The following is a 144,179-nucleotide window of genomic DNA, read 5'->3' as shown; positions in this document are numbered from 1 at the left end:
TTATATTATTAGTCCACATTTATATTAAGGTATCCTATAAAAAAATATCAACACATAGTATGAAATAATATTTGATGTATAATACGAGATTATTTCATTGCTTAATTTTTTATTAATATTTTGTTAGCATAAATCTGACTGAAAAAACATGTTTTTTATGCAACACACACATTAGAAAATTTCCGAAAACACTTCATTGCAATTTAACTTTAGTTTGAGGTTAGGGCAACAGAACTCTGATTTGAATTCTATTTGATATCAAAGAAGCTAATATACCTTATCGCTATTCCCGATTGACATGCGAATCTGTCCCGCTTGAACTTTAGACGTCATATAACAATCAATTTACCATTGTGGCGTCAGATATTTTCTATTATGACGTCAAAATTTTACGGAACTTTTGTATTGTCCAGTAATGGCGGATAAATAGTGATAAAGTGTATATACTCAAAGATTAAATTTAAGATTTATTTTTTCGGTGTTTCACGTATAAAAGTTTTTATATTACAGGGTATTAAGGCAAATTTTATATAGTCTCAAAGTAATAATCTTACTATCAGTTTAGAAAGAGGGAAGTTAAATCAAAATTGTAGCTGTTTAGATGATTAACATCTACGGTTAGACTTGTTAAGTAATCTAATAGGACAAAATAGTGTATTTTAAACGGATAGGCGGTAGAAGTTCGTTTTTGTTCGGTAAAGAATGATTTCACATGCATTTTGAATATCTATATTTGTAGACTGTTCATCTACCTCTTTAGTGGCAACTCCAAAGCAAGGACTCATAACCACAAGCGAGGTATTTACAGTTATGACTACCAGACCATCAACCATAAGCGATAAATCCACAATGATGTCAACTAATTTACCAACAACAAGCCATATATCAACATTGAGTACAGAATTAACATCTGAAACAACTAAACCAGCTAGTTTAGAATCTTCTACCGACAAACCACAATTTGACATACAAGCAGGAGTTGCAAGTAACTATTCAGTGTGCTCCTGTGCAGATTGTTTGCCTTCAAATACCACTATCTTGACGGAAGAAGAAATAGCAAACAAAGTCACATTGTTAAAGAATGCAATTTCGATAAACAAGAAAGAAACGAACTTTTTCAAAAACACTAAAAGGTCTGCTAATGATTCTAGAAAGTCTGCGAGAAATCTTGGTATAGTTGGCATCATTGTAATGATGTTTCCTGTTATATTTGTTGTCGTTATTGATATCCTAAGCATCTTTATAGTAACTCAACCAGAGGCTGTTTTACAAAATGAAGAATTGTAGAAATTATATCATGTTGATAACTTACAGAAATAGTAGTCACAAGATTTAACACTTATTTAAATAAAATTGAGAAAGGAATCGGGAATGTGTCAAAGCGACGACAACCCGACCATAGAGCAGACAACAGCCGAAGGCCACCAATGGATCCTCAATGTAGCGAGAATTCCCGCACCAGTAGGTGTCCTTCAGCTGGCCCCTAAAAATATGTATACTAGTACAGTGATAATGGACGTCATACTAAACTCCGAATTATACACAAGAAACTAAAATTAAAAATCATACAAGACGAACAAAGGCCAGAGGCTCCTGACTTGGGACAGGCGCAAATTGCGGCGGGGTTAAATATGTTTATGAGATCTCAACCCTCCCCCTATACATCTATCCAATGTAGAAAAGTAAACGCATAACAATACGCACATTAAAATTCAGTTCAAGAGAAGTCCAAGTCCGATGTTAAAAGATGTAACAAAAGAAAATAAATGAAATGACAATAATACATAAAAAACAACAGACTACTAGCAGTTAACTGACATGCCAGCTCCAGACCTCAATTAAACAGATTGAAAGATTATGTCTTCATCATATGAATATCAGGCACAACCCCTCCCGTTAGGGGTTTAGTATCAAACTATTATAAGATATATGAGAAGAACATAACCCGTGTCATGCCAATAACTGTTATTTTTAAAAATAAATGTGTTTAGTTCCGATGCAAAGACCCTATAAGTGAATTAATATATTTATGTTTCTTTTAATGTATTGTCTGTGTAACAATTATTAAAAACTGGTTATAAACATTCTTTATAAAATAATTAATTATTTGTGATTTCATTTAACATCAACACATACCAATTATAAAGCTTCTAGCCGAGATACACACCTATATATACATAAAATATGGTTTACAAAAAAAGCCAGATATACATACATAAAATATCATCGAAGTTTGGCACTCAGATAAAGTGAGTTGAAGGGCAGTGATACAATAAGTTGTACAAAATACAGTTTTAAAAAGATGTGGTATGAGTGCGAACGAGACAATTCTCCATCCAAGTCCCAATTTGTTAAAGTAAACCATTGCAAGTCAAAGTACGACCTTCATCGTAACACGGAGCCTTAGCTCACACTAAATAGCAAGCTATAAAGGGTCTCAAATATAACAAGTGTAAAACCAATGAAACAGGAAAACAAACGGTATAATCTATATAGGTTACATTTCTGTAAATATTGACAATGCAATTTCTCATTGGAACTTCTTTTACGGCTAAAACTGTGCCACTTTTACTATGAAGTTTTGAAAAAAATCTTATCCTAGAATTGAAAGTTCATATGCACTACAATGTGTTTCAAAGGTCAAAATATAGGGCTGTGCGGCATATTTTCAAAGTGTATATGCCCTGAACTTCTCAGAGTTTAAACTAACACTAATTTTCTTAACTACCCCTACCTCGAATGAAGGGTTACCACAGATTTCAATATTATCAATATGCACATGTATATTTACTGGTAACATACCGAAGTTATGTCTCTGTGAAATGGAATACAAAGAACTAACAAATGTTAACAAAATTAATTTTCTATAAATATTCTAGATCTCCCCAAAAGATGCGTGGTTTGAGAAACAGCTGTATTTACAAAGTGCAACCTATAAAAACAGGAAACGAGAAACACTAATGAACCAAAAACGTGTGAGGACTTCAATGAATTCCTATAAAACATAAAACACATAACAGACAAAAGTATCCTAAAATATTTTATAGATTCTTGTAAAACACAGCTTGACCTCCAAAACCGTGTCACAGATTTCCAAACATCAATAAAACAAATTTTATACCCAATTGAAATTAGTAATCTCTTTTAAATTGATGTTTTAAACTTAAATGGAGATTTATGAGAAAATGAAATAAAATAGGAAAAATCTGAGACACTGTTTTGGAGGTCAAACTGTGTTGTGCAAGAAACTATAAAATATTTTGGGCTGCTATGAATAGCAAAGAAGCTAAATTTATTCATGTATGGACATCAAAATATGACAACTAATAACATGACACTTATTTATGTAATAATTATGTCATAATAAAATTATCACAATTTGCAAGATTGATCCTTTTTCTTTCTTTCGGTACCTCATTTATAAAATTTAAAGAAAAATGAGTGGAATTACATCAGTTTAAAGATGTCTGATTGGTGAGGAAAAATCTTTGTATTGTGCTACCTTAAGATTGGTTATCTGTCAGACTAGTCTCCTATTAATGTCCCCTTAGAATTGTTCAGCCCCTTTTTAATTACAAAACAAAACAATCAGCAGCGTCATGAAGCAAAAACAAATATTATCATAGAAGTCACAGTCATAGTAGATACAAGAAATAAGAAAGGTCAAATAAATGCTCGCGATGATCTAGACAAAAATATTTGAAAATCCACATCAATCAACAAATACAAACGTCAAAGAGCTGTTACTATTGAAAATTTTAGGATGAATTGTGCAAATAAATAATAAAAATGCTCAAAATCCAATTTCTAAATTATTTATATCGGTTAGTTAATTACTTTAAATTGGAACTAGTACTGTGGATTTGAATATTGTAATCCCTTTCTATAAAGTCTTAGATAACAAAACATATTTAACTATCGTATTCTTTTACCACAACATTTACAACCTCAGTTAGAATTCCCCCAAAAAACATTGTAAGTAGACGTTTTACTTTTATACATCATTGCTCTTTATTGAATTGTATTACCCTTTAATACTATTGTCGAATTTACTTTGTGAAACACGTTTGTCTAGAATAATATTGACAGACTCAGCTAAATATTTAGGCTACAAATATAATTGCTTTAAGTGATTTATTTTATGTGTGTTATAAATAATCCTCGATTATAATTACAAGGTTACATCTTGACACCTCTGAAAAATAAAACAAAATGCTGGGGCGATCTTTTTTCACAAATTAAATAAGCGAAAGTAATCCCCCGATTAAACTTTCTATTCCAAAGTATATGTTATCCTATTCAAAAAAAATATGCTGAATGTGTTCCTTTAAGTAGAATAAATATCCTTATTTGCTATATTTCGTAAACCCTTTAACTTTGCACCTTATTTGTGCTGTGAGATTTGTTGATTTGAAAATCGCAAAAGAGTCTTTTATAGACGAAACACTCGTCTGGCGAACAAAATTATAAACACTATTTCATTCCTGCAAAGAACCTGAAATGATCACACCAAACTGGCAATATATGTATATTACTGTATACTACCTCGTTATACATTGCATATTGTACGTATGAAGACACTGCGTAGGTACACATCATCAATTCATACACGTATCTTTTAAATAAATTTGACTATTGTGTAACTTGATAACTTCCTCGTCTTAATTATAATAAAGGCTACAAAATATTTTTTAAAACGAAATGAAAGATTTAGATCAAAAGGCAATTATGTTATGAAAATCCCATATTGCATCCGCTAAAAACTTTAAAAGCAATACTAACAAAAAAAATGTTTCCTTACCACAACTGTACTATTTACGTATCATAGCGGAAACTGGTAGTATGAAACAAAATTTTAAAAATTACTTTTACCACCCATATATGAGGAAGAAACTATGAGTGTAATTGTTAATATGTTGAAACCAAAAGGTCTGATATTTCATGGAAACCCATATAGTGAAACATATAAATACATGATTGTATAAAAACAAATCTTAATATCGTAAAACATGAATACCATCGTAAACTATTATCATGAATGTCGCTTTATTGAATCATAAATGTAAGGTTTTTGTCCTAGTCATTTTATCTTTGTAAAAAAATAAGTCAAGCATCAAATTAAATGTACAAATCTTCTAACCATTTTTGTTTTATTTTACTATAACATGTATAATTAACTGTTTAAATATTATAATATATAGGCGACGAATGGGTATCTGTGTCATCCTTGTAATTTTTCTGTTAGAGCCAAAGGACAGGGATCCGGTCTATAATAATATATATCTGCAAAGTATCAATCATCAATGTCAGGACCGATATTTCAAAACCGATATTTGACAGAAAGAAAAACACTGATATGCTTTATCCTATAACATTTTCCAATCTATAATAATCAACTGCAGGGAAACAAAATTTAACCTGCATTTCATGGTATCGAGTTAGCTAGCGGGCACTTTAAGGGTTTTGTTTGATTTGGATCGAGTTAATTGATTGACAAAGTGGTGATTATATGCTAAACTATGAAAAGAAAATAATAGTTATCTTGTATGTGAAAATCCTGATTAAACGTTAAACATATACTTACATATATATATATATAGGTGTAAAAAATAATTTTCACATGTGCAGATATATATATATTCATTAAATAAAATAATAAAATAACTTTTTACTTATTTTATTATTTTATTTAATGAAAATATATATATCTTTTTTATTTTGTTATATATTTGATCTCATCTACACATTATTATAGCTGGGACCAACATATGCCTTCAGGAAACAAACTGAAAGGAAATTTCATTTTAAGTTCTAATTAACAAGGTAAAAATGCACAGAAACGCATCCTACCTGTTAACATAGTTTTTACTCCGAAATTCCCAATCCAGTTCTTGCAATTGCTGTAGGTACCGCGGTTTTTGGTGAAGAAACTTGCAAATATCTAATGTTTTATCTGATATGTGACCAAGTTAAAAAAACCTACACTCCCGGAATCACGAAACCATAGAGACCATTGAGGCAAATATGTTATCAGTCATATATTTAAAGATATTCTGAACGTTTTGAAATAGGAAAATTCCGTAGCTTTATGATCCGCGAATTTAAAACCAAATCATAATGACCTTAGAGTGAACTAAACTCTAATGAACAACAAGGTGTCATTATTTTGATAGGACCTACTAATTATAGATTTCATGTTGTACAATACTTTTAAAGTTGATTTTGTTTTACCTTTAATGAATTAAAAGTCATAGCAAAGTAAACTAACTGTGCTACAACAAAAACCCACAACAAAGACTTTATTGTTGTATAGAACATTTAAAATTTACTTTTATGATAAGTTTTATAAGACGTTGAATTATAAATACCTCTTTTTTCTTAAAACATGTCCGCTGGTTACACAGAATCCCTGTTGCATGTGTAATATACACAACTGGTCAGTATACATCAAATTATAACGTGTACCTATATTTACTCATTGATATTATCTATCAATTTTAATAGAGAAAAAAATGAATACTAATATTTTGATTTGATCAATACAGAAAGAAGACTAAAAATGTCTGAAAAGAAATCATTGCATTTTTATGATTATCTGTGTCAGAAGATAGGGTCTGAAAAGGAAGTGAAAGTAAGGAGATTAACATTGCTAGCAACTGATACATCATATTATCAAGGTAATGACACAATGGTGCAAATAAGCAGTGGAAGTAAAAGTGAAAGTCTCAATTTAAAAGGAAGTGATATGTATATCATGTTTATTGATCCTTGTTATAAAATGTATGAATCTGAAACAGACATACATGGTACAAAAGCAGCGTTATTAATGGATACTGCAGATACTCAACCATGCTTTACACGTTTACGTTTACATACTAATTTCAATACGGCCGCATTGATCTTTCACAAGTGTGGAATGAAGTTTCTGTTGTCGAATGAACTTTTCAAACACAAAATATCTACAAGCTGCGCCTCCGTTTAACGCTGTTTGGAAAAAAAATTCATGGTCCATGTGTATCAGATGATAATGGGGTTTATGATTTTGCATTATGCCTCAAATGCGACAACTGGATATCTCAAGCAGTGCCGTGGATCCATCGACCCCGTTTATCATTGCTTTCACATGAGATTTTATATAAAATTACAATGAATGGTAATTTATTTGTTCCAATTGGTTTCAAGGGTTCAATAAATGAAAATTTGCAATGGCGTATATCATTTTCTGCGGTAGAAAAAAAATCCTTATCTTTACTTTCAATCATACCTAGTTACTTTGTTATTCTTTATTAAAAATAGCTCTGAAAGAAATAATAGAGAAAGAAGAAGACGTTAAAGAGTTACTGTGTTCATATTTTTAAAGACATTGCTATTTTGGATTCTTGATGACTCAAATCCAACCAATTGGAGACCAGACAATATTATTCATACTTCAAGGCATGTTTGCAGAGACTTTTATATAGTGTTAAATATTCAACATTGTTACATTATTTCATTTCTGACTGTAACTTGTTTTACTTGCGTTTCAGTACAGAGTATGAAAAACGAAAAAAAGTTGACCAGTTTGCTTACGAATTTATACAAACAAGGTATTCAGTGTTTCTCATTCTCTGAAACACTCCATGATTACACTGGATTTCAAACAATAACCAACAAACAATCGAATATTAATTATAGATGTTTACATGATATACTAGAAATATCCAATGTTAACTTTATTACATTCAATGAAATAAGTATCCCTACAATTCTCAATCGCTTACTTTGTTATTGTAAAACAGATTTGTCGCATATTTTTCTACATTTTCTGTCAAAAGCATACTCCCATGTACCACAAATTCCATATACTCAGCTCAAGCAACGCAACAAACAACAATATTTTAAGTACAAATATGACCTCTCTCATTTGTTAATAGGTGTCCATTCAGATGCAGTCGCAGGGTGGGTCATGTTAGCATCATTCTTTTGTGTTCGTGGAAGTAACTTAATATCAATGGACCTTATAAATTATGTTTCGTCACGAATCACAAATGAATTGTTAACGGATCAATTAGTAACAGAGGTTTTCATGAATCATAGGATAAAATTGACACCCAAACAGGAATCTACTATTGATATGATGAAAAATGTAAAGCTAATGACACTCTTTAAATCATTTGTTAACAATAACCTTTTTTATTTAAATGTAAGTCAGAAATTATTCCAGGGAAAATACAAAAGAATGGTATAACGCATTATGTTTCTTTCCATCCAATTACATTTGTTTTTTTTCCTCAGATTTTTGTGCTGCTACAGTGGAGATCACTTCTAACCTCTCATTAAATCTGTCAGAATCTGTCAGGAGAACTGTTCTGGGACAGTACGTAGAACTGTCAGCCTGACACCTTTTAGTCAGTTCTAGGTTAGAACTGTTCTAGCTAGAACTGATTTGGTCAGTTCTACCTAGAACTGATTTGGACAGTTCTACCTAGAACTGATCCTGACAGTTCTACCCTAGAACAGTTTTATACAGTTCTACCTAGAACTGACCAAATCTTTGGTCAGTTCTACTTCTAGAACAGTTCTGCGGTTAGAATTGATTACAAATTCTATGGCCAGAATTGATTTATAAATTCTGCGGCTAGAATTGATTTATAAATCCTACAGCTATAACATTGATTTATAAATTCTATGGCTAGAATTGATTTGGTTTAAATTTAAGAACTCACTTTTTGTCTAAATATAAAGGCTTCGGCAAAATAGCGATTAATATTATAAAGAGTTTGGCTATTTTGCCGGTTTTAACCCCGCCATATTCTGCATGTATGTGACTGTTCCAAGTCAGGAGCCTGTTATTCAGTGATTTTCTTTTGTGGATGTGTTACATAAATTATTTTTTTTTTTTTAATTTTTTGAACATAAATTAAGCCGTTAATATTGGGGGGGGGGGGGCATTATTATTTCATTTATTTTACATTTATCATTCGGGGACTCAGGATGACTCGTTTTACATAACAAACCACCAGGGATGTATCCAGCAGTTTAAAAAAAGGGGGGGTCCAACTAAAATGTATTGTCCGCATTCAAATGCATTGGTCGTCCATAAAAAGGGTGCTGTACAGTAATTTAGTTATAATTTTAGGTCAAGAGGGACTGTAATATATACAAGTTATAGCAATATTGGAAAACAATGACCTAAAAATTTTGTTCGCATGAATTTATAGTGCCAGCATATCATCTTTTTATTCAAAGTATTGAATCGTAAACAAATATCAGTAGTTTTCATACTTCAGACTGAGTCGTGTAATAAAATCTTTTGACCGCATCAATCTTAACTGACCGAATTTGCTCTTTCTTTCTGCAAATCTATATAGCTGTACGGCAATTCAGTTATAATTTTAGGTCAAGAGGGACTGTAATATACAAGTTACAGCAATATTTGAAAACAATGACCTAAAAATTTTGTTCGCATGAATTTATAGTGCCAGCATGTCCTTTTTTTTTATTCAAAGTATTGAATCGTAAACAAATATCAGTAGTTTTCATACTTCAGACTGAGTCGTGTAATAAAATCTTTTGACCGCATCAATCTAAACTGACCTTATTTGCTCTTTCTTTCTGCAAATCTATATAGCTGTACAGTAATTCAGTTATAATTTTAGGTCAAGAGGGACTGTAATATACAAGTTACAGCAACATTGGAAAACAATGACCTAAAAATTTTGTTCGCATGAATTTAAAGTGCCAGCATGTCTTCTTTTTATTCAAAGTATTGAATCGTAAACAAATATCAGTAGTTTGCATACTTCAGACTGAGTTGTATAATATAATTTTGACTGCATTAACCAAAACTGACCATATTTGCTTTTTTTTATGTGAGTCTATATAGTTGCACAGTACTTCAGTTATATTTTTTTTTACTGTAGTATATATAAATAACTGCAATATTGGAAATTGAACAAAAATCAGTAGTTTTCATACCTCAGACTGACTCATGTAACAATAATATGTGTCTGCATCAATCAAAACTGACCATATTTGACAGCATCAACCAAATCTGACCATATATGACTGCATTAGCCAAAACTGATCGTTTTGCTTTTTTTAATGTAAAAATGCTCGAAGCGGGTTTGTTAATAGTGTGCACCACATTTTTTATGTTATTTCGAATAGACAGAAAAAAAAATGATAAGTCATTTTTTATAATTTAATTCTAAATTCCATTTTAAACCTTGCCAAACCATGAAAAAACGTTGATGACATTACGGTCACATGACTAACTTATGTCTATGGGCGCTGATAACACAATAACGACAGAAGACCCGTTACATCCAAACTTAAATTATTAAATAATTAACCGTCACAAAAAGTGACTTTTTAAGTCAGTAGTTCATGATGTTTTTTTTTAAACAAAACTATTTAACGGCATCATCCAACACTCACATCACTGATTCATATACTTTATTTTAAAATGAAAAGTACATGTATGAGAAGTTCTCTTCTTGGAAAGGTATACTGACTATACTGTTAATATAATTTGAAGAAGGAAAATGATTGGTTTTGTTTGTAGCCTTACGTCTAGTGGCAAATATTTCATTCATGTTCAGATCGAGTATATTTTTCTGACGTGCCAGACTCCCAGATATTATTCATTATCGTTATGGATAAGTTTGGCAACGAGATAATGCAAATCTGAGACCTCAGTGCAAATGTACATAGTTTTATAGTGTTTAACAACACTGTGTTCATTTCTATGATATTCCATAATTCATCCACTGTACAATTTTCGTTTGAACATTTGTCAAAACAGAATCTTAAATCCTGAATGTAAATCCAAGGCAAACAAGGTAAATTAAGATTAAATTTACTTGAATTAAATGCAGAGTTATATTTACGAAGAGACTGTTAAAAACTGGGAACGAAGAAACGCGTAAACAATGATGTTTCATTTGCAATCTCATAAAAATATTTCTCCGATGAGTTGGATAACCTCCTATCCACTTCGATATTTGTACATGTAACTTTTGATCAGTAAAAAATATAGAAACATCTGCTATTATATACAGTAAAGTAATTGGAACTAATTTTTTCTTCTAAATTCTAAATTGCCCTTTCTGCAGTGACGTAATTTAGAACTGTTCTACAGTCCTGACTGATTTAGTCAGTTCTGCTGACAGTTCTACGGTTAGAACTGATTTGGTCAGTTCTACCTAGAACAGTTTTAGACAGTTCTACCCTAGAACTGATCCTGACAGTTCTACCTAGAACTGATTTAGTCAGTTCTACCTAGAACTGATCCTGACAGATCTACCTAGAACAGTTCTAGGGTAGAACTGTTCTAGCTAGAACTGTTCTAGGACAGGTTAGAACAGTTCTATGACAGAATAGTCTGACAGTTCTAATGAGAGGTTAGAAGTGATCTCCACTGTACCATCTAAATGACCATATTTCATGTCAGACTACAGTACATGATATATAAGGCATGAAGATGTTATTGTTACAGATCAGCTAAATTATCTATAGTAAAGGATCCTACAAATTAATGTAATATACAGTCACAGAAAATAATTATATTTATAAGTACGTCTGAGTCAGTGACAACTCTACAACAGATGTATCCATCGGATCACCATCAATGATGGTGATACATGGCTGTGTACATAATGTATATACAACTCGTCTAAACATCAACCCAACAATGTTAGATCAAGCAAATGTTTGGTTCTTCCCTCGTTGGGATTCGAACCCATGCTACTGTGATATCGTGACACCGAATCGCCTGCACTGCAGCCGTCCCGCTAGACCACACGACCACCTGGGCTCTCAATTGAAAGAGCTTTCGCTGGCCGTGTGTTACCTTTCCTCGTCAGTTTTAATCTAGCGGCGTACTACAGTACATGATATATAAGGCATGAAGATGTTATTGTTACAGATCAGCTAAATTATCTATAGTAAAGGATTTTACAAATTAATGTAATATACAGTCACAGAAAATAATTATATTTATAAGTACGTCTGAGTCAGTGACAAATCTACAACAGATGTATCCATCGGATCACCATCAATGATGGATCACCATCAATGATGGTGATACATGGCTGTGTACATAATGTATATAAATAAAGGCAACAGTAGTATACCGCTGTTCAAAACTCATAAATCCATGGACAAAAAACAAAATCGGGATAACAAACTAAAACCGAGGGAAACGCATTAAATATAAGAGAACAACGACATAACACTAAAATGTAACACACATAGACAAAATCCCACGAGAATAACAAATATAACATATATATATAACATCAAAACCAAATACATGAATTTGGGATAGACAAGTACCGTGACACGTCTTATTGCAATGTGAATTTACACTCAAAAATAAGAGAAAACAAACGACACAACGTTATAATGTAATACACACAGAAACGAACTATAATATAACAATGACCATATTCCTGACTTGGTACAGGGCATTTTTAAAGGAAAAAATGGTGGGTTGAACCTGGTTTTGTGGCATGCCAAACCTCGCACTTTTATGGCCATGTGAAATATAACATCAAAATGACAACACAGGACTACAATATAAATAAATTGGAGAACACAATTGACAAAGAATCACACGAACAACAGCCAACAAAAGGCAAAAAGTTCAAAATTTTAATACGCCAGAAGTGTATTTTGTCCACACAAGACCTATGTGTGACGCACAGATACAAAAGTTTGAAAGCCGAAACGAGTACAAAGTTGAACAGCATCGAGGACCAAAAGATCAAAAAGGTTGTTTCAAAAACGGCAAGGGTTTTCTGTTAAGTTACCAGAAAATCCCTATAATTTAGAGTAATTTATACTTTTGCAAACAGTAAATTTAATAAAATGAATATTCAAAAGATGTACATGATAAAGCTGAAGTATTAACAACTCGTCTAAACATCAACCCAACAATGTTAGATCTGTAAATGTTAGATCTGTATATATATATATATATATATATATATATATATATATATATATATATATATATATATATATATATATATATATATATATATATATATATATATATATATATATATATATATATATATATATATATATATGTCTGTACAATGATAATAAAAAACAACAGATGCAGTAAGTGTGCATAGCCCAGTTGTGGTCTATTGTGATTTGTAGAATAATTTCGTTTGAAGATGCATACTTTGTTTACTTGTTAAAATGATCAAGATGGACAAGTTTCGATACAATCTAAATTTAAGAATGGAAAACGAGAAATTGTCTTAACAACATTTCGACAATAAAGTTTATTGACAGGTTGTATGTATTCAAATAATGAAGAAGTGTCACATTAATAACACACTTTTAACTTTACTTGTTGGAATTAAAGTGTATGGAAAACTCAGTAAAGGACAGTTTAAATTCCATTATAGAGTTTGTAATAACAGGAGCAAAACGACGGGTGCCACATGTTGAGCAGGATCTGCTTACCCTTCCGGAGTACCTGATTCAAATGGCGGGGTTCGTGTTGCTTAGTCTTTAGTTTTCTATGTTGTGTCTTGTGTTCTATCATTTGCCTGTTTTTTTTTCGATCTATGAGTTTGACTATCCCTCTGGTATCGTTAGCCCGTCTTCCATTTTATTGATAAGTTCAACAACACGTTCCGTTCACGTTATATAATCACGAATTGTCTTAATACACTGCTAAAATTAACCAAAAGGAACTTACCTTAAATATAAACAGCAATATTTATAGTTTCCATGATTAAGATATTTCACTATTACACTAGAAACTGTACACAAAAAAATACGACAAAATGGGGGATTTTTCGTGCCTTATTTTGGACATGATGTTCCTTCGTACCGTCTTCTGGTATTTATATATATATATATAAGTCGTCCGATATACCTGTACCTGAGTTTACCGCACATTTTTAAAACCTTTGCTTAACTTTTACATAGATACAAAGGAGAAGAATGCACGTTTGGCTTAAGAATGTTTGCTTGTCATGTTTTGGATTTTTTGTCAAATTTTCGAAATCCTCTGGTTTTATCCATTTGAATGCCTTAAAGAATTTTGCCAATGGACCCCAATTTTTCTTCTTATAAATCTTTTACATGTTTAATTATAAAACATTTTTAAAAGTCTTATAAACTCTTATTTATTTTTCAATAGATTTTGAGAACTTTAACTGGTCAATAATGAAGCTATGAAAAGTCAAGAGAGAACATTTTCCCGTCAAAGTTTCAATGGCTAATATCTCTCAAAGAAGCACATTTGACCCTTATAATTTTTTTTTTTTGCTTTTTTGATTCCTCAATTAATCCCCTATCAATATATACTATTTTTAGGAAAAGTTATTTATTTTGAAACTGAGCAGCAAACTTCCTTAATCTATCGAAGACTTTTTTCAAACTGAAAAGCATATCCCTTATTTTACAAGATGTTTTTAACATAGCCCGGAAATTTAGATACGGTTCAGGTTGACTTATCAATCTTTTAAAGATTCGTTTCAAAACGGTTATATATTCAACACTGTAGTTCACTATCTTAATTTTATTTTTATTCCTATTAACAAAGATTCTGATATCAGTAAATAAAAACCATACTTAATATAATTGGCATACACATGTGTTCTTTCACATGTTATGTAATGTAATTACACTATGTAATATGTCCATATCTATATATATGCTTTGCACAGGTTTATTTTCATTCTATGGCTGCATTTTTATAACGTGTTTACACTTAGTCTATTGGAAGTTTGATATGAACTGGTTGATATATTATTCTTTATTACCTATTTTGTGTTAGTTGATATTGGTTTTAAACTATATATAGCTAGCTGTCAGTAACAAGTACTCATATCTGTACTTGGTGACTTTTTATTGTCTTTAGAAATGTAGAATAGGAAATTCCCCTGCCACGTCCCGTCTGTAGTTTATAGGCAACCGTACGGCTTTCGGTAATGAGAAAACACATACCGAATAGTCGGATGTAAAAGCCATGACATGAAAAGTATAACAACAAATTAATTAGGAAAACGGTCGGCAAAATTTAAAATAATAAAAATTAACGAAAAATAAAAATGGCTTAAACGATCTAGTGATTAATGCAACCACTGAAGTACAGACTCCGCACTTTTGACTAGAACACAGACAACTTGATGAGGTTTGAGCATGTTTGTGAGTGCTTATCCGTAAAAGCACAAAATAAGAGCAAACGATAAACATCAGTTGAAAAATGCTCATTGAAAACAGAAAACAAGAATATCGAACCAAACCACAGTCGGGACGTGGCAGGGGAATATTCTTATTCAACCGACTCTCTAAGAGAAGTCAGATGGACTAATTTTATTTACATGTGCGTGACATCTTAGATACTATATCAACAAATTCCGTAGATATACCATTTATGGCTAATACATGTATAATCAATTATGTTTTCTCAAACAATTTGTTCAGATCTATATGTAAGACATATTTTATCCTTTTTATGACACGCAAACTAATTAAAAGTAGAATCACAAAAATACTGGACTCGGTGGAAAATTCAAAACGGAAAGTCCCTAGTAATCAAATGGCAATATCAAAAGCGCAAACATATAAAACGAATAACAATTGTCATATTTTCTTATGTTGAAGATGGTGGAAGAATAAATGGGTATTTTAGACACATTTCGTTCCAATAAAACATAGGTATCAATCTTACTGCACTAAATCTGATCCTACAAAATTGGAAATAATTCTTAATTTCTCCATTTGACAAAATATCTCGGGAAAAATGATCGTCATTGTTCTTCATATTGATTTCTTAGATAAAACAGCATGTATTACACGTGTAGTGAAAAAATCTAGATATCACAAGAAACATTTCTAAACAATCATATCTACAACAATCAATGTAGATATTCACACAGGCGTCTGTGCTACGTTCAACAAATCAAAATTGGTAAATGTTATAAAATGTCCAATTCCAAAATTTTGACCCATAATATAGGTAAACACAGAAACAATTCGGATCAAAGATGAATGTGTTGTTTGCGTACACGTTCAATATATAATCGATATGCAATTTTGTCAACTAACATGTAATTCCGAATAAAAGAAATGAAATTGTAACCGTGAAAAAACAAGATTCAAATCAAATAGGAAACTTGAATTTTATATACGAATAATGAATTTATCATCACTCGATAATAATTCACCGATTATAATTATACATGCTTGATTATAATTACAAGTCAATATCTCCGAGATGTTGCTGTTAAATATTTTCCTTTATATATTATAAACAAAAGCTAAGAGTAGTCTACAATTAATTGACCAAGAAGACAAATCAAGGTTTCAAACAAAAGCTGATTGAATCGCTTGAATCGAAACGGAGCGAGATAATGTTCAACAGCAGGATAAGCGTCTCAAACTTGGCAAGTACATGCACTCTCATATAAAATGTCGGGGAAAGAACACAATAAATAAGATAACAAACGACTGTTCTAAAGAAATAAGACTGAGAACACATGTCGCTAATGAGTCGATGAGATATGGATATATTATTTCCAACAACGAATTTGCGATGGTGTTCATAATGCATCATATAAAAATGTAATGCATTATTGTAAATTGGAAGAAACCAAAAGCAACTCAATAGGGTTTCACATTTAAGCTGAAACAACTCATCAGACTTATTATTACAAATTAAAAAAAAATGTCTGCTTTTTTCGGACCTTAATGAAGACACTAAACTTTATTTCATGTCTAGTATAATAATTGCAATAAAATATTGTAGACTGCTTATTTATTTAAAAGACGAAAGGACTTGCCTTGCTTATGAAGCTTTGAAATAATAAATATACATGGGCTACAAACACTCGTGAATTACAAATATTATCAAAAAGCCAAAAAAAACAAAAACAAAGGGATTTTATAAATACATATTCTACGTCAGTTGATCTCTAGTGGCAATTATACCACATGTTACAATTATTTTTGTAGTGATTTAACATATAGCGGTGAAATCTTAAATTAACCAAAAATGATATCGAGTTAACGTTTGTCCTTGTCGTTTATCCCTGGAAGATGGATCATTGTAAAAAGGGGACACAGGTGTATACTTCCCTGGGTTATACAATGTAAATTATATTCATGTGATTTTCAATAGATGTGTTTCAAGTCTTAAACAAAAACACATTCATAAAAATAGGAGTGAAGCTTTGTATGATATTTAACCATGAATTCTGCTCAAACCGATGCGACGGGTCAACTTGAACTTATTACCAGTTATGAGAAATATTGATCATCGTTGAATGCCTCATGGTGACTTGAACATGAAGAACAACAATAAAAACGTTCCATATTTCGATATTTATCACGTATTGATATACAAAATAGTGTCTCAAGTACAGTTACTCCATATCCCTTCATATTTTCATTGGGTATACGACAGACTTAAAAACTGTTACATACAACAACTAAAAATCAGAAATCTTGAGACAGTATAGCAAATAATTCTCTTCGTAACAACTGACAAATCCTTGACAAATGTAAAATTGCAAAGTAGTAACAAACACCAAGTGGATAATTGCGAGGTTTAAAAATCACTTTCAGTTACTGAAACATGTTAGTTAGTAAGTAAGTTAGTAAATTTTATTTAGAGTCTGGCATGATTTGTACAATTCAACAAGGTAAACATGAGCTCTGTAAAGCTCTTTACCAACTTGATATTTAAAACAAATAAATAACAAATTATAAGCACATTTGACACACTACACATGCAATTAGAAATAATACACATGCATGATATAATATCTAAGCAAACATGCATAAATCAAAGCATTCAAGCTAAAATGAAAGGAAAATCGTATCTTGCTTTAACTGACACAAAGACAAAGGCTTAGCAAATAAATAAGATAAAACTATTCTTACTAATACTAATATGTTACCTATAAAAACTCCCGAGATCGTTCACGTGGAAAGTAAAGATATCTTTTTGGTGAGTACGTTCTAAATGATGAAAACTGCATAATATAATAATCAAAATAGAATATAAAAGAACTATTTTAAGAAAACAAGAACCATAAATTCCGACAACGATTCGTTGTAAGAACTTGGTACCTTGTTTACACTAGTTTAAACATATTTATTTATAGTGGATTGGGAAACAAGTTTTGCAACTTATATTAATCCCTTTCCACTTTGCGGGTGCGAGTGCTGCCTTGTAGCGGCATTAGCCTGCTCTTTTTCGAAATCTACAAGGGTGTCTTTAACGTGCAAGAGATATGGCTCTCTCTTAACACGGGTCAGCCATTTATCGTCCCCTTCCGACGGACTATCATCGTTTCCTCGAGACCATACTCGCAAATGGTGTCAAGGGAGAGCCGAAAATTCAGTTCCTGAAATTTTCATCCCAATTGGGAATCGAACCAGGAACCTTTGTGTTAGTAGTCCGATGCACTAACCACTACACCACGGCTCTCTCTTATTACAAAAAAAAAAAACGAGAAACGAGAAACACGTATAATATCCACATATACGGTCAGGTATTCTGTGCATAATAAAACAATGAACATTATTTTATTGTTTTAAATATTTGGCATCTTTTTCTTACATAAAAATTAATAAAAAAAATGTATTTATTTAAATGACCTAAAATCTTTCATTTTCATATACCGCAGAAAATAAAAATATAGATCCGTAGGAACTCGTGTAAAAATCTCAAACACAAGTCATATAATAAACCGGCTTAGTGCCTGTCCATAATGAGGCTTCAAGCAAGTTATACTATTCCAACAACCTATATACTAGCTAAATAACTGTAAATCAATATATTTTTCGGTTGTTTTATTTTTTGTCATCATCAAATAATTATGTTTTCTATGATGTAAATGCTTATTTCATGTAAATCATACCATTTTGGTCTCAAGCATATTTTATACTACTCTTCTTTTTTCAACATCATTTTTACTCATAAGCGAAAGGCACTCGTCTCAGAATTGTTGTTTAGGTTAAATATACGACTTGTTGACATTATTCATATAGCTGTGCATTCTATTCAAAATTAATTTCAGAATACATTGTCGTAAAAAAGTTGGCTGTCCTAATAATGGCTGTTGTAAATACTAAACAAGAATGTGTCCCCAGTACACGAATGACCCACTCGCACTATCATTTTCTATGTTCAGTGGACCGTGAAATTGGAGTATTAAAATTAAAAAGATCATATCATAGGGAACATGTGTACTAAGTTTGAAGTCGATTGGACTTCAACTTCATCAAAAACTACAACGACCAAAACTTTAACCTGAAGCGGGACAGACAGACGAACGAACGGACGAACGAACGGTACGACGGACGGACGAACGGACGCACAGACCGGAAAACATAATGCCCCTCTACTATCGTAGGTGGGGCATAAAAATACACTTAAACTGAATATATATGAATTGTATAAGATTAAATGATAATAATATACCTAAAAGTATCACCAATGACATCACATTTCAAATTTTACCTTTATCAAGTACTGAACACAAAGCCAAGATTACCGAGCAAAAGAAAAAGATGAAAAAATAATTCTTAGGCTAAAAAATCTCAAATTATATAACATAACATCCATTACTAAAAATGTCAATAGTGTTACTAAATAGTGTCAATGGTGTTACCAGCATACAGCTGTTTGTGAAAACTGTGTATATTTAATACATGATATTGTTAAAACATTGTTAAATAAGTAATTGTTTTTCATAAATAATATGATGTTTAGCTTGTTAAACACGAAATAAACACAAAACAGTGCTGATTGTCATGATATATTCAGTGGTGTTACTAAACTGGTCAATGGTGTTATTTTATCAAAATGGTCTCACCATTGACAGTAACACCAATGAGTTAAGGTGTATTTTAAGATTCAGTTACGAAATAAGTGCTCCATTCCCCTATTTTATATGTTTTTACTCGTTTATGTTTCTATAATAGATATGTTTCATTATTCAAAGTTAAGAAAATGTTTTCAAAAAATGATTTTTATAAAGGGTACACCATGGACACTATTTCCAATTACGATATAACCTTTACTTACTTTTACGAATGTCGATTTTTTCACTAAATCTTTAACATAATTGTTTGTTTTCTTTTGCATAACATACGTACAGGTAACATTGCTGAGGGTGAAACTGTTGTAAATGTCCAAATCTTGCGAAAGATAATTCTTAAAGTACTAATTTGTCCTTTGGTAACACCATTGACTTAAAAAATATTACATTTTCTTTTGGTGAAAATTTTTATTATAAAACCAACATACACCTCCCAAAATCGTTAAAAAGTGTTTGTATGTATCAAAATGCAATAAAAAGTGATAAATCATAATAACAAATGATATGAATAATAGTCCTATTTCAAGTCTGAAAGGATTTATAGTAAAAAATAACAGTTAATTCTGGCTATCTTCAAGGGTTTAAGAAAACATAAAGGATGTTTTTATAACATTTCATACTGTAAACAGTATAATGTGTATCACAAAACATTCATATCTAACATAAGCAAGTGTTATTTTGATATATTTTCATGTCTGTGACTTAAAAAGACCCAATAACATAGTTTTGCATGTTTTTTTTATAATGACCCGTAAATAGAAGCCAAATGCCTCTTTTATATAATTGTTCCTGATCGTATGAGTATTTGGACAATACGCGTATTGTCATGATCATTTGCGTATACTCATATTATCCAACCATACGCGTATGGTCCGACCGTTCGCGTATGGTCGGACCATATGAGTATATACTCGTTTGTTTATTAACGGGCCGGGCCATTTGAGTATAAGGACCATATAGGTATTTTTTCAAATATATATAAGAATGATAATACAATAAACTTTATATAAAAGATAAGTATGATGATAACATAAAAAATGTATTATTTTAATAATTCAAAGGCCACATAATAAAACAAATATTGACGCCAGTTAGTGTTTATCGGTAATTATATTCTTGCATTTATACTTATAGTGACATTTACTTCCACGCAGTGCCATATCTTTTCTGCATTTGTACGTCTTGGATATTTTACAGTTACAGATTTGTTTTCGAGTGAAAGGCTAGCCTTCTTAGCAACTGCACGCAGTGATACCGGGGTACTTGGGACATTCCAAAATAGTTCATTAAGAAATTTTGGAAAATATCTTCCAAATGCGACATATTAGTGCCATCACTCGTAATAAGAAATCGGTAATTCAAATTCAAATTCAAATTTCTTTATTTCGAATCAAAGGGCCCATAAAGAGCATATAAATCAACACACAATACAAAGTTCATACAATTAGAAACAACACACAATACAAAGTTCATACAATTAGAAACAACACACAATACAAAGTTCATACAATTAGAAACAACACACAATACAAAGTTCATACAATATTCACAGAAACAACACACAATACAAAGTTCATACAATATTCACAGAAACAACACACAATACAAAGTTCATACAATATTCACAGAAACAACACACAATACAAAGTTCATACAATATTCACAGAAACAACACATGCAATCAAACAAACATACTAATTGTTAACAATTAAATATGATTTTAAACAAATACGGAAACAAATATGGTAATGACCATAGGTATAAAATGTGTTGCTACTAGTGAGTAAAATTAAATGCGCAAAACTGCTTATTTCTATTTAGTTAATCTTTTTATCATTATAACTACATGTAGAACACTCCCGCGAAATCGCGGGCATATACAGCTTGGGAACTGTTGTAGGATTATTTTTTTGTAAAAGATATTATGTAATTATATATATAATTTCATAAAAGGTATCAAAAGCCCTCTCCCTTTTTCCAAAAAATTCAGAGAAAACAGTAGACAGATTACAGAGAGTCTCTATATATCAAATATGTACAATCGTAGTTTACATGTAGATACACGCGACAAAATAATTGTCCTCTCTAAGCCCTAAGGAGGTATAATAGTTGTGGTTCTTGCGATCTAAACACCATGATATGGAGAACGCTCTGATTAGCTTATTCATTTTTCATTTTTGTTATCTATCATACGATTGGCTGTATTTTTGCATGTTTTAAACCGGAAGTCTTATCTATGACTAAAAGTCAGTCTGATGACGCAATCAATATCCGGACTCCTTTTTTGTAGAACACACCCGCGAAATCGCGGGAATTTAGAGCTTGGTTGAAAGTATGTATACTGTTGTCGGTAGAAATTATGTAAAAGATTTTGTGTCTGGAAAATTTCAGTATAAGAGTTCATATCTGGAGAATTTCAGAAAAGGTTTCAAAATTCATAGGTACATGGAAACAGTTTCAGCCCTTTCCCTTGTTTCCAAAGTCCATTATTTTCTTCTCTGTTAAATTCCATTATACTCGCGTTTCTGTATACTATGAACATACGTATCCTATAAATAAAGTGTATTTGCTATTAACTATCAATTTCAAGTTTCGTCTTATAGTCGATCACTGCTATAGATATATTATAGAGAGAGTCTCTATCAACCCCATAATTATTGTACTACCCCGAGTACTCTTATGAAATTTATGTGCAAGATTAAAACCGGAAGTCCTGTTTGACTTAAAACCGAAATTGCTGGCATTTAAGCTTGGTTGAAAGTATGTTATCTCTTTTAGGAAGAATTTTTGTAAATTATTTAATTTTCGTTCATTTTCTTTACATAAATAAGGCCGTTAGTTTTCTCGTTTGAATTGTTTTACATTGTCTTATCGGGGCCTTTTATAGCTGACTATGCGTTATGGGCTTTGTTCATTGTTGAAAGCCGTACGGTGACCTATAGTTGTTAATGTCTGTGTCATTTTGGTCTTTTGTGGATAGTTGTCTCATTGGCAATCATACCACATCTTCTTTTGTATATGTCTATAATTTAAGAAATGATATCAAAAGTCATATAGGTACATGGAAACAGGACGATATTTTAAAGCCAAGACATGATAATACATTCTATGTCTCTGCTATGAACATACGTATCCATATTATAAATATTAAAGTGTATTTAATTTTCTATTAACTATTAATTCTAAGTTTCTTCTCCATGGCGATCACTGCTATATTATATAGAGTGTCTATATATAGAGGGGGGACCTTTTTGTGTTAACCTGTTATGGCCCTTTTCATGAAAAATATGTATAAGTTAAAACCGAGGTATACGATCTAAAAACCACGATATTGCCAACATTCTGATTGGCTTATTTATTTTTCATTTTTGTTATCTATCATACGATTGGTTCTCAATGTTAAAACCGGTAGTCATGTCTGACATAAATGTCGGTCTGATGACGGAATGAATATCCGGATACCTTTATTTTCGTTTTTCTCCCAAAATAACCCAAACTGAATAGTCATAAGAATGGATGACAAATGCGACTATGCATGGTACCTATAGGACACAGAGGCATGATGATCAATGTATTGTCGGAGGAAGAGAAGCGACACACAAAATGAGGTCTTCTCGTTTAATAGTATAGATATAGTAAAATGACCTTTGATGTCGTTTTTTTTAATGACGTGACAAATAGAAGGGACATACCTTACGAAGAGTTAAGTATTACCTGGTTAATTACCCCGACCATACGCGTACGGTCGGACCATACGCGTATGGTCGGACCATACGCGTATGGTCGGACCATATGAGTATATACTCATACTGTCATGCGCGCATGGTCCAAATACTCATATGGTCCGGAACATAATTATAAAAGTTAAGTGAAACAGAATCGATAGCTGAAATGAAACATTGCACAATGAGGACATTTGTTATAAACAAAATATCTTAAAACATGAATCGATCGTTTAGTTTTACATCATATCGTCTCTTTGTCTTTTTTTTAAGCAGATCCATTCACTGTGTACACATTAAAACAAGTTTTTACACAAATCTTTAACAGAGAGTAAGTAAAAATGCTGATGATATATTGAAATTACCCAATATCTTATTCTTCAATTTAGTGTATATAACAAATACAAATAAAATACATATTGAACAGCGGAAATTTGCAATTAGATATGGAGTGTTAAAGTGCAAAAGGAAACTACGAAGAAGCCTAGTAATGGATCCTATAGATTAAAACATATTGCATTTATCAAAGTAGAAGTGATCAGTAAACATTGTCTATAAGAGAAGCTTAATTATTGCTATTTTTAGTGTTTTATTTCAGATTATATGTTTCCTAACAGTGTTTTATTTTGTGAAGATTGTCGATAACAAATATATGTTCTGACACAAAGATTTTAAAAATTAAAGTTATTTTGATTTCTTCGGCGGTTTTACGAATATAATCATGGCAAGATTGGGAATTTCGGAATATCTGTGTCAATATCGGTAACCACGGAAACGTTTGTCGTCACTAGATTCCTGCTCTCCCTCTTTCCTAATCAAAACTTATCGCTGGATTTAAAAAAATTCATTGACATCACGACTTATGTCAGTATTGAAGGTTTAACTATTTAAAGATCCCAGCCTGAATATGATGAAACCGTGTTGCCTATAACCTTTTTCCGTAATGCTTTGAAAACTTCCGATTGTATTTCTGTCATTTTTCTAGTAGCCATGATGGTATTGGTCTATAAACTAGTGATTTTTCATTGAATCGTGGTTTATTCTTATTTTTCAAGGACATATAAAAGCCGCAGTAGTACTGTTCGAAAGACATAAATCGATTTAGAGAAAAGAAATCCGGGTTACAAACTAAATCTGAGGTAAACACATCATAAATGTTACTTCTGTTACTTTCACAACCTTTGCAGATGTTATAACATATATGGGATAGCCGATAAAACCAAAGATATTCTACCTATTTGTCTCTATAAAGTCATACCGTCAAAAGAACACGTTCCCAACTTTTCATGCTCTTACACTATATAAAAATAAGAAGGCATGATTGCCTATGATACATCTTTATTCTAACGAAAAAAATGCCGTAGATGAAATCACCTATATATCATCGTTCAGCTTTAAACAACGAGCAAAACCCATACTGTCGCGCGTGTCGCAAAATTTATAATATCGGGACATTACAAAAACGTCACGATAGCCCGATTTCCTATTGCCGAATTTGACTCCGGAGTTTATACTTTTTTTACCTGTTACCTTTTCTGTTGTTGGACATCCTGGTACTCGTTAATGTAAAAGCAACTTACAGAATTAAAATCAAGTTAACACTCGGTACAATTTGAGGGGGGAGGGGTTGAAACTTAATTGTTTTATATTTTCTATACACAAAAATATCATCAGAAAACAGTAAGCTTTCCCACAAAATTGCACCGATTATGTTTTACATATTTTACTTCATACATGTATGTTTGATCTTACTTGACCGGGTACAAGGATATCCTACCATATAGTAGGTAAACTGTATAATCCGGAGTCAAAAGTCGTTGATATGAAAAGGGTATATTCAAACGAAACGTTGAACGTTTATATTCTTACATTCTTGAGTCTTAATTGTAATGGTCAAAAGTAATATTAGAATTTTTTATATAGTACAATTTTTAATGTAACACAGAAAAACAATTAAGATGATAGGTGAAGAAAATTTTCAGATTTACATATGGATTTTACGTTATATTGTTCAACGTTGTCCCAAAATACGGTTCGGAATATGAGATTAAGTTAAATTGATCTTTATACAAACATAATACTCATGGAATATAATGACGCAAAAGGCAAACGAGTACTATTTAACTCATGTCCCCTACATGCCAATTCTAAACAAACAACACCATACAGACCCGTCAGACGCATATTTCTCTTATAGTTTTAAATAAAGTTCAACATTCATTTATTATTGTAAATAAAAACACTACATTCCGATTAAGGACTCTAGTTTTAAGTTGCTTATTAATTTTTAACAAGTGATAAAATTTGTTTTTTTTTTTTTGTTTTTTTTCATGAATTATACATTCACTATTGAAAAAGATCATGGTTTAAAAAAAATATCTCGAAATTAGAAAAAAAAGCACATTGAAATGACAGCCATGTTAAAGAGACGACATATACTCATTGTATAAATTCGACACGATTGGTAAAAAAGAAAACGCTTGAAGTATGCCAGCTCTTCAACTGAAAGGTTTTAATAGATAAATAAACAATGATAAATGGGTTTTTAATATAAGACAATAAAAACCATTTCAGCAAAATTGATTAAAATTTCATATAAAATTAAAACAAATAAAAACGAGTCATTGAAATGATATGATATGAATGTATCAAAATAGCAGCAAAATTAAACTTCATTGTATCATGTGTATTGCCACGTTTTATAGCAAAATATACTCAATGGATGCGTTTTATGTTCTCATAAGATGTCTTTCAGCATCTATTCTATTTCATCCAAGAGCAAACATTGAAGTACATGGTATTGGTAAGTGATTTCAAAGATCAAAGACGTTTACATTCCTTTTTGTATGTAATTAAATAGGGTTAAGGGATAGACATAACTGTAATTTTTTTTATTTATTAATTTCGAGCTTCTTAGACGCTTTTTTGGCTGCTTTAATACGGAACTTACATCAAACTATTTGAATACCAACTTAACGAATTAATAAATACATACATTATACATAAAAACATGTTATAAGCTTTTTGACCAAAAGGCATATACAAAGACTTACCAAGGGATTTGAACATTAGTTTCAACGGCGCGTAACGTCTATTGTCCTACGTTTGAGCGAATTTGTCCCTCGTATTTTCACGTTTGTTCAATAAAACGCATAATATTGACGCAAAATTTTGATAAACTACTTCTTTTGATTAGATGATTTCAGTTTCTATTCCTTCTAGGATATTTTTTTCAACCCAATTTATTTGCAGAATAGAAAAAATATTGAGTACTTAGTTGTCAAGAAGAATGTTATCTGTGGTGGCATTTCGGTGTAATAAGACATTTTTCTTTCCATTTACAATAGCTCCCTTTTGTGTTATTCTTCATTCTTTTTGGCTTATATTATTTTCAATCGTTTGCACACTTACTAACTTGACAGAGTTTGATTCAGATATACACTCACATATGCAATTGTATATTAAAATGAAAAAACTTCTAACAATATGACTTCACACTTACATCTATGAGACATGGGATGAGTTTAACTTCCAAATTGACAATTTATCATTTGTTAGACGTAATATACATTCTGCTCCGTCGTGCGGTGTTTACATATATCAATTTATACGTTTTGCTCGTGCATTTTCTCACTATACGACCTTCATATATACATGAGTGTGTGTAACAGAGTTATGAGGAGGAAAGATGAAAAAAGAAAATAGACTCCGTAAATGTTGTTGACTTTTTATTTTGTCGGTCTGCTCAGTATCCGTACCCAATGTGAAATATTCACGAATATGACTGTTTAAGCGAGTACTAATTTGCATTGCCATACGACGTCTATCGGTATTTAAAAAACATATAGCACTTGTGCATTTATTTATTTCTCTTAAGTGTGGTTCGATTGGATATTGTATTATTTCTTGTCGTTTGTGGATAGAATTCTGAATTTTCGACAAATTTCACATACATATGTGTGTCTTATTTGTCAGTATAGTCAAGATAATTTTCATTTTCATTGGAATACAGTATTGTGTTAGCTCACATAGTTATGACTTTGTCATAGCATACATTTAAAATAGCCTTTAGAGACCGTCATAATCATAATAATTATTTTGACTAGTAGTGGGAAAATAATTGTAAATATTTTAATCTTGTTTCATATAATTCGATTTAAAGGGCTCGACCATTAAATCGCGTTATCAGAGGAAGACCAGCAATAGTTCATTAGCAGGTCAAAGCAGACGCGCATGTCTAAATTTATTACACTACATATAAATTAACTGCTCTTGCATTCTCATCACAAATATTGCAAACGCTATCTTCAAGGATTTATATTGATCTAAGGTCAGACTATTGATTTAATTTATTATACACATGATTACTTGATATTAATTTTAATACATTCAATCGATTTTATTTGTTTATGTTTATTATATGTCTATATAACGAATTATGATGTTTAATTTAATTTAATTTTAGTTTCATTCACATTATTGCTTTGTCTTTTATTGAGGCATCTACTGTTGATGCTATCCACGCTAATTGCATTTTGTTATGCAGATTATTTTGGCAACTTCCTATGAGGTATGTAATTTATATTTAATATTCGATGCTCGCCGGGAGTCATCTAATATGGCTAGACAATACAATTATACATGGTACACCTAATTGCTATTTGATGTTGCAAATTATTTAAGAGAATTATACTTAACTATGCGTCCGTTAAGAAATATTTGGTAAATGCTTTAAATTGACATTTGATTAATTGATTTATCATCAATTCTTTTCCGTCACAGATATCGCGTTGTTTATTTCATGTTTACTTTTATATTTAGTTAAACATATATTTTAGGATTGGTAACTATTTTTTATTTTACACTGTGTTTATTTATTGGAAGGTTAGTGATGCCTAGGGGAAAAACTGTCGCGAGGGGAAAAGGAGTTAAAAGAAGGAGAACAGCCCGTGTTACTGATAATGACAGGACAGCTGCACTGTCTCAAACAGAACATGATGTAGTGCCGCCACGGACGCAAATTACAACATCTAATGCATCAGGACCATCTACCACATTTAACAGTTCAGTGGATTTACCGAATAATGAAGAGTCGTATTCACAAACCATCAATGAACAAGGTACATTTCAAAATTTTGAATCTAATGTTAATTCTGTACATGAAATTGCTAGCATCAGCAATGATTTGGGTAATAATGTGTCTTGCAATATCAGACAAAAAATCTTAAATGGTGAATATATTGATCTGGGTTGTTTATTGTCGAACCCAGTACCTATTGATGATAATTCTAATACTTTAATAATTAAAGATGGTGTTCTACAATCTAAACCAAAAGCATCAACAGTCAAGATTAATAGTATTAGTCAGTGGACTGATGCATTCCTGATTTTCATTGATATTTACCTGTCAAGTCATTTGGGAGAGGCAAGAGGGCTTCTGAAATACATGAGTAACATACGACTGGGAGCTAGTAGGGTTCCCGGTTTAGGCTGGAAGAGGTATGACGAGCAATTCCGTTTAAAAAAAATAAGAATGCCGTCTTGTAACTGGGGAACAGTTGATTTAGAGCTTTGGTTACTCTTCATGTATGATGATAGCACACAACTTAATCCAAACCCTGTAACTAATGCGTATAAATGTTATGATTATAACAATGGATCCTGTACTAGGCCTAACTGTCATTATTCACATAGTTGTTTACGTTGTTCAGGTATTCACCCATCGGTAAACTGTACACGATATGGTGCTCAGACAAATTTTAATTTTAGGCGTGGTCCTAGATTCGCTGCTGGACAACCAAATAACAGTTCGCAACGAGGCTCGAGTGCTAATCCAAGGGCAGCTGTCAGATTCCAGCGACCACCTTTCCACGGTTCATTCAATCGCTAATACGCCAATTAAATTTGATGTTCTTTGCAAGTTTCTGGAAAATTATAGTAATAAAACAGTTGCTTCAGAATTATATTTGGGATTTTTGGAAGGTTTTCGTCTAAATTATACTGGACCTAGGATGACTACTGATTGTAGAAATCTAGTTTCTGTTTTTGGCAATGAAGTTGAAGTTGCAAAAAAATTATTGAAAGAAATTAATTTGGGAAGAATAGCTGGTCCATTTAACAATATACCACTTTTTAATCTAAGATTGTCTCCGATTGGCTTATGTCCTAAAAAGGATGGTTCTTGGAGGCTTATACAGCATTTATCATACCCACACGGTTTAAGCGTAAATGATTATATTGATAAGGGCTTGTGTTCTGTGACTTATACGCCATTTGACCATGCACTAGATATGGTGGGTAGCCAAGGAAAGTTCGCCCTAATTGGAAAAAAAGATATCAGCTCGGCATTTAGGCTTTTACCAGTAAACCCGGATGATTTCGAGTTATTGGGTTTCAAATTTTTGGACTTTTACTTCGTGGACCGCTGTTTGCCTCAAGGTTGTAGTCTGTCTTGCGCAACGTTTGAGAAATTCTCAACATTTCTAGAATGTATCTTTAAGGACAAAACGGGATCGGAAAGTGTTATACACTACTTAGATGATTTTTTGTTTGCAGGCCCGGGGACTGATTCAACTTGCCTTAACCTGATGAGTGAATTTGATTGTTTATGTGATCGTTTAGGAGTTCCTTTGGCACATGACAAGACCGTCGGTCCAACTCATGTTCTTACTTTTTTGGGGCTTGAAATTAATACAATTGAAATGTCTGTAAAAATTCCCAAAGAGAAATTGCTGAAATTGAAAACAATAATTTCAAATTTGTTAGGCAAAAAAAGAACAACATTACGTGTTCTCCAGTCTTTTACAGGCATTTTGAATTTTTGTTCGAGAGTGATCCCTACGGGTAGGGCATTCAACAGACGTTTTTATGATGCAATGTCAGGAATATCAAATCCTCGGCACCATATAAGGCTCACTGCGTCAATTAAGGAAGACATAAGGTTGTGGTCGTTATTTTTAGATTGTTTTAATGGCAAATTTTATTTTCCCGATTCCGATTGGATATCAAATGTTGATATGGAGTTATTTACTGATAGTGCTGGGAGTGCGTTTGGTGGATGTGCTTCGTATTTACATCCTAATTGGGCTTTCTTTCCTTGGCCGTCATATTGGTTAGGTTGCGATATATTAAAGGACATTACATTTTTAGAGTTATTGCCTATTGTTTTAGCCTTTCATTTGTGGTATGCGATCTTTGCGAATAAGAAAATTATCTTACACGTTGACAATAAAGCACTTGTTCATATCCTGAATTCTAAAACGTCTAGATCAAGAAGGGTAATGCATATTCTTCGTCCTTTAGTCTTACAAGCTATGGTTTATAATATTCAGTTCAAAGCAATGCATATTACATCAAACAAAAACTGTATTGCGGATGCAATTTCTCGTCAACAGTGGCCACGGTTTCGTCGCATGTCACCAGAGGCGCTACAAGAACCAGAAAAGGTCCCACAGTCTTTTCTTCAAGTGATCTCAAATTTGAATCCAACAAGTTGTTAACGGCGTCAATCTCACCAAACACAAGTGACACTTATGAAACTGCTGTCAGGTCATTTGATCAATTTAGATCTTCACACGGACATGCCATTGTTTGGCCACCCTCACTTAATGTTATCTGTAACTTTATAGCATATTTATCTGTGCAAGGTTATGCTCCGTCTACTGCCAAGTCTTATATTTTTGGTATAGCCTTTAAATGTAAAATGTTAAATATTACTGATAACACTCACAATTTTATAATTAAGAAAATGTTAATTGGAATGGAAAGGCTTGACAAACGAGTGGATTCAAGATTGCCAATTACACCACAGATTTTAGATAAATTGATTTCACTATTACCATCTGTATGTCTCTCACAATATGAGACCTTATTGTTTTCGGGGTTGTTTAGTTTGGCGTATTTTGGTTTTTTCAGGATAGGGGAATTAGTAGTCAATAAATCACTGGCACATTCTCACACTTTGTCGTTAGATGATTTTAGTTTTTCAGACAATAACGTTTCTATCAACCTTAAATTTTCAAAAACTGATCAGTTAGGCAAAGGTAGTTTAATAATTATACCTTCAATTAATTCTCATGTATGTCCTGTTCATTTATTAAAGAAATATTTTATTGCCAGGCCCAAAACCATTGGTCCTGCATTCATACACTTCGGTGGAAACTATGTTACACGTTATCAGTTTAACGCTGTTCTAAAGAAAGCTCTGAATGTGGCGAATATTACATCGGATAATTTTCAAAGTCATAGTTTTAGGATCGGAGCTGCATCTCAGTCTTCGAAAATGGGGTTTTCTGATGATGAAATTCAGGATTTTGGTCGTTGGGAATCAAAAGCTTATAAAACATATATCAGAATACCAACGCTAAAGTTAGCAAGTCAAATTTAATATGTGTCATCATTTATTTGTTTGTATATATTGTACATAATTGATTTGAAATTTGAATACTCGCCTGATCGTCACTTTAAGACTTTCAGGTCAACAAAAGAGTGTTTGGTTGGTGGGTTCTTCAATCATCAAACATGCATTTGTACATGCTAGAAAGTCTGTCGATGGTGTAAATTTAGGTTTGGAACGAATAAAATCTACAATATGGTGGCAAGGAAAAAGTGGAATGAGGATTTGTGAGATAATACCCAAAGTCAAACATTTGCTTACACTTGAAGAACCCCCGCAAGTATTAGTATTTCACTGTGGTGGAAATGATATCGGACAAAAAGTGTCATGTGTATTAGGACACGATATTTTAAAAGTAATTGATTGCCTTCGGGTCTTACTACCAAAGTCAAAATTTGTTTGGTCTCAAATTTTACCCAGATTGAAATACAGGAATGAGATTGTACATAGATCTTTGAACAGAACTAGAGTTAGATTAAATAGTTTAGTAGCTACATATATCATCAAACATGGCGGTGCTTATATTAGATATCCAGAAATATCTGAAGACAACCCAGATTTATTTTTAGACGGTGTTCATTTATCAGATATCGGAAATAATTTGTTTTTGTATAGGTTACAGCATGGTTTATTTGACATTATAAAATTTTCACATACAATTTGTCCACAAAACGGCGAAGTAGGTCCATGGCTTCGGGAATCTGTTAGCTTGTAGTCACGGCGGTCAGATTCTTTAACATACAGGTTTTTTATTTTCAAATAAATCACCTTCATAGTACTGGTTGGCGGTAACAATTTTCGAAACATTCTGTTATGACAGAAAATTTCGAATTTGTTTAGTGGCGGACTTTATAGGCTGCACCAGTACCGATAAACTTGATTTATTATTATTTAATTTAGAACATTAATCCATTTCTTCATTTACACTTCAAACGTAGTTTTTCATGTTGATTTTGGACATCTGTTGCCAGGGTTCAATTCAGCACACTATTAATTCATAATTTCATTACATTCTAGTTTTATTTCAATTTTAATTATCTATTATATTTTGAAGATTTGATTTATAATTTTGATTTACGGTTACCCAAAGACCCTTTGTTCATGGGTTGGTAACCGACAGAAGCCGTGATCTTACTTCGCCAATAAATATATATTATTTTTAACATGTGTTATCTCTTATAATTCGATTTAAAGGGCTCGACCATTAAATCGCGTTATCAGAGGAAGACCAGCAATAGTTCATTAGCAGGTCAAAGCAGACGCGCATGTCTAAATTTATTACACTACATATAAATTAACTGCTCTTGCATTCTCATCACAAATATTGCAAACGCTATCTTCAAGGATTTATATTGATCTAAGGTCAGACTATTGATTTAATTTATTATACACATGATTACTTGATACCCACCCAGCCTCTCCCTTTTATTTTCGATACTGCTGTTTTTGTTCTTATTTTACAGATTTATGTGTGTTGTCTGTACATATACTTCAACTTTAAAGAAAACCTGTCACGGCTTCTGGATTTGTTTGTGTTTATGTAAACACAATTAACCGAACTACGACCTCCATATGGTGAAGTGATAATGTTTGACAATAATAATGCACTGACCAAAGATGATTTTATGACCGTCTGTTGCCAGAGGTCATGAACGGCGGACTTTATAGGCTGCACCAGTACCGATAAACTTGATTTATTATTATTTAATTTAGAACATTAATCCATTTCTTCATTTACACTTCAAACGTAGTTTTTCATGTTGATTTTGGACATCTGTTGCCAGGGTTCAATTCAGCACACTATTAATTCATAATTTCATTACATTCTAGTTTTATTTCAATTTTAATTATCTATTATATTTTGAAGATTTGATTTATAATTTTAATTTACGGTTACCCAAAGACCCTTTGTTCATGGGTTGGTAACCGACAGAAGCCGTGATCTTACTTCGCCAATAAATATATATTATTTTTAACATGTGTTATCTCTTATAATTGTATCAATTTCAAGATTAGATATCCGTCACAATTATACGTCATAGGAAGTCTCTGTGGCTAGGTTATATATGTAGTTCTACTACTGTTATCACAAGCCAGTCAACACTGAGATTATGAGTTCTCAGAGTCTCGCTCGTGCGAGTGCATTCTACTTTTAATCTTAATTGATTATGATTTTTTTTATTGAAAGTCGGTGGTTTCTTCGGGTACTCCGGCTTCTTCCATTATTTAAATCAGCAAAGAAGCCCAAAAGTGGCACTTAAAAGTGGCGTTAAAACACTACCAATCAATCAAATATGTAAAGAATACGTCACTGTGTGTGGTGTGGTGTTGTTTAAGGAAGATGCCCGTTGTGGTTCTGCAGTTTGCATGTTGAATTTAACTATTTTATTTTTTGATTTGTGCATTTCTCTGTACTGTATGTTCTAGCGTTTGTTTGACCTGTATTCCTGTCACGTGGTGTTGTAATGTTTGCAACCTATTTTAACATTGTTATATAAACGGAATGTTTTGCTAGCAATAAAACCAGGTTCAACCAACCATTTTTTATTGAAATGTCCTGTACCAAGTATATGATATGGTAGTTGTAATCAATTAGTGCGTTTCTATGTATGTTGTTGTTTGTTTTTGTAGCACTTCAGTGTTTCTTTAAAGTTGATGTGTTTTCCTTGTTTCACTTTGTAAACCGGATTTGTATTATTGTAATAGATTTCTGATTTTTGAACAGCGGTAAACTACCGTTTCTTTTATTTGATTCATTTTCGGTTTTATTTCATAATTGCTTTAATAGTTCCAATACATTTCCAGGAAGACAATATATTGGTTGTTTTGTTGACCGACGACAGAGAGTGATGCCATACGGGAACTTGGTCCTTCCAGGAAACATGACCAATGATTTATGTCTTTCACATTGCTGTTCATATCCATATCTTAAAAATGTTACATTTATGGGAACTGAGGTAAAATACATCGTTCGTAGACTAGTATAACCTGACTAAGATCATAATCAAAGGAAAGACTATTATATTTTATGTTTATGAAAATAACATTTAACATGTGGTGCACACTGCATAAAAGAAAAGCGGAAGAAACCAGAGGAAAAGTCAAACTCATAAATCGAAAATCAACTGACAACGCCAGGGCTAAAAACCGACAAATAAAAGTGAACAAGAAACAATCTTGAAAAATAAAGAATGAGCAACAAGAACCCCAACAAAACTGGGGGTGATCTCAGATGCTCCGGAAGTGTGAATACCCGCGTAGCAGGCTATTATAGAAAATCTTCTTTATTATTTCGTTCTAAATTTAAATTTCAAATTTGATTGTTTAAAAAAAAAATCAATTTATATTTAACTGAACTTTGTATTGAAGTTTTTTTATTTTGTAAAACAATCATATTTTATATTACTGCAATATATAATAAAAAACCACATGCAATAAATACACCATAAACTTTTTTTACAGGCATGGCGCGAATGTTATTGTACAAATATATCAAATAGCGACCCCTTAATACGGAGAGACGAAACATATTGTAATAGGCCATGTGAAGGCAATCAGAACGAAATATGTGGAGGTCACTGGAGCTTGAGTGTATACAGGATTGGTAAGCTGTTTTACTGCCATTGGCAGGAGCTTAAATATTGTCTCTTTGACACATTCCACATTTCCATTTTCAATTTTATATAAACGAATTTTGTATAAATAATCAAATTAATAAATGGGTGAACCTTATTGTTTAAAACCGTACAGTGACCTAAAATTGTTTAATAATAATATTTGTTAAGTTCCAGGTCGACGGGTTCAATTAGAATGATTTTGAAAGCAGAGAAAACTGTGCATTTCATAATCAGCATCACTTTATCAGATGATAATATTAATACTAGAAATCAAGGCTTACACAAAATTAGATACTTTAATTCAGTCACAGACTTGCGATATCGGTGATGGTATGTAAACCAAATACCAAGATAAGACAAACTGAAAGATAAGACTTATCAAAATAAAACCCAAATCCGTTAAAATAAATCATTGCAAACTTTGACAAAAACCGAGAAAGCAAGATTCAATAACATACATCTAGAAAAGTGTAAACTTTTTATAGACGAGAACATATATAGATCACATATTCATCGAGATCAAATTGATTGAATTGGTAAATATCTTTATTTTTACATGTATGTCAGTGTTTTCATATTCAGACTGTTCGATGGAAATAACGTCAACGTCAATAGTGACAGATGATGGCAGAAGTAATAATTCCTCTTGCAATTGTGGATATTGTTCGCAAAAATATAACACTTATTGGACAGGGACAACACTATCTGAAAGACTTGTACTTTTGAAGAATGCGCTTTATGTCAACAAAAAAGAAACGACATTATACATGGGCACTAAAAGGTGTGCTGATGATTCAAGGAAGTCTGCACAATATCTTGGACTTGGAGGCTTAATTGTAATTTTATTTCCTATCATTTTTGTAATTTCTGTTGATGTACTTAATTTACTTAAATGGCTCAATGATGGCAGTGTCTAACAATCGGTTCGTTTAAACAATGTTAAAATTGGACACTACTTGAAAAATCAATATGTAGAAAAAAAATATTTTACGAGTGAACGAACAACTGCATCACCTAAATGGCTCAATAATGGCAGTGACTAAAAACCGTTTGTTGAAACGATATAAACGTTGAAAACTACTCGAAGAAATCAAATATAGTAAAATTTTAACGAATGAATAAATAACTGCAACACATTAATTAACGAATGCGCGTAGCGGATGAGTTAATTATCACTGATGTTCGGTCATGAGTTGAACATTTTTCGATATATTTCGATTCTTTGGTTTGTTTTTTCATGTTATTGTTTTTCTTAAATTGACAATTGGCTTGTTATGAAAATAAAAAATAAAATGTCAGGAACTGTATCTTTCCTATGCATGAATTTTTATACAGAAAGGTCATGTTTTTCTCTGACTGTTTATGACGTCTTTACACAAAATCCTGTGGATATTGGATATGTATTGATTGATAATTTAGTCTTAGACTCATGATATTTTTTGTTAGTTGTTGTTGGCTTTGAACTAGCTGTCAGTAACTGCGAGTACTCACAGAGTTCAGTACTTAATGTATTTTTGTTGTTCGTCCATTCTGTGTTTTGTTAGATGTATTTCTATTTGTATCCATCGGATGAGTTAAGCCTTTTTCGACTGATTTTTATAGTTGGTTTTCATGTTGTACAGCACCACCACTTTCCCTGGTTATAAGAAGAGGGATGGGATAATGTCACGTTTGTTTGTTACCTGTAGTAAAACATTGATCTTAGTGATTATTTTGCCAATATCAGAACAGAAAGGAGAAGTCCTATAGATCAACATACAAAAAGTCATGTAATTTGTAGTAGCTGTTTTTACGATCAATTTTGTTTACGTAAGAGTATATGTAACCGTTAGAAGTTCCAAGAAATTCGGTTTTTTTAAACTTTTATAGGATATATGAATATTAGGAGATGTGTGGGTCAACGTCGATGAGACAGCAACCAACGATGAAAAAAAAAGACAATCAAAGGTCAAAATACAGTCAGAATGGTTGATAGTAGTGTTGCATGTCTTAAGAACATGAATTAAAATTGAGAATGGAAATGGGGAATGTGCCAAAGAGACAACAACCCGACCATTGAAAAAAACAACAGCAGAAGGTTACCAACAGGTCTTCGATGTAGCGAGAAATTCCCGCACCGGAGGCGTCTTCAGCTGGCCCCTAAACAAATAAATACTAGTTCAGTGATAATGAACGCCATACTAATTTCCAAATTGTACACAAGAAACTAAAATTAAAATAATACAAGACTAACAAAGGCCAGAGGCTCCTGACTTGGGACAGGCGCAAAAAATGCATATTACATAACAAATCCTACAGTGGAGATCACTTCTAAACTCTAATTAGAACTGTCAGAATAATCTGTCATAGAACTGTTCTAACCTGTCCTAGAACAGTTCTACCTAGAACAGTTCTACCCTAGAACTGTTCTAAGTAGAACTGTCAGAATCAGTTCTAGGTAGAACTTACTAAATCAGTTCTAGGTAGAACTGTCAGGATCAGTTCTAGGGTAGAACTGTCTAAAACTGTTCTAGGTAGAACTGTCCAAATCAGTTCTAACCGTAGAACTGTCAGTAGAACTGACTTAATCAGTCAGGACTGTAGAACAGTTCTAAATGACGTCACTGCAGTAAGGGCACTTTAGAATTTGGAAGAAAAAAATCACTTCCAATTACTTTGCTATATAATAGCAGATTTTCTATATTATATTTTTTACTGATCAAACGTTACATGAACAAATATCGAAGTGGATAGAAGGTTGTCCAACTCATCGGAGAAATATTTTTATAAGATTGCATATGAAACATCATTGTTTACGTTTCTTCGTTCCCCATTTTTAACAGTCTCTTCCTAAATATAACTGCATTTAATTCATGGAATTTTAATCACAATTTACCTTGTTTGCCTTGGATTTACATTCGTGATTTAAGATTCTGTTTTGACAAATGTTCAAACGAAAATTGTACAGTGGATGAATTACGGGATATAAACGAAAAAAGTGTTGTATAACGTAAAAAAACTATACACATTTGCACCATCTCGTCAATTTATCCAGACTTATCCATAACGATTATAAATGATATCTGGTAGTCTGGAACGTCTGAAAATATACTCATCTGAACATGAATGAAACATTTGCCCCTGGACGTTTGGCTACAAAGAAAATCATGCATTTTTCTTTGCCTTCTTCAAATTTAATTAACAGTATACTATTCCAAGAAGAGAACTTCCCATACATGAACTTTTTATTTTCAAATAATTTAAAAGTATATGAATCTGTCATATGAGTGTTGGATGATGCTGTTAAATAGTTTTGTTTAAAAAAACTCAATCACAAACTACTGACTTAAAAAGTCACTTTAGTGACTGTTCATTTAAGATATGGATACAGAGAGGAAAAAATAACGGCGTGTAAATTTTTAGATATGGTATAAATACACCTTATCGCTATTTGTCCGCCATTACTTGATATCACACAGGTTCCCATAAAATTTTGACGTCGTAAAACAAAATATCTGACGCCACAATGGAAAAGTGATTGTTGTATGCTTCAAAAGTTTAACCGGCCGGGTCAGCCTGGTGAGGATAAGCGATATGGTGTTTTGTGTTCCAAAGTTGGTGTCATTTTTATCATACGATTGGTCCTGACATAGAAATATTATTCAGTTAGTCAGTTTTGGTTGATGCGGACAAATAATTTTGTTATACCAGTCAGTCTTAGGTATGAAAACTACTGATATTTGTTTATGATGCAATATTTTGAATAAAATGAGGACATCATGGCACTCTAAATTGATGCAAACGAAACTAGGTAGCACTGTGTTCCAATATTTCTGGACCAGTGGTTGGAACCCCCCTCTTTTTTTACGGTCAATGCATTTGAATGGGAACATATAGTTAGAACCCCCCTTTACTTTGCGTTGTGATCCCCCTTTAAAATCGGTCCTACTAAAAAGCGCCCGGGAAAAAAGAAAAAGCACCCAGAGAAGGAAAATTAGCGCCAGGAGAAGAAAATTATCATATAATAATAATTTATAACAATAATTCTTTAAAAAAAATAATCATTGCTTGTTTTGTCACAGTCCTTAAAATAAATCTGTACGATGCTACATCTAAAGTGTTGTTGCACTTTTACAATTTGATTTCAAAATTGTATATAAGTAAGTAAATATATATAAATAAGAGTATATAGAAAAATCATGAACGATATTGCCCTCGATCAAAACGTATATTTTGTTATTTAAAAATAATCAGTGCCTGAGGTGTAATATTTTCGCAACTGTATGCATGCATGTGATGAGCACCTTTTTATGCAGATACTGATACAGATTTATTATATATTTTTATAAAACTAAAACTGTTTTATGGCTATGCATATGAGGGTTGTAATGCTTAGTTTTAAATTGAAACCAAACTCCTGCTCTTTATCCCCCTGTTTTAACTATACGGTACATGTATAGTATTGCTTTATTTGCTGATTAATTATGTGTAACTCTTTTAATTTTGATTTAATTATTATTTATCTGTGAAATTTAAGTTGTTTTTACATTTTTCATTTTAATAGTATTCATATATTATTGCCTAAAATGAAACATTCATACTTGTTTTTGTGCTTTATTACAAATGTCTATTATCTGAATTTACAAATTAATAGTCTAAAATTAAACTTAAAATTTCATAACTTGTTTCAATGACACAAAGTTGTCTCATGCCAAACAAATATTTTTTATTTTTTCCCCGGGTGCCTTTTCTTTTCTCCGAACGCGTTTTTCAGTAGGACCCTTTAAAATGGCTGGATCCGCCCTTGCATGCATATGCTGGCACTATAAATTGATGCGAATTTCCAATATTGCTGTAACTTGTATATTACAGTCCCTCTTGACATAAAATTATAACTGAAGTACTACTGTGCAGAAAGAAAGAGCAAATAATGTCTGTTTAGATTGATGCGGTGAAAAGATTTTTGTTAAACAGGTCCGTCCGAGGTATGAAAACTACGCGTAAACATATTATATATCATATTTGTGGATTGGGAAACAAGTATTTACATTTGGTTAATGAGGTCAGATAATTTTGTTATGTGATAACGAGCCATCCTGATTCCCGGAATGAAAAATGTAAAACAATTCAAATAATAACCCTCCCCCCCCCCCCCCCACACCGCCATAATACTAACGACCTAATTTATGTAAAATAAAAATGAAAGAAAAACTAATAATTTATGTAACACATTAACAAAAGAAAATTACTGAATTAAAGGCTCCTGACTTGGAACAGGCACATACATGTACAGAATATGGGGGGTTAAACATGTTCTCTGTCCGATTATAATTCTGAAATAAAACCGGCAAAATAGCAAAACTCTATATAATATTAATCGCTATTTTGCCAAAGCCTTTATATTTTGACAAAGAGTTCTTAAAACTTATAAATCAATTCTAGCCGTGGAGTTTATAAATCAATGTTAGCCGTAGAATTTATAAATCAATTCTAGCCGTAAAATTTGAAATCAATTCTAACCGTAGAACTGTTCTAGAAGTACAAATGACCAAACATTTGGTCAGTTTTAGCTAGAACTGTCTAAAACTGTTATAGGTTAGAACTGTCAGGATTAGTTCTAGCTAGAACTGTCTAAAACTGTTCTAGGGTAGAACTGTCAGGATCAGTTCTAGGTAGAACTGTCCAAATCAGTTCTAGGTAGAACTGACCAAATCAGTTCTAGGCTAGAACTGTTCTAGCTAGAACTGACTAAAAGGTGTCAGGCTGACAGTTCTACGTACTGTCCTAAAACAGTTCTCCTGACAGATTCTGACAGATTTAATGAGAGGATAGAAGTGATCTCCACTGTACGTTGTACATGTAGCAGTATACCAATCGTTAAAAACTCGACCTTAAATAAATTTTCCAAAAGTTTATTACTGACCTGCATGATTTTCTTCATAGTAGTTTAAAAATGGAAAAGCTTGCACAAAGATAAATAGACAAAGTACAATAAAATTAGGCCACGCCAATTTAATTCCTTGTTCCACGGATCCCACGGGACATATTTTTTTCTGATCACAAAAATACGTTTTTAAAAATATTCCCGCTTCCCTCAAAGTAATCTTGTCTATTTCCTGCTAATAACTGTTAAGCAAATAACCGCTGCTTTTTTATGCTTCTGTCCTTAGTGAGGTGCCTTTTATTCAGTAGTTGTCGTTTGTTTTTGTGGTTCTCGTTTCGTATATAGATTAGACCGTTGTAATTTAATGTGTTTGAATTGTTTTACACTAGTAATTTCGGGCCCTTTATATTTTGTTGATCGGTTTGAGCTAATGTTCATTGTTTAAGGCCGTACTTTGACATACATTCTTAACTTTAAATTAAAACCAGGTTTAATCCACCATTTTCTACAATTTGAAAATGTCTTTACCAAATCAGGAATATGACAGTTCTTGTCCATTCGTTTTTTATGTGTTTTGTTTTTTGATTTTGCCATGTGATTATGGATTTTCCGATTGGATTTTCCTCTAAGTTCAGTATTTTTCGTAAACAGGAAATGACCATATAATTGATATTCATGTTAACACCGAATACAACACAAGTGCTGACTACTGGATTGGAGATACTCTCGGGGACGAAACGTCCACCAGCAGTGGCATCAACCCAGTGGTGTAAATAGTAATTAAATCAATACTGATTATTTAAAGGATTTCAAACTGACTTTAATAGTTTGCTCTTAAATCTGATGTTACAATACCACTGTCAAAAATTAAAGGAGGGCGCGTACAAACACGTTTAAACCTGTCACAATCTTTGGTTGAAACAATTATTCTCATGTGTTGCTGTCAGATTTGTATATAATTGTTGTGTCGTAAATAAACACAACAGTAGTATACCGCTGTTCAAAACTCATAAATCTATGGACAAAAAACAAAATCGGGATAACAAACTAAAACTGAGGGAAACGCATTAAATATAAGAGAACAACGATAAAACATTAAAATGTAACACACACAGCAACGGACTAAGCATTAGACAAAATCCGATGAGAGTAACCAATATAACATCAAAACCAAATATATGAATTTGGGATAGAAAAGTACCGTGACACGTCTTATAGTAATGTGAATTCACACTCAAAAATAGGAGAAAACAAACGACACAACGGAAACACAACGTAAGAATGTTGCACACACAGAAACAAACTATGATATAACAATGGCCATTTTCTTGACTTGGTACAGGACATTTTTAAAGAAAAAATGGTGGGTTGAACCTGATTTGGTGGCATGCCAACCCTCGCACTTTGATGGCATTGTTAAATATAACATTAAAAAAACAGCATAATAATACAGGACTACAATACAAATAAATAACAGAACGTATTTGGCAAAGAAACGCATGAATAATAGATAACAAAAGGCATCAGGTTTAAAATTCATTACGTCAAAAACGCGCCTCGTCCAAACAAGACTTACCAGTGACGCCAGATATAAAAGTTCGAAAGTCAAAAAAAGGGTACAAAGTAGTACAGCTCTGAGGATCAAAAGTTGAAAAAGGTTGTGCCAAATACGGCTAGAGTTTTTTGCTTGTGATAAGAACATCCTTATTATATAGAACAATTTATGCTATTGCAAACAGTAAATTTTATCAAATGAATATATAAAAGATTTACATGATAAAACTGACGTCTTAACAAATTACAGAAAACAAAACCCGAATACATAATACATTGAAGACCAACACAGAAAATAGACACACCCGACTCAGTGACAAACCAGGCCTGAACGCAAAAAGTCATAACCATGACGTCACATACGAAGTGGTGAAATGGCACAATATTACGTCATGCAAACATGTGAATTTCTGAAACAGGACAAATATGACGCGATATTTGAAAAATTATGTCTAAAAAATAAGATAGAAATAGGATTGATTTAGGATTATAATAGATTAGTCTGAACTAAATACTGATATTACATTTAAACACAATGCACATTGCAACACTAATCAATAGCAATACATATATTTTATATATGTCTGGTTCGTTTTAAATCGAACTTCAAACATAAAAATCGTACAGATTACGTTGAACAAGATCAAAACTAATAAATGAAGGCGGTGATTAATTTTCTTTACCATAACACATGAATTTAATAGAAAAGACGTCAACCAATTTGACAAAATCCGATGAAAATTACAAGTATAACATCAAACTAAATACATGAATTTGGGGTAGAAAAGTACAAATGTACCGTAACACGTCTTATAGTAATGCGAATTCACACTCAGCAAAACAGTCACAATCGGGAATAAGTCACGCTCGATAATTAAAAGATAAGACGACGTAATGATAAACCACAATCTACCATGTGGTAAAAATGTCCTTAGCTAGTTTGGTCAAAGACACATCATATGGATCAACTAATTCGTGATGGTGTCCATAAAATTTACGGAGTGTCAATTTTAATCTGTCCTCCTCATAACTTTGTTGAAGCAGTTTCTGTGTAAGGAGCACACTTCTGTATATGAAGTCCGTATAGTGTGAACATGCACAAGAATAACGTATCAATTGTGATATGTAAACACCATACGAAGGGGCAGAGGGTATGTTACTGCTGAGAAATGGGAAATTGATAATTGGGAAGTTGAAATCGTCCCGTTTATCAGAGATTTTCGTGTGAAGTCGTCCATCTGCGTCAATATTGAGGAAAAGATCAAGGTATGAAGAAGTCCTTCTAGTATCAGTAGTATCCTTAATTTCAAGTTCGCTGGGATATATGAGATGTAAGTATTGGTTGAAATATGGGTTATTCAATGATAGAACATCATCAATATATCGGAATGTAAAATTAAAGAATTTCGCAAGGTCCTTTTTTTTAGAAGGTTCTGAATGAATTCTGCTTCATACGAGTACAAAAACAAATCGGCCAGTAGGGGTGCACAATTAGTACCCATTGGAATACCGACTGTCTGTTGAAATATAAATCCTCCAAATCGTAATTCAGACCGTTGTATATAGCGTTTGAATTGTTTTACATGTTGCCATAGATATAAGAAGATGTGGTGTGAGTATAATAACAATAAGCTATAAATGGCACCAAAATTACTAGTGTAAAACCATTCAAACGGGAAAACCAACGATCTATTCTATATAAATAAACTGCCATGCCTGTATATTTTTTTAGCTAACTATTTAGCTAACTATTAACAATGTTATTGCAACTGATCGGGCGGAGCTTACGTTTTAATTTGAATAAGGGCAGTCGATTTTAAGATGTGTATGATAAGGATGATTGTCGTTATAATTATTACTGATTGCTAATCACCCATCAGTGTCACCAAAGGAATTTACAAAACAATGACTGGACACTTCATTGATGAGTTTATCCTAAAACAACTTTCTATAGATGGACTGGTTTATTGTGAGCGAATCGGTTAAACTCCGCCCAGTCAAGTGAAATAAATCGAGTAATATATGATATTGATTGCATGTATTGTTGAAGACTTTACGTTGACCTTAACTTCCTTGTATTCATGTAATTTAGCCATAATATGGTTAATAGTTGTCTCATCGGCAAACATGCCACATCTCCTTATCCATGTAACACTTTGGTCCAAATCTAAAAACTATACGCATGATTGTTCTTTAATCTTTCGAAGTTTTTTGTTATAATTCTAAGTGAGTAAATATAGAAAAATAATATCGCCAATTTTATTTTATTAGATGATAATTTACTTAATCTAAGCACACCATTATTGAGAGTGCACTCTGTCTATACTAAGCACAATGGCTCTAAATATTTTCAGTCCTCATAGTGATATGTAACCTGCAAAGAAATAAAACTTTCTAATTTAAAAAAAAAGAAAATATATAAAGCGGTTATTTTTTTTTCTGTATTAATTGGATATAGTAATGTATTATACTAGTATTGCAATAAGTTTCATGTATGTATTGCTATGTCAAAAGTAAAATATCAAAAATTACCGAACTCCAAGGGAATTTCAAAACGGAAAGTTTTTTTTTTAACAATTGCAAAATCAAAAGCTTAAACACATTATTGAATGAAAGTGTATTAATAACTTAGTACAGGCTTTTCCTTATTTAGAAAATGGTGGATTAAACCTGGTTTTATAGCTAGCTAAACCTCTTACTGGTATGACAGTTACATTGAATTCAATTGTATTGACCAGAATGTGTGAGCAACACAAAAAGACATGAGAGGTAAATACGTCAAAAAATGCGATACAGCAGACAACATTGTGTACAATCTTTTTCACTATTAAACAATAGATAGTTCGGATGGTTCGTAATTAATTCAATAAATTTTGTTTAAATCCAACTGCAAATGATACATGTCCATGCAAAACGATATCATGTGAAATCCGATAAAATATATTTTTGCCGAACAATATCTACTATATCGTATTTAGTTTGCAATCGCGCAACGTAACGGAAAAGTCTCCAGGAAGATACATTAAAATTTATTGAGGTTTTTCTGTTATATACAGCATACGCATGTATGGACATTTAGCTCATCGAAAGAAGTAATACATTTTTGTAAAACGAAAACTGTTTAAAAATTCTAAAATTCTGAATTCTGTTTTTCTTAAATCAACTGCTGTATTTTCTATATCTACTCAATATATGTCATGCATGATGTAGTTAGTACATTTCACTGTTATTGTTGTCTTTATTGCCGTAGATTTAAGTGCCATTTGTGTCCTTTTTGATAATTTGCTCCCTTTTTTTCCCGAATAAATAGTCTTATTAAAATCTGATACATACTGTGTCTTGCAATCTTATGCGGCGTTCACCAAATTGGCTTTAAAGCATTTGCAGACGTCATCTTCTATTTTTAGAGTTCCATCATTAAAGGTAAAAATAGCACATTCAGCCAGATTTCCTCCATTTGTGAGTACCATTTCCTGTGTTGATGTTTTGATGATTGCCTGTGAATCTGTCAGCTGCACGGTGTAAACACAGCTTGATCCTACTTTGGATTTATAAAAACATGAACCAGAGACTCTCACAGTAGCTTTACATTCTACAATCTCTTCTCTAACAGAACAAGCAGCTGTTAAATAAATATAAATGATTAAAACAACCATTAGCATAAAAAGGTATCACCTTGGTAAAACTATTTGTGTCATATAATATGTTTTAAAACTTGATTGTATACGGACCTGTTTTATTTTGAATACGTTTTTGGTATAGTAGTTTTTAAAAAGAAAAACACGAAAAGTTGCAGATACCTTCAAAGCGAAAAATTAGTAATGTAATAATTTTGTTTTAGACAAATTAAACATTCTGTATTGAACTCTCCACTTGAGATACAAAAGTACAATGTATATGAATAAACTCATTATAGATACCAGGACTAAATTTAGTATATACGCCAGAAGCGCGTTTCGTCTACAAAAGACTCATCAGTGACGCTCGAATACAAAAAAGTATCTACTCAATATATGTCATGCATGAAATATTTTTCCAAATATTTTCAATTTATTCTAATGTTTTGATATAAAATTCGATAATGAAAAGAAAACGCTATGCATGCACATTATTAGTTATGGCTTTATTTGGTACTAAATAAGATTAGCATATACTTAGGCTAAATAACATATGATTTTTACTGTATGATAATAGCATAAATTTAATGTAAATTCCATATTTTTTAGAATTGGTGCTTAGCGGGCTGGTATTAAAAGTTTATCCCATGCTTCGATTATTATCACATGCCATTCCGTAACGTTATCACATGGCATTCCAGTGATACTCGGCAAATTCAGTAAAATACACCTTAATGCTACGTTTTCTATGAAAACATTACAAAGTAGTGTACAAAACAAATATTTGGATACTGGAAAGTATATTGTGTAAAATAATAAAAAAAACAACAAACAAATTATTAAATAAATGCATTTTTAAAAGTTTCAAACATAATTTAGAAAGTTACCTTAAAAAAACAGTGTTCATTGTGTATTGTAACCGGAGAACATTTGCCACATTATATTTTTGTCAATACGTCCATATTAAAATATGTTTCTTCTCTGTTGAGGCATATGATAGAAATATATCATATTGAATGTACTAAAATTGGGGTCGGCGACGTCCGTGAACTTTTCACTCTTTGAACATCTATTTAGGAACCACTTAAAAGGGGCAATAAATGAATGTTATTTTTCTCCATTGTTGAAGGATATGATAAAATATCGGTCAATATCAGTCCTCGAACCATGCGGCTCTTGGGCCGATATTGAACCTAGGGCTGATAATACATGCGATATGAAAAATGCAATGTAATAATCTGTTAATATCGAGGATCATTTTGTCGTTTAATTCCCTAAAAAAAGTAAACAGAACAATATAATGATTCTGATATCACTAGATCTTTACACTTTGGAATGCAAGAATTCAAAATTAAAACCTACCACACATTGGTATCTGGCAATATTCCCAACGTGTCGTTGGATCATTTGTATAACACCATGGTTGTCCACTGTTGTCAGGATTTCTACAATAGTTATGTTCCTTTTTGAAGCTGATGCTAAATCGGTGTTTATGTGGATATTGTCGTTCCCAATACTGACAGGTACGTCCAGTTTTTGTCAAACTTATTCGACCTTTGTATTCTGTACCCTTTGTAGATTTTCGACATTCTGAAATATAAAAAAGAAGATGTGGTATGATTGCCAATGAGACAACTATCCACAAAAGACCAATATGACACAGACATTAACAACTATAGGTCACCGTACGGCCTTCAACAATGAGCAAAGCCCATACCGCATAGTGAGCTATAAAAGGCCCCGATAAGACAATGTAAAACAATTCAAACGAGAAAACTAACGGCCTTATTTATGTAAAAAAATGAACGAAAAACAAATGTATGGAATGGTTAAGGCAGTAGAACAACAACATAGCAAATAAAGTTTAACCAACAACAAAGGTTGTCCTCGTCGTTTTCATTAATATCTTTTTGGGAACCGAAAATGGCATTACTCCTGGAATTATATTTCTAATGATATATGGGTCTTTCTTTGAACAAACATGCTGGTTTTACCAAGCATGTAGCATATGAGCAAACCGGGAGCTGGTGCATATGGACAGGTTAACTACTGTCTATAAATTTCAAATTACTGTGTTTTTTTTCATAATATAGATGAAAGAATATGTGATACAATTGCCAATAAGACAAATCTTTACCAGAGACCAAATGACTTAGACGTCAGCAATTTTAGGTCTTCGATAATGATCAACGCATATAACACACATCAAGCTATTAAAATATGGACTCGTTAATGACGATTGTAAGAAATGTTATAACTGGGTGGTTAACAAACACATCTTTTTGCAGGATAAATAAATTTTTAATTATTTTTTCAAACACTGGATTCCTTTTCTAGAAGATGTTTTAGACGGTCAACGAACTAAAGAAACTCTTGCGTATTTAAATGATCAAATAAAGTTTTTGGTGGGGATTGTGTTGCTTTGTCTGTAGTTTCCTTCGTCCTGTGTACTATTATATGTCTGTTTGTCTTTTTCTTCGTTAACCATGGCGATGTTAGTTTATTTTTTATCTATGAGTTTGACCGTCCCTTTTGTGTCTTTCGTGCCTCTTCTTAATTGTTATTTTTTTTAAATTTTTAAATTTTCTTTTTACTTCCTTTGTATTTTCCCTCTCCTTTCTAAGAAAAAATACTCACCATCCATATCCTCTTGATCTTCGGGTGCTTTGAATAAAAAAATAAAAACTACACTGTATCTTTATTCTAATTTCAATTGATAATCCCAAGTATTTATTTAAACTATACATAAACAATAGACCTTTTGATAACATGTACATATGTTGGTAGTTTGTTGATCCTTTCCCTTGTATAAATAATCATACGTGGTAAAATATTGATATATTCAATAATCAACTCAAGTTTACTCACACATACATTGTAGCTTCAATGGACCTTTCATTTTTTAGGTTGGTTAGTAACCAGAATTTGTATTAGGTTTTGGGTTTACATGTAACACATCAACCTATCATTTCTGATGAGAAATTTATAATCAAAATACGCATCTTGTTCTGTGAAATGCTTAGTGTTTTATGTAATCATTATACAAATTGTGCATGGTTTGTGTTATACCTTAATTGTACAGGGTATGGGAACAAACAAGAAAAAGTTAGCGATTATGTCAACTCACCACATTTATGTATAGCACAATATTCTCTTTCAGTGTATGGATCCTCTGTATAACACCAAGGTCTCGAACTTCTATTTAGGAACCACTTAAGAGGGGCAATAAATGAATGTTATTTTTCTCCATTGTTGAAGGATATGATAAAATATCGGTCAATATCAGTCCTCGAGCCATGCGGCTCTTGGGTCGATATTGAACCTAGGGCTGATAATACATGCGATATGAAAAATGCAATGTAATAATCTGTTAATATCGAGGATCATTTTGTCGTTTAATTCCCTAAAAGAAGTAAACAGAACAATATAATGATTCTGATATCACTAGATCTTTACACTTTGGAATGCAAGAATTCAAAATTAAAACCTACCACACATTGGTATCTGGCAATATTCCCAACGTGTCGTTGGATCATTTGTATAACACCATGGTTGTCCACTGTTGTCAGGATTTCTACAATAGTTATGTTCCTTTTTGAAGCTGATGCTAAATCGGTGTTTATGTGGATATTGTCGTTCCCAATACTGACAGGTACGTCCAGTTTTTGTCAAACTTATTCGACCTTTGTATTCTGTACCCTTTGTAGATTTTCGACATTCTGAAATATAAAAAAGAAGATGTGGTATGATTGCCAATGAGACAACTATCCACAAAAGACCAAAATGACACAGACATTAACAACTATAGGTCACCGTACGGCCTTCAACAATGAGCAAAGCCCATACCGCATAGTGAGCTATAAAAGGCCCCGATAAGACAATGTAAAACAATTCAAACGAGAAAACTAACGGCCTTATTTATGTAAAAAAAATGAACGAAAAACAAATGTATGGAATGGTTAAGGCAGTAGAACAACAACATAGCAAATAAAGTTTAACGAACAACAAAGGTTGTCCTCGTCGTTTTCATTAATATCTTTTTGGGAACCGAAAATGGCATTTTCCATCAAGAAAGAATGCATGTGTATGTGGATATTGTTGGTCCCATCGTTGACAATTCTTTCCAGTTTCGGTTTTACTCCATTTTCCAACATAGTCCTCGCCCTTTTCAGTATTGCGACATTCTAAAAGATCAAAATAGTTTGTAAACTATTTTTAATTTACAGAATCAGACGTCGAACCTGTATACCTTAATAAGTTATTGCAGTGTAGGTTGAACATTCACTATTGTTATTGATTTTACAGCCATACATTTCAAATAAGGATATCATTGTTTAAAATAAATTACATTATAATTATGGGGTCGCCATACATAAAGACGCCACAATAACATTATGAGGTCAAGTTTAAGCTTATATTCACATTTTTTGAACTTATTATGATAAACATAATGCTTAGTTATGAAATCATACTTTTCATAATTTATAATGAAATTGTCTGGCCAAATTGCCCCAAATTTATTCCTTCTATATTGCTGTGTTCCTTTCACAGAAATAAGCACAAAATAAATACATACAGGAACTTAAATTCTGGATGTCATAATTCATCTTGTGTAGACAAAATCATATCCAAAGTTTTTGCCGAACGTACGAGCCTATTAACTTGTCATGCACTGTAAATCATTTAGATATACAAACCTGGGGGAAACTTGCCTCTCATTTACATAACAAAAATAAATGTCAGAAAGCTGAAAAACTTACCTTCAGGAGTGGGAAGAATTGGAACACGATTTTCTGTAAAATTAGAAAAACAACATGTCATACTTTCGTAACAACATGTGTAAAAATGCGTACATATGAGATGTCATACTTTCGTAACAACATGTGTAAAAATTCGTAATCCGGCAATTACTTATGATTAAATTACAAACAAATTAAAGTGTATTTAAATTTTGTTCAGAGTGAAATTATTAAGGTATTGATACACTTTCAAGAGAGAGATGTATTCGAAAGTTAAATGTTTGCAAATTTGCGAATAACCTTGATTGATTTTGTTTTAAATGTACAACGTTTTAAGTAATTTTTAACTAAAGTTTTATGATATTTGCATACACTTGTAGATCTATGAATTATTTACATATGAGATGTACGATTATAAGGGTTTTGGCATTTCTATTTGGGATCTTTACCCCGACGGAAAATCACACTTTTGACTTTTTTCAAGTATCTCACAGCAAATTGGGTACATTTGACATCGATATGAATATAAATATCATTAGCTCTAAGCTTGCATGAGATAACTAACAGTAACGCTGACACTGATTAATATTGGTATGAAAAATTAAAGTACCGGTTTTTTTTTAAAACTTCATTTTCTTTTTAAATGTCTTTATCATATTTGATCTCAAGTTAACTTTAAAACATTATTCAAAACCTCTAGTTGTGACTGCAAAGTTATATTATGATTTTTAAGAGTTGCAACAAAGAGAACTCCATTAAATTGTACTTTCCATGAAGTTGGTTTATAACATGCCATAGATATATGAATCAAGAAGGAAGAATATCCGGTAATTCGATTGTAATTGTAAGTTTCATCTATATCAATATACAAATAGAGGTTGTGTATCAGCTTTAATCATGTTTACCAGCTATAGACGATTGGTACATCATACATGTTACATCAAATCTTATAGTTTACACATGTGTAATTCCGTTTCAATATTTTAAAATCCAGGTTAATATAATAAAATGTTGTCTGCTTTCAATTTCGATTTCAAATAGTCACGTTTCGATGTGAGACTTTAATTCCTATATATGATGTCAAGAATTTTCCGATACGGTGTGTTTGAAACCGATGTCAAATAAAGAACATAAAAAGGGAGAACACATGTCATAATTTTGTAAAATCGAATTAGGTATCAATCGTGACAGATTACCATTAAAAACCGAAGATGTTAGATACATAATGTAGATTAAAACCGAAAAATAAATACACTACAAGCACAAGAGAAAACACATATTAGGATCTGAGCCAGCCTTAGACAAGTGTGTTGAAATATTTTGTTATCCGAAAAAAGAGTAAAACATACGTACATAAAGACCGAAGATATTTATCTAGGACTATCTCAGACTACTTGCCACAAATAGGAATTCTACAAAATTCCCAACGTTTCCTGCTATCTGTTGTATAACACCATGGCCGTGCTTCGTTGTCCATATTCCTGCAGTAGTTTTTGGCATCTCTTACATTCGATTTGCTGTGACGGTGTGGTGTTTGTTTATTCCATGCCTGACATGTTCTTCCTGATTCTGTCGTACTCATTCTACCATTGTAGTCCTTTCCCCTTGCATTTTTCAAACATTCTTTAACTTCTGAAATTGTATTTTAAACTAAACATTCTTTAATACTATAACTATTATTTGACTTAAACAGCTTCTAATGTACGCCACGTTCTAACAACACATCAGCTGAAAGGTAAGCCGATGAGGTTATGTGAATGAATATTTGGCCTATAAAAAAATGCAGGACGATGCGAAAATAGTTTAGTAAAAAAGATAAACCAAATAGACATACTATCAAAAGGTGAAATGGAATATTCAATCCAAATAACAAATCCTCATCCTCATCCTAACAGTGATACTGCCTTCTCAGTTTTATTTAACAACTCAATCGTACTAAAACCAATAAACAATTACCATTTCTATTATACATGTAAAACTCTAAATTAATTATTTCCTAGTGTTATGAATTTATAGTTGTTAGGCTTTTTGAACATTCAGTATCAATATATAAAATTCAAATACCGTATTGTAGCTGTTGTTAAAATGGTTATTTATTTTGTATCCACATATCATAGTGCTGGACTGGTGATTTAGCCCAATGAAGATTACAACATACACATATTAATACGATATGAATATGAACACTGCTTTGTAATACACCGGCTCGATACATCGGATGTTAAAGTGCTAGTTTGCCAGGTAACATAATTGAGAAAGACATGGCAAACATAGTATTCAATGAAACCGTCATCGTATCGAAAGAATGATGGAGGAACGATTAAAAGAGAACATTTCCTATCAATAGAACAACAAATCAAAATCATAACAAGAATGTGTCCCCAGTACAACAATGCCCCACTCGTACTATCATTTTCTATGTTCAGTGGACCATAAAATTAGGATAAATACTCTAATTAGGCATTAAAATTAATAAGATCGTATCATAAGGAACATGTGTACTAAGTTTCAAGTTGATTCGACTTCTACTTCATCAAAAACTACCTTGACCAAAAATTTAACCTGAAGCGGGCCATACGGACGGACGAACGAACGGACGCGCAGACCACAAAACATAACACCCTTCTACTATCGTAGGGGGGGGAATTAAAAAAACTCACATGAATGTCGACATTACCAGCCGCATTTGTATGCACTTGCCCTAAGTCAAGAGCTTGTTCACTTGTTGTCGTTTGTTGATAGGGTACATATGTGTTTCTCGTTTTTTTGTCTTTATATATAGATAAGACCATTGGTTTACCTGTTTGAATTGTTTCACACTAGTAGTATTAAGGCCCTTAATAGTTTGCTATTCGATGCGAGACCATGCTCCGCAATGAATGCCATACTTTAACATATAATTGTTTAGTTTTTACACATTGTGATTTGGATGGAGAGTTGTCACTCATACCATAGTTTTTTTTATTACAATTAGCATGGTCTCCAATATTCAACAATTTTCAATCTTCGAATATATGACAAACTTCATCGATTCAAAATCATCTTTACATACCAAATATTATAAGAATAGGTTAGCTTGTTCTGCAGAGTTTTGTGGCATTCATTGCGATTTTATTTATGCTTTAATATAATTATCTGTGATAGTAATCGATTTTGACAACCTGACAATTAATATTTTACCTTCGCATAGTGTTTTTGGGTGACCAGCATATCCCCTTTTACAACGACAATACTTCCTCTTGACACAGACTGCGTTCACTCCGCAACTATCAGCATTACACCGTTCTAGATAAAAAAAGAAAGATATTTACATTATAACCACGATAACGGTCTGTTTAAAACATATTTTTGTATACAATATAATTTAAAACATTGTTTATTCAAAAACAAATATTTCTTTACTTTCTTTAACACTTCAAAAAAAAAAAACTGTTTAACTAACCCAAATGAATAATCATTTAAGAAATACATGTTGAATAAATTATGCAGATGCATCTATTATTCGTTCATCAGCATATCATTATATTATTTTCCAAATATGACTTTAAATATCACTATAGTATTTTTCGCCTCTCTAAAAAAATCTTTTCTTGATTGACTTACGTGTTTGATCTTAAATCATTTGATTTTCAACAATGAAGATATAGGTAAAACAGAAATACATACTTAGTAAAACAAAACGCGACTTGAGATAAAATAACAGAGATTATCGATGGAAAGTCAAGTTGAATTAGGTTTTATTTTGCGGCAGCCTCTCGCTTTTCAACGTGATCGGCGGTCTAATACATTCTGCTTTGTATATACATTTTCTATTGAAATATCATCAGTATGAATATATTTTGCTGAGATCAAATTATAGAAAATGAAGTTAAACTGGAAATTGGAAATAATGCAATTCGCGACTAAGGAATATGGATATAGGCAATAATTTATCACCTTGATGTATTCATTAATTGCAATGGGCAAAATATATGTCTTACAGTATTCTTTAATGAGCAATACTGAACGCAAATACCATATGGATACCTAACAATTACCGAAAACAAGACATTTAAATAAATAACAGACCATTTAAAGTCCTCTGATTCAGGAAAGGCACATATAGTGTGTGGCTTTCTCACACATTATTGTGAGCAAATTAAATGGCTTCTATATTTATTTCTTTAATACGGATTCAAATACCTACTCATTCTAGTTTGCTCCTAGTTTGGTATTAGTTCGATTATTATAAGGAACATTTATAAACTTTAAATGTTGTTTGGATTGCATCATGTCGTCAAATATTCAGCGTTAATATAATATTATTGCACCTTAAGGATGAAGTGGTATTTCAAACACATCATAATAGTTATCAAAAGTACCAGGATAATAATTTAGTACGCCAGACGCGCGTTTCGTCTTCATAAGACTCATCAGTGACGCTCATATCAAAATAGTTATAAAGCCAAACAATACAAAGTTGAAGAGCATAAAGGATCCAAAATTCCAAAAAGTTGTGCCAAATACGGCTAAGGTAATCTATTCCAGGGACAAGAAAATCCTTAGTTTTTCAAAAAATTCAAAGTTTTGTATCAGGAAATTTATAAAAATGATCACATAATTGATATTCATGTCAACACCGAAGTACTGACTACCGAGCTGGTGATACCCTCGAGGACGAAACGTCCACCAGCAGTGGCATCGACACAGTGGTGTAAATAGTTATCAAAAGTACCACGATTATAATGCACTTACTTTTACATGTTCCTAGTTTTGTCCTGAAGGTACCCTTTGTACATCTGCATTTTCCCTTGAAGCATCTTTCATTGATCCTACATTTTCGTTTACACCCTACAAAGAACACAAGAAACATACAAAAATATATAATTACCGTTTAGAGCTTTAGATATTTTTGGCAATTGATTAGGGACGTTCCGTTATAAAATTTCCTCGGAGTTCAGTATTTTGGTGATTTTACATGTTTGGTTGAGCATTCAACAAAACGTTGCATTATATCTTGATTTTATCATGATTAAATGCCATTATGTATTTTATGTTGCATATTGAAGACTCTGTCTGTTATTATATAAAGTGTGATGATATTTTATAGCATACAGTTTTGTTTATATTATAACAACATTAGCAAAACAAATAATAAAAAACTCAGGCACACAATCTTTTTTTTTCTATGTCGCAGTCAAAAGCTCCAAAGACGAATGAAGTAAGGTACAAATAATATCCTAAGGCGCTCCTGAAGGGTAAGCAGATCCTGCTTTGCATTCAGCAGCCGTCATGTGGCGCAAATTAATACAAGCCCGGAATAAGTCGAATACGGTAGATCTCCTTCGTGGAAAATTTATGTGAATGAATTAACGATTTTAGAACGTATCTGCTATCACCGGTGAATCAGGTTGAACGAACTTGTGTAATGTCGTCCGTAAAATTAACGAAGGAAATGTTTTCACCTCACCAATTGGAACATAGATTCCTTGTGAACAATCACGCTATATCAAGGAAATCTGTAGCCAAAATCGATTGCTTCAACAGTTGAAAAAATTAATTCTTCAACTTGATTTTGTCAAAATTATTTTGACTTTATTTCCAAGTTTTGATCGAAACCATCATTGTGTTTTTTAATGTCAATTCTAGAAGAAAACATACAAATTTACCTTTTGGTCTGCATTTCCCGAGGAAACTACAAACAAATCCTCTTTTACATTTTGGCGTACATTGAATCTTTGCTAAAAAGTATCAATAATGTTCTTAAATATGAAGCAAAATATAACAACAGTAAAGCAGAAGATACTACATTAATAAAATGCTTGGAAGAAACTAACATTTCCAAATATCATTGGATATAATGCTTATATATTTTATATGATATTTTTGAACGTATTGGATTTAAGAAATGCGAATTGATATTTTTTTGACAATTAAATCAAGACAGCTTTTTGAATAATTTTGAGTTTAAAATATTAACATAATACTATGTAAACTTTTGTATACAGTTAAGACACTTACTCCTACATGCTCCGAATTTTGTCTTGTAAAAACCTTTCTTGCATCTACATTTTCCTCTAACACACCTTTCATTGATCCTACACTTTCGTTTACATCCTACAAAAACAATAATCACAGATCATATAAATAACCGTTCATCTTCCTTGAAAGTTGATTTGTATCTGAATATCAGCCTTTTCATGAGACTTCATGTATTAGATATATATAGGAAGAATATGTTTCGATAACAGTCAATTACTTATATGTCATTTGGTCTCGGGTGGAGATTTGTCTCATAGCAATTTTACTACATCTTCCTATTTGTATAGAAGTTGGGCTCGTTATTGCCTATATGAGATAAATTTGAAAGAAATAGATTCACTGCAATTTGGCAGTGACCATCTTAAATGACAAATGACGTACACTAAAGGACAAACAGACATTTTTTAATTTTACATGTATACCAAAATTCGTGTAAACATAATACAATAACGTACATCTTAGTCTGCTTGTCTATGAAAAGTTTGCCATTGTTTAAATACAATTCCTTATTTGGTTTTATGTATAGTACAGTTGATGAATTGTGATAAAGGCGATTATGCATTTTTAATAAAGAATAATTGCTACTAGTTTAAAAATGTTTCTTTTAACACCATTTATTCCAATTAGTATCATAACTTTAACAATATAATTGAAATATTGTTTAATATGTTTTTCAGTATCGAACGGAAAATATACCTTTTGGTTTACATTTTCCGAGGAAATTACAAACAAATCCCTTCTGACATTTTGGTTTGCATGGTGTCTTTGCTGAAAAATATCAATTGTTTTTTAAAATATTAAACAATATAGCATTTTTAGCTACAGAGAAATTATTTCTGATACTTATTATACATTCATATACTATTTGCATTTTTTATATATCATGTCGCTCTATTTTCACTGATCGAACGATGGTAAAGTATATGATTGAATAAAAGAACGCAGTGCACATATTATATCAAATAAACAATAATGATAATGCATTGTAAAATTTTGTTTATGGTTAAGACACTTACTTCTACATGCTCCTAATTTTGTCCTGTAAGAACCTTTCTTGCATCTACATTTTCCTCTAACACACCTTTCATTAATCCTACAATTTTGTTTACATCCTACAAAAAACACAATAATCACAGATCATATGAAATAACCGCTTATCTTCCTTGAAAATTGATTTGTATCTGAAAATCAGCCTTTTCACGAGACTTCATGTATTAGATATATATAGGAAGAATATGTTTCGATAACAGTCAGTTATTTAATGTCATTTGGTCTCGGGTGGGGGGGGGGGGTTGTCTCATAGCAATTTTACTACATCTTCCTATTTCTATAGTAGTTGGATTCGTTATTGCCTATGTAGCATGAATTTGAAGGAAATGGATTCGCTGCAAATTGGCAGTGACCATCTTAAATGACAAATGACGTACACTAAAAGACAAACAGACATTTTAAAAAAATATTTAATGTTACATGTATACCAAAATTCGTGTAAACATAATACAATAACGTACATCTTAGTCTGCTTGTCTATGAAAAGTTTGCCATTGTTTAAACACAATTCCTTATTTTGTTTTATGTGTAGTACAGTTGATAAATTGTGATGAAGGCGATTATGCATTTTTAATAAAGAATAATTGCTACTAGTTTAAAAATGTATCTTTTAACACCATTTAGTCCAATTAATATCATAACTTTAACAATATAATTAAAATATTGTTTAATTTGTTTTTCAGTATCGAACGGAAAATATACCTTTTGGTTTACATTTTCCGAGGAAATTACAAACAAATCCCTTCCTACATTTTCGTTTGCATGGTGTCTTTCCTGAAAAATATCAGATGTGTTTTAAAATATTGAACAATATAGCAATTTTTAGCTACATGGAAATTATTTCTGATACTTGTTATACATTTATATACTATTTGCTATCTGTTTATATCATGTTGCTCTATTTTCACTCATTGAACGATGGTAAAGTATATGATTGAATAAAAGAACGCAGTTCACATGTTATATCAAATAAACAATAATGATAATGCATTGTAAAATTTTGTTTATGGTTAAGACACTTACTTCTACATGTTCCTAATTTTGTCCTGTAAGAACCTTTCTTGCATCTACATTTTCCTCTAACACACCTTTCATTAATCCTACACTTTCGTTTACATCCTACAAAAAAAACAATAATCACAGATCATATGCAATAACCGTTTATCTTCCTTGAAAATTGATTTGTATCTGAAAACCAGCCTTTTCACGAGACTTCATGTATTAGATATATAGAGGAAGAATATGTTTCGATAACAGTTATTTACTTATATGTCATTTGGTCTCGGGTGGGGGGTTGTCTCATAGCAATTTTACTACATCTTCCTATTTGTATAGTAGTTGGATTCGTTATTGCTTATGTAGCATGAATTTGAAAGAAATAGATTCGTTGCAAATTGGCAGTGACCATCTTGAATGACAAATGACGTACACTAAAGGACAAACAGACATTTTTTAATTTCTTTTATTGTTACATGTATACCAAAATTCGTGTAAACATAATACAATAAGGTACATCTTAGTCTGCTTGTCTATGAAAAGTTTACCATTGTTTAAACACAATTCCTTATTTTGTTTTATGTATAGTACAGTTGATAAATTGTGATGAAGGCGATTATGCATTTTTAATAAAGAATAATTGCTACTAGTTTAAAAATGTATCTTTTAACACCATTTAGTCCAATTAATATCATAACTTTAACAATATAATTGAAATATTGTTTAATTTGTTTTTCAGTATCGAACGGAAAATATACCTTTTGGTCTACATTTTCCAAGGAAATTACAAACAAATCCCTTCCGACATTTTCGTTTGCATGGTGTCTTTCCTGAAAAATATCAGATGTGTTTTAAAATATTGAACAATATAGCAATTTTTAGCTACATGGAAATTATTTCTGATACTTGTTATACATTTATATACTATTTGCTATCTGTTTATATTATGTTGCTCTATTTTCACTGATTGAACGATGGTAAAGTATATGATTGAATAAAAGAACGCAGTTAACATGTTATATCAAATAAACAATAATGATAATGCATTGTAAAATTTTGTTGATAGTTAAGACACTTACTTCTACATGTTCCTAATTTTGTCCTGTAAGAACCTTTCTTGCATCTACATTTTCCTCTAACACACCTTTCATTAATCCTACACTTTCGTTTACATCCTACAAAAAAACAATAATCACAGATCATATGAAATAACCGTTTATCTTACTTGAAAATTGATTTGTATCTGAAAATCAGCCTTTTCATGAGACTTCATGTATTAGATATATATAGGAAGAATATGTTTCGATAACAGTCAGTTATTTAATGTCATTTGGTCTCGGGTGGAGAGTTGTCTCATAGCAATTTTACTACATCTTCCTATTTGTATAGTAGTTGTATTCGTAATTGCCTATGTAGCATGAAATTGAAAGAAATAGATTCGTTGCAAATTGGCAGTCACCATCTTAAATGACAAATGACGTACACTAAAGGACAAACAGACATTTTTTAATTTTTTTTATTGTTACATGTATACCAAAATTCGTGTAAACATAATACAATAACGTACATCTTAGTCTGCTTGTCTATGAAAAGTTTACCATTTTTTAAACACAATTTCTTATTTTGTTTTATGTATAGTACATTTGATAAATTGTGATGAAGGCGATTATGCATTTTTAATAAAGAATAATTGCTACTAGTTTAAAAATGTATCTTTTAACACCATTTAGTCCAATTAATATCATAACTTTAACAATATAATTGAAATATTGTTTAATATGTTTTTCAGTATCGAACGGAAAATATACCTTTTGGTCTACATTTTCCGAGGAAATTACAAACAAATCCCTTCTGACATTTTGGTTTGCATGGTGTCTTTGCTGAAAAATATCACATGTGTTTTAAAATATTCAACAAGATAGCAACTTTCAGCTACATGGAAATTATTTCTGATACTTTTTATACATTTATATACTATTTGCTATCTTTTTATATCATGTTGCTCTATTTTCACTGATTGAACGATGGTAAAGTATATGATTGAATAAAAGAACGCAGTTCACATGTTATATCAAATAAACAATAATGATAATGCATTGTAAAATTTTGTTTATGGTTAAGACACTTACTTCTACATGTTCCTAATTTTGTCCTGTAAGAACCTTTCTTGCATCTACATTTTCCTCTAACACACCTTTCATTAATCCTACACTTTCGTTTACATCCTACAAAAAAACAATAATCACAGATCATATGCAATAACCGTTTATCTTCCTTGAAAATTGATTTGTATCTGAAAATCAGCCTTTTCACGAGACTTCATGTATTAGATATATAGAGGAAGAATATGTTTCGATAACAGTTATTTACTTATATGTCATTTGGTCTCGGGTGGGGGGTTGTCTCATAGCAATTTTACTACATCTTCCTATTTGTATAGTAGTTGGATTCGTTATTGCTTATGTAGCATGAATTTGAAAGAAATAGATTCGTTGCAAATTGGCAGTGACCATCTTGAATGACAAATGACGTACACTAAAGGACAAACAGACAGTTTTTAATTTCTTTTATTGTTACATGTATACCAAAATTCGTGTAAACATAATACAATAAGGTACATCTTAGTCTGCTTGTCTATGAAAAGTTTACCATTGTTTAAACACAATTCCTTATTTTGTTTTATGTATAGTACAGTTGATAAATTGTGATGAAGGCGATTATGCATTTTTAATAAAGAATAATTGCTACTAGTTTAAAAATGTATCTTTTAACACCATTTAGTCCAATTAATATCATAACTTTAACAATATAATTGAAATATTGTTTAATTTGTTTTTCAGTATCGAACGGAAAATATACCTTTTGGTCTACATTTTCCGAGGAAATTACAAACAAATCCCTTCCGACATTTTCGTTTGCATGGTGTCTTTCCTGAAAAATATCAGATGTGTTTTAAAATATTGAACAATATAGCAATTTTTAGCTACATGGAAATTATTTCTGATACTTGTTATACATTTATATACTATTTGCTATCTGTTTATATCATGTTGCTCTATTTTCACTGATTGAACGATGGTAAAGTATATGATTGAATAAAAGAACGCAGTTCACATGTTATATCAAATAAACAATAATGATAATGCATTGTAAAATTTTGTTTATGGTTAAGACACTTACTTCTACATGTTCCTAATTTTGTCCTGTAAGAACCTTTCTTGCATCTACATTTTCCTCTAACACACCTTTCATTAATCCTACACTTTCGTTTACATCCTACAAAAAAAACAATAATCACAGATCATATGCAATAACCGTTTATCTTCCTTGAAAATTGATTTGTATCTGAAAATCAGCCTTTTCACGAGACTTCATGTATTAGATATATAGAGGAAGAATATGTTTCGATAACAGTTATTTACTTATATGTCATTTGGTCTCGGGTGGGGGGTTGTCTCATAGCAATTTTACTACATCTTCCTATTTGTATAGTAGTTGGATTCGTTATTGCTTATGTAGCATGAATTTGAAAGAAATAGATTCGTTGCAAATTGGCAGTGACCATCTTGAATGACAAATGACGTACACTAAAGGACAAACAGACAGTTTTTAATTTCTTTTATTGTTACATGTATACCAAAATTCGTGTAAACATAATACAATAAGGTACATCTTAGTCTGCTTGTCTATGAAAAGTTTACCATTGTTTAAACACAATTCCTTATTTTGTTTTATGTATAGTACAGTTGATAAATTGTGATGAAGGCGATTATGCATTTTTAATAAAGAATAATTGCTACTAGTTTAAAAATGTATCTTTTAACACCATTTAGTCCAATTAATATCATAACTTTAACAATATAATTGAAATATTGTTTAATTTGTTTTTCAGTATCGAACGGAAAATATACCTTTTGGTCTACATTTTCCGAGGAAATTACAAACAAATCCCTTCCGACATTTTCGTTTGCATGGTGTCTTTCCTGAAAAATATCAGATGTGTTTTAAAATATTGAACTATATAGCAATTTTTAGCTACATGGAAATTATTTCTGATACTTGTTATACATTTATATACTATTTGCTATCTGTTTATATCATGTTGCTCTATTTTCACTGATTGAACGATGGTAAAGTATATGATTGAATAAAAGAACGCAGTTAACATGTTATATCAAATAAACAATAGTGATAATGCATTGTAAAATTTTGTTTATGGTTAAGACACTTACTTCTACATGTTCCTAATTTTGTCCTGTAAGAACCTTTCTTGCATCTACATTTTCCTCTAACACACCTTTCATTAATCCTACACTTTCGTTTACATCCTACAAAAAAACAATAATCACAGATCATATGAAATAATCGCTTATCTTCCTTGAAAATTGATTTGTATCTGAAAATCAGCCTTTTCATGAGACTTCATGTATTAGATATATATAGGAAGAATATGTTTCGATAACAGTCAGTTATTTAATGTCATTTGGTCTCGGGTGGAGAGTTGTCTCATAGCAATTTTACTACATCTTCCTATTTGTATAGTAGTTGCATTCGTTATTGCCTATGTAGCATGAATTTGAAAGAAATAGATTCGTTGCAAATTGGCAGTGACCATCTTAAATGACAAATGACGTACACTAAATGACAAACAGACATTTTGTAATTTTGTTTATTGTTACATGTATACCAAAATTCGTGTAAACATAATACAATAACGTACATCTTAGTCTGCTTGTCTATGAAAAGTTTACCATTTTTTAAACACAATTTCTTATTTTGTTTTATGTATAGTACATTTGATAAATTGTGATGAAGGCGATTATGCATTTTTAATAAAGAATAATTGCTACTAGTTTAAAAATGTATCTTTTAACACCATTTAGTTCAATTAATATCATAACTTTAACAATATAATTGAAATATTGTTTAATTTGTTTTTCAGTATCGAACGGAAAATATACCTTTTGGTCTACATTTTCCGAGGAAATTACAAACAAATCCCTTCCGACATTTTCGTTTGCATGGTGTCTTTCCTGAAAAATATTATATGTGTTTTAAAATATTCAACAAGATAGCAACTTTTAGCTACATGGAAATTATTTCTGATACTTTTTATACATTTATATACTATTTGCTATCTTTTTATATCATGTTGCTCTATTTTCACTGATTGAACGATGGTAAAGTATATGATTGAATAAAAGAACGCAGTTAACATGTTATATCAAATAAACAATAATGATAATGCATTGTAAAATTTTGTTTATGGTTAAGACACTTACTTCTACATGTTCCTAAATGTGTCCTGTAAGAACCTTTCTTGCATCTACATTTTCCTCTAACACACCTTTCATTAATCCTACACTTTCGTTTACATCCTACAAAAGAACAATAATCACAGATCATATGAAATAACCGTTTATCTTCCTTGAAAATTGATTTGTATCTGAATATCAGCCTTTTCATGAGACTTCATGTATTAGATATATATAGGAAGAATATGTTTCGATAACAGTCAGTTATTTAATGTCATTTGGTCTCGGGTGGAGAGTTGTCTCATAGCAATTTTACTACATCTTCTATTTGTATAGTAGTTGGATTCGTTATTGCTTATGTAGCATGAATTTGAAAGAAATGGATTCGTTGCAAATTAACCATCTTAAATGACAAATGACGTACACTAAAGGACAAACAGACATTTTTTAATTTTTTTTATTGTTACATGTATACCAAAATTCGTGTAAACATCATACAATAACGTACATCTTAGTCTGCTTGTCTATGAAAAGTTTACCATTTTTTAAACACAATTTCTTATTTTGTTTTATGTATAGTACATTTGATAAATTGTGATGAAGGCGATTATGCATTTTTAATAAAGAATAATTGCTACTAGTTTAAAAATGTATCTTTTAACATCATTTAGTCCAATTAATATCATAACTTTAACAATATAATTGAAATATTGTTTAATTTGTTTTTCAGTATCGAACGGAAAATATACCTTTTGGTCTACATTTTCCGAGGAAATTACAAACAAATCCCTTCCGACATTTTCGTTTGCATGGTGTCTTTCCTGAAAAATATCAGATGTGTTTTAAAATATTGAACAATATAGCAATTTTTAGCTACATGGAAATTATTTCTGATACTTGTTATACATTTATATACTATTTGCTATCTGTTTATATCATGTTGCTCTATTTTCACTGATTGAACGATGGTAAAGTATATGATTGAATAAAAGAACGCAGTTAACATGTTATATCAAATAAACAATAATGATAATGCATTGTAAAATTTTGTTTATGGTTAAGACGCTTACTTCTACATGTTCCTAATTTTGTCCTGTAAGAACCTTTCTTGCATCTACATTTTCCTCTAACACACCTTTCATTAATCCTACACTTTCGTTTACATCCTACAAAAAAACAATAATCACAGATCATATGAAATAACCGCTTATCTTCCTTGAAAATTGATTTGTATCTGAATATCAGCCTTTTCATGAGACTTCATGTATTAGATATATATAGGAAGAATATGTTTCGATAACAGTCAGTTATTTAATGTCATTTGGTCTCGGGTGGAGAGTTGTCTCGTAGCAATTTTACTACATCTTCCTATTTGTATAGTAGTTGGATTCGTTATTGCCTATGTAGCATGAATTTGAAAGAAATAGATTCGTTGCAAATTAACCATCTTAAATGACAAATGACGTACACTAAAGGACAAACAGACATTTTTTAATTTTTTTTATTGTTACATGTATACCAAAATTCGTGTAAACATCATACAATAACGTACATCTTAGTCTGCTTGTCTATGAAAAGTTTACCATTGTTTAAACACAATTCCTTATTTTGTTTTATGTATAGTACAGTTGATAAATTGTGATGAAGGCGATTATGCATTTTTAATAAAGAATAATTGCTACTAGTTTAAAAATGTATCTTTTAACACCATTTAGTCCAATTAATATCATGACTTTAACAATATAATTTAAATATTGTTTAATTTGTTTTTCAGTATCGAACGGAAAATATACCTTTTGGTCTACATTTTCCGAGGAAATTACAAACAAATCCCTTCCGACATTTTCGTTTGCATGGTGTCTTTCCTGAAAAATATCAGATGTGTTTTAAAATATTGAACAATATAGCAATTTTTAGCTACATGGAAATTATTTCTGATACTTGTTATACATTTATATACTATTTGCTATCTGTTTATATCATGTTGCTCTATTTTCACTGATTGAACGATGGTAAAGTATATGATTGAATAAAAGAACGCAGTTAACATGTTATATCAAATAAACAATAATGATAATGCATTGTAAAATTTTGTTTATGGTTAAGACACTTACTTCTACATGTTCCTAATTTTGTCCTGTAAGAACCTTTCTTGCATCTACATTTTCCTCTAACACACCTTTCATTAATCCTACACTTTCGTTTACATCCTACAAAAAAACAATAATCACAGATCATATGAAATAACCGCTTATCTTCCTTGAAAATTGATTTGTATCTGAATATCAGCCTTTTCATGAGACTTCATGTATTAGATATATATAGGAAGAATATGTTTCGATAACAGTCAGTTATTTAATGTCATTTGGTCTCGGGTGGAGAGTTGTCTCATAGCAATTTTACTACATCTTCCTATTTGTATAGTAGTTGCATTCGTTCTTGCCTATGTAGCATGGATTTGAAAGAAATAGATTCGTTGCAAATTGGCAGTGACCATCTTAAATGACAAATGACGTACACTAAAGGACAAACAGACATTTTTTAATTTTTTTTATTGTTACATGTATACCAAAATTCATGTAAACATAATACAATAACGTACATCTTAGTCTGCTTGTCTATGAAAAGTTTACCATTTTTTAAACACAATTCCTTATTTTGTTTTATGTATAGTACAGTTGATAAATTGTGATGAAGGTGATTATGCATTTTTAATAAAGAATAATTGCTACTAGTTTAAAAATGTATCTTTTAACACCATTTAGTCCAATTAATATCATAACTTTAACAATATAGTTGAAATATTGTTTAATATGTTTTTCAGTATCGAACGGAAAATATACCTTTTGGTCTACATTTTCCGAGGAAATTACAAACAAATCCCTTCTGACATTTTGGTTTGCATGGTGTCTTTCCTGAAAAATATTATATGTGTTTTAAAATATTCAACAAGATAGCAACTTTTAGCTGCATGGAAATTATTTCTGATACTTGTTATACATTTATATACTATTTGCTATCTGTTTATATCATGTTGCTCTATTTTCACTGATTGAACGATGGTAAAGTATATGATTGAATAAAAGAACGCAGTTAACATGTTATATCAAATAAACAATAATGATAATGCATTGTAAAATTTTGTTTATGGTTAAGACACTTACTTCTACATGTTCCTAAATTTGTCCTGTAAGAACCTTTCTTGCATCTACATTTTCCTCTAACACACCTTTCATTAATCCTACACTTTCGTTTACATCCTACAAAAAAACAATAATCACAGATCATATGAAATAACCGTTTATCTTCCTTGAAAATTGATTTGTATCTGAATATCAGCCTTTTCATGAGACTTCATGTATTAGATATATATAGGAAGAATATGTTTCGATAACAGTCAGTTATTTAATGTCATTTGGTCTCGGGTGGAGAGTTGTCTCATAGCAATTTTACTACATCTTCTATTTGTATAGTAGTTGGATTCGTTATTGCTTATGTAGCATGAATTTGAAAGAAATGGATTCGTTGCAAATTAACCATCTTAAATGACAAATGACGTACACTAAAGGACAAACAGACATTTTTTAATTTTTTTTATTGTTACATGTATACCAAAATTCGTGTAAACATCATACAATAACGTACATCTTAGTCTGCTTGTCTATGAAAAGTTTACCATTTTTTAAACACAATTTCTTATTTTGTTTTATGTATAGTACATTTGATAAATTGTGATGAAGTCGATTATGCATTTTTAATAAAGAATAATTGCTACTAGTTTAAAAATGTATCTTTTAACATCATTTAGTCCAATTAATATCATAACTTTAACAATATAATTGAAATATTGTTTAATTTGTTTTTCAGTATCGAACGGAAAATATACCTTTTGGTCTACATTTTCCGAGGAAATTACAAACAAATCCCTTCCGACATTTTCGTTTGCATGGTGTCTTTCCTGAAAAATATCAGATGTGTTTTAAAATATTGAACAATATAGCAATTTTTAGCTACATGGAAATTATTTCTGATACTTGTTATACATTTATATACTATTTGCTATCTGTTTATATCATGTTGCTCTATTTTCACTGATTGAACGATGGTAAAGTATATGATTGAATAAAAGAACGCAGTTAACATGTTATATCAAATAAACAATAATGATAATGCATTGTAAAATTTTGTTTATGGTTAAGACACTTACTTCTACATGTTCCTAATTTTGTCCTGTAAGAACCTTTCTTGCATCTACATTTTCCTCTAACACACCTTTCATTAATCCTACACTTTCGTTTACATCCTACAAAAAAACAATAATCACAGATCATATGAAATAACCGCTTATCTTCCTTGAAAATTGATTTGTATCTGAATATCAGCCTTTTCATGAGACTTCATGTATTAGATATATATAGGAAGAATATGTTTCGATAACAGTCAGTTATTTAATGTCATTTGGTCTCGGGTGGAGAGTTGTCTCGTAGCAATTTTACTACATCTTCCTATTTGTATAGTAGTTGGATTCGTTATTGCCTATGTAGCATGAATTTGAAAGAAATAGATTCGTTGCAAATTAACCATCTTAAATGACAAATGACGTACACTAAAGGACAAACAGACATTTTTTAATTTTTTTTATTGTTACATGTATACCAAAATTCGTGTAAACATCATACAATAACGTACATCTTAGTCTGCTTGTCTATGAAAAGTTTACCATTTTTTAAACACAATTTCTTATTTTGTTTTATGTATAGTACATTTGATAAATTGTGATGAAGGCGATTATGCATTTTTAATAAAGAATAATTGCTACTAGTTTAAAAATGTATCTTTTAACACCATTTAGTCCAATTAATATCATAACTTTAACAATATAATTGAAATATTGTTTAATTTGTTTTTCAGTATCGAACGGAAAATATACCTTTTGGTCTACATTTTCCGAGGAAATTACAAACAAATCCCTTCCGACATTTTCGTTTGCATGGTGTCTTTCCTGAAAAATATCAGATGTGTTTTAAAATATTGAACAATATAGCAATTTTTAGCTACATGGAAATTATTTCTGATACTTGTTATACATTTATATACTATTTGCTATCTGTTTATATCATGTTGCTCTATTTTCACTGATTGAACGATGGTAAAGTATATGATTGAATAAAAGAACGCAGTTAACATGTTATATCAAATAAACAATAATGATAATGCATTGTAAAATTTTGTTTATGGTTAAGACACTTACTTCTACATGTTCCTAATTTTGTCCTGTAAGAACCTTTCTTGCATCTACATTTTCCTCTAACACACCTTTCATTAATCCTACACTTTCGTTTACATCCTACAACAAAACAATAATCACAGATCATATGAAATAACCGCTTATCTTCCTTGAAAATTGATTTGTATCTGAATATCAGCCTTTTCATGAGACTTCATGTATTAGATATATATAGGAAGAATATGTTTCGATAACAGTCAGTTATTTAATGTCATTTGGTCTCGGGTGGAGAGTTGTCTCGTAGCAATTTTACTACATCTTCCTATTTGTATAGTAGTTGGATTCGTTATTGCCTATGTAGCATGAATTTGAAAGAAATAGATTCGTTGCAAATTAACCATCTTAAATGACAAATGACGTACACTAAAGGACAAACAGACATTTTTTAATTTTTTTTATTGTTACATGTATACCAAAATTCGTGTAAACATCATACAATAACGTACATCTTAGTCTGCTTGTCTATGAAAAGTTTACCATTTTTTAAACACAATTTCTTATTTTGGTTTATGTATAGTACATTTGATAAATTGTGATGAAGGCGATTATGCATTTTTAATAAAGAATAATTGCTACTAGTTTAAAAATGTATCTTTTAACACCATTTAGTCCAATTAATATCATAACTTTAACAATATAATTGAAATATTGTTTAATTTGTTTTTCAGTATCGAACGGAAAATATACCTTTTGGTCTACATTTTCCGAGGAAATTACAAACAAATCCCTTCCGACATTTTCGTTTGCATGGTGTCTTTCCTGAAAAATATCAGATGTGTTTTAAAATATTGAACAATATAGCAATTTTTAGCTACATGGAAATTATTTCTGATACTTGTTATACATTTATATACTATTTGCTATCTGTTTTATATCATGTTGCTCTATTTTCACTGATTGAACGATGGTAAAGTATATGATTGATTAAAAGAACGCAGTTCACATGTTATATCAAATAAACAATAATGATAATGCATTGTAAAATTTTGTTTATGGTTAAGAAACTTACTTCTACATGCTCCTAATTTTGTCCTGTAAGAACCTTTCTTGCATCTACATTTTCCTCTAACACACCTTTCATTAATCCTACACTTTCGTTTACATCCTACAAAAAAACAACAATCACAGATCATATGAAATAACCGTTTATCTTTCTTGAAAATTGATTTGTATCTGAAAATCAGCCTTTTCACGAGACTTTATGTATTAGATAAATATAGGAAGAATATGTTTCGATAACAGTTATTTACTTATATGTCATTTGGTCTCGGGTAGGGGGTTGTCTCATAGGAATTTTACTATATCTTCCTATTTGTATAGTAGTTGGATTCGTTATTGCCTATGTAGCATGAATTTGAAAGAAATGGATTCGTTGCAAATTGGCAGTGACCATCTTAAATGACAAATGACGTACACTAAAGGACAGACATTTTTTAAAATCTTTTAATGTTACATGTATACCAAAATTCGTGTAAACATAATACAATAACGTACATCTTAGTCTGCTTGTCTAAGAAAAGTTCATCATTGTTTAAAAACATTTCCTTATTTTGTTTTATGTATAGTACAGTTGATAAATTGTGATGAAGGCGATTATGCATTTTTAATAAAGAATAATTGCTACTAGTTTAAAAATGTATCTTTTAACAGCATTTAGTCCAATTAATATCATAACTTTAACAATATAATTGAAATATTGTTTAATTTGTTTTTCAGTATCGAACGGAAAATATACCTTTTGGTCTACATTTTCCGAGGAAATTACAAACAAATCCCTTCCGACATTTTCGTTTGCATGGTGTCTTTCCTGAAAAATATCATATGTGTTTTAAAATATTGAACAATATAGCAACTTTTATTAACATGGAAATTATTTCTGATACTTGTTATACATTTATATACTATTTGATATCTGTTTATATCATGTTGCTCTATTTTCACTGATTGAATGATGGTAAAGTATATGATTGAATAAAAGAACGCAGTTAACATGTTATATCAAATAAACAATAATGATAATGCATTGTAAAATTTTGTTTATGGTTAAGACACTTACTTCTACATGTTCCTAATTTTGTCCTGTAAGAACCTTTCTTGCATCTACATTTTCCTCTAACACACCTTTCATTAATCCTACACTTTCGTTTACATCCTACAAAAAACAATAATCACAGATCATATGAAATAACCGCTTATCTTCCTTGAAAATTGATTTGTATCTGAATATCAGCCTTTTCATGAGACTTCATGTATTAGATATATATAGGAAGAATATGTTTCGATAACAGTCAGTTATTTAATGTCATTTGGTCTCGGGTGGAGAGTTGTCTCGTAGCAATTTTACTACATCTTCCTATTTGTATAGTAGTTGGATTCGTTATTGCCTATGTAGCATGAATTTGAAAGAAATAGATTCGTTGCAAATTGGCAGTGACCATCTTAAATGACAAATGACGTACACTAAAGGACAAACAGACATTTTTTAAAAATCTTTTAATGTTACATGTATACCAAAATTCGTGTAAACATAATAGAATAACGTACATCTTAGTCTGCTTGTCTATGAAAAGTTCACCATTGTTTAAACACAATTCCTTAATTTGTTTTATGTATAGTACAGTTGATAAATTGTGATGAAGGCGATTATGCATTTTTAATAAAGAATAATTGCTACTAGTTTAAAAATGTATCTTTTAACACCATTTAGTCCAATTAATATCATAACTTTAACAATATAATTGAAATATTGTTTAATATGTTTTTCAGTATAGAACGGAAAATATACCTTTTGGTCTACATTTTCCGAGGAAATTACAAACAAATCCCTTCTGACATTTTGGTTTGCATGGTGTCTTTCCTGAAAAATATCATATGTGTTTTAAAATATTCAACAATATAGCAATTTTAGCTACATGGAAATTATTTCTGATACTTGTTATACATTTATATACTATTTGCTATCGTTTTATATCATGTTGCTCTATTTTCACTGATTGAACGATGGTAAAGTATATGATTGATTAAAAGAACGCAGTTCACATGTTATATCAAATAAACAATAATGATAATGCATTGTAAAATTTTGTTTATGGTTAAGAAACTTACTTCTACATGCTGCTAATTTTGTCCTGTAAGAACCTTTCTTGCATCTACATTTTCCTCTAACACACCTTTCATTAATCCTACACTTTCGTTTACATCCTACAAAAAAAAACAACAATCACAGATCATATGAAATAACCGTTTATCTTTCTTGAAAATTGATTTGTATCTGAAAATCAGCCTTTTCACGAGACTTCATGTATTAGATAAATATAGGAAGAATATGTTTCGATAACAGTTATTTACTTATATGTCATTTGGTCTCGGGTAGGGGGTTGTCTCATAGGAATTTTACTATATCTTCCTATTTGTATAGTAGTTGGATTCGTTATTGCCTATGTAGCATGAATTTGAAAGAAATGGATTCGTTGCAAATTGGCAGTGACCATCTTAAATGACAAATGACGTACACTAAAGGACAGACATTTTTTAAAATCTTTTAATGTTACATGTATACCAAAATTCGTGTAAACATAATACAATAACGTACATCTTAGTCTGCTTGTCTAAGAAAAGTTCATCATTGTTTAAAAACATTTCCATATTTTGTTTTATGTATAGTACAGTTGATAAATTGTGATGAAGGCGATTATGCATTTTTAATAAAGAATAATTGCTACTAGTTTAAAATGTATCTTTTAACACCATTTAGTCCAATTAATATCTTAACTTTAACAATATAATTGAAATATTGTTTAATTTGTTTTTCAGTATCGAACGGAAAATATACCTTTTGGTCTACATTTTCCGAGGAAATTACAAACAAATCCCTTCCGACATTTTCGTTTGCATGGTGTCTTTCCTGAAAAATATCATATGTGTTTTAAAATATTGAACAATATAGCAACTTTTATTAACATGGAAATTATTTCTGATACTTGTTATACATTTATATACTATTTGATATCTGTTTATATCATGTTGCTCTATTTTCACTGATTGAATGATGGTAAAGTATATGATTGAATAAAAGAACGCAGTTAACATGTTATATCAAATAAACAATAATGATAATGCATTGTAAAATTTTGTTTATGGTTAAGACACTTACTTCTACATGTTCCTAATTTTGTCCTGTAAGAACCTTTCTTGCATCTACATTTTCCTCTAACACACCTTTCATTAATCCTACACTTTCGTTTACATCCTACAAAAAAACAATAATCACAGATCATATGAAATAACCGCTTATCTTCCTTGAAAATTGATTTGTATCTGAATATCAGCCTTTTCAAGAGACTTCATGTATTAGATATATATAGGAAGAATATGTTTCGATAACAGTCAGTTATTTAATGTCATTTGGTCTCGGGTGGGGAGTTGTCTCGTAGCAATTTTACTACATCTTCCTATTTGTATAGTAGTTGGATTCGTTATTGCCTATGTAGCATGAATTTGAAAGAAATAGATTCGTTGCAAATTGGCAGTGACCATCTTAAATGACAAATGACGTACACTAAAGGACAAACAGACATTTTTTAAAATCTTTTAATGTTACATGTATACCAAAATTCGTGTAAACATAATACAATAACGTACATCTTAGTCTGCTTGTCTATGAAAAGTTCACCATTGTTTAAACACAATTCCTTAATTTGTTTTATGTATAGTACAGTTGATAAATTGTGATGAAGGCGATTATGCATTTTTAATAAAGAATAATTGCTACTAGTTTAAAAATGTATCTTTTAACACCATTTAGTCCAATTAATATCATAACTTTAACAATATAATTGAAATATTGTTTAATATGTTTTTCAGTATAGAACGGAAAATATACCTTTTGGTCTACATTTTCCGAGGAAATTACAAACAAATCCCTTCTGACATTTTGGTTTGCATGGTGTCTTTCCTGAAAAATATCATATGTGTTTTAAAATATTCAACAATATAGCAATTTTAACTACATGGAAATTATTTCTGATACTTGTTATACATTTATATACTATTTGCTATCGTTTTATATCATGTTGCTCTATTTTCACTGATTGAACGATGGTAAAGTATATGATTGATTAAAAGAACGCAGTTCACATGTTATATCAAATAAACAATAATGATAATGCATTGTAAAATTTTGTTTATGGTTAAGAAACTTACTTCTACATGCTCCTAATTTTGTCCTGTAAGAACCTTTCTTGCATCTACATTTTCCTCTAACACACCTTTCATTAATCCTACACTTTCGTTTACATCCTACAAAAAAACAATAATCACAGATCATATGAAATAACCGTTTATCTTTCTTGAAAATTGATTTGTATCTGAAAATCAGCCTTTTCATGAGACTTCATGTATTAGATAAATATAGGAAGAATATGTTTCGAAAATAGTTATTTACTTATATGTCATTTGGTCTCGGGTAGGGGGTTGTCTCATAGGAATTTTACTACATCTTCCTATTTGTATAGTAGTTGGATTCGTTATTGCCTATGTAGCATGAATTTGAAAGAAATAGATTCGTTGCAAATTGGCAGTGACCATCTTAAATGACAAATGACGTACACTAAAGGACAAACAGACATTTTTTAAAATCTTTTAATGTTACATGTATACCAAAATTCGTGTAAACATAATACAATAACGTACATCTTAGTCTGCTTGTCTATGAAAAGTTCACCATTGTTTAAACACAATTCCTTATTTTGTTTTATGTATAGTACAGTTGATAAATTGTGATGAAGGCGATTATGCATTTTTAATAAAGAATAATTGCTACTAGTTTAAAAATATATCTTTTAACACCATTTAGTCCAATTAATATCATAACTTTAACAATATAATTGAAATATTGTTTAATATGTTTTTCAGTATAGAACGGAAAATATACCTTTTGGTCTACATTTTCCGAGGAAATTACAAACAAATCCCTTCTGACATTTTGGTTTGCATGGTGTCTTTGCTGAAAAATATCAATTGTGTTTTAAAATATTAAACAATGTAGCATTTTTAGCGATAGGGAAGTGATTTCTGATACTTATTATACATTCATATACTATTTGCTTTTTTTATATATATCATGTCGTCTATTTTCATGATTGCACGATGCTAAAGTATATGATTGAATAAAAGAACGCAGTTCACATGTTTTATCAAATAAACAATAATAATAATACATTGTAAAATTTGGTTTATGGTTAAGACACTTACTTCTACATGTTCCTAGTTTTGTCCTGTAAGAACCTTTCTTGCATCTACATTTTCCTCTAACACACCTTTCATTGATTCTACATTTTCGTTTACATTCTACAACAACAATAATCACAGAACATACGAAATAACCTTTAAATGAAAGGTTGAGTAAAAGCCTATAGCTTTATTGTATTTGATGTATGATAACGTATACAAATCTGTAATCATATCAAGTGTATATAGAAAAAATATATTTCGATAACAGTTAGCTACTTGTATATCATTTGGTCCCTTGATGTATGTGGTTGGTGGCGAAAATGCCCTTTTAATAAAGAATAATTACCAATGGTTTAGAAAATATGTTTCTTGAACAAAATTCTGCCAAATTTATACATGGTCATATTAATAACTACTACAATTTAATTGTTGAAACAGTAGTGAACTTAATTGGTTTGCATTTTCCGCGGAAATTACAAACAAATCCTCTCTTACATTTTCGTTTGCATGGTGTCTTTGCTAAAAAAATATTCATTGCGATTTTAAATATTCAAAAACACAGCAAAATCAAAAGAGAAAAAAATACGTATATATAATACTTGTAAATTATTTACGACGTTTCCAATTATAATTGGATTACATAGATATACAAAGATGACGTATGAATGAAATTGAGACTAATTTCCATACAAATAGCAATTGAGAAATTGACCATTGTATGTCAACGTAAAGTCTTCAACACCTTTAACACACTGAACAGCAAACTATAAAGGGCCCCAAAATATGATAAGGGATACAACCGAACAACATGCTTTAAGTGTAAAATTTTTCAAAGAAGAAAAACAACGGTCTCATATATATATGTATATAAAAATAAGAATCTAGAAACACTCATAAACATGTCGTTATCATTTCCTTTGTAATTATATTATTCAAAATGAAAAATACTGGATTTGTTGGTCAAAATTTGTTCAACAACTAAATTAACATAACCTTTAGTCCTTACTTGAGGTGAGAGACTTACTTTTACATGTTCCTAGCTTTGTCCTGAAGGAACCTTTCTTGCATCTGCATTTTCCTTTACGACACCTTTCATTGATTCTACACTTTCGTTTACATGCTGTCAATAAAACAACAATAATCACAGAACATACGAAATAACCTTTAAATGAAAGGTTGAGTAAAAGCCTATAGCTTTATTGTATTTGATGTATGATAACGTATACAAATCTGTAATCATATCAAGTGTATATAGAAAAAATATATTTCGATAACAGTTAGCTACTTGTATATCATTTGGTCCCTTGATGTATGTGGTTGGTGGCGAAAATGCCCTTTTAATAAAGAATAATTACCAATGGTTTAGAAAATATGTTTCTTGAACAAAATTCTGCCAAATTTATACATGGTCATATTAATAACTACTACAATTTAATTGTTGAAACAGTAGTGAACTTAATTGGTTTGCATTTTCCGCGGAAATTACAAACAAATCCTCTCTTACATTTTCGTTTGCATGGTGTCTTTGCTAAAAAAATATTCATTGCGATTTTAAATATTCAAAAACACAGCAAAATCAAAAGAGAAAAAAATACGTATATATAATACTTGTAAATTATTTACGACGTTTCCAATTATAATTGGATTACATAGATATACAAAGATGACGTATGAATGAAATTGAGACTAATTTCCATACAAATAGCAATTGAGAAATTGACCATTGTATGTCAACGTAAAGTCTTCAACACCTTTAACACACTGAACAGCAAACTATAAAGGGCCCCAAAATATGATAAGGGATACAACCGAACAACATGCTTTAAGTGTAAAATTTTTCAAAGAAGAAAAACAACGGTCTCATATATATATGTATATAAAAATAAGAATCTAGAAACACTCATAAACATGTCGTTATCATTTCCTTTGTAATTATATTATTCAAAATGAAAAATACTGGATTTGTTGGTCAAAATTTGTTCAACAACTAAATTAACATAACCTTTAGTCCTTACTTGAGGTGAGAGACTTACTTTTACATGTTCCTAGCTTTGTCCTGAAGGAACCTTTCTTGCATCTGCATTTTCCTTTACGACACCTTTCATTGATTCTACACTTTCGTTTACATGCTGTCAATAAAACAATTCATAGAGAATTTGAAATAACGGTTAATCTTCCTTAAAACGGTTCATTTGTGCCTGTAGATGTGATGTAATACTTTTAAAAGATTTTTTTTTCCCTTGGTAACACATTACTGGCATGATTTTCAACTAACTGTTTAAAAATTTCCGTTTATAAATTTTGAAATTATACTAAAACTAAGGTTTAACCTCCCCCAGGCATAGTTAGCCTTATATGGATTTGGCATGTATTTTGTTCCTTTTGGTTCACAGCTCTGCAACGTTTTCGATACTTATATATCCTTGACTTTCAAATATTGGAGTTCCAGATTCAGGTTAATCCAGAAAAATTCTCCGAACACATTAAAATTATAACGTGTTGATTTCACATTTTTGCCTTTTCGTAGATTTTTTATTTCGCAAATTTCTGTAAACAAAGCCTTAAGAAAGTGTATAAAGTAATAATGATTTGATAACAGTTAGTTACGTCTATGTCATTTAGACTTTGGATGTATGTGGTTAATGGCACAAATGCCCTATAATAAAGAATAATTACCAATGGTTTAGAAAATATATTTGTTGAATATAATTTTGTCAAATTTATATAGATAACAATTGACAATTTGATTGAAAGTTTGAAAAATCTTTCAATGACGTTAGTAAAAATTACCTTTTGGTCTGCATTTTCCACGGAAACTACAAACAAATCCACTCTTACATTTTGGTTTGCATGGTGCCTTTGCTGAAAAAAATATTTATTATGATTTTAAATATTAAAAAAAAACAGCAAAACCAAAGCAGAGAAAAATACTTTTAAAACATACTTGTAAGATTTTTCAACATTTCCAATTATAATTGGATAACATAGATATAGGAAGATGACATATGAATACCATTGAGACTACTCTCCATACAAACCACATTTTTTAAAAGTTAACCATAATAGGTCAAAGTACGGTCTTCAATACCATAAACACGGAGCCTTTGCTCACACCGAACAGCAAGCTTTAAAGGACCACAATTATGATTAGTGTTAAACCATACAAACAGGAATACCTACGGTCTAATCTGTATATATACACATGGAAAAAAGTATTGGAACACCAAATTGAAATTGAAATAAAAAAAACACTTTATTTTTTTGTGATATAAGTTGGTAAAATAGAACAACTTAAACATTATTTAAGTATCACCTGAGCTTAATCAATAAATATCGAATCGATAAGTTTTTATCTGCACATGCAGCTACTGTACCCGTAATCAGCAAAACAGATGTTTTCATCCTCATTGTTTTCAATACTTTAAATAACCAAGTTTTTAAACTTATGTGATTGACACATTGTAATGGGTCCTGGACAACTCTAAACTGCAGCAAGATGGCATATTATCAGCATGAGAGAAGCAGGGCGTCGCTGTAACAACTGCACGTATTGTTGGTCATCACCATTCCACTATAAGTCGTTTTGAGTTAAAAATAAGGCACTAAACGATGTTCAAGACCTTCCGAGATAAAGAAGACCCCCTATACCATTTGCTAGGGAAAATCAAGCATAATGAAGGTTGGTCAGAAGGAAACCCATTGCATACAATACAATCCTAAAAAGAGAGTGGTGGGCATACAGGAGCTTTTTAACAAGAACTGTTCGTGATCGACTCATCGCTACTGGTTATCGTGCGATAAGACCATTTCAGAGACCTTTGCTTACAAACAGACACAAAGTTTTCCGTATCCAATGTAGTGCAGAGCTCGCTAAAGTTGAAAATTAGCATCGTGGAGGAAGATCCATTGTTCCAATGGAACTCGGTTCATCTTCCTTGGACGGATCGTAGCCCGGATTTGAACCATATCGAGCATATATGGAACACTATTGGGCGGAACGTGCGCGAAAGGACACCCCAGTTCAAACACATCATGAAATAAACAATGCTCTTCATCAGAAATGGTTGCTGCTACCTTAGCAACAAATTAGTCGATTTTTGGCAGGAATCAGAAGACGTTTAGATGCGGTTATCCGTTTGAATGAAGCTGAGCACAAAGTACTAATTCTTTGGCGTATAACGATCAACCATGATGTGAACAGTCATCTGAAGATTAATTTTGAAATGTCTGACATTGTAAGGTTCGACTACAGTTGTAAAATGCATTTTTTTTGTACAAAAAACACTTCATTTTGTTATTAAAATTGTGGTTACATAAATCATTATTTTTTCAAACATTTTTTGTTCGTTTCAATGCCAATGTTATCATAAACTATGTTTCAATAATATTATACAAATATTTTATTATATTCCATCGAAAAAAAGAGGCTGATTTTTCAAATTTTAAAAAATCAAGGTGTTGCAATACTTTTTTCCATGTGTATATACAAAAAAACAAGAACCAAGAATCACTCATGAACATGTCGTAATAATTTCATATCTAATTAAAGTATTCAATATGATAAATATTAAATTTGTTTGTCAAACGTTTTTTCGAACACCTAAATTTACGTACTGTGGATTCATCTATTTTCGTGGATACTAATTTCGTCGATTAGTAAAACCTTGCATGTTCGTGGATATTTAATTTCGTGGTTTTGCATAAGTCTGCATACAAAACTATAGAAAATTTGTCATTCGTTAAACGTTAAATTCGTGGATCTCCGGTGCGCACAACTCCTCGAATATTGGTAGCCAACAAATAATAATGAATCCACAGTAACCCTCGTCATTTTGTTGAGGTGAGCAACTTACTTTGACACGTTCCTAGCTTTGTCCTGAAGGAACCTTTCTTGCATCTGCATTTTCCTCTAATACACCTTTCATTTATCCTACACTTACGTTTACATCCTGCCAACAAAATAATAATAGAACATACACATTAATCGTTAATCTGTAAAAGTTAAGCTTTTGACCTGCATATATGTCCGTGAATGAAACAATGTGAAATGCCATTATGAGTTTGGTGTGTCATTTTGAAAAATTCAGGTGTCCGAGAAAATAAAATTCATTGATAACAACACCTGGAATATTCATAGAAAATAAAATAAATAATGTAAAAGAAACAGAAGCACATTCATCTGACACGTCAAAATGGAGAAGTCAAAATAATAAAAGGCAATGGTAATTTTTATAAGTTCAAGTCAAATATATCAGAACTACATTCTATCGTCTATTTAAAAACATTCTTTTTTCGCACTGTTAACGTAATACTTTTTTGTTCATCTTTGTCTGCAGGGATAAGGAAAGTTTGTATTGTCATTAAAAGGTCCTATATTTTGTTTTATATATATAGTATAGTTGATAAATGTGGTTGAAGGCAAACATTTCCTTTCAATTATGAACCGTTGACACTATAAGATATTTGTTTTTTTTTTAACATGGTTCTATGTATTTGAATGACAACAATATAATTTAAAGTTTTTCGTTACTATTTCAGTGACACTGGTAAATATACCTTTTGGTTTGCATTTCCCGCGGACACTACAAACAAATCCACCCTTACATTTTGGTTTGCATGGTGTCTTTGCTGAAAAAATATGTACTGAGATTTTAAATTTTCAACAACATCAAAGCAGAGAAAAATACGTTTAAATAATAGTTGTGACAAAATTTCACCATTTCCAATTATAATTAGAATACATAGATATACACACATGACATATGATTGTCAATGAGACAACTCTCCATACAAATCACAATTTGTAAACGAAAACCAATATAGGACAAAGTACGGTCTTCAAAACCATTTACACGGAGCCTTGGCTCCCACCGTACATCAATCTATAATGGACCCCAAATATGAAAAGGGATAAAACCAAACAGCATGCTTGAAACTATTCAAACAGGAAAACTAACGGTCAAATCTATTCTAAAAAATAGAGAAACACTCATGAACATGTTTATAATTTCCTGACTAATTATATTATTCAGTGTGAGAAATATGAAATACACGTATGAAAAAAATGAACAGCAAGCTATAAAGGGTCAAAACATATGATAAGGGATACAACCGAATAACATGCTTTAAAGTGTAAAATTATTCAAAGAAGAAAAACAACGGTCTCATATATATGTATATGAAAATAAGCATCGAGAAACATTCATAAACATGTCGTTATCATTTCCTTTGTAATTATATTATTCAAAATGAAAAATATTGGATTTGTTGGTCAAAATTTGTTCAACAACTAAATTAACATATCATTCGTCATTTATTTGGGGTGAGATACTTACTTTTACATCTTCCTAGTTTTGTTCTATAGGAACCTTTCTTGCATCTGCATTTTCCTTTAACACACCTTTCATTGATTCTACACTTTCGATTACATGTAGCTACAAACGAAATATAATAACAAATGTTTATTGATCACACAATATTTTTCTACAATATGATAAGGGAATTGAAGAAAATTGTCAAAAGCTTACCCACCTCCCTACTGCAGGAAAAAAACAAACCGAAAAGTTTTGCAATAAGAATATGGGAAAAGAGTATACATTTGTAATTATTTTGAAATAAGAAACTATATCAAAACTGGGTTGTTTGATTTTGAAAATTAATGCTTCTTATGACTTCTTGTACTAATTTTGTAGACACAACTTCACTATACTTATAACACATAAACTACCGATTCATTTTGGATTGAACAATAATTCTTATATAATGACATTACAGCTCGAATTTGGTAATTCTCTGTATTTCTCGTCAACTAACCATCCTCAGTTCTTTGGAAGATTATGCGAAATATCAAGTTTGCTTCCTTGATTTGTCTCATTTTAATTTGATCAATATTTGAATACTACTGTTGGCTGAATGCATGATTTCCCCCCGATTGGTAATATTTACACAAGCAAAATAGTTATGTCATTTTTAATGAAACATTTGATCTGGTAATAATTTCCAGTGCATTTTTTTTGGGGAAATGTAAGTACTACACAAGGTATGGTATACTGAACAAATTTATCTTGTATGTGTATTACCCATAAGGCAGCCTTTCGGCTAAGTTTTCACATCAGTTATCTCCGTAAAAGTATAAAGAAGGTTGTTTTATTTGTGAAGTGTTCAACAATGATCAATTTTAATACGGTAAGGCTCTGACATATCGAATGTTTGTTACAAGAGACTTAGAAAAGCTACTTTCAAAAACTTTTCAATGTTAACTAATATGATTCACAGGGAAAAAAATAACTATTGATAAAAGTTTTGCATGCAAAGTACTTTCATAAATTATCCTCATCAGGAACGTTCAAATTAATCATATAAAAACCAGAAATGTATAAAGACGTAGAACCCTTAGGATCTAAAAGAAGAGACAAATTCCTCTTAGATCAACTTGGTACAATTAAAAACCTGATAATAAATGGTTCAAATAAGGCCTTCGAAAATAGTGAAATTAATTACTTTTGGAGTGTCAAGAACTCGTTGGAAGTACTTGATAAATTGCATGCTTATATTGGTGATTTTAAATCTGTTCAAAGTTTTGATTTTTCTACCCTGTATACCACATTGCCTCACATTCTCATTAAGAAAAAATTCACACACCTAATTAAATGGGCATCTAAAAAGTCAGAATGTGAATATATATGTTCAAACTCTTTTAGGTCATTTTTTAGTAGCAATAAACAAAAAAACTATGTCAATTGGACATGCTTTGATACTATATATGCCCTTGAATGTTTACTAGATAATATTTTGTTCGCTTTGGGGATTCCGTATATCGTCAGATTATCGGAATTCCAATGGGGACTAACTGTGCACCACTTATTGCGGAGCTGTTTTTGTATTGCTATGAGTTACAATTTATGACAAAAATAAGCAAAGAGCCATCGAAACAACATCTGATAAACAAATTTAATGATACTTTTAGATATTTGGATGATATTTTGGCTCTCAATAATGACGACTTCAGTATGTATATTAAAGAAATTTATCCTGTTGAACTTACTTTAAATAAAGCTAATACTAACAATGACCACTGCCCTTTCCTCGATCTTGATATCTATATCACTAACGGAAAGCTGAATACTAAAATTTATGATAAAAGAGATGATTTTTCATTTCCTATCGTTAATTATCCATTTTCAGATGGTGACGTTTCCTTGTCACCATCTTACGGTGTTTATATATCTCAACTTGTACGATTCACTCGTGTATGTAACAATGTTTTAGATTTTAACGAGAGAAATTTATGTATTACTGAAAAATTATTACACCAGGGTTTTCGATATCACAAACTAGTCAAAACATTTACTAAATTTCATCATCGATATAAGGACATCATTCGTAAATATAGCTCAACATGCAGACTTCTTATACGTTCAGGTATTTCACATTCAATTTTTTATGGAAATATTCTTTATAAAGCACAAAGGTGTCAGTATTCACCTCAAAAACTAACAAAACCTTTGAATAGACTTATTAAGAAGGGATATAGTTACGATACTGTTGTCAGGTCATTAAAGATTGCATATTTTGGCGTTAATATTGATTCACTTATAGGGTCTTTGCATCGGAACTAAACACATTTATTCAAAAACCAGTTGTTGGCATGACACGGGGTATGTTCTTCTCATATATGTTATGATGGTATGATACTAAACCCCTAACGGGAAGGATTGTGCCTGATGTTCATATGATGAAATCATAATCTTTCAGTCAGTTTAATTGAAGTCTGGAGCTAGCCAGTCAGTTAACTGCTAGTAGTCTGTTGTGACTCGGACTTCTCTTGAACTGAATTTTAATGTGCGTATTGTTATGCGTTTACTTTTCTACATTGGCTAGAGGTATAAGGGGAGGGTTGAGATCTCACAAACATGTTTAACCCCGCCGCATTTTTGCGCCTGTCCCAAGTCAGGAGCCTCTGGTCTTTGTTAGTCTTGTTTTATTTTAATTTTAGTTTCTTGTGTACAATTTGGAAATTAGTATGGCGTTCATTATCACTGAACTAGTATATATTTGTTTAGGGGCCAGTTGAAGGACGCCTCCGGGTGCGGGAATTTCTCGCTACATTGAAGACCTGTTGGTGACCTTCTGCTGTTGTTTTTTTTTTCTATGGTCGTGTTGTTGTCTCTTTCGCACATTCCCCATTTCCATTCTCAATTTTATTTGGGTTTGCTACCTCAAGAAGAGACTACCTTACCTGTATTTGGAAACACATTTTGGAAAATTTGAGTCCTCAATGCTTTTCAACTCCATTATTTGGTCTTTTAAACTTTATTCGAGCGTCACTGATGAGACGAAACATTTTCAATCCTTGTATTTATGATGATCTTGAATAATTTGCACGAGGGAGAACAATCCCCGGAGGCGGGCTTAACTTATAGCTGACTGTGCGGTATGGGCTCTGTTCATTGTTAAGGGCCGTACGATGACCTATAAATGTAATTTCTGCGTCATTTTGATCTCTTTTAAAGAGTTGTCTCATTGGCAATCATACCACATTTTATTTTTTATAGTAATTTGAGCTGTTAAAAAATGTGAACTTTAGATCCTCTGATTGATATAATAATTACTTTGATAATTATGACGATACTTTGTATAATTGAACCAAACGGCTATGAAACTAATTATTTTTTTATTTGAAAATATAACGACTGAATTTCAATCTCAGTAGTAAAGAAAAGTAGTATCAAATTCTATATGTATTTCGAATTTATTGCTAATTCAGTTTACATCTTTCCTTCATATATATCAAAATGTTGATTTAAATCGTTTTTTTTTTCAAATATGAACATAAAAATGCGAATATACTTACGAGAGCATACATCCACACCATTTCCCTTAAATTTTCTTTTACAGATACATCTATATTGACCTCTTCTAAGACGACATTTAGCATTTTGATGACAAATTTGATTTTTAACAACTGTCAAAGGCGGTTTCCCGTGTACACTGGAACACTTGGTTACAATAGTGCAGTCTGATGAAGTAAATTGCTTTCCAAGCTGAGATAAAAAGTTATTAAATAAAATTGACTACAAGAAAACCAGATTGAATGGAAAAAATATCAGCTGCTCATCCTTAAGTATAAAATATTGTATATCACTTTAATCGTAATACATTTTATTATGCAAAACTTAGACGTACCTCTGTATTTATACAAAATGTTGGGTATATTCAAATAAGACAGTTTCATCAAATAAACAAAACGACTGAGCGTCTAAGTCATAAACTATGCGGATGTTTTTTTAGTCATATCTTGATAATTTTTTGGTTACAGTTTTGTATCTTACTCATGTTTTGATACTAAGGCCATCTTTAGATCTGCCTATGACCTACTTTAACAGGGAATCGACTTTATGCAAGTACACTTTAATACATGTATATGTTTAGGTCTATGATTTTTCCAATCCGAAATGGGATAACAGATGTATTGATATTCATTAGAATACGGTCATTTTTTTTCAGACGCAGCTCATATAAATAATAAGGTTTTTTTCTTTATCAAGAACATGAAGAATGAATCGTAATACATATGCATAAAACCTGTTATTGATTTAGTGGCTGTCAATGGCTGTTTGTTGATTTGGTTCCTAAGTGTTTCTCGCTTCTCATTTCGTTTACAGATTCAACCTTTGTTTTCCCTGTTTGAAATGTTTAAACTGGTCATTTTGTGGGCATTTATTACTTGCTTTTCGATGCAAGCCAATGCTTTACGTTAAAGGCCGTACTTTCACCTATAAAGGTTTATTATGTAAGTTGTGTGTCACAAGTGAATCAACTCTAAACGAATCAAATTGATCTATGATACAATTTAAATACACAATCAATTAAATAATTGATGAAAAAATTAAGCAACAGTAGCATACCGCTATGATATGTTAAATCATTTTAGAAGGTCAACCATAATTTTGAACAAACAAAATTGCCACCAAAAAGAATAATGTACACAGGTAAAAGAAAATAATTTTGTTGCAAGGTATACAGTATAAATGGAGAATGGAAATATTTTTTACAATATAACTAATGTTGTTCTTCATAGTACAAAAAACTATGTATATATGTATATGTTTACATACGGGATAGTATTCTCCCTCTGGTCCTCGACATCCACATTGTTCTTTGGGCACACATTCATTTCCACTAAGAAAAAATCCTGCTTTACATTGACAGCCTTCAGTATTTGGTAATCTGCATGTAAGTGGAGCATCTGGGTCAACACAAGTTGCTGGACATCCACTGCCAGAAGTACTATATTCCATATTCTCTGGACATGTGAGTGCTAAAAATGGAAAATGGGTACAAATGTATTTTAATGTTCGATATAAAATCAGTCATTTCAGAATCAAAATTTAATTTTATTATAAGACTATTCCACACCGACTGGCAAAACTTTATTTTCAAAAAAGTTTATTTCTTCGTTTGATTAAGCCATTACATTCTGTAACTTCATTAAAAATTATATACACTATCGAATTCAGGTAAATATGTACCAAATATGTAGTAAGTCGTACATTGAGATCAAGAAACGAACATAGTATTAAAGTATTAGTAAATCGTTTACATACGACAAAAATCTTTTCTTCGCCAAGTTATTGATAGTCCCATATCTTCGCATTGTTCTTCGTAACCCTCCAAAGATTCACAAATGATTCGTTCGAGTTCCGGTGATCCTACTAGACTACAGTAATCATATAAACAGGATTCATATAAACCGTTGGCCATATCTATATCTTTTTTCGCACAAGACATGAATGGACTTTTGTAATTTTTAGGATTCAACAAACCACAGTATTTGTCGCTAGCAGCTTTTTTAGACTCTTCTGCAGAACATGGATCTTCTGGTACAGGACCAACAAGGCACCTGCAATAGCATTCGATCACTCATTAGTTAAAAATATTATTAACATGATTAACTCTCATTTTGATTTAATATAGTACTTATGTCAGGTTTTCGGAATTTGTTTTCAGATGTTCGGACTCAATGTTTTTTTCCTGCGACACAGGGAAGGATTTTTTCCATTTGGTCCCATAACATATTTCCTTAGCATATAAGACTTCAATAGCCCATAAAAGGTCATTTACCAAAGTATAATGTACAAATCAGAGTCTGCCTTTCTCACATTTTTTAATCAAATATCTCGAAAAGGAGTTTATTTGATCCCTTAACAAAGGCTCTTCTGACTTAGAAATAATTATTATTTCAATTTTCGCCTAAGTACATCCTTAAAACGACAAAAGGATATATGAATAGATAACAAGGAAGATAAATAATTCCTTCTAAAACCATAAAGCTGCATGTCATTATGGTATACATAGAAGTTAAGTTTAGCCTTGGCAGTATGTCTTTTTTCTTCCATGTTTTGTTGTTGATAATACTGTTACAGTAGTTCTTTCGTCGCTTCTATTGTTTTAACATTGCATTGTCAGTTCCAAATTCAACTTTTTTGCTCACTTCTCATTATATCAATCCCTAGTAATAAAGTGTATTTTTATGTTTTACCACATTAATAGACAAAAAATATAAATTAATATTAAGTTTTTATAAAATGAATAAATTGCATTTACGTTTCTCCTTTACCCAAGTATAGGGGACTTTACAAAGGTGAATTGTTATTATTGCATTGACTTACTTTTTATCCTTTGTTTCATAGATTCCTGGTACTGTATAGCTTTGTCCAATTAGTTCGAATTTGTCTTTCTTGAGACTAACATCCTCACCGGTTGCTGTTCTGAAATCGTCTTTCTTCCCGTTGCAATCACCGCAAAGTCCAGATACAATTCCCGAATAACTCTTTGGAACGGATACTGCCACGGTACCGGCACCATTCCATGTAATCAATATGTTACATTTTGTTTGCAACCGTACATATCTACCAGAAGTCGTAATTTCAAAATTTGTACAAGAGTATGGAGTATAAACTTGAACGTCATTAACCTATTAATCAATAGAAACATTATAACATTATTATAAAAATAAGATTAGCAAGATAGATATAAAAAAACACAACAACGAAGGATTCATTTACATGTACCAACAGATCACATTCTTATGATATCCATGACGAGCCACCAATTGTGGAAATGTAAATCTGATGTTGGTACCTTGATTTTTATTACACCCACTAAGTATAAACCTCAGTACTATATTGAACACATATCAACCCCAGATATTTCTGTAGTTTCGTCCTTTTCCTCTTATAGTTGATGTGTTTCCCTCGGTTTAAGTTTGTAACCCGGATTTGTTTTCCCTTACACGATTGATGACTTTCGAACAGCGGTATACTACTGTTGCCTTTATGCATGTATCAAAAATCACAATCATATTATTTATATTTAGGTATTTTGGTCCTCAGTGCTCTCACCTTCGTAGTTTATTTGGCCTTTTTAACTTTTTGGATTCGAGCGTCACTGATGAGTCTTTTGTAGACGAAACGCGCATCTGACGTATATACAAAATTTATTCCTGGTATCTATGATGAGTTTATTTAGTTCCATGACCGAATAGACAGATCCTGACTAATACAAGCTATTTAAAAATTTTAAAGTAAACCTTTTTTTATTTTTTAAAAAAAATCAGTTACTCACAAATACAACGTTCTTTTTATCTAGCCGAATTGTAGCATCTGCTAACTTGACCAAAACATATTGTGTATATGAGACTTTTGTGTTTGCACCACGGTGTTCATTCTGCACTTGAACTTCAAAACCACCACATTTGTCATTGGATGTTGATTTGACCATGGTATAAGTACATATTCCCATGAAGTGAATGACTTGTCCATCAAAACTCTTATAATGTGGATCTCCACTAGCAATACAGGTACAAGTCCCTGTAGTCAAATAGTCAAATACAATAAGTAAAAAGTTATTCTGTTATTTCATTACCTTAATACCATACACAGAAAACCAGTTACTTCATTGAAAATTAGTTTCCGGTATGATCGTACATAGTAATTTTTTATCCGATTTTTTGTTTACTTGCATTTACAAGTTCAATAATATGTCATGCTTTTACTAAAAAGGTTATTTGATATGCGGAAGCTATACCTTGATATAGATCTAAATGCATTATTCAAAATCACACCAACCATAATAAATATATATAATTCAAATCATGCCACCAACGTAATATTTAAAAAGATTGATGTATTACCGCATCTTTAATTTTATTTTTTGTTACAATACAATGTGGTATTTATATGCAGTTTTTGACTTTCTTTACATTAAACTTAACAAAGAAGATCGAATAGTTAAGCATTCAATTATGTGTCTTCCTTTTCCTTGACCGTCTATTCTCGAAATATATAAAATAATAAACTTTTTACCTGTGCAGCTATTTACACCGTCTCCGACAAATCCTTTTCTGCACACACATCGACCTCTGTGACATTTGGCATCTGGATGACAAACACTAGATCCACATTTTGGTCCTGTTTCTATTGAAAACATAATTATTTGCAGTAACTATACATATTTATAACGTCTATAAAACATCTGTTAACTGAAATTAATCTACATGTATATTACAAGTTATAACTATCAATAACTAATGATCAGAGTAAAAATGATATACATATTTTCTTATTCACATATTCGACGTTGTTTGTATATTCCCTCGCGAATAATTTAATTTTGGATGTAACGCGTCTTCTGATTGGCTATTTTGTTATGAGCCCATAGACATAATTTAGTCATGTGACCGTGACGTCATCAACGTTTTTTCATGGTTTTCTACGGTTTAAAATGGAATTTAAAATTAATTATAAGAAATGATGTAATATTTTTTCTGTCTACGCGCGTTATTCAGTGTGCACCAAATTTTTTATGTTTTTTTTTTCATAGACAGAAAAAATATTACAGTCATACCTTAAATGTTTTTTTTTACTCTCGGCGAAAAAGATCACTTTCTATCAAATATATCTTTGTATATAATTCAGTCAGTATACATTATCTTTACACTTTAGTAACCTTCAACACTTAGCTACTGTTAAACATCTAAATTATGGTTTAAACAGATCATCGTATACTATGTACTTTTTCATTCAAGGAGAATCACGTGTTGTTTTTTTTTCATTTTTACTAATCACTTCTCATTTTCATAGATGATTGTTTTAAAGTTAGTTTAAGTAAAAAGTAATCAATTACCGATTTCAATATATTGATTTACACTCCCAATGCTTTTTTTTATATATTTTTTCTTTGATTTAAATAAAGTTTAAAAGTTTGCTAAAAGTTTATAAAAACATATGATAATTGCTTTTCTTTTTGGTTTTTGGCTTTCTCTAGTTTCTAGTTTTTCCTCATGCATTTGCAAATTTATCTTTGAATTATAAATGTCACCTAGTATCTTGCCACTTTTTTAGTATGAACAGAAACTGAAATAAATATACATATCAAAACATATGAAGCATATTGCCAAATAAACATGATAAATGTGACTATGTGCTTTCTAAACAGTTGAAGAAATACCTTCACAGACGTATCGAACAGTAACGTATTTGTATGTTCCACCACAAGGATCGCCGTACAAGCCGTTATTTGCTGAGACCATGCATGATTTTATTCCATCACAATTTTTTCTTATTATAGGTAAAGGTTTGTTAGAGGAACATGATGTCGTTTTCACTCTTGGGTCTTTACACGTACTCATGTCAGTTCTCCCATATGTTGCCTCTAAAATTCGTATCGTTTTCTTCCTTGGACATGATATACTACCTTTTAGGCCCTCGCAGATTACTTTCTCTATACCAGGTTCTGGTTTCCCTTTGAATACAGATATTTTTGTTATTAATTTAAATCTGCAAAGTATAAATCACAAGAATTTTTGGTTATTTTTTATTTTTATCAAATAATCTACATGATTAAGGTGGTATGGGTGTCTTTCGCCGTCTTGGATTGTAAAACACAAAGAATCTAAGGTCCGGATTTTCTATCAAGTTAGCAAAATTTGATTCAGGAATGCAGATATATCTAATGTGAATTTTCATTTAAAGAACCAATTTATAAGAATATAACTTATAAATAATAATGTTTTACAAGTGTAGATTATGTTTGGTTGTTTTTTAAATGTTTTTAAATTGGCATTTTAAGGGGAGGTAACTCTAAAATAGTCCATTTTCAAAAGGAATCTACATGGAATTTTCCTTTTTTTGTATTTTAGCCGTAAAAACGTACGGTGACCCTTTCTTTTTTTTTTATATTCTCAAAGCATTGTCTGAAAGCTATCTTTTCCTAATTTATTTTACAATTCTATCGTTTTGTTTCGTTTCTAATCACAAAATGGTGTTTTTTCCTGTATAATCCTGCAAAATATGCCATTTTGTCACAACCTGTAGCTTGAGAAAATGCGCTGTAACATATCATTTTTATTTTATTTCTGACCTTATATTAATATATGAACAAATTCTATCATTTCTATTTTAGACTCCCATACCACTTAAAGCAGATTTAAATATCAGTTATTGTCGCTGTGTCTGTTTTGAGATAAAACAAGGGTTAACCCACCATTTTCTTTGGAAAATTCTTGAACAAGTCAGTAAAATGAGATATGTCTTTTATTCGTATCATTATTTGATTATTTGATGATGTTTGATTTCGTCAGATGTTTTGAACTTCAAAAATCAGAAAAAGAACCAAATTTGGCAGTGCATCAAAAGATTGTGTTTCGACAAAAATGTATATTTCAGTGATTAATATATGCACTCTTGATTAAAACAAAGGTGTGATTAATACATGTTTTATACTAAGTCTTGTGGAATATTTTATCGTGAATTTTGCCTCCGAAGTTCTATTTTATCAATAAATAATTCTAATTATGACTTCGATTTTTTTAATTGAGATGCAGTATTTTGTGACAACTTGTATGCTTTTATTATGCTTATGTTATTGAGGATAATTTTCAAAACCCGTGTTTTAAAACGTTTATTAAGACTTATAAAATAGCAATACCTTTGCATTTTTTTATTCCATCTCCTTTGAAACCTTCTTCGCAAGCACAATCATAAACGCCATTGAGTAGTTTACATTGTGCATTCCTGTGACATCTTTGCCGTTTAATGACTTGCATTTTTGCGTAACCCTTTTTAGCCACGCATTTGGACACCGTCCGACAATCTCTAGATGTAATTTCTGTATCAATCTGATTGCAAAAAGACAAAATTGTTATGTACATACATTTCAACTTTAAAACGAAACCGAATATGGATGAATCAAACACTCAAATGAGTTTAGAATCTAAATTGAGTAAAAAAAAATGATAGTCTTATTTCAGTTTTTTAATTCTCTAGTTTTATGTTTTACGCGATAGATGATACTGTGTACATGTTCAATTATATTTCTAAATTAGGCTGTATAAATGACGGCCTTCCATACCGAAATGAATGTAACAAGTGTTTCAATTGAAATAATAATAAATTTAAAAAATATTATGTTTTATAAAAATATATCATTTAAAATGTTGAAAATTCAAAACCATTAAGATATGAACTGTTCAGGTCTATTTAGCACGCTATTTAGGTTCGTAAATGCTTCTTGGTTTGACCCTCCAACTGATTCAGTGACAGTTATCAGTCTGATGAGTATATATCCCCCAAATTATTAGTTTTATATATTTGATGCGTTATAAATTGATCAACTTACTGGATAGTAGTCACCGGTAGGTAGCCTACAACCACACTGGGCTCTTGGTATACATGTGTTGTCACTGAGTACAAATCCTTTTTTACACTGACATCCTTCTGATGGTGGTAGTTTGCATGTTTTTGGGGCATCTAAATCTACGCATGTGGCTGGGCATCCACTTACAGAGCTACTGTATTCCATATTGTCCTCACATGTAAAAGCTATTTTAAACAAATAAAGGTAGTCGCATATTCAGATATAATATCATGCATGCCGGATTATTATGTATTAAAATATAAAATGACTGTATAAGTTTATTTTTGCACAAATTTCAAATTTGAACGTTAATGATGTTTTAGTGTACAAGCATTGTTAAGCTTCTAGTTTCTCTGAAATCATAAGAATCATTAAGATTGGGTACAAAACATCTTGATTAAAATTAATTTGGCTCGTTCACTTTTCATTAATTTTCGACAAAATATTTACTGTGACCCTTTGACAAATTTACTATGACCCTTTGACAAAAAAATCAACAATTTCAAAGAAAACAGAAACCACATACTTTATCGAAGAAATTTTATTGGATATACATCAGTGTGACAAACACTTATTTTTATCATTGAAGAGCTCAATCTGTCCTCAGAATAGAAAGTGATTAAAACGTTCAGTGGATTTGAAGAAAGTTCTGTACCACCTTTTACAGTTAACTCTGAAAGCATTTTTTTCCCTTTACGTATACACTTGATAAAAATGTTTGAATTGCATACTCACGACAAAACTGTTTTGTTCTCCATGATATATCAAAACCCATGTTTTCACATCTTTCTTCAAGGCCTTCGGCAGCTTCACAAACAATTGTATTTAACATGTCTGGTTGGTCATTATATGCACAATAGTCATATATGCAACTGTCATAAATATCCTGAACTAATGCCATGTCTTCTTGTGAGCAATCTCTAAATGGGCTCCTATAGTTAGCTGGGTTTAACCGCCCACATACGGTGTTTCTTGTCGCTTTGTTTCTCAGTGTTGGCGTACAAGGATCCGGTGGGGCTGACACACCACACCTAAATTAAAAAGCACAAGTCAGCATAGACACAAACTTATAGCAGTTTTTATAATTTATAAAAAAAAAAAAGAAATCAATGAAGAAATATATATACAAAAAGAAGCTAAATAACAAAGATACCAAACTTCAAAAAAATAATCCATTATCCAACATCAGAATGAAATTAAACGAATGGAAAAAAATCAAAGTTCAAACTGATTAAACACATTGAAAACAACTGTCATATTCCTGAATTGGTACAGGCATTTCCTTATGTAAAATTTTTTGGACAATTCCTGGTTTTATAGCTAGCTAAATCCATTACTTGCATAGAAAATATGGTTCTATACACATCCTATCAATATATTCAATATTCATGTGATACACAATGGTATATTCGTCAATGACCAAATAATATGGCAAACAATTGACAAGAGAAAAAAACAGAGAGAAAAAAAACGAAGAAAAATCATTTGATGAAGCAAAATGTTTTAAAATCTCGTTTCATCTAGTCTACATGTATTTTTCTGTCATTGGGAAAACATATTCTACTACCAATTAAGCATTTATAAAGGTTATATATATATATATATATATATATATATATATATATATACGACTCGTCTAAACATCAACCTTATGTTAGATCTGTAAATTTGCTTTCACAAATTTTTTGTTCTTCCCTCGTCGGGATTTGAACCCATGCTACTGAGATATCGTGACACCAAATCGCCTGCACTGTAGCCGTCCCGCTAGACCACACGACCACCTGGGCTTCACAAAAAATAAAGCTTTCAGTGGCCGTGTGTTACCTTTCCTCGTCAGTTTTAATCTAGCGTCGTACTACAGTACATGATATATAAGGCATGGAGATGTTATTGTTACAGATCAGCTCAATTATCTATAGTAAGTATCCTACAAATTAATGCAAGATACAGTCACAGAAAATAATTATATTTATAAGTACGTCAGTGACAACTCTACAACAGATTTATCCAATGAGTGTGATACATGGCTGTGTACATTAGATATATATATATATATTCATATATATTCATATATATATATGTATGAAAAACGTTTGTTCGAACATGATTTATCATGGCCGACAACGGTGTAAGCCTTATATTCCTTTGTAGATATTCATTATTGTTTATTATTTTACCCCAATTCTCCTTTATGTATGATTATACGACTTGAACGCTTACTTTTCGTCCTTGCCCTCTCTAATCAGGTAACTTTCACCAATAAGCGTAAACTTGTCCCGTTTTGTGCGAACATCCAAACCATCTTTTGTCCTAAAATCATCTTTAATACCATTACAATTCCCACACAAGCCAATTAAATTCTGGCTAAAATGACTTGGTACCGATATGGTTGCTGCACTTCTCCCGTCCCATGTAATAATGACATTGCATGTAGTTTTAAGTCTTACATAACGTCCTGAATTTATAATACTGAAATATCCAGTTTTATATGGTAGATATCTTTTAACTCCATCCACCTACAAGTCAAGTAAAAATTGAATAATATTCGTATTTGATTATAGACCTATGTTACTTATTGAAGGAATGATAACGACTGTTTGTGAGGTTTTGTTGTAGGTCAGTCCTGTTTTGACGCATTGTTAACCATAAAACAACATATGAATTAGTGATATAACAAAAATGTATATTCATTCTTGTTGAGGTTTCCATTTTTACAGAGTAAATAAACTCATCATAGATTCCAGGAATAATTTTTGTATATACGCTAGACGCGCGTTTCGTATACAAAAGACTCATCATAAGTTGTTAATGTCTGTGTCATTTTGGTCTTTTGTGGATGGTTATCTCATTGGCAATCATACCACATTTTCTTTTTTATATCATCAGTGACGCTCGAATCCAAAAAAGTTGAAAGGCCACATAAATTACGAAATTGAAGAGCATTGAGGACCAAAATTCCTAAACGTTTTCCCAAATACAGCTAAGGTTATCCATTCCTGAGGTAGAAAGGCCTTAGTATTTCAAAAATTCAAAAGTTTTGTAAACAGTTAGTTTATAACTATGACCATATCAATGATAATTCAAAAACAATTGAAGTTACGTTTGTTACCTTTTGAGGTCAATTATACTAAAATTGCCCCAACTTATTTCATCGATCTCTTACGTCTATTCATTTTTTAATCTTTACATCTAATATAATTACACTTTCAGTAGCTGACTGATTTTAATAGTTTTGAGACAAACGAGATGAATTTAGCGTTTCAAATGTTAACTTGTATTTCTATGAAGCAATAAACTCATCATAGATACCAGGATCAAAATTTTATATTGATGCCAGACGCGCGTTTCGTCTAAAAAAGACTCATCAGTGACGCTCGAATCAAAAAATGTTTAAAAAGCCAGATAGAGTACAAAGTTGAAGATCATTGATCACCAAAAATTCCTAAAAGTTTTTCCAAATACAGTTAATGTTATCTATTCCAGAGGTAGAAAAGCCTAAAAAAGCAACATACCGATAATGCAAAATGTCAGAGTATAATTATGCCGATTTTAAATAGCTAATGTTTCCTATCATGCTTTACTTGATAAAGGGTTACTGACCACAGGGAGGCTTCTGAACTAAGGATTTTTCAATGGTTAAGTTCTGATTATCAGGTTGTCAGTTTTAATGGCGCAATTTTGATTAAATGTCATATCATCGAGTGATATTTTTTTTACCAATTTATATTTGCATAAAGAACAAAAGTATCTGGTTCCATTCCCTGTTTATAGTGGAGGTCATGTTTCTTAATCTATGTGTTTCTGGTTTTATTTGTTTGTTGTGGCTTGTTTTTGCTTTTGCATTGTCTGGTTACGTCTCCTTATAGGTTTGAGTGTTCCCTTTGTATCTTCTGCCTTTTTTTGGCGCGTCTCTGTTTTGTAAAAGATTTTGATAATGAACGTTTCCCAGATGCCTCGAGTTCTAGGCAAATTATGTTCGGTGTATCTAAGTGAAATAAATGAAAGAAAAAAAAAACAACTTACAACCAATAACCAAATAACATTAATGCACCTATCTGTAACTTAACTGTCTTCAACTATGATTAAAAGCCACACATTCTCCCCCAAAAAAGACAATACGTACAAATATATGAATACTTGCTGTTATTGACAGCTAGTCTAACGGAAATACAACTAACAAAAATGCATGCAACAAGACAAATAGCCCTATGTCTATCAAATTAGTATCGTTTTAGTCCGGCCTATTGGTGTCTTGTAAAAATGTATAAAAAAAAGAGTTGAAAGATACCAAAGAGATTTTGACATGGCAAAACAACAGTTTATAAAACACAACGTAGAAACCTAAAGACTTAAGGATGTACACCTCTGAGGAGCCAAAAATTTCTAGAATTAAACTTTCTTTTTTAACCTGATTTTTGGGTTTATAAAACTGTAACAAAATAATTGATGAAGAAAAAATTACATGGTGGTGCACTTCTTTTTTCGCTAAGGCCCTTTGAAAATGTTCAATTTTGATGATTTTCCCATTTTTCATCGATTTTTACCTTTTTTTAAGCTATTATCCTTACAAAAATCACAGTTCCACAATTAAACTTTTTTTCATACTTTCTACAAAGATGAAGTGGACCAATCTGAAAAATTTTACTTAAAAAAACTAGAGGTATGTGTTAATAAAAGAAAGTTTTATCATATTTTGACGCTTTTTTGTGTAAAATTTACCATGCTGTCAATTTTGTATTTTTGTGATATTTCTCAGTTTTAAGAACAAATTGCATATTATTTCAACTTTTTTGTTATAAATGATTGATTAAATACATATCTAAGAAATTTGAAAAGACCAAAATGATATGGGATGTTCATGATTCCTGTAAAATAATTTTTTGTATCCCTCAACCATTTTCTCAAAATTTCTGCTAAAAATACAGACTTGATTGGTCGTAAAATTTGAAACCTGGATTACTCAAAAACCATTCATAGTAAATACACAATTTTTTCACAGAGTTATGTTTGATTATAATATTTTAAAAATTCATTGATAGTTCCACTTGTATCACATATTTTGGAACTAATTCAAGAACGAGATTTCAACGAGACTGAACGAGACTGAAAAGTCAGAAGAATACATCCTTAACAACACAACCCTATCTAAAAACCAGTGGTAATCGTGAAGAAGTGATATACAAGCAATGCAACCAATGCTTATAGTGATTTGTTAACTTGATTCTCTTGTAGTTGTATTTGGTAGACTTTTTTCCCATTACGTTATTAGTTTTAGGTGGTCATTTATGTTTCTTTTTAAAGGAGTAAGTATCTAACTCTTTTACTGTCTATTCTTTGATATATTGATTTTTAAGATATTACCTTGACACCTCTATTCTTCAACAAGTCAATCTTTGTGTTTCTGACGACTACATGAACAGATCTTGTATATGAGACACGTTTGTTTCCTCTGTTTTCATTCCTGACTTGAACATGAAATCTGCATGTACTTTTTGAATTTACATATTGGGACAAGGTATATTTACATGTTCCCATGAAATGTAACATTTGTCCGTCGAAAGTTCTGTAATGTGGATCGCCGCTCGCTGAACATGTACAGCTTTCTGGTGATAAAGTATATACAGAACATATCAATATTAAAAGAAACAACAAATTTTCAAATTATCATACAGCTGTTAGAATCACGTTTTAACAAATTTTCGTTAATAACTATATGACAATTAAACTAAAACCAGTCAATGTAACCATTACTACATGAACATGCACATTATCTACTAGATACTATTTTCCATTTATAATAATATATATATATATAAATATATATATATGGTATGTATTTCCATCTCCCTCAACAATATGTAATTATACTCTGATAACAATTAAAATTGTCTACCAAAATCAAGACATTTACCATGATCTATGAATTTTAATATTTACACATTGTGAGTTGTCTCATTGGAACTTATATCCCATTTTCTGATTTCTTTTTGACATGTTTAACTTGGTTTCTTTCTCTCTATTTGAAGCTCACTACCTTCGGTTAAAGTCTTATATAATTTGAAATAGTATGCATTAAATACACAATCGGTTTTCGTTAGTCCACTATGGTGAAATTGTCATCCTCAGATGTTGACAAATCAAAATTTTTCGAATTCAAAATGTCTTCAGCTGATATACACTTACAGCCGATTGCATTAAGTGTGTAAGTATATCTAGTATATGTGGTCATTATTAGGTAAAGTATATTATCCTCAATTTGAAAACGTCTAGTCATACGGACAGGTAGATTGTTTATCTGTCGGACTAGTCTACTCTTAAAAGAGGGTGATTTATCGTACCTAATAATAACTTCACTGTTCAGCTAGCAAGCAAGCTAACCACAAGTATAAGATATACCTACACACTCATTGCAATCGGCTGTAGCATGATGCCCTTTTTCATATAAGTAAACGTTACTTACTGAAGCAAACGTTAATGCCATCTCCTGTGTATCCTCTTTTACATCTACATCTTCCTTTCTTGCATTTACCATTTTTGTGACATTTTCCCTTACAACTACCTGGTTTGCCTGCAAAGATGAATAAAGCGTTTTTTGGCTTTGCTCATTGTTGAAGGCCGTACGGTGACCTATAGTTGTTAATGTCTGTGTCATTTTGGTCTCTTGTGGACAGTTGTCTCATTGGCAATTATACCACATCTTCTTTTTTTTTATTTATCTATAATTACATTACGTCGTCCATCCAAAGCCATCATAGTAAGAAATTGGTGTTAACATTTAGAAATAAAACTGGAACGTCCCATTAATATCAAGAAGAGTATACATTATGTTTATTGTCGATGGCCGTACATATCATCCACGACATTTGAATTCAAGGGAAATATGAAATATCACAGGTTTTACGAATGAACTCTGCCTCTTTGCAGTCTCACCTATATAGTCCCGTGATAGGACTTTGTTTATTTGAAGAATATATCATAAAGGATAAGTGAAAATTATTAAATAGAGTGAATAGTTTTATTAAGCGATGTCGTTAACAATTTATTTCATAAATATAGTAGCGATTAAAATACAGTCGAAGAACATTTTCCTTTAGTCTTTTCAGAATAATGTTTTATTCATAATAGACGTCTTAATGAGATGACTTTCTTGGTGCAAAACGCAGGCAGAAGTGAAAATATTTTGCATTCCTAAAATTAATTTCAAAGAGATGCTGAAATATGTTACAGCCATAAAATAATTCTTCCATTATTTTACAAAACGAAAACTCGAAAAAAAAAAATGCTCCCTACAAACAAACGACATTTTGTAAATGGAAAAAATATGGTTTTTCTATTTTGACGTCCTTATTACGTTTTGTAATTAGCACACAAAATATGTTTGACAAATGAGCACGAACTACCTGTCTATATTCTAATTATTTTCATTGTTATTTTAATACATTTTAGCAGCTTTCATTGACTTTTGTTATATATTGTTTACCAATCAACATGGGGTAACGGAAACAGTCAAACTTTTTTAGGGTATCAGTGTACGCTTTGACCTATTAAAAACACGGTATTTGTTCTATTAGAATCGACATAATTCCGCCATGTTATGCTCTATGCTCATTTTAACATGGTAGGCCTTATATTTGACAATATTTAACACCTTGCTACTGCTCAATGTAAAATATTGACAAATAAAATGCCTACCCATGTTAATATAAACATAGAACATACCTTGAAATCATTATTCCTTAATTGATGTAAAGATTGTTGCCAATCTTTAATTTAAAAACAATATCTTTGGTTTCTGGATATTAAATAATGACTAAACAACTTTTAAAAGTATCAGAGATTATTATTATCAATAATAATAAATACAGGTAAATGAAATACAATATGTTAAAACGTTTGAATGTGTTTTTCGTGTATGCGTTATTACCTCTTGTATTCTTTCAAGCTTGGTTCAAATTCGTTTCGTTATAAGAAAAATCCGGTTTTTATAAGACTTAGCACGCCTTATCCTTGCGTGTAAGAATATAGTCCGTTGCCGGTCAAGGTTAAATCATGTAAATAACTGTCAGTACGTACATACATATGAATTATAAAGAAAGCAAGCATAATTTCGTACGTCTCGACACCGATTCAACGATATAAAGCATGTAAATACAAGTAACTAAAGAAATGTAGGATTCATAACAAGCTAGAAAACAAAGATGTTATTCGGACGCCGCATGTTGGCGGAATTTCGTAACGTTAAATCGGCAACTGTCAAATTTGCCGGGAACGACGTTACGTTTACAAAAAGGTACTGCCGCGATATTTAACGTTCACAACACTGCCCTCCGTCAAAATAGAATTTCGTCTCGAAATTTAAACAACTACGAAATATTAAATCAATTTATACAATCAAACAAAATCAAGTTAAACAAGCACCTGCTGCTGAATATTAAAATTAAGAAAATTTGTTTTTTTCTAAATCACGAATAACCTAATATCACGATTCATGACTCGTGTAATGGTAAAATTGTACCAACGGCATACAAAACAGTATACATATAAATAATGTCAACAAATTTCTGAATTTGTGTCTTTTCAGTATAATAAAATGTTTTTAAAATTTTTCAACGTCTTCTTTTTCCAACAGCTTCACTGTATTATTGGTTCGTCTCTTTTGGTCTGTCTGTGTATCTTGTGTTCTTTCTCCTTCTGTATCCTCTACTGCTCTTTTCTTCCTTTTTCTCCAATCTTTTCGTGTGTCTTGAGTTACATGTTTTTCATTCTCAAGTTCTTTCTTAGTTTGGTTTAAATCTGTGTTACGGAAACTATCTTTCAGTTGACTAATTTTTTCCTTTTGACAGAACTGGTTTCCGTCTTCTTCTGTAACAGGAACATTTTCATCTGTAACACTTAAATTATCTTCTGTAACATGTTGCAAAAGTTCAGGCAACATTTGGACATCGACCTTGTCCGTCTGATTACCCTTATAACTTGCACTTGTAATATTTCCTATATATTCACACATGTCCTGCGTACTTGCTACCATGGGTTCTCTGTCATCTGCCATTACCGGCTCTTCCACTGAATCTCTGGTTGACAGGAACTCACTTCTTTCCGCTTCTTTGTAAATGACTAGCCCAGAATTGGTGTTCTTTTCTCCGACACTGGCTACTTTCATTTCATCAATTAGGTCACATCCTAATAACATGTTCTCTTCAATGGGCGCTACATAAACTGGCCATTTGAATGTTTCACTCCTCAGATTAACTTTCACCTCTGTAATCCCTTCTGTTGTCAAGTTCTTTCCGGCCTCAGCAACTTCCAAATTTCTTGCTGCTCTCCTTAGTTTTGGCCGTTTACTTTCAGGAATCTGATCATACAACTTCTCACTTAGAACAGTCACCTCCGCTCCAGTGTCAATAACTGTATTCGTCACAATCTTGTTAATGACCACTGGAACTGCAATGCTAGCTGCTGTCACCCGATCAATGATAACATTCTCTTCTATCCTGCTGATCGTTTCTGCACTACCCATTACCTCCTTTGGTGTGTTCTCTGGTGTGTTCTGTTGTATCTCCTTAGACTCCTCAAACAACATCTCTAGGCTTAAATCTAGGTCCTGTATATCTAGGCTATCTTCTTCAAATGATCTCTTCATAGAAACTGTACCCACTGATGTTTCCGGTTCAACCAAATGCTCTATCATTTGACAAGGTTTCTCTTCATCTTTTAAATTATTCTCTTTAACTATTTCTTTATTATGTTTAGGGGCTGACACTTGGTCGATAGTCTCAACCCTTAGCAGTTTAAAGACTCTTCAGTTTGGTTTTGACTCCTTTCATCATTCCTTATAAAACCACTTCTGTTTTCTTTATGATAGGGGCTTCTCTTTTCTTTTGGACAATCTCTTATGTAATGGCCATCCTCATTACAGTTAAAACATCTGAGATTCTTCATCCTGGTCGTACGGTCTCCATACACGTGCTTATTATGCCATGAAATACTGTCATAATCCTGTTGTGCATAGTACTTTGTCATTTCTTTCTGAATTATCTCCCCTACTGACTGGGTGATGGAGTCTTTCATCCCTCTTTCCAATTGCGTAAGTCTTTCCTCAGTTACATATCTTTTCCCACCAACTTTCCTTATTTCAATATCATCTTCACCTTCATCTAAATCAACAGTTTCTTGCATACTCAGCTGACGGATGTTTCTATCTTTATTTCCTCTTTTATATGTTTCATATAAAGTCACCTGGTGGATAGCTTCAGTCATACTGGTAATCCTCTTTGTCAGTAATTCTATAGCAATGCTCTGGTCGGGTAATCCTCTTAACATGTACTCTACACTCAATGTACTGTGAGTGGCTACGTCAATAGTAGGAAATGACCGTCTGACTAGCATTTCTACTCTGGAAGCATATTCATGGATGTTTTCTTTGCCCTGTTTCCTTAATGTGTGCAATTCTTGTCTATACGTCTCTGGATATCCATGGTCACCAAATCTATTCGACATAGCTGCACATAGCCCAAAGAAAGATCTTTTGGTCTCCGGTGAAAGGTAGGAAGCATAAACCATTGCCTCATCTTTCAGTGCGGTTACTAATTCAATGGCTTTAGTATTAGTATCCCATCTGTTGATCTCTGCAATAAGGTCAAATTGCATAAAATAGGCATTCCAGGGATCTCTGCCGTTGTAAAATGGCACTCTGTTTCTTCTCCCATTGTCTATCTTGGAGTTTTCATAATTATGGTGCTGTTGCTGTGGTCTGCCATACTGTTGCCTAGGTAACCAGTTTGGTACTGAGAAATTGTTTGGATACTGCTGGTAGTCTGGACGTTGCTGGATTTCAGGCATGACTGTACTCGTACAAGAATAGTTTGGACGATGCTGGATCTCAGGTATTGTCGTATTTGCATAGGCATATGATGGTTGTTGCTGGGTCTCTGACAATGTTGTATCCATGTATGTATGTGTAGAACGTTGCTGGGTGTCTGGCAATGTTGTGTTATTATAGGAGTAGGTTGGACGTTGCTGGGTCTCTGGCAATGTTATACTATTGCAGGAGTTTGTGGAACGTTGCTGTGTCTCTGGCAATCTTATATTATTACAGGAGTTTGTTGAACGTTGCTGGGTTTCATAACTATTTTGACTGCTGATAACAGGGTCAGATTTCATCTGAGGGAAATATTGAGCATTGTTTTTCATCTGAAGGTTTTCATTTCTTAATGCCTCTATTTCCTGTCTCATCTTTATTATTTCATCACTCTCACATGATTTTTCTTTTGTTATAGTCGCTATAGCACTATCACTCTTACTTTGAGTTGGGAAAAGAAATGGGTTTGTGCTTACTTCTCTTTGAATATTATTCGCAGTACTACTAAATGGCATGGGGCTTGTATGTATCTCCCCCTGGTTTAAACTAATAGCCTGATTTGAGGCTAAATAATTATGAGAAGTGACATCACCAAATGAGCAGGTATCAATATTTGTAGATGCAACAGACCAATTGGGAATGATTGGACTAGCTAATGTGGTAATTCCCCTACTAAGTGAATTGGACCCCTGTGGTATACGAGATCTGTCTCTTAAATTATACATTTGACTTTTAATTGCTAAATGAAATCAAGAGTTTCAATTTACTAATCAACTTGGATTGAACTTTATCCTTGTTAATCTTGTAGTTTTTCAGAATTATTCAACTTAGATTACTTTTTATCCTTGTTGAAATAGAAAAAACAATTTACTATGTCTTACTTTTAAAACACCTTTTAAATTATGAATATATCTTATTTTGTGAAATAGACTATATAAATAACAAATTTGAAATAGACTATAATTTTTTCAACTTTGACCTTATCCAAATATTATTATCTACAACTTAGATTTATATTTATCCTTGTAAAAAAGAAGCTTTTGAAATAGACTTTAATTTACAACTTTGAAATAGACTATAGTTTTTACAACTGGACCCTATTGGAAAATTATAGTCTAATACTTAACTTGGATTCAGATTTATCCTTGTTAAAAATAGACTCCTAAATTTAAACTCAACTTGGATTAAAATTTATCCTGGTTGAATATGGCATTTACTTTTACTATATTTAAACTTTCAACTTAGATTAAAATTTATCTTTGTTGAATTGTACCCTGAACTAATTTCAACTTGGATTAATATTTATCCTTGTTGATATATATTAAATTTTAAATTATGACCTTTTCAACTTGGATTAGAATTTATCCTTGTTGATATAGATTCTGACTATCTATTATATTATATCCTTTTCAACTTGGATTAGTATTTATCCTTGTTGATATAGATTCTGAGAACTATTATATTTTATCTTTTTTCAACTTGGATTAGAATTTATCCTTGTTGATATAGATTCTGACTATCTATTATATTATATCTTTTTCAACTTGGATTAGAATTTATCCTTGTTGATATAGATTTTAACTAACTATATTATTTTATTTCAACTTGGATTAGAATTTATCCTTGTTGAATTTAAAATTACTTAAATATATACTATAATTTAATTATATTCACCAACTGTACTATCTATTTCTCAGCCTTCGTTGAAGTGTCTTTTTTTTATGTTTAGGTTTTTTTTTATGTGTAACCAAATATCATAAAATATGGACAAAAACAATGTATGTACTTAACAAATGCGTGCCTAATAAAATATTCACGTAGATTCTTAAAATTTTCTTAAGAAAGAAAACTAAATTCGCTGCCACCAGTGTAAAGATTGTTGCCAATCTTTAATTTAAAAACAATATCTTTGGTTTCTGGATATTAAATAATGACTAAACAACTTTTAAAAGTATCAGAGATTATTATTATCAATAATAATAAATACAGGTAAATGAAATACAATATGTTAAAACGTTTGAATGTGTTTTTCGTGTATGCGTTATTACCTCTTGTATTCTTTCAAGCTTGGTTCAAATTCGTTTCGTTATAAGAAAAATCCGGTTTTTATAAGACTTAGCACGCCTTATCCTTGCGTGTAAGAATATAGTCCGTTGCCGGTCAAGGTTAAATCATGTAAATAACTGTCAGTACGTACATACATATGAATTATAAAGAAAGCAAGCATAATTTCGTACGTCTCGACACCGATTCAACGATATAAAGCATGTAAATACAAGTAACTAAAGAAATGTAGGATTCATAACAAGCTAGAAAACAAAGATGTTATTCGGACGCCGCATGTTGGCGGAATTTCGTAACGTTAAATCGGCAACTGTCAAATTTGCCGGGAACGACGTTACGTTTACAAAAAGGTACTGCCGCGATATTTAACGTTCACAACAATTGATATGTATGTTTAAAGTTTCATTAAATTTTTTTATGTAATATTTTTTATCATAGAGCCGTTATTACTGGCCATCTAATTTACAAATTTCTAAAACTTTTTTTAAACGACTGACGTATCTAGTTTTTATCATTGAATGAGCTGAGATATTGAATGAACTTGGAACATCGCATTCGCTTATCTCAACTTGCATAATAAAAGTAACATCAATATTTAATAAAAGTTGGTATAGAGGTAGGGGAAATATATACAAATGACCCTGTACCTGTATAAATAGAGATCCTCCATGTACCACCACATATCTGCTGTTTATTTCCTGAGCATGGCATTTTACAATCACTTTCTTTTCTTTTTTTGTTCTTTCGTAAAACATCACCACAAAAGCATTCTATCCCATACTATAAAAGTAATATAAGTTGTATCATAAGAAACACCTTTTGAATTCCATATGCTAATTAGATAAAAGGCAATGCGAAAAAATCGTAAAAAAAAAGTAAAATACCAAACTCCAAAGAAAATTAAAAACGGAAATTCCTTTATCAAATGGTAAAACTAAAAACGGAAATTCCTTTATCAAATGGTAAAATTAAAAACGGAAATTCCTTTATCAAATGGTAAAATTAAAAACGGAAATTCCTTTATCAAATGGTAAAATTAAAAACGGAAATTCCTTTATCAAATGGTAAAATTAAAAACGGAAATTCCTTTATCAAATGGTAAAATAAAAAACGAAAATTCCTTTATCAAATGGTAAAATTAAAAGTTTAACCTAGTATTATAGATTCCTTAACCTATCACTTATGTGACAGTCGATATAATGCCATTATGTTGACATAATTATTTGCTTACGAAAGAGATATATAAATAAACTCATCATAGATACCAGGACTAAATTTTGTATATACGCCAGCCGCGCGTTTCGTCTACAAAAGACTCATAAGTGACACTCGAATCCAAAAAAGTTAAAAAGGCAAAATAAAGTACGAAGTAGTAAATATGCACCTTTTCCATCTTATGATTAGATACGAATATTCAAATTTGAAGGCATGTACATTGCGACTCCGAAAGCGTTGTGAGGTGGATCTTATTTATAAGCAACACTCATCCGGCTTAAGATTGGTAATCCCCCTGGGACTTGTCCGAATTCTTTTAACGTCTTGAAAGGCTATTATATTATTTTTGTTTTGACGAATAACTGGGACGTCATAACGTCAAAGTAATTTTCTGTTCGAATTTGAAAGATAATTTACTATTTCATGAAAACGTTTAGCTGATTCAGTTGTCAGACGTCAGTTAATTAATAAAAAAAAAATGTTTGTTCGAAACTCGGTAAAATAAGACGTACCTGAATCTCCGGATAATATAAATCAAATGTAACGGAAAGTCGGGTCTGTCAAATTTACCGAGTTTGGTGCAAAAACATATTTTGTCCTCATCTAAAATGATATCAACCAAACGTTTAAAAAAGCAGAAGATAATCGTCCGGCTTGGATGAAAATATAAAGTATTTTATCATTACTTTGAGAAATTGTAAGAGATATTTTGCGCAAACAAAAAAGAAAAAGTAGGAATTTGTATATATCCAAACATTTTCATTTCTCAATGAAACTTATATAGTTAAATTGCATCTCAAAGTTGAGAGAGAAATTCCCTCTGATAGTCCCACCAAAAATGGCCTCAGTGTTACGAATTCGCAGTAAGGCGTCAAAGCAAAACAATAAAATAGTATTCAAGACGTCATAATTTCTACACTACACTGGGATATAATTTTCAAAGATTAACCAAAGGTTGCCTTAATCTAAAAAAAAAAAACAAAAGACGTTAACGAGTCAAAAACATTATATGATAAAACGAAAAGACCTTGTATCTGTGTAAGGTGATATACATATGAAATACAATTTAACAACTAGTTACCGTATTTCACAGATTCATGAACACAAGCTTCTAACTTTCATTGACTTACCTCAACACCTGCATACTTGAATCCTTTTTTGCCACAAAACTGTCGGCATTTTTGAACTGTCATACTTTTGTCTTTCAGTACAGCTTTGGGTAATATTCTTTTGCTGTGATCCTGATAACAACCAATATATGCTGATTCTGTAACAAAATTGAATAAAAACCATGCAGATTAAATATTGTCAAGATAATGTGGACTCAATTTCCTTTTATCTCTAACAATAAACGTTTTACTACTTGTGTTAACCGTCAGCATACAAAGTCAAATTTAAAAGGATTAAGTATAGTCTAAAGGCAATGTTTGACTCCTAGAACTTGAAGATAAAAAGTATGAATCTATAAAAAAAATAAAAACGGCAACTAACCGCACATTTAGTATACAGTGTCGCCATTCGGTCACTTTTAACCAATGATAAAACTAGAAATGTATATGAGATACCATACAGATGCTTACTTTTCTTCATTAGGTCTATTTTAAATAGTTGTCTCATTGATGATCATACCGGATCTTTTTATTTATATGTTTACGATAATCAATTATCTTCTATTAGTTTAATGTTCGATTAATGATAAAATGATGCATATAACGTTTACAATATTTTCTAAACATCTCTATAGTAGAAGTACATTCAAAAACAGCATATATAAACATTCAATGATCCTGATTTGTCATATATATGTAATGTGGATGATAGAAATACGTACTCTTGCCTTTTTTACAAGATTTAACTCCGTCACCTTGGTATTTAGATCTACAGACACATTTTCCTTTTCTACACTTAGCCTTTTTATGACATTTATTCCTGCACTTTGGTGGCTTGCCTACAAAAATTATACAAAATAAAAATGAAAATTACCAACTGCCAAGGAAATTTCAAAACAATGGCTACATCAAAACGTCATACATTGAACTAATGGAATCAACTGACTTGATGCAGAATTGGAAACTAGCTGAAACTAGTTGCTAAGAGAACCATTTTTGCATAAATGTGGCTGTGATCCTCAAATCTTTTTCAACAGCCTCAAGTAAAACAGGGATACACTGTAGGCTCCAAAAATATTAAAACACACGTGCATGTAACGAGTCTAAAAGCCTTATAAAACCCAAGATAAGACTCAAATACCTCATCCCTTTTCAATATAACATTTCAACGTATTTTATTTGAGTAACACGACGGGACTCTCTGGTCCAGCAGGATCAGCTAACATTTACAAAACACCAGAGAACACTCAGTGCTTATCTAAGGTTCGCGGTGTTCATAGTTTAGTTCAGTTTTTCTGCTGTGTGTTTGTAACACGTTTGTCTGTTTGTCGTCTTTTATTATAAGCGAAAGCACTGTCAGTTAATCAAGTCTGAATTGAGAATATGTTAAAACATCAGTGCTTGCACATGTTGAAGATTACACATCTACGACCTTTTTTGATTTGATTTATCATCCAACTGAATGGAAAAAATCCTTTGTTTCAAAACTGGTCGATAATTTTGTCTTTTGTTGTTATATTGTTATCGGCCATTGTGTTGTCAGTTTCACTTCAAAATGAGAGCAACAAGTGTCACTTCAGTATCTTTAGCCTCTACTTTTCAATCTTGAATAATAAGTGGAAGAAATTATTTCGGCAGGAGTTTAATAAAAAAATTAGAATACCTCTCAGTGTTGGCTTATATATATATATCTTCCCAAAAAAATCATATTATACCGTTTAAATAAGAAACAAAACACAGACAGTGGTGCTCAGTAGGATGCTTGTTAAACTGCCAGGTAATATTACAGATCACCTAACATAAATAGACAAACCAAAAGAAATACCATAAGTTTCCTTCGGCTAAAATGATAAAATATCCGAAGTGATTTAAGATTTTTAGTCTTAGACTTTTTTCGGGAAAATTTTACCTTTTGCTTTCTGACAGCACCAGCAAGTCCCACAGCCTGGGTATCTTTTATTGATGCCTTTCGTGAACTTCCGTCCATGTTTTTCACATATCGATTTTTCTCCAAATAGTTTAATTGCCAATTTGTTTGCCAGTGTATAATGATAGCATTTCCAATTACTTGAAGCTGAAAAAAAATTCCCGTTTCGTGATATATGTTTTCTTTATAATACTTTGGCAAAATGCTGGTTAAGTTGATGTTTATAACTGATGAAATTTTCATACAGATATATTGCGTATTTTTATAGTTTTCTTATCCCAGGCATAGAATACCGTAGCCGTATTTGGAGCAACTTTTTGGAATTTAGGGATCTCAACGCTTTCAACTATATACTTTCTAACTATCTTGATCTGAGCGTCACTGATGAGTCTTACAAAACCCGTGTCTGGCGTAGTAACTTTAAAGCCGGATACCTATGGTAACTATTTAAACAATAGCAATGCTATACAAAATTATCTTGCATTTGGATGATTATAATGGAAATAAAATATTTGATCATTATTTTTACACCATTGTCCTCGTGGTTTTTAGCCTTTTATCCATTTCACGAATGAAGAGTTATATTTCGACTCTAACTGCATGCGGGTTTGATCGATCAAATGATACCACAAACTTAAAGCAAATAGATCTTTTATTGTGTCTTTTAAATTGGATATTAATGAGATCACTGATGATAAGCAATCTCATGATGTGATAATGTTTGATTAGTTCTTTTTTTCAAATGTGCATTCACTAACAACTAAAAAAACAAGATTTATTTATTAGTTGCAATTTGCTATGTTTAAAAATAAAATACTTACGTTTCACTTTTTTACAGGATTTAACTCCGTCGCCTTGGTAGTTCCTTTTACAAACGCATTTTCCTTTTCTACACTTCGCTTTCTTATGACAGTTTTGCCTGCACTTAGATGTTTTGGCTACCATAATACATAATTGTTCAAATTATTAGCAACTGTACTAGTTGGAATTATTAATAAATGCAGATATTTTAAGCTTATGTAAATTAAAATTGAGAATGGAAATGGGGATTATGTCAAAAACACAACAAACCGACCAAAGAGCCGACAGCAGCCAAAGACCAGCAATAGATTTTTATATAATTGATCTGTAAAATGAACCAATATCAACAATGGTGGGAGGCGCTTCAACGCAATTTAGCACATACCAGTAGTAAAATAAATAGATAGTGGGGGGATCAGTAATTAAATGTACTATTTGCTCAACCGATAGTAATTTCTTAGAAAAACTACCAAACCTATTTAGGTGTCATACCACCAATTACTCCCTCAAATTTAGAACGTATGTGAAAGTAGGCCTACTCGGACAAAAAAAAAGTGCATTTGATGTCATTGTTCACCTAAACTAACTAACAAATTTGCAGAAATGAAAGTTTTGTTGAAAGAGAAATATATTAAGACCATTTTGAGCCAAAATTTACCTGTCTATGAGTTTGCATTAAAAATTGAGGATTAATGCGCTCCATAGTATACTAATTTAAGATTTCCAGAAAACCAGGGGTTATTTTTAGTGGTACCTCCTTTCGGAAGCTCTCTGTTTTCTTATATGATTTTGAATGTATGTTGAAAATTGGCTTGCAGAAAGGTGACACCTGTACAATTCAGGATATACCTACTTTCTATGAAATTAAACTTAAGGTAAAATATTTAGAAAGCTGTGAAAATTGCAAAATTTGGTTGAACAGATAGGGACTTTTAATTGGTGGTATGACACCTAAATGTTGACGAAATGATGCTGCTTTGAACTTTTGTGTAACTCAGTTATAGCCGTTAACAACAGTGACAAAAGGCGGAACTTATGCATTATATAGACATCCGTAAGCAACATTTTCTGATCTTATCGTAAAGGATATATATTTTAAGAATATGGACTTTATATTATCTTTTAAAAAATTATACGATGTATTTATCTTAAATGTGCTATCATAGTGCCGTGTTTACTAGTAATTTAGTTTCAAAATGTTGAACCTGTTTTCAAAACGACGGATGAAGTTGTACTAGGTAGTTTAAACTTCGATTAGCTTAAACATAAAATGAACTAAGAATATTTCAAAAGCGTATCTGACATGGCAATTTAATAAAGATCATCATCTCATTATATAGTAATATGTGGTGTATAGAAAGGGGAAATATATACAAACAACATGTTACCTGTATAAATAGAGATCCTCCATGTACCTCCACATATCTGTCGTTTATTTCCTGCGCATGGCTTTTTGCAATCACTTTCCTTTCGTTTTCTATCTTTTCGCAAAACATTTCCACAAAAACATTCGAATCCATACTATAAAAATAATAAAGTTGTAGTATAAGTATCTCCTTTTCAGTAACATACACCAATGATATATAACGCAGTGCAAACATTTGTCACATAATAAAAATAGCAAAATTAAAGAAAAGTTCCAAACGGAAATTGAATTATTTAATTCGAAAATCAAAAGCTGAAACACATCAAAACATCAAAACTGGTAAACAACTCTCCACATACATTTCCTTATGAAGAAAACGGTGGAGAAAAGCTATACATTTGTCTTAAATTGAATATAAAATGGAATAAAATTTACTAGTCTAAAATCCTTATACATGTACAGTAAGAAAAAAAGACCATGTTTTTATTGAAGGTTACCTGGAGTACATTTTAACAACTACATAAGAATCTGTGTTTCAAATATTCATAAACAAAAGCCTATAACTTTCCTTGACTTACCTCAACACCTGCGTACTTGAATCCTTTTTGGCCACAAAACTGTTGGCATTTTTGTACTGTCATTCTTTTGTCTTTGAGTACTTTTTTGGATAAAATTCTTTTGCTGTCATCTCGATAGCAACCAATATATGCTGATCCTTTAAAAAAATTGGGTGAAAACTATAGATTGAATGTTTTCAAGATATTAAATAATAAATTACCTTTTTCGTTTATATGTAATCCTTTAAAGATGTTATAACATACATGGACGCTTGGTATTGTGACTTTTAAATTGAATGTTAATGAGATCAATGATGATAAGCAAAGGTCACGATATGATAATGTTTTATTAGTTCTCTTTTGAAATGTGCAGTGACTACTACTCAAGAAATAATATTTATTTATTAGTTGCAATTTGATACGTTTACAAAATAAAAAAATACTTACTTTTCAGTTTTTTACAGGATTTAACTCCGTCGCCTTGGTATTTCGCTTTACAAACACATTTTCCTTTTCTACACTTCGCTTTCTTATGACATTTGTTCCTGCACTTAGATGTTTTGGCTACTATAATACATAATTGTTCAAATTATGAGCAACTGTATTAGTTAGAATTTTCAATAGATACAGATATTTTAAGACTATGTAGATTAAAAAGCATCCAATAGACTTTTTTATTATTGATCTGTAAAAATGAACAAACATTAACAATGCTGATAGGCGCCTCAAACAAAATCACAATTTAGCACATACCAGTAGTAAAATAATCAGTTATGGGGGGAAAATCAGTAAATATAAAATATATGAATGTTGTTGGAAATTATGAAATTTATTTGTATGAGCTTTAGCAACAGGCCCAGCTTTTCTCTTGTTTTGTAGCAAATATAAATAAATTTTATATTTTCTGACAAATTACATATATTGTGTTTATCCTGTAATTACTCCCAACACTTGAAAATTTAGTTATTCAATCGAAATCGTTGTCTCTAATTTCTTTAAGAAATCGACATAGTTGAACCATGGACGCGAAGAGGACCTCAAAATGAACTGGTTAGGAAACAGAAATATTCATTTTACCGCTTGTTCAACATGGAAGTGGACTAACAGGAGACTTTATTTGTACATAATAATTATAGCAGGATAAATAAATGTACTATTTGCCCAACCCATAGTCTCTCTTTTGTTGAACACAGCTATAGCCTTTACAGAGTAAAAAAAATTTGGAACTTATGCATTATATTTACATGCGTGAGCAACATTTTTTGCTCTTATCGTAAAGGATATATATCCTATTTAGAATGTGGACTTAATAATATGTTTTGATAATTATACGATGTATTTATCTTATATTTGTAATCATAGTGCCGTTTTCACAAGTAATTAAGTATCAACATATCGAACCTGTTTCAAAACTACTGATGAAGTTGTATTGGATAGTTATACTTCGATAAGCTTAAAAATAAAATGAACTTAGAATATTTTAAAAGTGTATCTAACGTGGCACACAAATAAAGATCATCATCTCATTATATCGTAGTTTGTTGTGTAGAAAAGGGGGAAATATATACAAACAACATGTTACCTGTATAAATAGAGATCCTCCATGTACCTCCACATATCTGTCGTTTATTTCCTGCACATGGCGTTTTGCAATCACTTTCCTTGCGTTTTCTGTCTTTTCGTAAAACATTCCCACAAAAGCATTCGAATCCATACTATCAAAACGATATAAGTTGTATTATAAGTATCTCCTTTTTAGTAACATAGCCCAATCCTATATAACGTAGTGCAAACATTTGTTACATAATAAAAATACCTAAATCAAAGAAATATTCCAAACGGAAATTCAATTATTAAATAGCAAAATCTCAAACACATAAAAACATCCTCAATTAAATATAAAATGGACTAAAAATTACGAGTCTAAAATGTACAGTAAAGCAAAAAGGACCATGTTTTTATGGATGGTGATCCGAAGTACATTTTAACAACTACATAAGAATCTGTATTTCAAATATTCAAAACGTAAGCCTATAACTTTCATTGACTTACCTCAACACCTGCGTACTTGAATCCTTTTTGGCCACAAAACTGTTGGCATTTTTGTACTGTCATTCTTTTGTCTTTAAGTACTTTTTTCGATAAAATTCTTTTGCTGTCATCTCGATAGCAACCAATATATGCAGATCCTTTAAAAAAAATTGGGGGAAAACTATAGATTGAATGTTTTCAAGATATTACATAATAAATTACCTTTTTCGTTTATATGTAATCATTTAAAGATGTTATAACATACATGTACGCTTGGTATTATGATTTTTAAATTGAATGTTAATGAGATCAATGATAAGCAAAGGTCACGATATGATAATGTTTTATTAGTTCTCTTTTGAAATGTGCAGCGACTACTACTCAAGAAATAAGATTTATCTATTAGTTGCAATTTGCTATGTTTAAAAAATAAAAAAAAACTTACTTTTCAGTTTTTTACAAGATTTAACTCCGTCGCCTTGGTATTTCGCTTTACAAACACATTTTCCTTTTCTACACTTCGCTTTCTTATGACATTTGTTCCTGCACTTAGATGTTTTGGCTACTATAATATATAATTGTTCAAGTTAAGAGCAACTGTATTAGTTGGAATTTTCATTACATGCAGATATTTTAAGACTATGTAGATTAAGAGGCATCTAATATTCTTTTTTATTATTGATCTGTAAAAATGAACAAACATTATCATTGCTGATAGGCGCCTCAAACAAAATCACAATTTAGCACATACCAGTAGTAAAATAATCAGTTATTGGGGGAAAATCAGTAAATATAAAATATATGAATGTTGTTGGAAATTATGAAATTTATTTGTATGAGCTTTAGAAACAGGCTGAACTTTTCTCCTGTTTCGTAGCGAATACAAATCAATTTTATATTTTCTGACAATGTACATATATTGTGTTTATCCTGTAATTACTCCCAACATTTCAAAATTAAGTTAGTCAATCGAAATCGTTGTCTCTAATTTCTTTAAAAAATCGACATAGTTGAACCGCGGACGCGACGAGGACCCCAAAATGAACTGGTTAGGAAACAGAAATATTCATTTTACCGCTTGTTCAACATGGAAGTGGAGTAACAGAAGACTTTATTTGTATATACTAATTATAGCAGGATAATTAAATGTACTGTTTGCCCAACCCATAGTCATCTCTTAGACAAACTACCGAAACTAAATATTGACAAAATGATACTGCTTTGTACTTTTGTTGAACTCAGCTATAGCCTTTACAGAGTAAAAAAAAATGTGGAACTTATGCATTATATTTACATGCGTGAGCAACATTTTTTGCTCTTATCGTAAAGGATATATATACTAATTAGAATGTGGACTTAATATCAAATTTTTGTAATTATACGATGTTTTTATCTTATATTTGTAATCATAGTGCCGTTTTCACTAGTAATATAGTATCAAAATGTCGAACCTGTTTCAAAACTACTGATGAAGTTGTGTTGGATAGTGATACTTCGATAAGCTTAAAAATAAAATGAACTTAGAATATTTTAAAAGTGTATCTAACGTGGCACACAAATAAAGATCATCATCTCATTATATAGTAGTATGTTGTGTAGAAAAGGGGGAAATATATACAAACAACATGTTACCTGTATAAATAGAGATCCTCCATGTACCTCCACATATCTGTCGTTTATTTCCTGCACATGGCGTTTTGCAATCACTTTCTTTGCGTTTTCTGTCTTTTCGTAAAACATTCCCACAAAAGCATTCGAATCCATACTATAAAAACGATATAAGTTGTATTATAAGTATCTCCTTTTTAGTAACATAGCCCAATCCTATATAACGTAGTGCAAACATTTGTTACATAATAAAAATACCTAAATCAAAGAAATATTCCAAACGGAAATTTAATTATTAAATAGCACAATCTCAAACACATAAAAACATCAAAACTGGTAAACAACATTTTTTGTAATACAACACATGTCCTAAATTAAATATAAAATGGAATAAAAATTACGAGTCTAAAATGTACAGTTAAGCAAAAAGGACCATGTTTTTATGGATGGTGATCCGAAGTACATTTTAACAACTACATACGAATCTGTATTTCAAATATTCATAAACATAAGCCTATAACTTTCGTTGACTTACCTCAACACCTGCGTACTTGAATCCTTTTTGGCCACAAAACTGTTGGCATTTTTGTACTGTCATTCTTTTGTCTTTAAGTACTTTTTTCGATAAAATTCTTTTGCTGTCATCTCGATAGCAACCAATATATGCTGATCCTTTAAAAAAAATTGGGGTAAAACTATAGATTGAATGTTTTCAAGATATTAAATAATAAATTACCTTTTTCGTTTATATGTAATCCTTTAAAGATGTTATAACATACATGTACGCTTGGTATTGTGACTTTTAAATTGAATGTTAATGAGATCAATGATGATAAGCAAAGGTCACGATATGATAATGTTTTATTAGTTCTCTTTTGAAATGTGCAGTGACTACTACTCAAGAAATAAGATTTATTTATTAGTTGCAATTTGATACGTTTGAAAAATAAAAAAAAATACTTACTTTTCAGTTTTTTACAGGATTTAACTCCGTCGCCTTGGTATTTCGCTTTACAAACACATTTTCCTCTTCTACACTTCGCTTTCTTATGACATTTGTTCCTGCACTTAGATGTTTTGGCTACTATAATATATAATTGTTCAAATTATGAGCAACTCTATTAGTTGGAATTTTCATTAGATGCAGATATTTTAAGACTATGTAGATTAATAGGCATCCTATAGACTTTTTTTATTATTGATCTGTAAAAATGAACAGACATTAACAATGCTGATTGGCGCCTCAAACAAAATCACAATTTAGCACATATCAGTAGTAAAATAATCAGTTATTGGGGGAAAATCAGTAAATATAAAATATATGAATGTTGTTGGAAATTAGAAAATTTATTCGTATGCGCTTTAGGAACAGGCCGAGCTTTTCTCTTGTTTTGTAGCGAATACAAATAAATTTTATATTTTCTGACAATGTACACATATTGTGTTTATCCTGTAATTACTCCCAACACTTAAAAATTTAGTTATTCAATCGAAATCGTTGTCTCTAATTTCTTTAAGAAATCGACATAGTTGAACCGCAACGTGAAGAGGACCTCAAAATGAACTGGTTAGGAAACAGAAATATTCATTTTACCGCTTGTTCAACATGGAAGTGGAGTAACAGGAGACTTTATTTGTACATAATATTTATAGCAGGATAATTAAATGTACTATTTGCCCAACCCATAGTCGTCTCTTAGACAAACTACCGAAACTAAATATTGACAAAATGATACTGCTTTGTACTTTTGTTGAACTCAGCTATAGCCTTTACAGAGTAAAAATAATGTGGAACTAATGCATTATATTTACATGCGTGAGCAACATTTTTTGCTCTTATCGTAAAGGATATATATACTAATTAGAATGTGGACTTAATATCATATTTTTGTAATTATACGATGTATTTATCTTATATTTGTAATCATAGTGCCGTTTTCACTAGTAATATAGTATCAAAATGTCGAACCTGTTTCAAAACTGCTGATGAAGTTGTATTGGATAGTTATACTTCGATAAGCTTAAAAATAAAATGAACTTAGAATATTTTAAAAGTGTATCTAACGTGGCACACAAATAAAGATCATCAATTCATTATATCGTATTATGTTGTGTAGAAAAAGGGGGAAATATATACAAACAACATGTTACCTGTATAAATAGAGATCCTCCATGTACCTCCACATATCTGTCGTTTATTTCCTGCGCATGGCGTTTTGCAATCACTTTCCTTTCGTTTTCTGTCTTTTCGTAAAACATTCCCACAAAAGCATTCGAATCCATACTATAAAAACGATATAAGTTGTATTATAAGTATCTCCTTTTTAGTAACATAGCCCAATCCTATATAACGTAGTGCAAACATTTGTTACACAATAAAAATACCAAAATTAAAGAAAAAAAAAATTATTTAATTCGAAAATCAAAAGCTGAAACACATTAAAACATCAAAACTGGTAATCAACTTTTCACAGACATTTCCTTATGAAGAAAACGGTAGAAAAAAGCTATACGTTTGTCTTAAATTAAATATAAAATGGAATAAAATTTACGAGTCTAAAGTCCTTATACATGTACAGTATGAATAATAGACCATGTTTTTATCGAAGGTTACCTGAAGTACATTTTAACAACTACATAAAAATCTGTGTTTCAAATATTCATACACATAAGCCTATAACTTTCATTGACTTACCTCAACACCTGCGTACTTGAATCCTTTTTGGCCACAAAACTGTTGGCATTTTTGTACTGTCATTCTTTTGTCTTTAAGTACTTTTTTGGATAAAATTCTTTTGCTGTCATCTCGATAGCAACCAATATATGCTGATCCTTTAAAAAAATTGGGTGAAAACTATAGATTGAATGTTTTCAAGATATTAAATAATAAATTACCTTTTTCGTTTATATGTAATTATTTAAAGACGTTATAACATACATGGACGCTTGGTATTGTGACTTTTAAATTGAATGTTAATGAGATCAATGATGATAAGCAAAGGTCACGATATGATAATGTTTTATTAGTTCTCTTTTGAAATGTGCAGTGACTACTACTCAAGAAATAAGATTTATTTATTAGTTGCAATTTGATACGTTTACAAAATAAAAAATACTTACTTTTCAGTTTTTTACAGGATTTAACTCCGTCGCCTTGGTATTTCGCTTTACAAACACATTTTCCTCTTCTACACTTCGCTTTCTTATGACATTTGTTCCTGCACTTAGATGTTTTGGCTACTATAATATATAATTGTTCAAATTATGAGCAACTCTATTAGTTGGAATTTTCATTAGATGCAGATATTTTAAGACTATGTAGATTAATAGGCATCCTATAGACTTTTTTTATTATTGATCTGTAAAAATGAACAGACATTAACAATGCTGATAGGCGCCTCAAACAAAATCACAATTTAGCAAATACCAGTAGTAAAATAATCAGTTATGGGGGGAAAATCAGTAAATATAAAATATATGAATGTTGTTGGAAATTAGAAAATTTATTTGTATGCGCTTTAGGAACAGGCCGAGCTTTTCTCTTGTTTTGTAGCGAATACAAATAAATTTTATATTTTCTGACAATGTACACATATTGTGTTTATCCTGTAATTACTCCCAACACTTAAAAATTTAGTTATTCAATCGAAATCGTTGTCTCTAATTTCTTTAAGAAATCGACATAGTTGAACCGCAACGTGAAGAGGACTTCAAAATGAACTGGTTAGGAAACAGAAATATTCATTTTACCGCTTGTTCAACATGGAAGTGGAGTAACAGGAGACTTTATTTGTACATAATATTTATAGCAGGATAATTAAATGTACTATTTGTCCAACCCATAGTCGTCTCTTAGACAAACTACCGAAACTAAATATTGACAAAATGATACTGCTTTGTACTTTTGTTGAACTCAGCTATAACCTTTACAGAGTAAAAATAATGTGGAACTTATGCATTATAATTACATGCGTGAGCAACATTTTTTGCTCTTATCGTAAAGGATATATATACTAATTAGAATGTGGACTTAATATCATATTTTTGTAATTATACGATGTATTTATCTGATATTTGTAATCATAGTGCCGTTTTCACTAGTAATATAGTATCAAAATGACGAACTTGTTTCAAAACTACTGATGAAGTTGTATTGGATAGTTATACTTCGATAAGCTTAAAAATAAAATGAACTTAGAATATTTTAAAAGTGTATCTAACGTGGCACACAAATAAAGATCATCAATTCAGTATATCGTATTATGTTGTGTAGAAAAAGGGGGAAATATATACAAACAACATGTTACCTGTATAAATAGAGATCCTCCATGTACCTCCACATATCTGTCGTTTATTTCCTGCGCATGGCGTTTTGCAATCACTTTCCTTTCGTTTTCTGTCTTTTCGTAAAACATTCCCACAAAAGCATTCGAATCCATACTATAAAAACGATATAAGTTGTATTATAAGTATCTCCTTTTTAGTAACATAGCCCAATCCTATATAACGTAGTGCAAACATTTGTTACACAATAAAAATACCAAAATTAAAGAAAAAAAAAATTAATTATTTAATTCGAAAATCGAAAGCTGAAACACATTAAAACATCAAAACTGGTAAAAACCTTTTCACAGACATTTCCTTATGAAGAAAACGGTAGAAAAAAGCTATACGTTTGTCTTAAATTAAATATAAAATGGAATAAAATTTACGAGTCTAAAATCCTTATACATGTACAGTATGAATAATAGACCATGTTTTTATTGAAGGTTACCTGAAGTACATTTTAACAACTACATAAAAATCTGTGTTTCAAATATTCATAAACATAAGCCTATAACTTTCATTGACTTACCTCAACGCCTGCGTACTTGAATCCTTTTTGGCCACAAAACTGTTGGCATTTTTGTACTGTCATTCTTTTGTCTTTAAGTACTTTTTTCGATAAAATTCGTTTGCTGTCATCTCGATAGCAACCGATATATGCTGATCCTTTAAAAAAATTGGGTGAAAACTATAGATTGAATGTTTTCAAGATATTAAATAATAAATTACCTTTTTCGTTTATATGTAATCATTTAAAGATGTTATAACATACATGGACGCTTGGTATTGTGACTTTTAAATTGAATGTTAATGAGATCAATGATGGTAAGCAAAGGTCACGATATGATAATGTTTTATTAGTTCTCTTTTGAAATGTGCAGTGACTACTACTCAAGAAATAAGATTTATTTATTAGTTGCAATTTGATACGTTTACAAAATAAAAAATACTTACTTTTCAGTTTTTTACAGGATTTAACTCCGTCGCCTTGGTATTTCGCTTTACAAACACATTGTCCTCTTCTACACTTCGCTTTCTTATGACATTTGTTCCTGCACTTAGATGTTTTGGCTACTATAATATATAATTGTTCAAATTATGAGCAACTCTATTAGTTGGAATTTTCATTAGATGCAGATATTTTAAGACTATGTAGAATAAAATGCATCCAATAGACTTTTTTATTATTGATCTGTAAAAATGAACAGACATTAACAATGCTGATAGGCCCCTCAAACAAAATCACAATTTAGCACATACCAGTAGTAAAATAATCAGTTATGGGGGGGGGGGGGGGGAATCAGTAAATATAAAATATATGAATGTTGTTGGAAATTAGAAAATTTATTTGTATGCGCTTTAGGAACAGGCCGAGCTTTTCTCTTGTTTTGTAGCGAATACAAATAAATTTTATATTTTCCGACAATGTACATATATTGTGCTTATCCTGTAATTACTCCCAAAACTTAAAAATTTAGTTATTCAATCGAAATCGTTGTCTCTAATTTCTTTAAGAAATCGACATAGTTGAACCGCGGACGTGAAGAGGACCTCAAAATGAACTGGTTAGGAAACAGAAATATTCATTTTACCGCTTGTTCAACATGGAAGTGGAGTAACAGGAGACTTTATTTGTACATAATATTTATAGCAGGATAATTAAATGTACTATTTGCCCAACCCATAGTCATCTCTTAGACAAACTACCGAAACTAAATATTGACAAAATGATACTGCTTTGAACTTTTGTTGAACTCAGCTATAGCTTTTACAAAGAGTAAAAACATGTGGAACTTATGCATTATATTTACATGCGTGAGCAACATTTTTTGCTCTTATCGTAAAGGATATATATCCCATTTAGAATGTGGACTTAATATTATGTTTTCATAATTATACGATGTATTTATCTTATATTTGTTATCATAGTGCCGTTTTCACAAGTAATTAAGTATCAACATATCGAACCTGTTTCAAAACTACTGATGCAGTTGTATTGGATAGTTATACTTCGATAAGCTTAAAAATAAAATGAACTTAGAATATTTTAAAAGTGTATCAAACGTGGCACACAAATAAAGATCATCATCTCATTATATCGTAGTATGTTGTGTAGAAAAGGGGGAAATATATACAAACAACATGTTACCTGTATAAATAGAGATCCTCCATGTACCTCCACATATCTGTCGTTTATTTCCTGCACATGGCGTTTTGCAATCACTTTCCTTGCGTTTTCTGTCTTTTCGTAAAACATTCCCACAAAAGCATTCGAATCCATACTATAAAAACGATATAAGTTGTATTATAAGTATCTCCTTTTTAGTAACATAGCCCAATCATATATAACGTAGTGCAAACATTTGTTACACAATAAAAATACCTAAATCAAAGAAATATTCCAAACGGAAATTCAATTATTAAATAGCAAAATCTCAAACACATAAAAACATAAAAACTGGTCAACAACATTTTTTGTAATACAACATATGTCCTAAATTAAATATAAAATGGAATAAAATTTACGAGTCTAAAATGTACAGTAAAGCAAAAAGGACCATGTTTTTATGGATGGTGATCCGAAGTACATTTTAACAACTACATAAGAATGTGTATTTCAAATATTCATAAACATAAGCGTATAACTTTCCTTGACTTACCTCAACACCTGCGTACTTGAATCCTTTTTGGCCACAAAACTGTTGGCATTTTTGTACTGTCATTCTTTTGTCTTTAAGTACTTTTTTCGCTAAAATTCTTTTGCTGTCATCTCGATAGCAGCCAATATATGCTGATCCTTTAAAAAAAAATGGGGGAAAACTATAGATTGAATGTTTTCAAGATATTAAATAATAAATTACCTTTTTCGTTTATATGTAATCATTTAAAGATGTTATAACATACATGTACGCTTGGTATTTTGACTTTTAAATTGAGTGTTAATGAGATCAATGATAAGCAAAGGTCACGATATGATAATGTTTTATTAGTTCTTTTTTGAAATGTGCAGCGACTACTACTCAAGAAATAAGATTCATTTATTAGTTGCAATTTGCTATGTTTACAAAATAAAAAAAAAAATACTTACTTTTCAGTTTTTTACAGGATTTAACTCCGTCGCCTTGGTATTTCGCTTTACAAACGCATTTTCCTTTTCTACACTTCGCTTTCTTATGACATTTGTTCCTGCACTTAGATGTTTTGGCTACTATAATATATAATTGTTCAAGTTAAGAGCAACTGTATTAGTTGGAATTTTCATTAGATGCAGATATTTTAAGACTGTGTAGATTAAAAGGCATCCAATAGACTTTTTTTATTATTGATCTGTAAAAATGAACCAATATTAACAATGCTGATAGGCCCCTCAAACAAAATCACAATTTAGCACATACCAGTAGTAAAATAATCAGTTATTGGGGGAAAATCAGTAAATATAAAATATATGAATGTTGTTGGAAATTATGAAATTTTTTTGTATGAGCTTTAGAAACAGGCTGAGCTTTTCTCCTGTTTCGTAGCGAATACAAATAAATTTTATATTTTCCGACAATGTACATATATTGTGTTTATCCTGTAATTACTCCAAACATTTGAAAATTAAGTTCTTCAATCGAAATCGTTGTCTCTAATTTCTTTAAGAAATCGACATAGTTGAACCGCGGACGCGAAGAGGACCCTAAAATGAACTGGTTAGGAAACATAAATATTCATTTTACCGCTTGTTCAACATGGAAGTGGAGTAACAGAAGACTTTATTTGTACATAATAATTATAGCAGGATAATTAAATGTACTATTTGCCCAACCCATAGTCATCTCTTAAACAAACTACCGAAACTAAATATTGACAAAATTATACTTCTTTGTACTTTTGTTGAACTCAGCTATAGCCTTTACAGAGTCAAAAAAATGTGGAACTTATGCATTATATTTACATGCGTGAGCAACATTTTTTGCTCTTATCGTAAGGGATATATGAACTAATTAGAATGTGGACTGAATATTATGTTTTCATAATTATACGATGTATTTATCTTATATTTGTTATCATAGTGCCGTTTTCACTAGTATTTTAGTATCAAAATGTCAGACCTGTTTTAAAACTACTGATGAAGTTGTATTGGATAGTTATACTTCGAGAAACTTAAAAATAGAATGAACTTAGAATATTTTAAAAGCGTTTCTAACGTGGCACACAAATAAAGATCATCATCTCATTATATCGTAGTATGTTGTGTAGAAAAGGGGGAAATATATACAAACAACATGTTACCTGTATAAATAGAGATCCTCCATGTACCTCCACATATCTGTCGTTTATTTCCTGCACATGGCGTCTTGCAATCACTTTCCTTTTGTTTTCTGTCTTTTCGTAAAACATTTCCACAAAAGCATTCGAATCCATACTATAAAAACGATATAAGTTGTATTATAAGTATCTCCTTTTTAGTAACATAGTCAAATCCTATATAACGTAGTGCAAACATTTGTTACATAATAAAAATACCTAAATCAAAGAAATATTCCAAACGGAAATTCAATTATTAAATAGCAAAATCTCAAACATATAAAAACATCAAAACTGGTAAACAACATTTTTTGTAATAAAACATATGTCCCAAATTAAATATAAAATGGAATAAAAATTACGAGTCTAAAATGTACACTAAAGCAAAAAGGATCATGGAAGGTGATATGAAGTACAATTGAACAACTACGTAAGAATTTACCGAATATTTTTTCAAATATTTATAAACCTAAGTCTCTAACTTTCATTGGCTTACCTCAACACCTGCGTACTTGAATCCTTTTTGGCCACAAAACTGTTGGCATTTTTGAACTGTCATTCTTTTGTCTTTAAGTACTTTTTTGGATAATATTCTTTTACTGTCATCTCGATAGCAACCAATATATGCTGATCCTTTGAAAAATTGAGGGGAAAACTATACATTTAATTTTTTGAAGATATTATATACTAAGTTTCCTATTTCGTTGATGTGTAATCATTTAAAGATAATATAACATACATGAACTGTTCAACATTGTTGATCAATTTTTAAAACTAGTTTTCTTTATCGTCCGCGTACCAACTTAAATTTCAAGGTACAATAAGAGCAATTTTATCCCCTCTTTTTGTATGCATAAAAAAAGTATGAGAAAATCAAACAAAATACGTTCTTCGTAAATTATTAAGACTTATCATTTTGGAGACCGTTTACAGTTATTTTTGACCATATAACACGAGACATATAGCTGCATACACCCATCTCAATTGGTTTCTTGTGGGTGTTTGTCTCGTTTATATTTCTACTGCATATTCCTTTTTGGATAGGTTGGTGGTTTCTTGTTCGATTCCTTGCTTATGTGATACAGATAACGTTTACCGGAGTTTTGGGTCATTTCTATAGTTGAACTAAATTCAATAACACTAACAGTCAAACGAAAAACATATATGGCTTGTGATTTGTCACATATTGTGTTAGTGATGTTGGTTGTATTTTTTGTTAAATTAACATTGACATTTAAGTATAAACTGTGTACAATATAAAACTACATACGTTTGACTTTTTTACAAGATCTAACTCCGTCGCCTTTGTATTTGCCTTTACAAACGCATTTTCCCTTTATACATCTGGCTTTCTTATGACATTTTCTCCTGCACTTGGGAGTTTGGACTGTAAAATGGACAAGTTATCGAAATATAAAGTTAAACGATTGTAATTTCATTTCTAAATGTTCAAGAAATTATTAATTCTTAATATATTTTTACCATAAATTTCAGCGATCTGCTCAAAATGTAATTAATTTGTCTATCATAAAGTAAGTACTGAGGGAAAGTTGAATACAAATCATGCATTACATGAAATATATACAAGTGCATATCGTAACCTTTTATACAAGATCTTACTTCGTCTCACTTGTAACCTGTTTCACACACGCATTTTCTATTTATACACTTAGCTCTTTTATGACATATATTCGTGCAATGTGATGTCTTGCCTAAACTTTTTTGTTTTATTCTGACTTTGAAGTTTGAGAATGGGCTCGACAATTTCTTTTGTTGCTTGCTCAAGTCAGTCTTAATAACTAATAACACAAATAATAAAAATATTAGGAAAATTGAGAATTGAAATGGGGAAAATGGGGAATATGTCAAAGAAACGACAACCGGACCAAAGAACACAAAACAGCCGAAGGCCACCAAAGGGTTTTCAACGCTTCGAGAAAATTCCTCACGCGGGGGTGGTCCGTAGCTGGCCCGTAAATAAAATAGTGTATTGTATAAATCTGCATACCTTTGATGTTTGTGCAAGATCTAATTCCATCACCTTTGTATCCGGACTTACAAACGCATTTTCCTCTTATACACTTGGCTTGTCTATGACATCTTCTTAAGCATTTGGGTGCTTTCTTAACTACAAACAAGACAATTGTTTTGATTGTGAGGTAGTGGAATAATTATAATTTCATTACTGTTCTTTGTGACTATTCATCTTTAATTGACCATGAATTTGAAGATCTACTCAACAACTGCTTTTGCTGTTGATTATAGCCATTCTAAATAAAAATGTTATTAGAAAAAAAGTATAATGATTTATATAAACTATACATGGGCGTACCTTTGATGTTTGTGCAAGATCTTATTCCATCACCTTTGTATCCGGAGTTACAGACGCATTTCCCTCTTATACACTTGGCTTGTCTATGACATTTTCTCAAACATTTTGGTGTCTTGTCTACAAAAGGAACAAGCGTTCGAATTATGAGATATAAATGTTGTGATTTCATGTCTGACATCGGTGAATATCTCATTTATGTTTACCCTAAATATCAACGATATGCTCGTTTTTTGTCGATGAATAAGTCAGTCCTTATATTTTTTTAAATAAAAACATGTTAACCAAGAACTTGGGTGATATAAATTAACATGTATTTAACTTTTGTCCGTCGTTATTCTGTGGTTTACACGTTAAAATGAACTATCGGGTATTATACTATTTGATTAATATTCGTTTCTCTGTGCTGAGCGTTCTTGCGTTTGTTTGTACTGTATTCCTGTTTCATTTAATCCATATTTTTAACATTGCCTTATAAGCGCGCGGTTTGGCTAGCCATAACACAAGATTCAACCCACCATGTTTTTCCTGCATGTCTTATACCAAATAGGAATATGGCAGTTGTTAGCAAAAAGTCCGTTTCTATGTATGTTGTCGTTTGCTTTTGTTGCACCTCAGTGTTTCAGTTGTTCCGTTTCTCATAGTTGATTTGTTTCCCTCGTTTTTAGTTTGTAACCCGAAGTTGTTTTCTCTCAATTGATGTTTTACCTTTAAAAAGCGGTATACTACTATTGCCCTTACTTTTGTTTACAACAATACACTTCGTCGCCTCGGTATCCCGCTTCACTGGCGCATGCAAATTGTCTATGACATTTATTCATTTAAATTTAAAAATGAATATGCACTGTAATCGTTGTAGTTTCTTTGTTGACACTGAGAAACGTTGTTTTTTCTGACTTTTCAGATCGACAAAAAAAAATTACATTAAAAGTCGTAAATCTACAGTAGACTTAAAACGTGTTTTTAAATTACATAATTGCATGCACAGAATTATATTATTGATATTATAGATCCACATTTTAGGCTTATACTTATTCTATTGCATTGATTTTAGTGATTTACACTTTCAACTTTGTAACGCCATGTCATGACATCAATTTATTATTTACAGACATACCTTTGCAGGAATACATAACATTGACGTATTTGTGTGTCCCGGGACAAGGATCACCATACAGCCTGTTATTTGCAGCAACAGTGCATGATTTCCGCCCATTACAATTCTTCATTGTGATGAAAAGCGGTTTGTTCGTAGAACATCGAGTTGTTTTTATGCTTTTGTGTTTGCATGTTCTTTTATTAGATCTACCATACGTTGCCTGCATTATCTTGATAACTTGGTTCGATGGACATGACAATGTTGTTTTGGAGTCTTCGCAAATTACTTTCCTTTTGCTTGCTGGAAATAGAAATATACACATACATGTAGATAATGGAAATATTACAATACGTTTGACGGTACATTTGCTGCCAAATGTCAAGTGAACGCATGCCGTATTTATTCAAATTTGATACAATATATACTTAAAGCGTGTTCCAGAACTACAGGTATTTCACAAAAATCAATACACATGTCTGGTATCTTAGAGGTATTAAAATTTCGTTCTATTCCTGACGAGACACCATCTAATAAACTACCGACAGGACCAACGAATTCTTCCGATGGCCATGTGACACCTATATAATCACAAACAAAAACATACTTGTAAACATATAAAGTAAAAACAGATATGCAACCACGTACCTGTGTAAGGTCTTTTTATCATTATTCTGGTTTTTTTTTCATGAATAAAAACACAGCAATTAAATGAAATGTATGTATTTTAAACTTCTATGTGACTGATCTCTTTGACGGAAAGAATCAATAAACGAATTCGAACTATTCGGTCTTCCCGTTGTAAGTTTCGTTTTTTGTGCTGACGTTTGTTTAAATCTCAGTACATGCTGGTCACGCGGATAACATATATCCAACAGAGGTCAGATCGAAGGTCGTATAGATACGAATTCAAATGAGGTTGAAATATTGACTTGCACTAAAACATTAACGATATATGTAAGCTTATTTTGTCAAAACTGAACCAAAGTGACCGCTTTTCTAAATGAAACAAAATCGTGTTTTAATTGGTTGTCTAAAAAAAACATGTGCCATAGCACGTCAATTATCAGATTACCGAGAGCACACTTGTAAATGATAGGTTTTTCTATTTGATTCAGATATCGTAATGCCACTGCTTGTGAACAAGTTATTACCTAGTTTATAACCGTTGTGAAAGTAGCATTGGATAGAAAAATCATTCTTTGTAAAATTACAACACCGAATCAATTTAAAAAAATCGAAAACTTAACTACATTGTTTATTAGCATCGTTATTGGATAAATCCGTAATCCGATGGTACAAATTTTATTATTTATTGATTAAATGAAAATAGCCTTTTTTTTGCTGATGACGTACATTTTACCATAAATTGAAGACTTGATCAGTGGGTCGAGACAAAAAGAAAATGTCATCAAAACTCAAACTCTTTAACTAGTATATTTGATGTATATTTTTTTCTACGCGTAAACATAATTCTACATTTTAAATTTTTATAAACATAAAAGCAATTTTAAACTTTTGTCTATAATACAAAGATGATATTATTTGAACTAACTATTGAATTTTAATTCCGAGGAGCTGTCTTAAAACATCTCCATATATGTTAATTGTCTCCAACCTGATATGCATCAAATATATTCTGCTTAATCAATATTTTTGACTAAGAACACCAACACCTTTTTCCAACAGAACAATGAAAAAATAATCAAACTGAGGAGTAAAGAAAATGATAAGTTTATGTCAGCATATAGGTATGATGGTTATCGATTGATGCAAAATGTGTCTACCAATGTTCAAACGCATACAACCTCTTTTTTTTATTTTAAGTAAAATGTTCCGTTTTTATTTAAATTAAAAAAAGATGTAAGTGCACAAAATTTCAAAATTATTTATCTTTTAAGGGAATTAACTCTAACAACCAATCAAATGTCTAAAACACTGGCACTAGATATTTCCCGTAGCGTTTTTAAAAATTCATCTTACCAACTGTCTGTATGACTATCACAAGCAACAAAAGGAAAACTCCGTGTCGTGCCGCCATGACTTCGGCCGTTTGAATATCATGTGATTCGACGTTGCTTATGTACCCCTAATAAACCCACGTGTAAACAAGTACAATGATCAGAAATATTGATGAAAACGGGTACGTATCTGTCAATCTAAGTCAATATTATATATTGTCCTTCCAATTTCAAAAAGGTTTCAAACGAATTGGTGAAACAGGTTGTGTTGTTTACGCAGTAGATATATATATAAAAAGTACTGACAATAATTACACTTAAAAATTTTTGATTGTATCAAAATTTGAAAAATAGTTTTAATGTATATTTTGTTTAATATGTTATACAAAATTATCAGCAAATTAAATAAAGTAGCAGTTGGTACATGTTACTATGATTGTATCTTCTAGTAGGTTATAGGCTATCTATATTAAAATGCTAATATGTGTCCATCCGTCAATACCAATTTAAACATACATCTCTAGTACCGTTTCATGTATCTGAAATTATCATTATTTATTGTAAACCACTATAATACAATTGTTTCCCCAAGATTGCATCTCCTTGTGTTGGATACGTAACACATGTTTTAATTGTGTTATATACAATTATATTTCAAATAACTTACATTGTACACCGACGCATGTTGAATTGAAATTTTGTATTGCTTCGGTTTTGTTCGAAAAATACTTTTACGAATTTACACATGTAGAAAAAGCCATACTGAAAAATTTTAATAAGTCTTAGTTTGATAATACTTTTTAAAAAATGAAAATTCAAACAGTTTCTCAAAATTGAAGACTTAATTTTATTAATCTTTAAAATCTGTATGGAATGGATGCTTGTGATTCGTTCATTATGTATTGAAAAACAGACATTAATGTCTGTTTCATTTTGGTCTCTTGTGGACAGTTGTCTCATTGGCAATCATACCACATCTTCTTTTTTTATAAATTTGTTTGTATTTTTTACTCTTAAAATAATCAAAACGAGGAAACATGATTTGAAAAGAATTGAATATGGTGCTGATTATGACGTGTGAAGCAGGGAAGAAATCACTTAACAAAAGTCAATTCAGAAGTAATCATGTTCTTAAAAACATTCATTATGTATTCAAATGGCTCTGATCTTACAATGCATGCTTTTAAAAACCCACTTGGTCTTATGCGTTTTTGTTGTCTTTCATTTTTTCTGAGATAAATACAAGCTTTTTTCATTGTAGGTTTCCCAAGGCGATATAGACAAAGGGAAAATTGAGATTCGGACGAAGCATCGGAAAAACAATTGCATTGTTGTTATTCAATGTTAGATTGTGATCGTCCTGAATATGTTTCTAAAATATCACTAGACTTCGTTTAAATCAACTCGATAAAAAAAGATTGTGTTTTATGGAAATAAAAAGACAAACTCCTATATTATATAATATATGTTGAGTTGATATGACGCTAGAAAAAAGTAGAATGACAGAAATACAGTACTCCAACTTCCAAGGAAAATTTAAAACGGAAAGTCCGTAATCAAATGACACAATAAAAAACTCAATCAAATCAGACAATTAGATATCAACTGGCATATTCATAAATTGTTTCAGGCATTTTCTTGTGTAGAAAATTTAGGATTAAACCTGGTTTTATAGCTAGCTAAACCTCTCAGTTGTATAACAGTCGCATAAAAAGACATTTTATTGACAACGATTTGTGATCAAAACAAACAGACATAATAGGTAAAAATGTCAAAAATATGGAACCAGCAGTCAATATTGTGTATAATCTTAATCACATTGTATAATCAAAATAAAAACAAACAAATGTGTGAACAAAAAAAGGGCATACAGACAAAGCACATAAGCAAAAATGAAAGACAAGAATAAAAAAAATACCAGGGCACAATAACTTAAACTTCTATTTCTTGTTTTATTACTACTGCATTTTTTAGCTAACTTGTTGTTTCTCTTTAAAGTATTATCATACTTTTTTCTCAGAAACAATTGCAAATACTACAAACTTGATCGCTTTGATGTTTTGACGAAAAGAAGAACGCTATTAATTTCATATGAAAACGTTCTGGTAAAATGTAAATAACAAAAATACCGAACTCCGTGGAGTATTCAAACGGAAAGTACGTAATCAAATGGCTAAATCAAAACCTCAATCACACCAAACGAATGGATAACAACTGTCATATTCCTGACTCGGTACGGACATTTTCTTACGTACAAAAATGGTGGATTAAACCTGATTCTATAGCTAGCTAAACTTCTCACTTGTATGACAGTCTCTGTAGAAAAAGTCTAAATATAAAATATATACAAATAAATTGAAATAAACAAAGTCAGAATATAATGTTATTCTTTGTTTCAGAATAAACCAAACGTTGGGAAAAGCAGGCTATACATGTAGAGCTTTTGAGCAAGTTTTGTTAAATGTGGATATGTAAATGAATTCCCGCGTATCAACCTATATTTATTTTTCTTCTGGCTGAAACCGTCACAGGAACATGTCTACTCTCTGTATATGATATATCAACCTAGATCAGATAAGTTCAGGAAAAAAACCCAAAATAAGCGATTGATGAGAAGCAAAGACTAATACTTTAGAAATTGAGTTTTTAAGCAAATGCAAATACATCGAGAAGACATCAAAAACCTATTTACCGACGTAAGGAATCTCTTGATTAAGTTGTTTGATGTTCTGGAGGGCTGCCAAGTCTCACGCTTAATACTCGCTCATGTTCATGCTTTTTTGGTGGCATTTTCCTTTGATCTATTTTTTTTCTCTTTGATCTTGGCTAAATGTACGCATTTGCTTCATGAAAAGTTGGCACAACTGGTTTTTTTTAAGAATCAGTATAATTGTTCTTTGCTTTGACATTACAGGGCAATCACTATTAATTTCTGTATAGCTGTGTGTATCACATGATGATGTAAATACTGTTCATACATGTATGAGGTTATGAAAGAGAGAACTAGTATTTATTGATAATTGATTGTTTTACGTTCAGTGGCAAATATTTCATAAATGTTCAGGATGAGAACTTATTAATAATAACCATGATTATCAGTAAGTATGCTGTACTAGGGGTCGACCGGAATGATGGACTAGACATTAGGAATGCCGCTGGAACATAAGGGTACATTTGATAAAAATTTAGCCTTACAATATGTCACCTACATATACGGTCATACAAAGGGCCTCGGTGGCCTAGTGGTCCACGAAGTTACTACTGTAATCACTAGCCAGTCAACACTGAGGTTGTGAGTTCGAACCCCGCTTGTGCAGATGCACTCGACTTCAATCTTAATCGACTACCATTGTCAGTTTCCTATCGAAGGTCTGTGGTTTACTCTGGGCACTGGTTTCCCTCCACAAAAAACATTTGCCGCATTGGGATTTGGATAATAGGACAAACAGATGCTCAATGTTGCTCTTTTGTTACGACCGTCCGTAGAATCCTTGCCAATATGGAGCGTCTGTATGACTGTTAGGGATCATGTATAAACACGCGGCCACGTCCGGTACGATGTCTGTCCAATATACTCTCATTTTCCAGAGGCAGTCTTAATTTTCTGTCCTTCAATCCGGGCGATATCCTTCTTCAGGACCTACTAATTATATTAATTATTTAATTTACATGATTTTTGTCCTGAACATGCATGAAATATCTGCCACTAGACGTAAAGCAAACTTCAATTAATAAATAAAATTCCCTTTTAAGCAGATTGTTTAAATTTACGAAATAACTAGTCACACTCTCAAGCAATAACGCAAAATGCTATAAGATCGTAGATTGCCTACTATTTATGGGATATCATACATACATGTACCAGACGAGTAGTGCTGTCTTTTCTATTTAATTTGTATACTCATAAGTGAAAATAAACACAAGTCCTGACATGTCTGACACCCGATTCTATGAACTGTATTTTTGATTTAAAAGGCTTGCACATGTGTTGCTCTGTTGAGTTGTCGAACGTACTAAGGTGTCGGACTAATGGGATGAAGAAATAGCCTGTATATATATAAAAAAAAAAATGAAATTATATCGCGTCGAAATATTTTTTTTCTAGATCTTATTGCAAAGTGTCATTGATATAGCTTTTCTTGATATTCATGTATTGTCATCCACATAACTGTATTTGACTTTCAATCTTAATACTTATAATCTTTTATTCAAACTAAGATAATCGAAATGGAAAAAATAGGTGTCATTATCTAATTAAGTGAATTTAAATTAAAAATTGGCACAGAAAAAACTTAACCATTTAATTATAAGAAAACGATTTTATTTCAATAATATTTTTAGTCAAACAAACTAAGATAGATGTATAGGCATCCGATGATACCAGGTCCAAATTGGTTCCAGTGTTAACTTTGCAGTAGTGTGAATCAGAATTTGTGGTAAAAACTGGGAAAAAATACAAAATTTGATTAAAATCATTTTGCGCTTGAATTTCAACAAAAATTGATATAAAGGTACACTACGTGTTTAATAAATGCACTGAATATTGTACTCAATATAATTAAATAGTATTTATAAAACATATGTATTTAATAACAGTGGATAATTTCAAATATTGTACTAATGTATAATTAAAATTTGTTCGTCGCAAGTTATCTACTGGTAATATATTAACTAGAAATCAATTTAAAGTATCAATCTGTCGTTTCAATACAATATGATAAAGAAAGAAACGAAGGTAGCCCACGTACTACAGAACAGTTGTTACACCTTACTGGGGTATAAAATGCAGTAGTTTAGAACAGCAATTGCAAAACGGTTGTCTACAAGTCATATACACAACAACAACAGTCCAGAAACATCTCAACCACCATGAAGGTTTTCGTAATACTGTGCGCCTTTGCTGCTTGTATGTTTGCCGCCGGTAAGTCTCTTGTAAAAATAGTTTTTTTTTAATTCATTTCATGAAGTATTAAAATATTTTCTAAGATTTATATTTAAATTTATCGATTTCTACTGATATTTTAGTTTTTAACACGATACCTTTTCAAACGTTTATTTGCAACTTTCTTAAGTCAGGAACCTGTTCGGTGTGAACCAAGGCTCCGTGTTAAGCCGTGTTTGGCCCGTAATGGTTACATTTTACAGCACTCATACCACATCTTCGGATATCTATTCAATTCTGATAATTAAATAAATTTAATTTTCAAATTGCTCAAATATTTTTTCGGAAGACATGGTTAAATCATTTTTTTTAATTTTTTTTCATATTTTATTGTTTCGTGAAAGCAACTTGTAATAAACAACTTATTGTTGGATTATTAGCATAATGGAGAGAAAACTAGCATGCAATTTTAAATCTTAACATATTAAAGGCTATGATAATTAATATAATCATACAAATAATTTATTGATTGTTAACGTGCAGTCACAAATATTTCATTATAATTCAATGCATATTAATTCACTAGATGTATTATAATCGCAATGAATATATTAAAAAAGTTTGAAAAACAAAAATTAATCATGTTTAAATAGTTATAATTTAATACTAAAGGTAGATATAATTTAACTATCAATGTGTCCCGTAATTACATTTCATTAAAGTAGAGACAAAATGCATTTAAGAATTGAATGCTTCTTTTTGTAACTTTTTGTGACCAAGGTACATTTTGTATGAAGCATGGAAGTGCTTCATTCTAAAAAGGTATGCACGGTCAACGCTTTTACAACCCTATGAAGTTACAAAAAGAAGCATTCAATACTTATGATTATATTGTATAGCTAGGATCATAAAAACACGATTTTTATCAAGTTTTTATTGAATTTACCTGTGCACTTTATTGTGAGACCTCGTGTCATCATGAATGAAAAATCTTATTCTGTAATGAAGTTGATAATGAAGGAATAACGCGAGATTGCAGTGCAGTTATTCAGAATAACGTATTATAATAAAACATACATCTAATGTAATTATATTTAAATGATTCTATCTACATGCCGATTACGCAATGTTATCGTCATTATATGTTTTAAACATCTATGAAAAACATAAAGTGTTCATTAAAAACTAAGATAACTTGCTCTTTTTTATTGGTTATGTTTTTCTGTTTTTTGTTTCTGCTTGTCTGTGTCACAGTATTTTTTATGTGACACAAATATAAAAACAAAGACAAGCCTATGTATAGTGTATCATATTTTTTGTATGTCTAATGTTTTGTCAATAATAACAGTCTTATGATGAACCTGAGTTGAACTCAGTTCGTAAATTCTTTTATAAATACATTGTTCAATATTATTTCAAAACTGTATAAATATGCTGCACACTGGAAAGGGCAAATTACATACTCATCGATTGTCACGTGTCATTATTTACATTAATTTGTGTAGCTATACAAATATAATGTTTGCAGTTTGTATGTATATGCATATGCTTAATATTTGCATTTTTGTCAGAAAAATAATAGTCTAAAATTGATTTTAATAAATCTGAAAAGTATTAAATTTAAACTTGAAAGTGCTCAACCAATTGTAATCTTAACCTATTAGTTCCAGAAAAGATCTGTAACTTTTAAAACAGAAAAAGAAGTAAAATTAAGAAGGTCTTGACCTCATTTTCATTTTTTTTAGACGAAGGAGAATTGCAAATCACTTATATCAAATACATAAGAGTGAATAACTCTCATATGGAGTCTCCTAATAGCTTCGGTTAAAATTAAAATCCTAATCGTGAAGATGTAACGAGCAATTTGGTAAAATAAATTTGTCGTCATCTTTTACGGTTGTGAAGGAGTAGTGGCCACAAGAAAAACAGTGTTTGGGGAGATAACTATTACAAGGTAAAGTATTTTGTTACGCGGTTGTCAATATTTAAAGCGTAAAAACTATACGATACCATATTCCAAATATCAAAGCGACATCTTTTGAAACGCAAAAAAAAAAATAGGGCGGAAGAAAAATAATAATCAGAACAAAATTAATAGGTCTTTCCAAGGAAAGGTGGAAAGACCTAATAAATGAAACCAGTAAAAGAAAATGGATAACAATAATCCATGTTGAATTCGGCAGACATTAAATTTAATTGTATTAATTTACAGGAGATCCTGTGCCTATGGTTGATCCTCCTGTGGTTGATTCTCCTGTGGTTGATCCTCCTGTGATTGATCCTCCTGTGATTGATCCCACTGTGTTTGATCCTCCTGTGATTGATCCTCTTGTGATTGATCCTCCTGTGATTGATCCTCCTGTGGTTGATCCTCCTGTGATTGATCCTCCTGTGGTTGATCCTCCTGTGATTGATCCTCCTGTGATTGATCCTCCTGTGATTGATCCTCCTGTGGTTGATCCTCCTGCATTGGAGAAAAGTGGTAAGGAAGATACTTATGTACTTTATTTTAAGAATGTGCACGAAGCATCCACTATGTTGTATTTGTAAAAATATTTCATACGTTTTTGTCGAATTTATCTTCGTTCAAAATGCTCAGACAAGTTACATTTAGTTTTTTGTTATTCAATATATAAAGTCATATTTTATCGTATCTCTTGTTTTTTCTCTCTATTTCGTATCGTTAATTATATTTATGCATTCAATGTGACTTTTAATAAATGAAATCTATTAAAGCTATATTATACTTGTTTCGTTTATTTTATATACGCTTTAATTATGTATGTCTATTCTTTGTAAAATATGAATTTAGCAAAATCATATATCTTTATATTTTAGATGCCGTTGTGGTTCCGGACGCGCCAGCAGTAGCTGTAGAAGCGCCAGTAGAAGCAACAGAAGAATGTGTGTATCAATTGATTTAAGGTGGTACCCAACACCTTGATTAAAATTAATTTGTCTCGTTTATTTTTCTTTTTTTCCATTTTTTTTTACAAAATATATATGTGACCTTTTACAAAAATATAAAAATTTAAAAAGTTTTGAACCAACAATTTCATCAGAAAACTTTCATTTTGACAAACACTAATTTTGATCATTAGGAAGCTTTATATTTCCGAAACAATACATTGTGATTTAAACGTTTATCTTATTTTACAGCGTTATCTCCCTGTATTCAGTGTTAGGTACCACCTTAAACAAATGGTATCAATCTCAAACCAGTTCTAAAAGTCGTCTTGTTTCAATCTCATTATAACTTTGACATGAAAAACAGCTAAAAAACGTTTTTGTGTTTGATTAAGAGTTTTGTCATTAATTTTGTGTACACGTACCCTAACTTTTCGTTTCCATTACATTAAGTTGTGTTGATAACAAATAAGGTTTCCTCGTGTTTTATAACGTAACCAATATGTAATAGAATTGAGCATGAAAACGGGGAATGTGAACACTATCCGACGAAAGAGTCTAAAACAGCCGAATTCCATCATTTTAATATTTTACACAGGGAGGAAATCCCGAACCCGGATTCTGATTACATGTTATATATCTATATCTACATTACATTATGAAACATATTTCCCTATGTTCATCCTAGCCCTCTCTCGTTCATTGTTGATTATACATATTCAAATTAAAATTTGATAAATAAAACCACCGATTATTTATAACTGTATGTAAATAATACGCAGATTTATTAATTTTAGCCATGTTTCTGATTCATGCATATTAGTTACAGACAACCATTTCAAAACCTCTTTATGATCAAAAATATTTTGTCAATATTCACTGTTTTTTTAAACATTTTACCTTATTTTCTATAAAGTTTAACTTCATATTAATTATGTTTTTGCTGAGTTGTACATGTCTGCCAATCAATTGTCATCCAATGTTTAGTCTTCCATTGAAATACCATCGTTCGGAAGGAAAGTGCTACTAAGATAACCCTTCGTTTTCTGGAAATCTTAAATAATAATACAAGGAAGCTCATTAATCCTCAATTTGTAGTGCAAGGTCATGCACAGAAAATTTTTGGCTTAAAATGATCTATATAAATTATTCTTTCAACAAAAGTTTTATTTATGCAAATTTGTTTGTTATTGTAATATGTTAGGCTTTAGCAAAAGTACTATATTCGTCGGGGAAGGGCAACTTGTTTTATGTTCTAAATAACATTAGTTGAATCGGTCGTCTGACACCTCTATGTGGTACAAATCGTACACGTGTGGGATTGAATTTATCAAAATGTTCCTTTTTAATTAGTTGATTATCCTATATCTTCTTAATTTTAGTTGCTCCTGTGTCTGTGGAAGCGCCAGAAGAAGCAAGCGAAGAAGAAGGTGTGTATTGTATAAACTTAACAAATTGTTCTAATCTCAAACCGAGGATTATTGACGTCTTTAAATTGCAACCAGATACATTAGTTTTTGTTCCATGTCTACTACAGATTACATTTCTGACTTGATCGTCTTTCATGTTATGTAACTAATTTTTTTCTTGTTAATTGTGAATATATAACCTTATATTTGATAATTATGGCTTTGTAATACTTAATGTTAAGTTGTCTTTATATATAATTTTTATGTTAATCAAAATTGGTTTGCATCATATCCATATAATATGCCACGCAATACATTACTTTTTATAGTACTATCTAACGAATATACTTATACTCCCTATGGTTGTTTAAGACTCTTAGTTTTGTTTTTCGTAAAAAGATTTTTTCGTTTGAATAGTTTAACATTTTTCTTGTCGGAACATTTCATAGCCGACTATACGGTGTGGATTTTCTGTTTTATTGAATGCCTATAGTTGCTTACTACCACTTTACTTGAACTCTAGTGAATGATCTCATTGGCTATCATACCACATTTCCTCATTTTTATATTCGCATGTGTACTGTTTCTGTATCTTACAGAAAGTTGTCGGGTGAATTTTTAACTATTTCATTTTTTTCCTTTATAGTTTTTTATTTGATGATAATACGTCTGGGTTGTTCTGCAAAGTAAGAATGCAAATGAAAATAGATCCTTGTTTCTATATTCATAATTAAAAAAAAAAGCATTGATTTAATTTTGATATTCAGATGGTGACAGCAGCAGTGAAGAAGAAGAAGAGGAAGAAGAAGGAGATAGTGAGGAATCATCATCAGAGGAAAAAGAAGAAGGAGATGATGAAGATGAAGAAGAAGAGGCAGAAGAGGAGGAAGAGGACGAAGAAGAGGAAGAGGAAGAAGAAGAGGAAATAGAGCAAGAAAAAGAGAAAGAAACATCTGCTGATAATAGTGATGCAGTTGAATAATCTTCATTATAGAGTACTTGTGGTGATACTTTAATAACTAGCGCTAATAAACATGCTGCGACTCAGTAAAACATATATATTGAAAAATAGAGAGACATTTATTGTTCAATTTATTAATAAAGTATGCAACCACATATAGAGCATATTGTTTTCAATCATATCATATACAATAGTAAACACACTGTGCGAGACTTTCTCTACTTTATAGAAAAGGAGAAAATGTTGATTTCGTGCGTGTAAAAATTACCTGTATCAAATTGTTATAGATACGCAATCGATATTCAAATACATCACAAGATATTAAAAAGATGTGGTATGGTTGCCAATGAGACAACTATTTATTGGTCCAAATGAAGTGGATTATAAGCACTGTTGATTTGTTGTCGTGTTAGTAAATTCAATACCATATCTGTTAAGATAATGCAATTCATCTATGCTCAACTCCTGTTTCGACATCTCTAAACTATAGCTGTGTCTCGACTCAAAAAATATATAACGACAAGATTTAGAACAAACTACCAAACAAAATCAGGTTATTCTAGTAAAAAGTAAAATCACAAAAAAATACCGAACTAAGAGGAAAATTAAAATAGGAAAGTCCTTAATAAAATGGCAATTGTAAAATCAAAAGCTCAAACACATCAAACGAATGGATAACAACTGTCATATTTCTGATTTGGTACAGGATTTTTATATGTAAAAAATGGTAGATTAAACCTAGTTTTAAAGCTAGCTAAACCTCTAAAGAGCTTGGATAGCTCCAGATCACATGGCTCTTTAAAAAATGACAAGACTTGCCACAACATACACCTTAAATACCATTTTAAATTCTTTATTCGTTTGATCCTTGTAGTCAATTCACTAGATTTTTCTAAAAAGTTGTCATGTCATTTTGAAATTACTTTTAATGAATGTCTTCGCAATACAAAGCTGATTTTAGAAGTTAGTTTAAAGACTGGTTTGCTCGAAGTCTATAGAGATATGTATCCCGATTAAAACGCTTACTATATATATATAAAAAAAAAAACAATTAACACATATGACAAGCAAGAACCAACGACAACATGTTATAGTCTTGGTATCTATGCAATAGTTGCCACTGGACGTATAAAAACAAATAATTGAATGAAGTCACTAGGTAACTAGTAACAAAGTTTTCGATGGGATCAATATTTTGCATTTAAAATCGCAGCCATCTGTTGTCATAAACAAACATTGATATTTCAATTCGACTTTGTACTATTCTATATTTAAACAGTGTAAACTTTGTTTAAAACATACGTCGTTAATATCAACAAAAAAGTAATTTTCATAAAAATTGCTGGATGCACACAAAAAACGATAACTAGCATCGTGCTTTTCTGCGATTGTTTATGACGTCTTCACACTGTTGGATGTGTACCGATAGATACTTTGTTTGGGAGAGCAGAATTTATGACTAGTGTGAAGCTAGCCGTCGATAGCAGCCGGCGTTAATATTCATGAGGCCAGCCTTCAATAATATGCATGGGCCGTCAATAATATTCATGAGATGACTTGCGTTCGAAGAAGTGTTGTTAGAAACTATGAACGATCATTATGATTAAATAACGTTCCTATTTATATTTGATATTGCTTCAAACAGGCATGTCAATGGGTGTCTTCTTCGAGGTCCGCGTTTACCTAATCAAATTTGGGTCTTCTGCAAGGTCTGCGTCTTTAAACAACATTGTAAATGTAATAAAAACAATGTTAATGCTTCCATAAATATAAAACCAAGTAATGGTCTATTAAAATTCTGTGATAAGAGAAAAAATGTAAACTTAAGGAATAACAAATAAAAAAAAATATGATTAAATATAGAAATTTAACGGGACATTACACTGAACAACTAAAGAAAAGAACACTTCTTATAAATATTCTTGTCTTCTCAAAGTATTTACATAAATAGCAACTTTACATTATAAACTTTAAATTACAAACTGAAATAAATAGAAAGGAATTAATTGCCATATGGGCATTCCATAATTTGTACAAATATAGTCCCATCTCAAAAGCATTCATATCGTAAATGCTATCGATTATCATCCATACTAAACAGACAAGACAAAAAAAAAAAATAGAATTAAAGAAAAAGAGTAAAGTAAACCCTGACAATTACTTTATTAATGACCTTTCTTTATTTAAAACTACGGCGACTAGTTGGAGTCTTAACTTAATAAGGTAAACTGCCGTTCAGATGTAGTCTCTTAACATAACCCATATTAATTATTCCCTAGACCACTACGAGTGTGTCAGCAACGGGTAAGGTGAGAACTCTTGTATATCAAAAAGTCCGAATAAATTATTGCCGGCTGGCTAAACTAAGAGATTATACTCTTGTCCCACTATACAAGAGGTAGAGGTAGTCACCCACTTTAAAATTGCTCAAAACCCTTACGCCCTAGACCCGTGCTAGTTAGTTGACAAAGGGTAAAGGGGGTACTCTGTTATATTACGAAGCAGTCGAAATAAATTATTGCCGGCTGGCCAAGCTAAGCACTTCTCCACATTATACCAGAAGTAGAGGTACTTATTGCCTTTAAAAGGGCTTA

The 144,179-nt window shown here is 31.2% G+C and overlaps 5 protein-coding genes and 1 long non-coding RNA gene across 8 annotated transcripts; 3 read left to right on the top strand and 3 right to left on the bottom strand.

Annotated features, from left to right (window-relative positions):
- The first annotated feature begins 27,717 nt into the window (after window positions 1–27,717).
- LOC143069051 (uncharacterized) lies at window positions 27,718–33,937 on the top strand. Of its 2 annotated transcripts, XM_076243483.1 has the most exons (3): window positions 27,718–28,136; window positions 28,451–28,686; window positions 33,425–33,937. In XM_076243483.1, the coding sequence occupies exons 1-3, from the start codon at window positions 28,132–28,134 to the stop codon at window positions 33,460–33,462; spliced, it is 279 nt and encodes a 92-aa protein (XP_076099598.1). In that variant the 5' UTR covers window positions 27,718–28,131; the 3' UTR covers window positions 33,463–33,937. The 2 variants fall into 2 exon arrangements, with proteins under 2 accessions (XP_076099598.1, XP_076099597.1); XM_076243482.1 differs by lacking the exon at window positions 33,425–33,937 and having other exon boundaries at window positions 28,451–29,529.
- On the top strand, window positions 30,894–33,937 carry LOC143069053 (uncharacterized; the record flags this gene model as incomplete). The annotated part of the gene is made up of 1 exon (XM_076243484.1): window positions 30,894–33,937. A coding segment is annotated over one exon (1,059 nt), but the record flags the coding sequence as incomplete, so codon positions are not given.
- An 11,306-nt stretch (window positions 33,938–45,243) lies between these two features.
- LOC143069041 (plasminogen-like) lies at window positions 45,244–59,173 on the bottom strand. The gene is made up of 14 exons (XM_076243475.1): window positions 59,125–59,173; window positions 58,389–58,484; window positions 58,069–58,140; window positions 57,352–57,447; window positions 57,000–57,071; window positions 56,086–56,181; window positions 54,532–54,636; window positions 52,750–52,983; window positions 51,373–51,405; window positions 50,104–50,331; window positions 49,250–49,276; window positions 47,975–48,202; window positions 46,329–46,617; window positions 45,244–45,369 (listed from the first exon to the last, which is right to left on the bottom strand). Exons 8-13 carry the CDS (start codon window positions 52,931–52,933, stop codon window positions 46,343–46,345), a joined length of 975 nt encoding a protein of 324 aa, XP_076099590.1. The 5' UTR covers window positions 52,934–52,983; window positions 54,532–54,636; window positions 56,086–56,181; window positions 57,000–57,071; window positions 57,352–57,447; window positions 58,069–58,140; window positions 58,389–58,484; window positions 59,125–59,173; the 3' UTR covers window positions 45,244–45,369; window positions 46,329–46,342.
- On the bottom strand, window positions 59,173–60,201 carry LOC143069050 (uncharacterized). Its single transcript, XR_012976309.1, has 3 exons — window positions 60,177–60,201; window positions 59,446–59,541; window positions 59,173–59,196 (listed from the first exon to the last, which is right to left on the bottom strand). It is a non-coding gene; the product is annotated as an uncharacterized LOC143069050 (long non-coding RNA).
- A 1,002-nt stretch (window positions 60,202–61,203) lies between these two features.
- Window positions 61,204–131,504, bottom strand: LOC143066817 (uncharacterized). Its single transcript, XM_076239627.1, has 70 exons — window positions 131,449–131,504; window positions 129,487–129,768; window positions 128,373–128,489; window positions 128,049–128,168; window positions 127,311–127,427; window positions 126,537–126,673; window positions 126,026–126,158; window positions 124,839–124,958; window positions 124,411–124,547; window positions 123,900–124,032; window positions 122,705–122,824; window positions 122,222–122,229; window positions 121,732–121,864; window positions 120,545–120,664; window positions 120,120–120,256; window positions 119,576–119,708; window positions 118,389–118,508; window positions 117,960–118,096; window positions 117,449–117,581; window positions 116,262–116,381; window positions 115,838–115,974; window positions 115,368–115,500; window positions 114,233–114,352; window positions 113,807–113,943; window positions 113,251–113,383; window positions 111,883–111,999; window positions 111,044–111,208; window positions 109,857–109,973; window positions 109,156–109,292; window positions 107,458–107,590; window positions 100,349–100,456; window positions 99,250–99,491; window positions 96,109–96,404; window positions 94,624–94,919; window positions 93,871–94,073; window positions 93,181–93,370; window positions 91,702–91,995; window positions 90,558–90,668; window positions 89,818–90,062; window positions 88,863–89,167; window positions 87,798–88,093; window positions 87,309–87,511; window positions 86,045–86,234; window positions 75,893–75,964; window positions 75,163–75,258; window positions 74,843–74,914; window positions 74,114–74,209; window positions 73,793–73,864; window positions 73,066–73,161; window positions 72,746–72,817; window positions 72,017–72,112; window positions 71,696–71,767; window positions 70,970–71,065; window positions 70,648–70,719; window positions 69,925–70,020; window positions 69,604–69,675; window positions 68,881–68,976; window positions 68,560–68,631; window positions 67,838–67,933; window positions 67,517–67,588; window positions 66,788–66,883; window positions 66,467–66,538; window positions 65,744–65,839; window positions 65,423–65,494; window positions 64,701–64,796; window positions 64,380–64,451; window positions 63,330–63,401; window positions 62,599–62,694; window positions 62,278–62,349; window positions 61,204–61,298 (listed from the first exon to the last, which is right to left on the bottom strand). The coding sequence occupies exons 2-70, from the start codon at window positions 129,692–129,694 to the stop codon at window positions 61,204–61,206; spliced, it is 8,946 nt and encodes a 2,981-aa protein (XP_076095742.1). The 5' UTR covers window positions 129,695–129,768; window positions 131,449–131,504.
- A 4,683-nt stretch (window positions 131,505–136,187) lies between these two features.
- On the top strand, window positions 136,188–141,742 carry LOC143069044 (uncharacterized). 2 transcript variants are annotated; one of them, XM_076243478.1, is made up of 5 exons: window positions 136,189–136,347; window positions 138,521–138,790; window positions 139,147–139,212; window positions 140,598–140,645; window positions 141,392–141,742. In XM_076243478.1, exons 1-5 carry the CDS (start codon window positions 136,296–136,298, stop codon window positions 141,604–141,606), a joined length of 651 nt encoding a protein of 216 aa, XP_076099593.1. In that variant the 5' UTR covers window positions 136,189–136,295; the 3' UTR covers window positions 141,607–141,742. The 2 variants fall into 2 exon arrangements, with proteins under 2 accessions (XP_076099594.1, XP_076099593.1); XM_076243479.1 differs by lacking the exon at window positions 140,598–140,645 and having other exon boundaries at window positions 136,188–136,347.
- The last annotated feature ends 2,437 nt before the right edge of the window (window positions 141,743–144,179 follow it).

Source organism: Mytilus galloprovincialis, chromosome 3, assembly GCF_965363235.1.
Source record: "Mytilus galloprovincialis chromosome 3, xbMytGall1.hap1.1, whole genome shotgun sequence".
In the NCBI taxonomy this organism is placed as follows: Eukaryota; Metazoa; Mollusca; class Bivalvia; order Mytilida; family Mytilidae; genus Mytilus; species Mytilus galloprovincialis.
Note: the sequence above shows the minus strand (reverse complement) of the source record. Positions and strands in the feature narration are given on the sequence as shown.

Coding starts and splice junctions, on each gene's coding strand:
- LOC143069044 (XM_076243478.1), top strand. CDS start 136,296: ATGAAGGTTTTCGTAATACTGTGCGCCTTTGCTGCTTGTATGTTTGCC. Junction 136,348..138,520: donor TGCTTGTATGTTTGCCGCCG/GTAAGTCTCTTG, acceptor ATTAATTTACAG/GAGATCCTGTGCCTATGGTT. Junction 140,646..141,391: donor AGAAGCAAGCGAAGAAGAAG/GTGTGTATTGTA, acceptor TTTGATATTCAG/ATGGTGACAGCAGCAGTGAA.
- LOC143069041 (XM_076243475.1), bottom strand. CDS start 52,933: ATGAGTACGACAGAATCAGGAAGAACATGTCAGGCATGGAATAAACAA. Junction 49,277..50,103: donor TTGCCAGATACCAATGTGTG/GTAGGTTTTAAT, acceptor TTTTATTCAAAG/CACCCGAAGATCAAGAGGAT. Junction 48,203..49,249: donor AGATCAAGAGGATATGGATG/GTGAGTATTTTT, acceptor TTTATATTTCAG/AATGTCGAAAATCTACAAAG.
- LOC143066817 (XM_076239627.1), bottom strand. CDS start 129,694: ATGCAGGCAACGTATGGTAGATCTAATAAAAGAACATGCAAACACAAA. Junction 109,293..109,856: donor ATCTTGTAAAAAAGGCAAGA/GTACGTATTTCT, acceptor ATTTTGTTACAG/AATCAGCATATATTGGTTGT. Junction 75,965..86,044: donor TGGTGTGGATGTATGCTCTC/GTAAGTATATTC, acceptor GATATTTTTCAG/CAAAGACACCATGCAAACCA.